The sequence below is a fragment of the Hemiscyllium ocellatum genome, chromosome 1, assembly GCF_020745735.1.
Source record: "Hemiscyllium ocellatum isolate sHemOce1 chromosome 1, sHemOce1.pat.X.cur, whole genome shotgun sequence".
NCBI classification, from domain to species: Eukaryota; Metazoa; Chordata; class Chondrichthyes; order Orectolobiformes; family Hemiscylliidae; genus Hemiscyllium; species Hemiscyllium ocellatum.
In genome coordinates this window covers 130049789-130173846 of record NC_083401.1, presented here as the reverse complement: position 1 = coordinate 130173846, position 124058 = coordinate 130049789, and the positions used below count along the sequence as shown (strand labels likewise).

General features: G+C 41.5%; 2 protein-coding genes and 1 non-coding gene across 3 annotated transcripts; 2 read left to right on the top strand and 1 right to left on the bottom strand.

Annotated features, from left to right (window-relative positions):
* Positions 1-5354: 5354 nt before the first annotated feature.
* On the top strand, positions 5355-66993 carry sdad1 (SDA1 domain containing 1). Its single transcript, XM_060831972.1, has 21 exons — positions 5355-5515; positions 16746-16850; positions 18105-18203; positions 22222-22404; positions 24853-24953; positions 27566-27623; positions 30309-30383; positions 31321-31422; positions 32262-32331; positions 33295-33398; positions 49371-49428; positions 49511-49569; positions 53043-53119; positions 53756-53853; positions 55040-55116; positions 57384-57498; positions 59442-59545; positions 59678-59865; positions 61797-61881; positions 65525-65686; positions 66764-66993. The coding sequence occupies exons 1-21, from the start codon at positions 5426-5428 to the stop codon at positions 66809-66811; spliced, it is 2058 nt and encodes a 685-aa protein (XP_060687955.1). The 5' UTR covers positions 5355-5425; the 3' UTR covers positions 66812-66993.
* A 9515-nt stretch (positions 66994-76508) lies between these two features.
* On the top strand, positions 76509-110978 carry LOC132816380 (N-acylethanolamine-hydrolyzing acid amidase-like). The gene is made up of 11 exons (XM_060825859.1): positions 76509-76789; positions 85210-85374; positions 86722-86848; positions 90510-90600; positions 97767-97843; positions 99954-100126; positions 103563-103625; positions 103744-103810; positions 105232-105260; positions 108180-108270; positions 108362-110978. The coding sequence occupies exons 1-10, from the start codon at positions 76617-76619 to the stop codon at positions 108247-108249; spliced, it is 1035 nt and encodes a 344-aa protein (XP_060681842.1). The 5' UTR covers positions 76509-76616; the 3' UTR covers positions 108250-108270; positions 108362-110978.
* Positions 110979-119838: 8860 nt separating this feature from the next.
* Positions 119839-119909, bottom strand: trnag-gcc (transfer RNA glycine (anticodon GCC)). The gene has a single exon. It is a non-coding gene; the product is annotated as a tRNA-Gly (tRNA).
* Positions 119910-124058: the final 4149 nt, after the last annotated feature.

Sequence of the window (124058 nt, the reverse complement as noted above, 5' to 3'; positions counted from 1 at the left end):
TACATTCTATCCCTCAGGATTCCCTCCAACAACTTGCCCGCCACCAACGTAAGGCTGAGCGGTCTATAGTCCTCTGGCTTGTCTTTACCATCTTTCTTAGATAGTGGCACTACGTTACCCAACCTCCAGTCTTCCAGCACCTCACCTCTGACTATTGATGATAAAAATATCATCAACGGGCCTAACAATCACTTCTCTAGCTTCCCACAGAATTCTAGGGTACACCTGATCAGGTCCTAGGAATTTATCCACTTTTATGCATTTCAAATTATCCACCACTTCCTCCTCTGCATTATGGACATTTTTAAGATGTCACCATCTATTTCCCTACATTCTATATCTTCCATGTTCTTCTCCACAGTAAACACTGATGCAAAATACTCATTTAGTGTTTTCCCCATCTCCTGCAGCTCCCTACAAAGGCTGCCTTGCTGATCTTTGAGGGGCCCTATTCTCCCTAGTTACCCTTTGGTTCTTAATGTATTTGTAAAACCCCTTTGGATTCTCCTTAACCCTATTTGCCAAAGCTATCTCATGTCCTCTTTTTGCCCTCCTGATTTCTCTCTTAGGTATACTCTTACTACCTTTATACACTTCTAAGGATTCACTCAATCTATCCCGTCTATACTTAACATATGCTTCCTTCATTTTCTGAACCAAATCCTCAATTTCTTTAGTCATCCAGTATTCCCTACACCTACCAGCCTTTCCTTTCACTCCAACAGGAATATACTTTCTCTGGATTCTTGTTATCTCATTTCTGAAGGCTTCCCATTTTCCAGCCGTCCCTTTACCTGTGAACATCTGCCCACAATCAGCTTTTGAAAGTTCTTCCCTAATACCATCAAAATTAGCCCCCCTTCAATTTAGAACGTCAACTGTTAGATCTGGTCTAACTAAAACTAATAGAATTATGGTTGCTAGCCCCAAAGTGCTCCTCCATTGACACCTCAGTCGCCTTATCTCCCAAGAGTAGGTCAAGCTTTGCACCTTCTACAGTAAGTACATCCACATACTGAATCAGAAAATCTTTTTGTATACACTTAATTTCCTCTCCATCTAAACCCTTAACACTATGGCAGTCTCAGTCTATATCTGGAAAGTTAAAACTCCATACTGTAACCACCCTATTATTCTTACAGATAACTGAGGGCTCCTTAAAAAAATTGTTTCTCAATTTCCCACTGACTATTAGGAGGTCTATAAATACAATCCCAATAAGGTGATCATCCCTTCCTTATTTCTCAGTTCTACCCAAATAATTTCACTGGATGTATTTCCGGGAATATCCTCCCTCAGCACAGCTGCAATGCTATCCCTTATCAAAAATGCCACCCTCCCACCTCTCTTGCCTCCCTTTCTGTGCTCCCTGTAGCATGTGTGTTCTGGAACATTAAGCTGCCAGTCCTGTGCATCCCTGAGTCACGTTCACGTAATTGCTATGATATCCCAGTCCCATGTTCCTAACCATGCCCCGAGTTCATCTGCCTTCCTTCCTCAACCTGTTGCATTGAAATAAATGCAGTTTAATTTATTAGTCCTACCTTGTCCCTGCCTGTTTTTCTTCTTTTCTCAACTGCACCAGTCTCAGATGGATCTCTTCGCTACCATCTCCCTGAGTCCAACTCCCCGACCTGATGAGTTGAAATTCTCCCAAGCAGCTCTAGCAAATCTCCCTGCCAATATATTAGTACCCTTCCTGTTCATCTTTACTGATCATATACGTGAACTGAGAGGAAAAGCACCAGCAGTTGAATTAGAGTATAGAGTTTATGTAAAAAAAAGGGGCAGCGCAGTAGTTCACTGTGCCAAGGACCCAGGTTCAATTCCACCCTCAGGTGCCTGTCTGTATGGAGTTTGCAATTCTCCCTACGTCTGTATGGGTTTCCTCCAGGTGCACCAGTTTTCTCCTCCAGTCCAAAAGATATGTGCAGTTTAGGTAAATTGCCCATAGTGTGCAGGCTATTTGGATTAACCATGCGAAATGCAAGTATAGAAGGTAGGGGGCGGGGGGGGGGGGGTGAGTCTTTTTGGGATGCTCTTTGGACTGTCAGTGTTGACTTGATGGGCTGAATGGCCTGCTTTCTCACTGTAGGTATTATACGAATTGCAGCAAGACACCCCTGTTCTGTGTTCAAATTATCTTGCAATAAAGGCTAACACATCATTTGCATTCTTTTCTACTAGCAAGTTTTGAGAAGACTTGTAGCTCAGGTTTGCTCACTGAGCTGGAAGGTTCATTTTCAGACGTTCTATCACCATACTAGGTGACAATTTCAGTGAGCCTCCAGACAAAGCACTGCTGATGTTCTCTGCTTTCTATTTATATGCTTGGGTTTCCTTGGGTTGGTGATGTCATTTCCTGTGGCAATATAGTTTCCTGTTCTTTTTCTCAAGGGGGTGGTAAATGGGGTCCAAGTCAATGTGTTTGCTGATCAAGTACCAGTTGGAATGTCATGCTTCTAGGAATTCTTGTGTGTGTCTCTATTTGGCTTGTTCTAAGATGGATGTGTTGTCCCAGTCAACGTGGTATTCTTCCTTATCTGTATGTAAGGATACTAGTGAGAGAGAGGGTCATATTTTGTGGCTAGTTGATGTTCTGCAACCTGGTGGCTAGTTTTCTGCCTATTTGTTACAGTTCTCGCACGGTATTTTGTAAATGACATTGGTTTTGTTTGTTTGTATCGGGTCTTTCAAGGTCATTAGCTGCTGTTTTGGTGTGTTGGTGGGTTTGTGGGCTACCATGATGCCAAGGGGTCTGAGTAGTCTGGCAGTCATTTCCAAGATGTCTTTGATGTAGTGGAGAATGGCTAGGGTTCTGGACATGTATTATCTGCTTATTTGGGTTTGTTGCTGACAAATCAACAAACACATTGACTTGGACCCCATTTACCACCTTCTGAGAAAAGGAACAGGAAACATCACATAGGAAATTACTTCACCAACCCAAGGAAAGGCAAACATATAAATAGAAAGCAGGAAACACCAGCAGTGCTTCGTCTGGAGGCTCACTGAAGATGTTACCAAGTATGGTAATAGAACGTCTGAAAATGAACTTCCAGTTCAGCGCACAAACCTACATCCAGATACTTTACTACTATTATATCTACAGGTTTAATTGTAGTGGCTGATGTACACAGACACCCAGGTGTTGTGACACCTCTTCTCCCAATCTATCACCATTCAGATAATCAACTTTCCTGAATTTCCTACCAAAGTAAATAATCTTACATTTATCCACATTATACTTCATCTGCCATGCATTTGTCTACTCACTCAATTTGTCCAAATCATACCGAAATACCTCTGCCTGCTCCTCACAGTTCACCCTCCCCACCAGCTTTGTGTCATCAGCAAACATGGAGTTATTACATTTAATTCCCTCATCTAAATCATTAATATATATTATGAATATATATTGAGATCCAAGCACCAATCTCTGCAGTACTCCATTGGTCACTGCCTGCGACTCAAAAAATAATTCATTTATTCCTAGTCTTTGTTTCTTGTCTGCCAGCTAATTCTCTATCTATGTTAGTGCACTACCCCAATCCCATGTGCTTTAATTTTACAATGCAGACTCAGTTTCTTAAAAGTGGTGTCCCAGGTAGACAGGATAGTGAAGAAGGCATTTGATAGGCTTGCTTTCATTGGTCGGTGCATTATGTATAGGAATAGGGAGGTCATGTTCTGGTTGTACAGAACATTGGTAAGGCAATTATTGGAAGACTGCATGCAATTCTGGTCTCCTTGCTATAGGAAGGATGTTGAAAGAAACTTGAAAGAGTTCAGAAAAGATTTACAAACATGTTGTCAAGGTTGCAGAATTTGAGCTATAGGGAGAGGCTGAAGAGGGTGGGGCTATTTTCCATGGAGCGTCACAGGCCGAGGAGGTTTATAAAATCATGCGGAGCATGGATAGGGTGAACAGACAAAGTCTTTTTCCTGGCATAGGGAGTCCAAAACTAGAAGGGATAGGATTAAGCTAAGTGGTGAAAGATTTAAAAAAAAACACCTAAGAGGAAACTTTTTCATGCAGTGGGTGGTACGTGTATGGAATGATCTGCCAGAGAAAATGGTAGAAGCTGATACAAATACTATATCTGGCTAGGTCTATGAATAGGAAGGATTTAGAGGGATATCAGCCAAACGCTGGCAAATGGAACTAGATTTATATAGGATATTTGGTCAGCATGAATGAGTTGGACTGAAGGGTCTGTTTCTGTGCTGTTTATCTTTATGACTCTATAAATGATCATTGACTTCGGGGAGAAAGGAGTACACACCACGATCTACATTAGTGGAGCTGAGATGAGAGTGTCAAGTTCCCAGAAATGATGATAACCAATAATCTGTCCTGGACTTCCCACGTTTTTGTAACACAGAAGACTAAACAATGCCTCTTATTTCTCAGGAAGCTTAGGAAATTTGGTACATCCACAAGGACCCTCACTAACGTATACAGATGCACCATAGAAAGCATTCTATCTGGGTGCATAACAGCTTGATGTTGCAACTGCTCTGCCCTGGATTGTAAGAAACTACAGAAAGTTGTATGCATAGCCCAGACCACCATAGAAGCCAACCTTCCCATCCATGGACTCCATGTTCACTTCCTGTTGATGCAGAAAGGCTGCCAACATCATTAAACACCCCTCCCACCCCGGTAATACTTTCTTCCAGAGAGAAAATGAAGACTGCACATGCTAGAGGTCACAGTTGAAAAGTGTGGAAAGACACCTAGATCAGGCAGCATCCGAGGAGTAGGAAAGTCGACGGTTATGGCATAAGCCCTTCATCAGGGAACCCTTTTTGGCAATACTCTCCTCCAACCTCCTCCATTAGACAGAAGATGCAGAAGCTTGAACACTTAAACACACACCAACAGATTCAAGAACAGCCTCTTCACTGCTGTTATTAACCTGCTGAATGGACTTTCTAATTTCAATCTAATCTTTACCTTACTCAGTGCACCTCCTGTGCAGAGGTAACCTTGTATGCCTCCCTCTGTTTAAGCACCCTTTGATCTGTAGGTCCTTGTTTGTTAATGATCTGACTGTATTGCTCATAAAACCAAACTTCTCATTGTACTTAACTACACGTAACAACAATAAATCAAATCAAATTGCAACATTTGCAATTGTGCGTCAGCCGGGGGATTTTGGAATGGAAACAAAATACTACGGATGTGCCCAGCGTCTGAAATGGAAAGAGGAAATATTAGAGAAACGCGGCGGGTCGGCTCGGATAGGGAACGGGGTGAACGTTTCGCGTTCTTCGGCACTGATTTCGAAATGTCGGCCCGGTAGTTTCTGACCTTCGGCGGTGGCCGTAGCTGGGGTTCGGAACGCTGGGAGCGCCGGGGTTCCGGGGAAGAGGGCCACGTGGTGTGTGAGAATCGAACGTCCCGGTTGTCCGTGGAACCATGTCCGCGAGAAACAACAATAGGTTGCCTAGTAACTTACCGCAGCTGCAGAACCTGATTAAGAGGGACCCGAGCTCTTACACAGAGGAGGTGAGTGAGTGAGTGAGCTTCTCTCCACCACAGTACAAGGGCATTGCAAAACCTGCCCTTTCCACTCACACAGATGGCAGCTTCCCCCCCCCGCCATATACAGCTGCACAAACTTACACACGCTTGGCCCCTCCATCAAGCCGGTGTCCTTCAAAGTTACCAGTTATTTTTATTTTGAGGACTCAACATTACAATTTCCCAAGAAGTTATATTCTCTCCCCCGGCCACCGACTTAAATCATTGCCCCGTGCCTCTCGTCCTCAGTATCACAAGCTTCGGAATTGACGTCCCACTTCAGGATTTGAGCAAATAACTTAAGTGCAAGGCTGGTTGCAGCCGACGTGATTTACTGGGAGGCGTGCAGCACCGTCCCGGTAGCTGAGATGTTAAACTGCCTGCTCGTGTGGGAGTGAAAGATCCCGTGTTTTGAGTAAAGGCAGCGAAGATCTTCCCGGAGTTATCGATCTCTCGGGTGTACGTCGTAAAAAAGAAACCAGATGATCTGGTATGCTGTTTGTGGGAGTTGGCTGCGTGCTGCTTTATTTTATCGTGGGACGTGGGCATCGCAGGCTGGCCAACACTTATTGCCCATCCCTAATTGGTGAGGCTAAGTTGCTGTCTTGACTCGCTGCAGTCTACATGTTTGACCCACAATGCCGTTAGAGAGAGAATTCCAGGAACTTTGAGCCAGCAATAGTGAAGGAATGGTGCCAGTCAGGTGGGCTTTTGTCCTGAGTGGTGTCAAGACACAAATTCACCTGCACCTCCACACACATCATTTACTGCATCCACTGCACCCGCTGTGGTCTCCTCTATATTGGGGAGACGGGCCGCCTACTTGCGGAATGTCTCAGAGAACACCTCTGGGACACCCGGACCAACCAACCCAACCACCCCGTGGCTCAACACTTTAACTCCCCCTTCCACTCCACCAAGGACATGCAGGTCCTTGGACTCCTCCATCGCCAGACCATAGCAACACAATGGCTGGAGAAAGAGCGCCTCATCCTCCGCCTAGGAACCCTCCAACCACAAGGGGTGAACTCAGATTTCTCCAGTTTCCTTATTTCCCCTCCTCCCACCTAGTCTCAGTCAAATCCCTCGAACTCAGCACCGCCCTCCTAACCTGCAATCTTCTTCCTGACCTCTCCACCCCCACCCTGGCCTATCACCCTCACCTTGACCTACTTCCACCTATCGCTTTTCCAACGCCCCTCCCCCCCCCCCACCTTTTATCTTAGCCTGCTGGACACACTTTCCTTATTCCTGAAGAAGGACTCTCCTGCTCCTTGCATGCTGCCTGACCTGCTGCGCTTTTCCAGCAACACATTTTCAGACTGTTTCAGTATCCAAGTAAATAGCGCTGAACATTGTGCACTTATTGGCAAACATTCCCACCTGTGAGATTATGATGGAAGGAAGGTTGGTGATGAAGCAGCTGAAGTTGGTTGGACTAGGCCACTATACTGAGGAACTTCACAGATGTCTTGGAGTTAACATGACTGACTGCCAACAACCAAACCATCTTCCTACAATATGACTCCAACCAGCAGAGAGTTTGCCCCTGATACCCATTGATTCTAGTTTTTTGGAGCTCCTTGATGCCAGACTTAGTCAAACATGTCTATGTTGTCAAAGGTGGTCACTTTCACTTCACTGCCTGGAATTCAGCTCTTTTGTCACTGTTTGAACCGGGCAGGAGTTGAGTGACCCTAACAGAATCTAAATTGGTGGCACTGCCAGTGATACCTACCATCATTTTACTGATGATCGAGTGTAGACTGACAGGGCAGTCATTTGCCAGATTAGATTTGACCTACTTTTTGTGTTTTAGGACATACCTGGGACATTTTCACATTGTTGGTTAGATGCCAGTGTTGTACTGGAGGAGCAGCATTTTCTACAGCACACATCATACTGAATCATTGCTACTGAATCATAGAATAGAATCCCTACAGTGCGGAAGGAAGCCATTCGGCCCATCCCGCACCAACCCTCTCACCTAGGCCCATCCCATATACCTCTAACTCTTCATGCCCCATGACTACCTCACTTAACCTGCACGTTCCTGGACACTGATTAATTTAGCATGACCAATTTACCTCACTTGCACATCTTTGGACTGTGCGAGGAAACCACTGCAATGGGCAGAAACCCATGGGGAGAATGTGTAAACTCCACAGACGTTTGCCCACGGCTGGAATTGAACCCAAGTCCCTGGAGCTGTGAGGCAGCTGTGCTAACCACATCTTGTCAGGGCCTTTGCACTATCCTGTATTTCCAACCATTCTTTGATATCACATAGTTTTCAGCCAAATCAATTCACTCTGTCTGTGATGCTGGGGACCATTGGGGGAGGCCAAATGGACAGCCCACATGGCACTTCTGGTTGAAGAATCCTGCAAATGCTTCACCTTTAACTTTTACACTGAAGAGTTGGCTCTTTCTTCATTAAAGTTGGGAATTATTTGTGGATCTGCCTCCTCCAGTAAGTTATTAAATTGTCTACTATTCATGACTGGATGTGGCAGAACTGCAGAGCTTAAATTTGATCCGTTGGTTGTGGGATTACTTAGCTCTGTCTATCACTTGCTGCATATGTTGTTTAGCATGTGAGTAGTCCTGTTTGGTAGCTTCACCAGGTTGCCATCTCATTTTCAGATATTGCTGGTGTTGCTGCTAGCATGTTGTTCTGCACACTCCACTGAACCAGGGTTGATCCCCTGGTTTGATGGTAATGGTTGAGTGGGGGATATACTTTACAATATTTGTGTGAAGATTTGTAGCTCGGGTACAACATACTTTGCAATAGTGATGGCACTTTAAGAAGTAATTGATTGGCTGTAAATACTTACAGATATTTGATGATCATGGGAAATGCAATACAACAAATACATGAAGGTTTTATGCTCATCTCTATGCCAAAAGGACTGCATTCAAGTTCCAAAGCTTCATCTCTGAACGGGTTAATTAAAAACTGTAAACATAAGTTTGTTCTCTCCTTTTTCCATGAATTGCTAACAGCTGTTAAGATGGGAGGTGTTGCATTTTTGGTAAGACAATTCAGGGCAGGATGTATACACTTAATGGTAGGGTCCTGGGAATGTTGCTGAACAAATAGGAATCAATGCTATTTGTTCAGCAACTTCTGTTTGTCATTTATATAAATAATTTAGATAAGAATGTAGAAAGCATGGTTGGTCAGTTTGTGGATGACACTAAAATTGGTGATATAGTGGACAGCGAAGAAGGTTCTCTCAGATTACAAAGCGATATTGATCAATGGGTTGAGGGGTTGAACAGTGCCAAATGGAGTTTAATTTCGACTAAGGTGATGTGTTGCATTTTGGTAAAACAAACAAAGACTTAGACAATTAAAAGTAGTGCCTTGGGCAGTGTTGTAGAACAACGAATTAGGGGTTCGAGTACTTAATTCTTTGAAGTTTGTATCATATATAGAGAGGCTGGTTCATGAGGCATTTAGCATGCTTGCCTTCATTGCTAAGACCTTTGAGTAGAAGAGTTGGTACCTGATGTTGAGGTTGTACAGGACATTGGTGAGGCCTCTTCTGGAGTACTGTGTCTAGTTCAAGTCTACCCCTTGTCAGAGAGATATTACTGAGCTGGAGAGGGTTCAGAAGAGATTTACAGGATGTTTCTGGAAATGAAAGGCTTGCGTTTGTAAGGAGAGGCTAAATTGGCTGGGAAATCTTTCTTCGGAACATAGAGAGGTTCATAAAATAATGAAGGCTATAGATAAGCTGAATGGCAAGTGTCTTTTCCCGAGGGTGGGGGGATTTCAGGACGAGGGGACACATTTTTAAGGTGAGATTAAAAAGATTTTAAAAAGACATGAGGGGCACTTTTTTTCCACAGTGGTTCATGTGTGGAATGAGCTTCCAGTTGCAGTGGTGGATGTGGGTGCAGATACAAGGTTTAAAAGCATTAAGTACATGAAATGTTTAGAGAGATATGGGCCAAGCACAGGCAGGGTGGGATTAGTTTAGGTTGCGATTATGGTCGGCATGTTCTGGTTGGACCGAAATGAAATACCTATTCAAGACGGCTCAGGGAATCCCTAATGGACTTGACCTGTAAGCGACTCTTGGTTCATCCTGAAGATCATACTCTGTGGTAGTCTGGAATATAAAATTTTTACAGACAGTTTAGTTTAAATTATTACCTTTATTTACTAATGGCATCAATGTTACACTATAACATAGATACCTACAAGCCAGGCTTGAGCTAAGGTTTTACAACCATTAGCAGAGAAGTGGCGCCAGCTCTTACCCCTAAGAGTTCTCTCAAGCTACTTCCCTTATTGCTGCAAACAAGCTGTTTTTATACCGAAATTGGTACTGAGATTACAAAAACACCACATGTTCTTAATCAGATAAAATGACAAAAGTTTGTAGAGGAAGAGAAATTAATTGCCAGGTCTGAATACACTTGACTAATTAAGCTACAAACGCATCATATTGAGAAACCCTGATCAAGCCAGGCCAAATGGCCAATTGCTTTAGCTAGATAAGCTTCCCTTTTAACAGTACATCATAATGACAGCCTAGTTGAAACTACGTGGAAAAGGTCATGAGGTACCCTCGCTCAACTAATATGCCCAGTATCATTGTCCTACTTTTTAAAAATCATGCTAGATTCCCAAAATGCAAATTTAAATTCATAACATTCCCGGATCTTGAGCTCCAGGGAGCAACATACAAACATTTAATCCATGACAAACAAACAAACACTCAAATCAGACCACAAAGAGTTAATTTTTCACCAGCTTCCATCCTGTCTCTCCCTTGCTCTTTCTATGTCCCTTCAACCCTTAGGTCAGTGAATGTAACTTACAGAAGAATGTTTTCTCTCTCTCTCTCTCTCTCTCTCTCTCTCTCTCTCACACTCACACTCACACACATGTATGAACATAGAGTCATACAGTCATAGAGATGTACAGCATGGAAACAGACCCTTTTGTCCAATCCATCCATGCCAACCAGATATCCCAACCCAATCTAGTTCCACCTGCCAGCACCCGGCCCATATCCCTCCAAACCCTTCCTATTCAAAAACCCATCCAAATGCCTCTTAAATGTTGCAATTGTACCAGCTTCCACCACTTCCTCTGGCAGCTCATTCCATGCATATATCACCCTCTGTTTGAAAAAGTTGCCCCGCAGGTCTCTTTTATATTTTTCCCCTCTAACACTAAACCTATGCCCTCCAGTTCTGGACTCCCCCACCCCAGGGAAAAGACTTTGCTTAATTACCCTATCCATGCCCCTCATAATATTGTAAACCTCTATAAGATCATCCCTCAGCCTCCGACGCTCTGGGGAAAACAGTCCCAGCCTGTTTCTGCCTCTCCCTATAGCTCAAATCCTCCAATCCTGGCAACATCCTTGTAGATCTTTTCTGAACCCTTTCAAGTTTCACAACATCTTTCCGATAGGAAGGTGACCAGAATTGCATGCAATATTCTAACAATGGCCTAACCAATGTCCTGTACAGCCGCAACATGACATCTCAACCCCTGTACTCAGTACTCTGACCAATAAAGGAAAGCATACCAAACGCTGCCTTCACTATCCTATCTACCTGCAACTCCACTTTCAAGGAACAATGAACTTGCACTCCAAGGTCCCTTTGTTCAGCATTAAGTGAATAAGTCCTGCTAAGATTTGCTTTCCCAAAATGCGCCACCTCGCATTTATCTGAATTAAACTCCACCTGCCACTTCTCAACCCATTGGCCCATCTGGTCCAGATCCTGTTGTAATCTGAGGTCACCCTCTTCGCTGTCCACTACACCTCCAATTTTGGTGTCATCTGCAAACTTACTAACTGTACCTCTTATGCTCGCATCCAAATCATTTATGTAAATGACAAAAAGTAGAGGACCCTGCAGCGATTGTTGTGGCACTCCACTGGTCACAGGCCTCCAGTCTGAAAAACAGCCCTCCACCACCACCCTCTGTCTTCTGCCTTTGAGCCAGTTCTGTATGCAAATGGCTAATTCTCCCTGTATTCTATGAGATCTAACCTTGCTAATCAGTCTCCCATGGGGAACCTTGTTGAACGCCTTACTGAAGTCCATATAGATCACAGCTACCGCTCTGCCCTCATCAATCTTCTTTGTTACTTCCTCAAAAAACTCAAATCAAGTTTGTGAGACATGATTTCCCACGCACAAAACCATATTGACTATCCCGAATCAGACCTTGCCTTTCCAAATACGTGTACATCCTGGCCCTCAGAATTCCCTCCAACAACTTGCCCACCACCGAGGTCAGGCTCACTGGTCTATAGCTCCCTGGCTTGTCCTTACCACCCTTCTTATACAGTGGCAGCACGTTTGCCAACCTCCAGTCTTCCGGCACCTCACTTGTGACTATCGTCGATACAAATAACTCAGCAAGAGGCCCAGCAATCACTTCTCTAGCTTGCCACAGAGTTCTAGGGTACACCTGATCTGGTCCTAGGGATTTATCCACCTTTACCTGTTTCAAGACATCCAGCACTTCCTCCTCTGTAATCTGGACATTTTGCAAGATGTCACCATCTATTTCCCTACAGTCTATATCTTCCATATCCTTTTCCACAGTAAATACTGATGCAAATTACTCATTTAGTATCTCCCCCATTTTCTGTGACTCCACACAAAGGCCGCCTTGCTGATCTTTGAGTGGCCCTATTATTTCCCTAGTTACCCATTTGTCCTTAATGTATTTGTAAAAACTCTTTGGATTCTCCTTAATTCTATTTGCCAAAGCTATCTCATGTCCCCTTTTTGCCCTTCTGATTTCACTCTTAAGTATACTCCTACTTCCTTTATACTCTTCTAAGGATTCACTCGATCCATCCTGTCTACACATGACATATGCTTCCTTCTTTTTCTTAACCAAATCCTCAATTTCTTTAATCATCCAGCATTCCCTATACCTACCAGCCTTCCCTTTCACCCTAACAGGAATATACTGTCTCTGGATTCTCGTTATCTCATTTCTGAAGGCTTTCCATTTTCCAGCCGTCCCTTTATCTGCAAACATCTGCCCCCGGTCAGCTTTCGGAAGTTCTTGCCTAATACTGTCAAAATTGGCCTTTCTCCAATTTAGAACTTCAACTTTTAGGTCTGGTCTATCCTTTTCCATCATTATTTTAAATCTAGTAGAATTATGGTCGCTGGCCCCAAAGGGCTCCCCCACTGACACCTCAGTCACCTGCCCTGCCTTATTTCCCAAGAGTAGGTCAAGTTTTGGACCTTCTCTAGTAGGTACATCCACATACTGAATCAGAAAATTGTCTTGTACACACTTAACAAATTCCTCGCCATCTAAACCCTTAACACTATGGCAGTCCCAGTCGCTGTTTGGAAAGTTAAAATCCCCTACCATAACTACCCTGTTATTCTTACAGATAGCTGAGATCTCCTTACACGTTTGTTTCTCAATTTCCCTCTGACTATTGGGGGGTCTAGAATACAATCCCAATAAGGTGATCATCCTTTTTTTATTTCTCAGTTCCACCCAAATAACTTCCCTGGATGAATTTCCAGGAATATCGTCCCTCAGCACCGCTGTAATGCTATCCCTTATCAAAAATGCCACTCCCCCTCCTCTCTTGCCTCCCTTTCTATCCTTCCTGTAGCATTTGTATCCTGGAACATTAAGCTGCCAGTCCTGCCCATCCCTGAGCCATATTTCTGTAATTGCTATGATATCCCAGTCCCATGTTCCTAACCATGCCCTGAGTTCATCTGCCTTCCCTGTTAGTTCTCTTGCATTGAAATAAATGCAGTTTAATTTATTAGTCCTACCTTGTCCCTGCCTGCCCTGACTGTTTGACTCGCTTCTGTTCTCAACTGTGCCAGTATCAGATTGAACACTTCCCTCACCATCTCCCTGGAAATTACAAGTTCTTTTTCTATTGAGTATGAGTTTTGTTAAGAGTCTTCAATATAAACCAAAAATTCAGTTATCCAACATCCAACTGTAAAACATGTGCTGCTTCCAGCCTTTCGGGTTGAAAGGAAGTACTGCCACCCATTCCATAAGTGAACAAATGTTATCACCTAATTTACACCGATCCATTGGGGGGTCATGTTGCGGCTGTACATTACATTGGTTAGGCCACTTTTGGAGTATTGCATTCTGACCCCCCTGCCATAGGAAGAATGTTGTGAAACTTTAAAGGGTGCAGCAAAGATTTACAAAGATGTTACCAGGATTGGAGTTTGAGGGGTGACCTTGTAGAAAGTTTATAAAATCATGAGGGGCATGGATAGGACTCTGTGCTGGGAGATGGGGTGGGATAGGGGTGAATGAGCTGGATTCCCTGATGTTTTGGATGTTGTGAACTCTTTTTTCAACATTGCTCAATCCCTGTTTTGTCCAGGTAACTACAAGAACAGACGTTTGAATGTCTGGCTGGGAAGGTGTTAGGGATATAGCGAGAGGGAGTCAGGCACTCTGCCTCTTGTCTCATATGCCATAGCATTTGAGCATAGCATTGATGAAAAGAGACTTTAGTCATGTATGTATAGGAATGTACAGATATTTAAAAAGCTGTTTAGAACATAGAAAAATACAGCGCAGTACAGGCCCTTTGGCCCTCGATATTGCGCCGATCCAAGCCCGCCTAACTTACACTAGCCCACTATCCTCTTTTTGTCTATCCAATGCCCGTTTAAATGCCCATAAAGAGGGAGAGTCCACCACTGCTACTGGCAAGACATTCCATGAACTCATGACTTGCTGAGTAAAGAATCTATCCCTAACATCAGTCCTATACCTACCACCCCTTAATTTAAAGCTATGCCCCCTCGTAATAGCTGACTCCATACGTGTTTGTTGACATTCTGTCTGAATTATTCCCCCACTACTGAGTGAATCTGAGTTGGATACAGTAACAGATCTTGAATTTTCTTTACCAGAGAGAGCCCACTGTTGGTGTTTATGATGCCTTCGTAAGTCGAGGTGGTGTTCCTCTGTTTCAGGCTTTCCATGAGTGTCCTTTCCATATGTGTGGTCCTTATTCAGTGGTTTCTTTTTTAGATCTTAAGATCAGAGTGTACAGTTCAAGAGCCAGGAGGTGGCTCCTGCAAGACCCTTTTCTACTTATAGCTATATTCCACTTCCATCTCTTGATTACTCCAGCACCCTCGTATCTTATGCATCACCCATTGTAAATCCTCATTGGGCGTGTCTGCAATATTTGTTTGTGGATTTGTTAGGGCAGTTAATCAGGAAAGGATGCATGATGTGGTTGCTCGTACACTGAATGTCCATTTCTCCCATCCTTGTCCTCAATGGTATTTTTGTTTATGTGATATAGAGGGGAGAAAATGAAGAAACGTTATAATATTAAGTGGCCATGACAACTATTTTTCTTTTTCTAAAAGATGGGTGGCATGGTGGCTCAGTGGTTAGCACTGCTGCCTCACAGCTCCAGCGTCCTGGGTTTGATTCCAGCCTCTGGTGACTGTCCGTGTGGAATTTCTACATCCTCCCTGTGTCTGCGTGGGTTTCCTCCCAGAGTCCAAAGATGTGCAGGTTAGGTGAATTGGCCGTGCTAAATTGACCATAGAGTCCAGGGATGTGCAGGCTAGGAGCATTAGGCAGTGGGTCTGGGCGGGATTTTCTTTGGTGTGGACTTGTTGGGCTGAATGGCCTACTCCCACACTGTAGGGATTCTATAATTACATTGCTTTCTGGTATGTTTCAAGCTATTGTTCATTAAAACTGCGGTTAGTCCAGACAAATATATAGCTGCCACTGGCCTACCAGCACTTGTTTCCAACAAATTCCTCCAAATTTTCAAATCTTCTACTCTGTGGGATGTAAGGAGATGTTGGGATGTGTAGGTTGAGTGGGGAGGGTAAGCATGGGTAAGTGACCACAACCTCTAACTAAAGCTTTCTGAATGGGTTATTTGCTCCTATCTCCTGTCTCTGATTTATAATGACGCATTTGTGACCAACAATGTAGATTGAGCTGAAAAATATGTTGCTGGAAAAGCGCAGCAGGTCAGGCAGCATCCAAGGAGCAGGCACCTCCACACACATCATTTACTGCATCCGCTGCACCCGATGTGACCTCCTCTACATTGGGGAGACAGGCCGCCTACTTGCGGAATGTTTCAGAGAACAGCTCTGGGACACCCGCACTAACCAACCCAACTGCCCTGCGGATGAACACTTTAACTCCCCCTCTCACTCTGCCAAGGGCATGCAGGTCCTTGGCCGCCTCATCGCCAGACCATGGCAACATGACGGCTGGAGGAAGAGCGCCTCATCTTCCGCCTAGGAACCCTCCAACCACAAGGGATGAATGCAGATTTCTCCAGCTTCCTCATTTTCCCTCCCCCCACCTTGTCTCAGTCCCAACCCTCTGACTCAGCACCGCCTTCTTGACCTGCAATCTTCTTCCCGACCTCTCCGCCCCCAGCCCCTCTCTGGCCTATCACCCTCACCTTAATCTCCTTCCACCTATTGCGTTCCCAACGCCCCTCTCCCAAGTCCCTCCTCCCTACCTTTTATCTTAGCCTGCTCGGCACACCCTCCTCATTCCTGAAGAAGGGCTTATGCCCGAAACATCGATTCTCCTGCTCCTTGGCTGCTGCCTGACCTGCTGCGCTTTTCCAGCAACACATTTTTCAGCTCTGATCTCCAGCATCTGCAGTCCTCACTCTCTCCAACAATATAGATTGCCAATTCAGAAAATAGCTGTGGCCAATTCAGTGCGTAAATCATGTAGTTGTGTTACTGAGTGAATTGTTTTATTTTGTATTTTTTACTTCAAAATTTCAGTTACTGAAATGAATAGATGTTAAAAAAACACAACATTTGAGTCACTTATGGAAACCTGATGACTAGAGTCTTGATGAAGAACTTATGCTCGAAACGTAGACTTTCCTACTCAAATGCTGCCTGACCGGCTGGGCTTTTCCAGAGTCACACCTTTTGACTCTGATCTCTAGTATCTGCAATCCTTACTCTCTCCTCCTTCAATCTGTGGTTATATACAGTATCTATAAAGCAGCATTGCCTGTACTTCACAAAGGGTGACTCTTAATGTTGAAGATGGCTATTATAGCACCACCTAGGGGAGAAAGGAGTATTGCAGTTATTGAGAAAACTATACAATGTTTTTCGTAATGAATATAAAACAAAATCTGTTTGTTAATGATTTCAGTTATCATTGCTGACTTTATTTTCTTTCTCCCTACAGTTCACACAGCAGTATCATCACTACCAGTCTAATGTGCGGATTTTCAGACTGCAGCCAGACAAACCAAGTAAAGAACTCTCTGACCTGGTGATGTTTCTGGCACAAGTAAGTTTATTTGTGTTGTTGGTAGTAAAACTTATGTGGGACTAAGAACAGTATCAGTACGTTCTTCTGAAGATTGCCTTGTGCAATGACGTACAGGGATAACATTGCAAACTTTGCCAACGCTCCTGACATTTGTAAATGACTTTTTCAGGCCTGGAAAAGTCTAGGAATTTCCCAAAAGAAAAGCCATTAACTATTGTAAAATCTTGGAATTTGAACTTTTGCAGAATATTGAGGAGCAGATTGTTCAGAAGGTGGAAAAGCCTGAGCAGCAGTGAGCATGCAAAACAAGAAAACATAGTGAGTTTTGAGTAGATTTGCAGCTCAGTTTGAGGTTTGAGGTTTTGGGTATAAGTTTGGTTGCTGAGCTGGGAGGTTCATTTCCAGACATTTCATTACCTAACTAGGGGGTAACACCTTCAGTGGGCCTCGAGCTTCGCAGGCTCAGCGAGCAAACTTATATCCACAAGAAAACATCTATATACGTGAACTGGATGTGTTACCATGGCAGAAGTGTTTATTTTTGTTTTTGCTTTCCATTTTTCTTCCTTAAACAAGTGAATAATTTGGTGACCACATAAGCACTTTTCATGCAGCATATAATTTCCACAAAGCAATCTTTTGTGAATGTGAGATAATTGGATAACTGAGATGCAATGCAAGGCTGTAATGTATATCTGAAAAATTGGAAATAAAGGTAGTGAACTATTTGAATTTTGTCATGGAATGAACAGACATACAATTTTGTTTTATCAAATGTGTAGGATCCCTATTTTATTGTGACATCACAGTGCTTGTAACTTTAAAGATTTGAAACAAATTTGATATGCATTCTGAATGTGAATGTTTATTTTTGCCATGAATTTGTATTTAATTTCCATTTCTGGTTCATTGAAAATAGTGAGCTTGATTTTCTCAGAGCTTTTTTTTGACAATTTTCTCAGCCTCCTGCAGCCATTGACTTCTTGCAAGGCACAGTTTGATAGGTGTCAATGCCCTGTGCAACTAATCTGTAGTCCTATTGGACTTTAGTCTTGAGTATTGACAAACTATTTGCTGGGAGAAGCAATGTTTAAATTTGTTATTATTCCAAAACCTTCATGCCCATTTCTCCAGCCAGGATCCTTGGATAGCAAATTGAAGTAGGAATTTATACCTAACCATTTTGCCATCTTTCAAAATTGTAAAATACTTAATTTTACTCCCTTTTCCTTTAAAAGTGATTGAATGTCTTCCTTTCATTTGTTTCTACAGGTTGCTCACTGTTACCCAACGGAACTTGCTGACTTTGCCCAGGAATTGAAAGACCTCCTTTTCTCCCACCACACAATTCTGGATCCAGACTTGCGAATGGTAATTGTCAATTGTCGATTACAAATCAACTGAAAAACACTTTTGTTTTCTCTTTGATGGATAGTTGGCCCCGTCTTGGTCCACGACATCAAATTTCACTTTGTAAGATGTTTTGTAACAATTCAGGTAGTTAAAAGAATTACAGCACTTGTTTCATAATGCAGGAAATGTGAAATAAGGATAAGCAAACGAGGCATATTTTGGTAAATTGGGGTGTTCCTGATTTTAGTTATTGTACTATGGGTGTAATTTTCCCATTTTTAGTTAATGTTTTGTAAGTGAGATACATATTGTCCAGTCCATCATGGTCTGGGCAACTTTTCTCACATAGTCCTCTGCTCTGCGCTTCAGTAATTATGCAACTGGGCTTTTGAGTGCCTTTCGTAGAAACCAGTGGATGGAGAGGCGGATGTACTCACCACTGTTGGGATGTCATGGTGGTTCATATTCAGACGCGGCACGCCAGAAGCTGCCCTTTACACTACGGTACTTGACTGTTGTCCATAAATTGTGACCCAAAGCGATAAAAAACAAAGCCTTGCTCCCTCTGTTGTGGACAGGAACTTGGACCTGAATGAGGACACCATAGTGGAAGGGGTGGTGAAGAGAAGAACAGTCTTTATCCCCCCAGACTGACACGGGAGTCTTGCCGCTGCTGGGATCTCCTGGTTATTCTGCTGACACCACATTTGAAGCCAAACTGCAAACTACTTCAGAGGTTGCAAACCAGGGACAACTCTTGACATTGTGCTCCTCGAACTTCTACATTCCAAATGTGGCCCAGATATAAGGAAAGCTTGCTCCTCATCTCGTGTATAGAATGTTGGTGGATGGAAAGGAGAGTGGTCTTTCATCCAGCTGACTACAATAAACCATATAACCAACCGACCAGCCTGGATACACATTGCAGCTGGGTCAGTGGTGTGTTCCAAATGGAGTGACACCCAGCAGCGCAGTAAGAAGGCCAATGATTTGTGCAGTGTAGTAGTAAATGCTGCTGTTTTTCTGTGACCTCACACTTACAGAGCTACCAATCGCTCTGTCACTGCACATATGTCTCACAAACTTATGGAATTGACTAACTATTGCATGCATCGTGCCCATACAATAACTGTCAATCACCCATGGAATGTTGTGGTTGTGGGTATGTTCGCCGAGCTGGGAAATTGATTTGCAGACGTTTCATCCCCTCTTGGTGACATCTTCGGTGTTTTGGAGCTTCCTGTGAAGCACCGCTGTACTGTGCTTTCTGGAATTTATTTGGGTGCATTCCTGCTGCTTCTGGTTGCCGGTTCCAGTTGTTCGTTGTCGTGGTCGGTATATTGGGTCTAGGTCTATGTGCTTGTTGATGGAGTCCATGGATGAGTGCCATGCTTCTAAACATTCTCTGGCTGTCCTCTGTTTAGTTTGTTCTACTATCATTATGTTGTCCAGGTCGCATTTGTGGTCATGTCATCTGTGTGTGGCTACTAGGGACAGTTGGTCTTGGGGTTTAGTGGCTAGTTGGTGTCCATGGATGCGGATTGCTGGTTGTCTGCCTGTTTATCCTATACAGCGTTTCAAGACCAGTTACATTCAGAAAGCTGAGAAACTACTTGCAGATACCGACACCTGCCTGCAGAGGGAGTATGAGCCCATACCTGAGCTAATCAATAGAATAAACAACACGTTAAGGAACCTACAAAAGATTAAACCAGAAGGTAACAACACCCCAAGGTTTTACAGGTTACCCAAAGTACACAAACCAGACATACCACTTAGACCTATTGTGGTACTTCTAGGGACACTGGTCTTGTCCATGCTAACCATCATTCTGCCTTTATCTACTGGTACTATGATTATGTTCGTCTTCTTCAATCTATCGGATTCATGGCAGCCCATAAACATTTAGCCACACTCAGACAACAACTCACCAGAACAAAAGACCCAATACCCATCAAGTGCAAGACTAACGTAATTTACAAGATTCCGGAAGCAGCAGGAATGGAACCAAATAAATTCCAGAAGAAACAGTACAGCAGTGCTTCATGGGAGGTTCCAAAGCACTGAAGATGTCACCTAGATTGGCAAACATGCCCATAATCACGGCAACTGGCACCCAAGCTACAAATTTTACGCAAACCTTGAACCGATGGAATATGTTAGTGAAATGGAAACCTCAGGTACCAAATGCTCTGCTCTGATTACATTCACTTAATCTCATGTTGAGGTAATTTATACTCTCAATGTAATTAATAGTCAAGATTAAATGAAACGATTTTTAACGTGCGTTTTTGGGCAATGAATGACTTGCAATTCAAGCCAAATGGATTACTGAATCAGTGGAAGGATGATTACTGCAATTACCTTTCAAATTCCAAAAGTTTTAATCTGCTGTGAAAGGAAAAAGCAATAATTTACTTTTGTCATCACTGTGCAGTGTCAGCTACTTTGTGTAGTTATTGCATAGTAGACTTTGGATATGATATGGTGAAGTTCCAACTTGTTTCACTGTGAGTTGCTTGTAGGCTCCACTTGTGACTTGTTAATTTCCATATATTCTTCATGTTACCTTTTTGTGTTGATGTTTCTGTGGCCCTTACAATCTTTCAGTCATCGCACCCTTTTCCATTATGCTACTTTATTTAACTATTAATGTCACACATTATCCCCACAGTTCCAACTTTGTAAATTCCCTACATCCTGTAGAAGACCAGTCCTCTTATTCACTGAGGCTCCACCCCCTTACTTTACTCATCAGTGAGGATACAGGGTTGTGGAGGATTGTGGCCATAGAATGTGTAGAGCATCTGAACAAACATATGAATATTGGGTAGGTCGGTCAACCGCCACATTCCTGCTCTGACATACCTTGTGAGAATTTGCAGCATCTAGTGTCTTGGTGAAGGAGAGGAGGGTTGGAAGTGACATATAAACAACTTAATGAGATGCAAATACCTGGAGGTAAGTTGATCACTATTCCATTACGCGATTCAGAAAATCTTTAAAAAAATACTCAATATCACTGAAGTTTTTTTAAAATTCCCTCCATATTTTTCAACCATTGTTCACACCAGACCAGTGAATGGAAAATTCTGACCTGTGATTTTATTTTAAAATTCTGGACAGCCTGGGAGCATTGCTTTCAGTGTTGACTGAATGACGTTATTTAAGAAAAATAGTCAAATACTGTATAATATAATTTAATTGTAATATTATTAAAGAACTGTAACATTTTGCTTTTACAGTAAACTGTTTTAACTGGAATTGTTGATAAACTGATGAAAATTATACATCTTGAATGCCATGATCTAATTATGCTGTAAATAAATATAACAGTGATGTGTATTCCTCCTGCATTGCATTTCTATTAATTGCTGTGTTTTTACATTGATTTGATTGAGGGTTGTTGATGTCTTGAAGCTTTGCTTGGTCAGGGTTTACTGCAGTTATGCATACCTCTTGATTTTCTGGAATATTTGATCATCCAGGTCCTATAGGTGCCAGTTAATTAAAAAATTGCTATGTGTGCAGGTTAAATATTCCACATACTTGAGTTATAGTTTAAATTCCAGGTTTGTGTATTTATTAAGAGCTGTACTGTTGAAATCATGCTGCTAGTATTGAGATCAGATAGCTTTTCTTATTCGCTATTATTGGCTGTGGTGATGCATTAATGGGCTGATGTACTGCAGAGTGACCAGGAAAGTAGTGGAATTTATGATCATTTTAACTTGAATACAGTGAGAAGCAGGTAGTGGTGAATCAGCAACCTGTTTTAAACTATCCAGTTAGCGCTGAAGATGAATTTTACACAATTGTGTTGGACAAATACAACAGTATCCTATAGCTTGCTTAGCAAATTAGCCATCCCGGCATACCAGGCTGGTTATTACCCAGAATAATTACCCACTTTCTTATGATGTAGTTGTGGAATAAAAGCCTATGAAAAGGGATCAAGAGCATCAAGTACCTAATTCACTTTTTCAATGTTGTGCTTATGTTTTAATCCTTTTTTTGTTTCATTACTTTATTTTAGACGTTCTGTAAAGCTTTGATTTTGTTGAGAAATAAGAACCTCCTGAATCCCACAAATTTGCTCGAGTTGTTCTTTGAGCTCCTGAGGTGCCATGACAAACTCCTGCGAAAGACCCTGTACATGCATATCGTGACTGATGTTAAGAATATCAATGCCAAACACAAAAACAACAAAATGAACACAGTGAGTAATATAACCCAATTTTATAAACTCGAATCAGTGTCATGGCTTGAATTTTATTTTACTTGGGAGCAGAGAAAATGTTTGCCGTGTTGAGTTTAATATTTAATATGGGTTCCTCATCCCTTGGTTTATATATTCGTGGCATGTTTAAGCAGTTCTTTTCTTAAATGGTAGTGGGTTTTTGAATTATGATCTTGGAAGTGATCTTAAAACATTAGTGTTAGTTGATTGGAATATAGGAAACAACAATAAAATCTTAATTTGTAAGATTCTTTGTCATGACTGAGGATAACAACTTATGCAATATTTTCATAATCTTGTCGGAACAAATCACTGCAGGTGCTGGAATCTACTGAAAACCACAAATGCTGGAGATCACAGCAGGTCAGGCAGCATCCATGAGGAGAGAGTAAGCTAATGTTTCGAGTTTAGATGGCTCTCCGTCACAGTTGAAGTGCAGCAATTTGTTCCGACAAGATTATGGAAATATTGCATAAGTTGTTATCCTCAGTCATGACAAAGAATCTTACAAATTAAGATTTTATGTGAATATTTCAATTCACTGCAACTTGCCCTCCTGCACTGCCAGGAATAAAATGTGCCATGTAAGTATATATTTGTGAGTGCCTGTAATTTTACTGGCAATCCTTTGCAAACCATTGTCTGCATAATATGTATCATGGTTGATTCATCAGTATTCACCTTTAGACAACCAATATTTAAAAAAGAAAAACACCAAGCACTCAAATCATGACCTTTGAATATTGCTAAATGGCAGGCACACTGCCGAGCTCTTTTTTTTTGTTCTCATCCATACAAGACATAAAAATGGCAAATTTCAAACAATCACAGCAATTTATACCACAAGAGAAAAGCATGTTGATTCATTGGCAAGTCAATCCTGATTGGCCAGGGTGTTGCCATGGCGAAAGAAGCAGAGAACTCTCGGCTCCTCAAGTTCCTGGGGAGTTCAAAAAGGGCACAGGTTAGAATGTTTTGCTCTTTTTCACACTGGGTGGGTCCCAGTGTGAATATATATCATTTCTTCTCCCAAGTGTGGAAGAACCATATTATACTCTCAACTATGCATTTTAAAGTGGCTGTTGGTATAGCTATTTGTGCAGTGAGGCATTCAGCATGTGCCCAGTTGCAGAGGTTTTGCAGGGGGAAGGGGCGTACCGCACTTTGGACCAATTGACTGACCCAGATGCACAAGTCCACAAGCTAGTGCCCCTGACCGAAATCTATTTAGTAGAAACTCTGCATTCTGACCCTGGAATATAGGAGCATCTTTGCATTCCTGCCAATCTTCTCCCACTGATCCTGCTGTTTTGTTTTCAGTAATAGTTGTTGCGACAACCATAGAGAGAAAAATAGTATGTGAAAGTGAAAGATGAGAAAACATAATGAAAAGATGAAAGAAAGGAAACTAGAATTGAAGGAATAGCAATTGAGAGCCTAAATGATGCAGAAAAGGCAATAGACAAAACTGAAAGGAAAGTGAGACATAGTCAAACATAAATTAGGTACAAATGGTACAAGGACTCCAGTAAGTGAAACTTAGATAGGCTTAGATATTTAGTGAGGCTATTTTCAAAAGTAATTAGACCCGAACCAGCCCTGTCACTAATTGTGTCACCAAGAGAGATGCATTTCTTCTGACCTGTGTCTTCAGTTACGAGAATGACATCCATGACAAATTTCCAGCTATAGGAGTTAGCAACAATGTTCTGGAGTGTGTTTTTCATTTGCATCCAACCCATTTGCTGGAAGTGAAATGCAAACATTTCATAATGCACTATTGCTTGGATTTGCATAAGAATTAAGCCTCCAGCATTACTAGGATATGTAGAAATTTGGCTAAAGAAAAGTTCTCCAGCATCTTTGAACAAGCTATTCAAACACCAAGGTTACGTGCACGTTGCTTACAATTACAGCAAAGGAGAAATAATGTGAGGAACCTTGTGTCACCTTTGCATAGAGACATAGAGTAAAATTTCATAATTGCGGAAACATATTAACATGGATCATATCATAGAAACAGTTTTAATCTACATCCTTCCCATGATTCTTGCTGTAGTTTCACATATCATAATACTGGGTCTAATTCATGTTCAAAGTACTAGTTAGGAATCTAATGAGCAACTTGTTGCTGGTATCATGTGTAGACAATTGTATAATTTTCTGGCTCTAGATTGACAGAAGTCACAATTATAGTTTAATGCCGATATCCTGGCAGCCCCAAAATACACCAATAGTTAGTACAGATTAATCATGCCTCCCAGTTGATAGGAAAATTGTTGTTTCTTTTATTTAAAAAAAACTCCTGATTTTGATTTTCTTTCCCCAGCATAAAATGTATTTTGAATTGCATATACTTCATTGCAGAAATTTAAAATAATTTAAATATTTTGGGATTAAATGAACCTTGTATCTGTATTATCTCAGATTTTGCAAAACTTCATGTACACCATGTTGAGGGACAGCAACCCCATAGCAGCCAAGATGTCCCTGGATGTAATGATAGAATTGTACAAAAGAAATATCTGGTAAGTTTGTGTTTTAGGTCATGGATATGTAATTATCAATTATTTATCTTCCAGCTAAAACCGATGCTGTAAGTATTCTCAAGCTTAATCATCAGTTTTGCTTCACAAGTGATTAGTATAAGAGCCACACTCGTGCCCCTTATATGCGCTAGGGTTCAATGGTAATTTTGATGGTGTCGCAATAAATGCATTTTGAAAGGTGTAGAATCTGATCAGAATGAGTTTGGCCTTAAGGTTAATTGTCATTAGAAACTGTTTGCTCTGTGAGGATGATGTATTGTGTTTCAATGTGGGTCCTTGTTTAAATATAGATTTAAAAAAGGTTAAAATGTGAGCATTGGTCTCATAGAAAGCGAATCTAGATGATTAGTAATTAAAATAAGGAGATGGCAGATGATTTGAGCAGGTATTTTGCATCAGTTGCCACTACAGAGGATGCAAGTAATATCCCAGAAGGCTGTAAATCATGAAATAGTAGGGAGGATTTCATGAAAGCTACAGTCACTGTGGAAGTATTGCTGAGCAAATTGTTGAAGTTGCGGGCAGACAAGTCCTCGTGAGCTGATGGACCTCATCCTCAAGTCTTAGGTAGGTTGATGCATTAGTTTTAATATTCCACAATTTCCTAGATTTGGGTAAGATTTCTATTGGATTGGAAAATTGTGAATGTAACTCCAGTATTCAAAAAGGGAGGGAGATAAAGCAGAAGAGTACGGGCCTGTAATTTTAACATCTGGCCTAGGGAACATGTTAGAAGCTATTAAAAGCATTATAAGAGGGCACGTGGAAAACGTTTGAAGGTATTTGGGATGCACGGTGGTTAGCACTGCTCCCTCTCAGTGCCAAGGACCCAGTTACAATTTTACCCTTGGGTGGCTGTCGGTGTGGAGATTGCATGTTCTTCCCATGTCTACATGGGTGTTCTAGTTTCCCCTACATTTCAAAGATGTGCAAGACAAGTAGATTGGCCATGCTGAGTGTTCCAGGATGTGTAGGCTAAAGAGATTAGCCATGGGAAATTCAGGGTTACAGGTGTAGGGGATGGGTCTGACTGGGAAGCTGTTTGGTGTGGACTAGTTGGGCCAAATGGCCTGTTTCCACACTGTGGGGATTCTATGATCATGGTTTTGTGCAATGGAAATTATATTTAACCAAGTTATTGGCATTCAATGAAGAAATAACATGGAAAAGGGGGAACAGGTCGTACCTGCTATACTTAGATTTCCAGAAGGCATTTGGTATGCTGAGTCACAAAACATTATTACAGAAAACAAAAGTTTATGGGTTTAGGGGGTAACCTGTCAGCAAGAATACATGATTAACAAGCTAACAAGAAATATTATAGGATAAATGGATCGTTATCTGGTTGGCAAAATGTTATGTGTGCCACAGCGATTAGTGCTAGGGCCTGACTGTTTAAAAATTTATATATATCTTTTTATATACATAGAGAGCAAAAGTAGATTATTAGCCTTATTTGAATGATGACAGATTGGGAAAAGGAGAAGGTGCAATGAGACTTGAGTGGCCTGGTACACCAGTTGCTGAAAGTCCACATGCAAGTGCAGCAGCATGTGAAGGTGCCTAATGTTCTTCATTGTGAGACGACTCAAATAAAGGGGCAGGATATCTTACTGCAATTGTATAGGGCTTGGTGTGACCACACCTGGAGTATTGCATAGAGTTTGATCCCCTTATCAGAGGAAGGAGGTTCTGATATGGAGGGAGTGCAACAAAGGGTTAGCAGACTGACTCTTAGGATTGAAGACTGATATATGAAGAGGGGTTGGATTGATTAGGATCACTGGAGTTTGGAGGAATGACAGAGGCTGTCATAGAAACCAATAAAAATCTAATAGAACGAGACAGGGTAAATGCAGGAAGGATGTTCTCGATGACTAGGGAGTCCAAACCCAAGCATCACTGTTTCAGAGAATGGGGGTGGACCATTTAACACTATGACAGCGTGAGATTCTTTCACCCAGAGTGGTAAACCTGAGGAATTCTCTGCTACAGGAACTGGTTGAGACCAAAAACATTGAACTTATTTAAGAAGATGTTAGATATAGTTCTGAGGATAAAAGGGAACAAAGGGTATTGTGAGAAAGCAGAATAGGGTACTGAATTAGGTAATCAGCTATAATTATAATGTATTGATGGGCCAAATGTCCTAATCCTCCTATTTTCTGCTCTGCTTCCTATGTTTTTACAAACAAAGATCTTGTTTTCCTCAACATAGGGTGATGAGAGACAGCACAAAAGGAATACCAGTTGTGTAATGAATGGATTCCAAGTTTTAGTCTCTGTTCAGTGTTGAATTAGTTAATCTCTCCCAGACAGATCGGATCCAACAGTTTGCTTTAGTGTCATCCTAGCTAGGGAAAGAAGGGGTAGGTTTCCTGTACCTGTGCATTATCCTGGATGGATAGTGGGTTAAAAAAAATGAACCAGCTCTGATGTATTTAATTCCCATGGTAAAATAACTTGATAATACTGATTTCCCAGATTCAGATGTGAATTTGAAGCCTTCAGAGTGTCAAGTAAAATGTCTAGAATGAGGAGAAGAATCCTATGCTGAACGTTAATGAAGCAAACGTATGATTTATTTTCAGGAATGATGCAAAAACTGTGAATGTCATTACAACGGCTTGCTTCTCAAAAGTGACCAAGGTAAGAAAGAATTAATAATTGTGAACTGCCATATGGTAGGACAATTTGCCCCTGGGTATTCAGAAAAAAATGAGCTATATGCTTGATTTAGTTATTAAATGAAAGCAGTAGTTATTTACTGATTTTTTTTTCCCCCAAAATTATTATGAATCCACCAGAAGCAGTAGCAATTTTATATAACCGTATTGCACAGAACTTGGTCCATGAGGTGAAAGGATATTTCATTTGATTTACTGTCCCATGTACCTATGTACCCTGAAAAGCTTTGTTTGCGAGCAGTCCAGGCAGATCATAGTAATCAAGGACATAGAGATCATAGGGTGAAAGAGACTTGGACAGAGTAAGGTATACTGGTTACCATGCACAGGAAGTGCACAAGGCAAGATCACCATTATTTGAAGATAGATTCATCAGTCTACTAACAACAGCAGAGAGGAAGCTGTTCTTGAACCTGCTGGTGTATGTCTACAAACTTCTGTATCTTTGGCCTGACGGAAGAGGTTGGAGGAGAGCATTGCTGAGGTGGGATAGGTCTTTGACAATGTTGGCAGCTATTCTGTGGCAATGAGATGTGTAAATGAAATTTATGTATGAGAGAATCTATTAATAGTCATTGTCAACAATGACATGAAGAGCTAAGACAGCTTTTTAAAACGTTGGCCTAGATTTTGCAAATAGCAAATTGGTTATGCTCACCAATAACCTTGCAGAGGGCTGCCCATGGAAATCTGGCAATCTCTCGGATGTGGTGCAAGTCAAACACCAGAGTTATAAAGATAATTTATTTGTACTGGGAATGGTTAATCCTAACTTTTTCTTGGGCTAACTTCCTATTTTGGTGAATTCACTGACAACAGATTTTGAGCCCTGAGGTGAACTGCAGTGTCACCATCTAAGTAAGGAACTGGCAAAGGCAAGGTAAATGTTCAGGTCCTAACACAGGCTGGAGGCCAAAGCCAGCATGGGCCGGGAGATTTGTAGTCATGGGATGGGGAGGTGGGTTGTTGAGGTGGGGTAGCACACCTCCACTTTCTGGTGCACAAACAGTATTACAAATGCACCCAGATTTTCTCTGAAGCTGTCCTTATATTGCACAGCATGGTGCTGTTGGACCAACCATCTTCAGTTCCTTCATCAACAGCCTTCCCTCCATAAGCTCGGAAGTGAGGATGATTGCACAATCTTCAGCGTAATTCACGTCTCCTCAGTCACTAGTAGTCCTTGTCCAAATGAACCAATACCTGGACAATTTCCAAGTTTGGACTGACATGTGGCAAATGGCAATCATGCGCACATGTGCTAGGCAATGAACTTCTCCAACAAGAGAGAATCTAACCATCAGCCGTGAAATTCAATGGCGTAACCATAATTGATTCCCCACTATCAACGTCCTAGTGGGTTGCCATTGAACAGAAAGTGAACTGGAATAGCCACACAAACACAGTAACTACAAGAGCAGACCAAGGCTAGAAATCCTGTAGCGAGTAACTTACCTCCTGACTCACCAAAGCCTGACTACCATCTACAAAGAGCAGGTCAGAAGTGTGATGGAATGCTTCCTAATTGCCAGGAGCTCCAACAACACTCAAGAAGCTTTAGGATAAAGCAGTTTGCTTGATTGGCATCACGTCCACAAGCATTCTCTCCCTCAAACACTGATGCTCAGTACCAAAATTGCGTTCCGTCTATAAGATGCACTGCAGAAATTCACAAAGACTCCTTAGACAGCATCTTTCAAAATCACAAAAAACACCACCCAGAAGATCAAAAGGAGCAGCTACATGGGAATGCAGCTATCTTCAAGTTCCCCTCCGAGCTATATGGCATCCTGACGTAGAAATATATAACCTTTCCTGCTGTTACTCTGAGTCAAACTCCTTGAACTCCCTCCCTAACAGCATTGTTTGTGTTCCTACACCAAATGTGGTTCAAGACTCCGGTGGTTCAAGAAGGCAGCTCGGCAACTCGGAACAGGCAATAAATGCTGGACCAGTCAGTTATGTCCACATCTTATGAATAGCTAAAAGGAACTTTTGAAGTTGATGTTTTCCTTGTGTGTTGTGGTCTAACGTTAGTTGAGCAGTGATCATTGAGAGTATTCATGACTGTAATTCTACTTCTGTGTAAGTCCAAGTAGCCTGTATGCAAACACAGACTACATTTTTTTGGGAGTTAAAATCAATCTTTTAAAAAGGTTTTACGTGCAGCAATACATTTTCAACAATGTTCAATTTCATTACTGGTAATAAAGTCATTTTTTGTAGTATGCTGGAATCCTAATTCCTGTCAACTTTGTTTATTTGTTTCAGTTATATTAGATTCTTGCTAGTTGGCTAATGCTTTTCCTTTTCTCCACAATTTTAACGACGTTAATACCTACAGTTGTTTAATGTTTCTTGATTCTTTTTATTTTTCTGAATCTTAAGTAACCTTCTTTCTATTATGTTTTATTTCCAAATTGTGCGTTTGATTCGTTTTCCAGTAACATCCTTTCAGCTTGTCCTCCTCCTTTACTTAGATTTCACACTCAAATACTTGATCATCTCACGTGTACATGTTCCCATCTTTGAACAGTGACCCATTTCATAAAAGACAATGGATATAAATTGTGAACTTCACAGTTTTGTATTTCCTGTTGCTGTCTTCACTTTGTTATACAAAAGACTTCTATTTCTAAACATTTAGATTTTAGTTGGAGCTCTGAAATTCTTTCTGGGTAAAGACGAAGACGAGAAGAATGAGAGCGATTCAGAATCAGAGGTAAGTTTGAAAAGATTGCTTTTGAAATAGAGGTAAGTTGAGCACCTTTTTTCAGAATGGTAGGAAGTGGTAGGGTTCTAGACTGGAGCTGCTTCTGATCAATATGTATGCAAGCAATTTGAATATAGAATGACAAAGACTGGTGCTCTAATGTGCAAACAATACTAAAATAAAGACAGAGCTAATAATTCTGAAAGAACAGAAGAATTTGGAGGTTCAGATTCAAAATACACTGGAAGCAGAATATTTTTAAAAGAACTGTATTGGATTTTATGCCAAAAGGTTTTGAAAATGCAAGTTGTGAAGTTATGATTAATTCTCATAAGACCGTGGTATGAAGTATTGGTGATGTATGTCGATCGTGACTCTATACTGTCAGGGTAATATTGAGTTAATACTGAATACAGAACAGATTCATTAAAATGCTGCCTGGCATGACGAATTAAAAACATGAGGAAAGACTTGACAAACTGGAGTTCTTTGCCTTGGAACAAATAGACTGAAAGAATGGATGCAAAAGCGAAACACTGGAGGCTGGAAAGCCTAAAATATTAAACAGAAAATGCTGGACGTAGTAGGTTTTGCAGCATCTCTGGTGAGAGAAACCAAGTTAAGGGCATATAAAGATATTAGATGGAAGAGACTTGGGTCAGAGAGCAGGAAAACATTTCTACACAAGAAGAGTGAGACATTATCAGAGCTGGAGATACTAGCAGAGGCTATGTCAGCATTTATAAATAAATGGTTGAGGAAAAAGGGAATAACTCGAAAAGAGAATAGAACAAATACATGGGATTAGCACTATTGCACAAATGGATAATTAACCTGAATATACTCTGAGTTGACTGGACAACTACCTGTTATATATTAGATTTTTTAATGTAAATCTGTTTAAAAGTAAGAAGTAACTGCTTTCCTGTCGTCAATTTCTTTGTAGGATGAAGGTCCAACAACACGAGATATAGCCATAAAATATTCCACAGCAAAGAAAACTACAAAAAACAAAAAGAAACTGGAAAAGGCTATGAAAGTCCTAAAAGTAAGCAATTCATTTCATCAGTGAACTTTAGCTGTTGAACGATAATCAGTGTGGAGGTTATTAATTCAGTTGGTTAAAATTAGTGTGTTACATGGAGTAGGAGGAAGAGGGTAATTTAGAGAACAAGTGAGAGATGCCCACACCAGTAACACTGGGGTGTCTGAAGAGGAATCAGCAGTCTCTCTAATAAGTTATTCCCTCCAATGTATGACAATTCTAAGTTTTTACTTAAGAAAGGAATGAATTGAATTAAGAATAAACACATTAAGATAAGATGTGCTGTGATCTAGTGACAGGCCTTCACTTGTGGAAATTGTATTTAGTCCCCTTGCTTTGTGTTTTCTGGCATTAAAGGTGATTTGCATGAAATGAGGTTAGTTAGTCTCAATCTATTTCTGGATCGCTTTCTTTCATTAAACTATTCATAATTCAGTGCAAGATGATATTAAATTGGTAGCCATATTCAAATATGTCAGAAATATGGAAAACAAAGGATGGCTCCTCTTCTAAAAAATACCTCAGTGCTGTAATACTGTCTTGAGTTTGATAGTAATGAAGAATTAGCTAAGGAAATTGATTGCTTAACACAGACATAGGCTATCATGTGGGCATTTTAGGTTTACTAATTCTACAGTCCTATATCTGAATAAGTGTGAAAATCTTGTAAATTCAAAGAAGGAAAGGAAAATTGTATAAAGAGTAATAAGCTTCAAAAATGCAGTCTTTTTTTGGGGGGCTCCTTTTTAAGGCTAACTGTCTTGATTTTAGGCTTGCTACTGACAATGTTTCTGTTTCTAGCCATAATGATTTAAATGCATTTTAAAATTATTTTATTACAGAAACATAAAAGGAAGAATAAGGCAGAAGTATTTAATTTTTCAGCTATTCATCTGATTCATGATCCACAAGGTGAGAGATAAGGTTTACTTTGATTTAATGTGAACGTTTCTGACAAGCTTAACCACTTCCGTTCAGATTCAGTCTTTCCATTTGTCCTTTTGTCACTTCTGAAATAGTTGTCACTGTAATTATGATGCCGTTGAAATGGCCAGTGATTATTGTTTAGTGTATCATCTCGGTAATCATTATTATATTTGCCTCATAATTGTAATTAATGAATATCAAGAGGCCTGTTTGACTATGTGGAACATTATTCATTGTTCTCGATCGTGCCCACGCTGATGACATTGTGGTCAGAGTCATCAGGTAACAACTATGCGTAATAACAATAGCTGGTTTGATCTTCCTAAATCCAGGAGCTTGTATGGGAAATATATTATCCTTACTGTTGCCTTAACGGAGCTCTGAGATTTTCTGGGTTTATTCAGTTCGTAAAAGAGACATTACTTCATATTCATCAAGCTTCTGTAATTTAATTTGTTTCCTGGGATTTTAACTGTTTATAGACATGCAGAGGCTTAATAGATTTTTGTACAGGGGTAAGCTCTTAGACTTAACAAGTTTTTCCCCTCTCCATCCCATAGGCAATAATTTTCCTGAAATACATACGCCACTAATTTCGATCGTCATTGTCAGATCATAGATGACTCAAATATTTACCTCATAACGTTTATACTTCTAAATTCGGAACTTGTCAGAAGCTAATGTAGTTAATTATCGACTGTCCTTTGAATAAGCTGAGACCATTCAAGCTGTTGGCAGTAATCTTACTTAAGCTTCTAGAATAGAATTAATATTCTTTATATTAATATTCTGATTGAATAGCATTCTCTTGTGTGAAATTAATGAATGTGGAAACTTTGTCCAGTTATTTGGATCTATGATATAGAAACCATTCTATAGCTGTTCTTTGTTGGTCAAAATTGACTTTAACCTGTATCGCTGATGATGTAATGACTTACTTTGCCACAGGTTTTGCAGAAAAACTTTTCAAACAGTTAGAAGATTCTAAGGAAAGATTCGAAGTTAAGATGATGTTGATGGATCTAGTATCAAGATTAATTGGGATCCATGAGGTGATTTTTTAAAAATCTATTTTAAACAAACTTTTACTTTAATCTCTGGCAGTGCAGTTCAAATTATATATGCATTATGAAGCTCACTGAGGTTCAATGGTGTAATCTAATGAAATATGCACGATCCAACCCTTTTAAGCTCCTGAATAATCTGTCCTTTCATTCTTCTAAACGTCATTGAGTGCAGGCCCCACCTATTCAACTTCTCCTTACAAGAGGACCAGTTCCAATACCATACAACCCAGATGGCCTCCTTCTTCAAAGACTGCAATTTACTCCCAGACGTGATCAATGATGCTCTCCACTTCCCGCTCCTCCGCCCTTGAGCCCCGCCACACCCCCCACCAACCCAACCTCCACTCCTGGCACCTTCCCCTGCACCTGCAAGAAATGCAAAACTTGCGCCCACACCTCCCCCCTCGCTTCCCTTCAAGGCCCCAAGGGATCCTTCCATATCCGCCACAAATTCACCTGCACCTCCACACACATCATTTACTGTATCCGCTGCACCCGATGTGGTCTCCTCTATTTTGGGGAGACAGGCGGAACGTTTCAGAGAACACCTCTGGGACACCCGGACCAAGCAACCCAACCACCCCATGGCTCAACACTTCAACTCCCCCTCCCACTCCACCAAGGACATGCAGGTCCTTGGACTCCTCCATCGCCAGACCATAGCAACACGACAGTTGGAGGAAGAGCGCCTCATCTTCTGTCTAGGAACCCTCCAACCACAAGGGACGAACTCAGATTTCTCCAGTTTCCTCATTTCCCCTCCCCCCACCTTGTCTCAGTCAAATCCCTCGAATTCAGTACCACCTTCCTAACCTGCAATCTTCTTCCTGACCTCTTCGCCCACACCCCACTCCGGCCTATCACCCTCACCTTGATCTCCTTCCACCTATCGCATCTCCAACCGCCCCTCCCCAAGTCCCTCCTCCCTACCTTTTATCTTAGCCTGCTGAACACACTTTCCTCATTCCTGAAGAAGGGCTTAAGCCCGAAATGTCGATTATCCTGCTCTTTGGATGCTGCCTGACCTGCTGCGCTTTTCCAGCAACACATTTTCAATTCTATAACCTGGATCAACCAAGTGAACATCAGCAGTATATTTTGCTAAAACTGAATGGGGTTCGACTGGTGCCTTGTATAGTTTTACCAAAGATTCCCAATTTTTATACTCTGTTCCTGTTGTATTTGTCTTCCCTATTAGCTCCTGAATGTGTACGCTAGCTTTTTGTGAATTTTCAATGAAGACTCCCAACTCTGTCTGTGCTGAAGCTGTTTTTTACCATTTAAATAATATTTAGTTCCTGTATTCTTTTCTTCAAAGAACATAAGAGATTAGAGGATCTACAGTGTGGAAACAGACCATTCGGCCCAACAAGTCCACAACGACCCTCCCAAGAGTGACCCACTCTCACCCATTTCCCTCTGAATAATGCACCTAACCCTATAGGTAATTTAGCATGGCCAATTCAACTAACCTGCACATCTTTGGATTGTGGGAGGAAACCGGAGCACACAGAGGAAGCCTACACAGACACGGGGAGAATGTGCAAACTCCACACAGTCAGTTGCCTGAGGTGGGAATTGAACCCGGGTCCCTAGCGCTGTGAGGCAGCGTGCTGCCCCGGCAGCATAACCACATATTTTTCGGTATTCTACTCCCATCTGCCAAGTATTTGCCCAATAATCTTTAATCCAGTGTACAGTCCTCAGCATCCTCTTGAGTTACGCCCCTTCTCTCATCCTCTTCCCCCACTACCACCACCACCACCACTTGCCTTCCACCTATTCTGGTGTCATCTGCAAGCTTGACTATGAAATATTCATCCTCTCTCATCCATGTCATTACCGTATATACTCAAATAATGGTCACTTTTTTTTTAAGGTTAATTATATGGGGTCGGCCATTACATGGAGACTACTTTTGAGTGGCTGAAATTAATGCCCATCAAAATTCATGCCGTTTCATTAACAGAAGCCCAATTGATCTCTAAATAAATAAAGAAAAAAACACAATGAATTGTGGTAATTCTGAAGACTGGAAAACCCGGAGTGGAGATGAACGACCAGTGGACTGACTGGAGTCAAAACATTAACTTTGTTTCATTCTCCACTGATGTTACCAGACCTGTTTTGAGTTTCTCCAGCATTTTCCATTTTCACATTATAATTTGAAATTGCTGTTCCTTGAATATCACCAGGTCAGTCTCCGAGAATTCTCCACTCATTTTTCTCTCTTCCAATAGGACAATTTTATTAAAAGTCTATCATGAGATGTGGCGGGGTGAGGAGGAAGTGCTGGATGTCTTGAAACACATAGAAGTGGATAAATCCCCAGGCTTTAATTAGATGTACCCTGGAACTTTATGGAAAGCTAGGGAGTGATTGCTGGGTCCCTTACTGAGATATTTGTATCATCGATAGTCACAAGTGAGGGGCCGGAACACTGGCGGTTGGCTAATGTGGTGCCACTGTTTAAGAACGGTGGTAAGGACAAGCCAGGGAACTATAGATCAGTGAGCCTGACATCGGTGGTGGACAAGCTGTTGGAGGGAATCCTGAGGGACAGGATGTACGTGTATTTGGAAAGGCAAGGACTGATTACGGATAGTCAACATGGCTTTGTGCGTGGGAAATCATGTCTCACAAACTTGTTACTTCTTTAAAACACTCAATCAAAGAGGATTCATGAGGGCAGAGCAGTGGACGTGATCTAAATGGACTTCAGTAAGGCATTCGACAAGGTTCCTCATGGGAGACTGATTAGCAAGGTTAGATCTCATGGAATACAGGGCGAACTAGCCATTTGGATACAGAACTGGCTCAAAGGTGGAAGACCGAGGGTGGTGGTGGAGGGTTGTTTTTCAGACAGGAGGCCTGTGACCAGTGGAGTGCCACAAGGATCGGTGCTGTGTTCACTACTTCTCGTTATTTATATAAACGACTTGCATGTGAACATAGGAGGTATAGTTAGTAAGTTTGCAGATGACACCAAAACTGAAGGTACAATGGACAGCGAAGTAAATTACCTACAATTACAACGGGATCTTGATCAAATGGGCCAATGGGCTGAGGAGTTGCAGAAGGAGTTTAAATTAGATAAATGTGAGGTGCTGCATTTTAGGAAAGCCTATCTTAGCAGGACTTATGCACTTAATGGTAAGGTCCTAGGGCGTGTTGCTGAACAAAAAGACCTTGGAATGCAGGCTCATAGCTCCTTGGAAGTGGAGTCGCAGGTAGACAGGATAGTGAAGAAGGCGTTTGGTATGCTTTCCTTTATTGGCCAGAGTATTGAGTAGGAGTTGGGAGGTCATGTTGCAGCTATACAGGACATTGGTTAGAGCCCTGTTGGAATATTGCGTGCAATTCTGGTCTCCTTCCCATTGGAATGATTTTGTGAAACTTGAAAGGGTTCAGAAAAGATCTACAAGGATGTTGCCAGGGTTGGAGAGTTTGAGCTATAAGAGGAGGTTGAATAGGCTGGTGTTGTTTTCTCTGGTGTATAGGAGGCTGAGGGGTGAACTTATAGAGGTTTATAAAATCAAGAGGGGTGTGGATAAGGTAAATAGACAAAGTCTCTTCCCTGGAGTCAGGGAGTCCAGAACTAGAGGGTATAGGTTTAGTCTGAGAAGGGAAAGATATAAAAGAGACCTAAGGGGCAACTTTTTCACACAGAGGGTGGTACGTGTATGGAATGAGCTGCCAGAGGAAGTGGTGGAGACTAGTACAATTGCAACATTTAAAAGGCATTTGGATGGGTATATGAATTGGAAGGGTTTCAAGGGACATGGGCCGGGTGTTGGCAGGTGGGACTAGATTGGGATGGGATATATGGACGGGTTGGACCGAAGGGTCTGTTTCTGTGCTGTACATCTCTATGACTCTATACATGTTGATCTGTTATCTGAGAAGAACTAGGGTCAACGTTTACATGATTAAATGGAAAATTCCAGATTTTTGGGCCGAAAGTCGGAGTTCAACCTTTACATGAGGTCAACTTTTACTCAAGTAAAAAGGGTAATATGTTGTAAATAAATGTGACTGCAGCACCGATCCCTGTGGTACTCTGTTGTGGAGAAAATCACCAGCCTCTGAGTCAGAGTCAGGGTTCAACAACAGAATTTATTGCACAAGGAAATACTGGAGCTCCGAGGAGAGAAAGACACCAACAGCACAGTGGTCAGCTGCGAGTCTTCTCTCAACCCAGAGCATATGTTAATATACTTTTATACATTTAGTGATGTAATAGATCAGTGATAAGGTTATTGTCTCTCTAACATCATTTGTTTGTTATAAACCTTGCAGAATTATTAATAGTTTTGATGCAGTCATTGTCCGCTCCAGCGCAGCCTTTGTTAATTTCAGTTCGGGCATTGTCAGTTTCAGCGCAGGCGTTGTCAATTTCAGTGTCTGTGTGGAAATCCATTACTGCAGTAAAGAGTGCTAATCGCTCTTTCTGAGAAGGATGATTACTGCAGTCCTGGCTATTAGCACTTTGTATTGAGTCTGTATCAAACAGATAGCAATTCTATCAAAGGTGTTGGCTGGACCCAAACACTTCAGTGGGCAATATACGCTACTCATGCATATTCACTCCCACACCCGCCTTAAACTAATCATCTAGGTTGTGAGTGCATTGTGCTGGCATTCTGGTGGCCCCAAGCAGTGTCTGTGTTTGCTGTGCTGTACATGTTGTGGTCTGCAGCCATCTTGTATATCAAGTGGCCAACATATGCCTCCGCAGCCATCTTGTGTGACCATGTACCTGATGTTATCCTGCTCCTCGCTATGTCCCACTTCATACTCCGAATTACAGATCTCCCACCACCACCCCCCAAACTCCTGCCCCTCTCGGCTCTCTGCCTCCTATTACTTAGCCAATCCTCTATCCATACTAGTATACTCCTTCCAATTCTTAATTAGTAGGCGAACATGTACCTTATCAGGCATCTTCTAAAATCCAAATACATCACATCCACTGCTTTACTTTTATTCACCTTGCTGTTTACCTCCTCAAAGAATTCTAGTAAATTTGCCAAGCATGATTTCCCCTTTGTGAGGCATGTTAGTTCTGCTTGATAATATTACTTATTTTCAAATTACTGTACTTTTGTGACCTTTATAGTACACTCCAATAGTTTCCCAATAACTGACCTATAGGTACTTATTTTCTTTTTGTCTTCTTCCTTTTTCTAGTAAAGGTATTGCATTGTCAGTTTTCCAGTCCTCTCGGAGTTTTCCAGAATGTAATGATTCTTAGAAGCTTGCTGCCATTGTAGCCACTATCTTTGTATCTTCTTATTTTAATGTCTTCAGGTACATCTCCAAGTCCAGAAAACCTGTCGGCCTTTAACCCTGTTAATTTCCTGAACACTCTTTCTCCAGTGTTAGGTTTGGTATTTATTTTCTCTTCTCCTTTTGGCCCTTGTGCTATTAGTGTCTTTTATTGTGAAGACTGATGCAGAGTATGACAGAATTTCTCTGCCAGTTCTTGGTTCCTGTTATTATTTTCCTAGGCCCGTTTTTGAAGAGGCCTATACTAACTTTGGCTTTTCTCTTGCTTTTTATATATTTTAAAAAGAAGTTGCTGCCTCGCAAGTTACTTGCAAGTTTACCCACAAAATGTTCTTCCTCTTTAGTTTGTTTCCGGTTGTCTTTTGTTGATTTTCAATTTTCCCAATCCTATGGCTTACCATTAAGCGTTGCCGCATTGTATGTTTTATTCTTTCGATTTGTTACCATCCTTAACTTCTTTGATTAACCATGGCTGTCTTATCTACTTCCTAGAATTCTTCTTGGTATATACCTTTACTGTGAGTCATGAACTATTTTCTTAAACATCTGCTATTTTCTCCTCAACCGTCTTTGCTGTTGAACTCTTTTCCCAATTCACTGCATTCCATGCTAAAATATATTCCTAAACTATACAAGCCACGAGTCAGTCTCTATAGATGTCCTAAATTCCTCTTCATCTGTGTCTTAAATAATTGACCCATTATTCATAGTTTAAGACGGTGATCAGGGGGAATTTTGTCTCTCAGAGGATGTTGAATCTGTGGAATAGTTTATCACTGAGAGCTGTCAAGGTTATTAGGTCATTAAATATATTAAAAGCTGAGATAAACAGATTTTTAATCAATAGGGGAATCAAAGGTTATGGAGCAAAGGCTGGAAAATAGAGTTGAGGATTATCAATCCTGATGAAGGGCTTTTGCCCGAAACGTCGATTTTCCTGCTCCTCAGATACTGTCTGACCTGCTGTGCTTTTCCAGCACCACTCTAATCTAGATTCTTGAGGATTATCAGATCAACCATGATCTCACTGAATAATGGAGAAGACTCAATGACCTTCCTCTACTCCTACATCTTATGGTCTTAAGGAGTGCATAGTGCCAATTTGTGAGGCATAAAGAAAGTTAAACTTTAGTTGGATGCGTCCTGTAGGCCCCTCCATACCTATTTTGCATAAAACTTCAAATAATATGTTAGATTTTGCAGGGTGATGTAGCAGATTGTTAAAAAATGAGTTGCACTTATGGTCGATCAATCTCTTAACATACCAAATTGATTTTACACCAAAACTTGTGGTGCTATACATTGCTGTTCCCATTATATCATCAAAGTAACATTCTGATATCATATGCAAAGTCAGCTCTTTGAAGTTATTTTGCAGTATTGATATATGATGCTATATAAGATTTAAGGTAGAGGAACTGAAAGTTTTCTGAAATCTGAGTCATGAAGTCATAAGACAGTTCTTTTTTTTTCTAATTTCTGTGCTTTACCATTGACAGGTTTAAAAAAGTTATGTAGTACCTTACTGATTGCTCTGGAATTAGATTAGTTGCCTCTTAGTTTCTATTGTCCTTCCTGAAGGCAGTAAACTCAAGAACATATTATTTAACATGTGGGACTTTTTTTAAAATACAAATTAATTGCTATACACCAAAAGGATAGGTAGTCCACTATTTTGCTTAGTTGTGAATCTTGGCAGATCATCAATTGTGAGAAGCATCATGGTTGAACCTTAGACATATCAACCAGTGATCACACAAGTACTGAGCAATACAGTTACAAAGATACTTAACATTGCTTAGAGGATTTAAGTTTGGAAGAAATATGCGAAAGATATTTAATTTTCCTTTTTTGGATATTCCTGGAGTGGCTTTTTCTAAAAGCGGTCATTAAAAGGTCACTGTGGACATTGGATTTTTTTAATACAAGACTTCCCGGAAATCACAAGACTGGCTATGATGACTTATTTTGTTACAGTCCCTGTTGGGGTTGGTTTTTGAACAGTTACAGCCTTTGACCCAGAGACAGTGATGAATGGTGATATATTTCCAAGTCAGGATAGTGAGTGGCTTAGAGGGAAACTTGCAAATGGTGTGTATCTGCTGCCCTTGTACTTCTATATGGAAGTCGTCGTGAGTTTGGAAGGTACTTTCTGAGGATCTTTGGTGAAATTCTATAGTGTATCCGGTAGATATCACACCCTGCTGTTGCTGCATGCCAGTGGTGGAAGAAGTGGATGTGGTGTCAATCAAATGGCTTCTATGTCCTGGATGATGTTGAGCTACTTCAGTGTTGTTGGAGCTGCAGTCATGATGGCAAGTGGGGTGTATTCCATCACACTCTTAACTTGTGCCTTCTAGATGATGGACAGGCTTTGGGGAGCCAGGAGGTGAGTTACTTGCTCCCTTATTCTTGGCCCTTGACTTAAGTACATAAGAACTAGGAGCAGGAGTAGGCCGTCTGGCCCTTCGAGCCTGCTCTGCCATTCAATAAGATCATGACTATCTTTTTGTGGACTCAGATCCACTTACCCGTGCTCTCACCATATACATTGATTCCTTTATTGTTCAAACAAAATCTGTCTGAACTTTAAAAACGTTTACTGAAGTAGCATCAACTACTTCATTGGGCATTGTAATTCTGTGGCATTACAACCCTCTGGGTAGGCATGATTTGGAGATGCCGGTGTTGGACTGGGGTGTACAAAGTTAAAAATCACACCACACCAGGTTATAGTCCAACAGGTTTAATTGGAAGCACAAGCTTTCGGAGCGACGCTCCTTCATCAGGTGATTGTGGAGTTTAAGATTGTAAGACACAGATTTATAGCAAAGGTTTACAATGTGATGTAACTGAAATTATATATTGAAAAGACCCAAATTCTTTGTTAGTTCTGTCATCTTTTAGAGTGACCATGTTGGTTTCAGTTCTTTCACATGTAAATTGCAAATTTTTTTAAACAAGTTACATATTGTGAACTTTAAGAACTGGGCGGCACGGTGGCACAGTGGTTAGCACTGCTGCCTCATAGTGCCAGACACCCGGATTCAATTCCTGCCTCAGGCGACTGACTGTGTGAAGTTTGCACATTCTCCCCGTGTCTGTGTGGGTTTCCTCCAGGTGCTCCGGTTTCCTTCCACAGTCCAAAGATGTGCAGGTTAGGTGAATTGGCCATGCTAAATTGTCCGTAGTGTTAGGTGAAGGGGTAAATGTAGGGGAATGGGTCTGGTTGGGTTGCGCTTCAGCGGGTTGGTGTGAACTTGTTGGGCCGAAGGGCCTGTTTCCACACTAATCTAGTAATCTAATCTAAAAAAAACTGGTGACATGTTGGCCCAGATAATGTATTGAAGATGTAAGCAGCCCTGTGCCACAATGGTCAGACTGATTCTAATCCAAAAAAATGGATTTACATAATCTTCCATGGATTCATGCAGCTTTTGAGCAAAGTAAAAAATAATTCTGCAAGTGCAACTTCACCCCACAAACACTTAAATATAAGTGTGTGTCGGGGGGATGGCGGAGTGGGGGGGAGGCGTTATGAGTGTCTGTGAGAGAGTGTGAGTGTAAAAGGGTATAAGTCTATGACAAAAGCACCTTCAAGACTGATATGACACCAGTTGTTAAAGTTCACTTGAGAATGCAACTTTTAAAAAGAAGTTTTGCAATTTACATATGAAAGAACTGAAACCAACATGGTCATTCTAAAAGATGAGAGAATTAACAAACAATCCAGGTCTTTTTCAATGTATAATTTCAGTTACATCACACCGTAAACTTCTGCTATAAATTTTGTGTCTTGAAATCTTATTCCCCACAACCACCTGATATAGGAGCTGCGCCCCAAAAGATAGTGTTTCCAAATTAATCTGCTCGACTACAACATGGTGTTGTGTGATTTTTAACTTTGTAAACCCTCTGGGTGAAGACGTTCCTTCTCAATTCCGTCCTAAATCTGCTTCCCCTAATCTTGAGGCTATGCCCTCTTGTCCTAGTTTCACCTGTGAATGGAAACATCCTCTCTACATCTATCTTATTGATTCCCTTCATAATGCTTTACGTTTTTATAAGATCCCCCTCAATCTTCTGAATTCCAATGAATATAATCCCAGTCTACTCAGTCTCTCCTCATAAGTCAATCCACTCGACTCTAGAATCAACCTAGTGAACATCCTCTGCACCTTCTCCAGTGTCAGTCCATCTTTTCTCAATTAAGGAGACCAAAACTGCACCCAATACTCCAGGTGTGGCCTCACCAGCACCCTATATAGCTGCAACATAATCTCCCTGCTTTTAAACTCAAGCCCTTTAGCAGTGAAGGACAAAATTCCATTTGCCTTCCTAAACCTGCAGACCAACCTTCTGTGATTCATGCAGAAGGACATCCAGGTCCCTCTGCATAGCAGGATGTTGCAACATTTTACCATTCCTTTTTGCTGTTACTCCTACCAAAGTGGATGACTTAACATCTATTACCATTGTATTCCATCTGCCAGACCTTTGCTCACTCACTCAAAGTGTCTACATTCCTCTGCAAAGTTTCATAGTCCTCTGCACACTTTGTCACTCATCTTAGTGTCATCTGCAAACTTTGACACACTGGACATGGTCCCCAACTCCAAATCATCTAAATAAAGTGTGAATAATTGTAGCCCCAACACCAATCCCTGAGGCACATGACTAGTCACTGCTTGCCAGCCAGAATAGCACTCATTAATCACCACTCTTTGCTTCCTGTTTAGTCAACCCATCTTCTAACCATGCTAATACTTTACCCATAACACTAAGCATCCTTATCTAACGCAGCAGCCTCTTGTGCGGCACCTGGTCAAAGGCCTTTTGGAAATTTATGTGCACCACATCCACTGGGTCACCGTTGTCCATAGTGCTCATAATGTCTTTGTAGATTTCCAAAAGATTAGTTAAGCATGACCTGCCCTTCATGAACCCATGCTGTGTCTACCCAAGGGGGCAATTTCAACGAGATGCCTTGCTATTTCTTCTTTGATAATAGACTCAAGCATCTTCCCCACTACAGAAGTTAAGCTAACCAGTCTATAATCCCCCATCTTTTGTCTACCACCCTTTTTAAACAGTGGCGTCACATTTGCTGTGTTCCAATCTGCTGGGACTGCCCCAGAAACCAGCAAATTTTGGAAAATTACTATCATCTCTTTTAGTAATGTAAAATACATTCCATCAAAGCCAGGAAACTTGTTTATCCTTAGCTCCATTAGCTTGCCCAACACTGCCTCACCAGGATAACGATTGTTTCCAGGTCCTCACCTGCCTTTATCTCTTTGTCAATTACTGACATGTTATTAGTATCCTCCACGGTGAAGAGCAACACAAAATACCAGTTCAATGCCTTGTCTATTTCATTGTATCCCATAACTAAATGCTCCTTCTCATCCCCAAGACCTACTCTTGTAGCCACTGTGTTTATGTGGCAAGTCCAGTTGAGTTTCTAGTTAGTGCTAACTCCTAGGATGTTGGTAGTAGCTGACCAGAATTGTTCAGGGACCTCGAAGTGAAGGAGCCATTGGAAAGTAGTGACCATAATACAATAAACTTCAATCTGCAATTTGAAAAGGAGAGGGTACAATCGGAAGTGACAATATTTCTGTTGAATAAAGGGAACTATGGAGCTATGAGGAAGGAGCTGGCCAAAGTTCAATGGTGCAATACCTTAGCAGGGATGACAGTGGAGGAATAATGGTGGACATTTCTGTGTATAATGCGGAAGATGCAGGATCAGTTCATTCCAAAAAGGAAGAAAGATCCTAGGAGGAGGCATGGGATGCTGTGGCTGACGAGGGAAGTTAAGAAAAATATAAAGTTAAAAGAGAAAAAGTATAACATAGCAAAGATAAGTGGGAAAACGGAGGACTGGGAAGCTTTAAAGAACAACAGAGGATTACTAAGAAGGAAATACGCAGAGAAAAAATGAGGTACGAAGGTAAACTGGCCAGAAATATAAAGGAGGATAGTAAAAGCTTTTTTAGGTATGTGAAAGGCAAAAAAATGGTTAAGACTAAAATTGGGCCCTTGAAGACAGAAACAGGGGAATATATTACCGGGAACAAAGAAATGGCAGAAGAATTGAATTGTAACTTCAGATCTATGTTCACTGGGGAAGACACGAGCAATCTCCCTGGGGTAACAGTGGCTGAAGGACCTGCACTTGAGGGAATTTATATTTGCCAGGAATTGGTGGTTGGAGAGACTGTTAGGTCTGAAGGTTGATAAGTCCCCGGGGCCTGATGGTCTACATCCCACGGTACTGAAGGAGGTGGCTCGAGAAATCGTGGATGCGTTGGTGATTATTTTCCAGAGTTCGATAGATTCGGGGTCAGTTCCTGAGGATTGGAGGGTGGCTAATGTAGTGCCACTTTTTAAGAAAGGTGGGAAAGAGAAAGCAGGAAATTATAGACCAGTTAGTCTGACCTCAGTGGTGGGAAAGATGCTGGAGTCTATTATAAAGGATGAAATTACGACACATCTGGATAGTAGTAACAGGATAGGTCAGAGTCAGCATGGATTTATGAAGGGGAAATCATGCTTGACTACCTTCTGGAATTTTTTGAGATGTAACTCTGAAGATGGACGAGGGAGATCCAGTAGATGTAATGTACCTGGACTTTCAGAAAGCTTTTGATAAAGTCCCACATAGGAGGTTAGTGAGCAAAATTAGGGTGCATGGTATTAGGGGCAAAGTACTAACTTGGATTGAAAGTTGGTTGGCTGACAGGAAACAAAGAGTAGTGATAAACGGCTCCATTTCGGAATGGCAGGCAGTGACCAGTGTGGTACCGCAGGGATCAGTGCTGTAACCACAGCTTTTTACAATATATGTAATGATATAGAAGATGGTATCAGTAATAACATTAGCAAATTTGCTGATGATACAAAGCTGGGTGGCAGGGTGAAATGTGAGGAGGATGTTAGGAGATTACAGGGTGACCTGGACAGGTTAGGTGAGTGGTCAGATGCATGGCAGATGCAGTTTAATGTGGATAAATGTATGGTTATCCACTTTGGTGGCAAGAACAGGAAGGTAGATTACTACCTAAATGGAATCAGTTTAGGTAAAGGGGCTGTACAAAGAGATCTGGGTGTTCTTGTGCACCAGTCAATGAAGGTAAGCATGCAGATACAGCAGGTAGTGAAGAAGGCTAATAGCATGCTGGCCTTCATAACAAGAGGGATCGAGTATAGAAGCGAAAAGGTTCTTCTGCAGCTGTACAGGGCCCTGGTGAGACCACACCTGGAGTACTGTGTGCAGTTCTGGCCTCCAAATTTGAGGAAAGACATTCTGGCTATTGAAGGAGTGCAGCGTAGTTTCATGAGGATAATTCCTGGAATGGCGGGATTACCTTACGCTGAAAGACAGGAGCAACTGGGCTTGTATACCCTTGGGTTTAGAAGACTGAGAGGGGATCTGATTGAGACATATAAGATTATTAAAGGATTGGACGCTCTGGAGGCAGGAAACATGTTTCCGCGGATGGGTGAGTGCTGAACCAGAGGACACAGCTTAAAAATACGGGGTAGACCACTTAGGACAGAGATGAGGAGAAACTTCTTCACCCAAAGAATGGTGGCTGTGTGGAATGCCCTGCCCCAGAGGGCAGTGGAGGCCTAGTCTCTGGATTCATTTAAGGAAGAGTTGGTTAGAGCTCTCAAAGATAGTGAAATTAAGGGTTATGGAGATAAGGCAGGAACAGGATACTGATTAAGGATGATCAGCCATGATCATATTGAATGGTGGTGCAGGCTCGAAGGGCAGAATGGCCTACTCCTGCGCCTATTGTCTGTTGACTCAGTGATGATGATAACGTTTGAATGTCAAATGGTGGTGGTTTGATTATCTCTTATTGGTATTAGTCATAGCCTGATACTTGCGTGGCGCGAATGTTACCACATATCAGCCCAAGCCTGGATCTTGTCCATATCTTGTTGCTTTTGAATATGGACTGCTTCAATGTCTAAGGAGTTGGAAATGGTGCTGAACATTGTGCAATCATTGGTGAACATCCCCATTTCTGATGTTATGATTTAGGGAAAGTCATTGATGGAGCAGCTGAAAACGGCTGGGCTTAGAATATGACTCTGAGGAGCACTTGTAAAGATGTCCTGGGTCTGACGTGATTGACTCCAACAACTAAATCATTTTTCTATAGGTATGACTGCAACCAGTGGAGAGATTTCCCCTGATTCTCATTGATTCCAGTTGTGCTAGGGATCCTCGACACCACACTCAGTCAAATGGGACCTTGATTCAGCTGTCACTCTCAACTCACCTCTGGAATTGAGATATTTTGTCCATGTATGAACCAAAACTGTAATGAGATCAGGAGCTGATTAGCCCTGGCAGAACCCAAACTGTGCGACACTGAGCAGGTAGTTGCTGAGCAGATGCTAGGGATCAGAATTGAAAAATGTGGTGCTGGGAAAGCACAGAAGATCAGGCAGCATTCGAGGAGCAGGAGAATCGTGTTTCAGGCATAAACCCTTCTTCAGAAATGCCAGCGAGAACGTGGGAAGGGGGTAAGAGATAAATAGGAGGGTGAATGTGGGGGGGGAAGGTAGCTTCGGGGGAGCTCGGTTGGAGGGAAGGATGGAGTGGATAGATGGGAGGGAAGTTGAACAGGTAGTATAGTTCAAGAGGGTGGTGCCAGGTTGGAGTTTTGGATCTGGGATCAGGTTTGGGAGATGAGGAAACTGGTGAAGTTGACATCGATGCTGTGTGGTTGAGGGTCCCAAGATGCACAATGAGATGTTCTTCCTCTTGATGTTGTTTGACTTGGATTTAGCAGTGGAGGAGGCCCAGGACTTGTATGTCCTTGGCACAGTAGGAGAGTGAGTTGGCCACAGGACGATGGGGGTTTTTTGTTCCAGTGATGTTCCCTGAAATGTTCCGTGAGTTGGCATCCTGTCTCCCTGATGTAGATGAGACCACATTGAGAGCAACAGACACAGTAGATGAGGTGTTTGGATGTGCAGGAAAATCTCTGCCGGATGTGGGAGGATCCTTTGGGGCCTTGGACAAAGATGAGGGGGCAGGTGTGGATGCAGGTTTTACATCTCTCGCGGTGGCGGGGGAAGGTGTCAGGAGTGGAGGGTGGTTTGGTGGGGGGCATGGCCCTAGGGAGGGAGTCATGGAGGGAATGGTTTCTGCGGAATGCTGATAGGGATGGGGAGGGAAATATATCTCTAGTGGTGGGGTCCCCCCTCCCCACCCCACCCCCCCACCCCACCCTCCACCCCCCACCACCCCCACCTCAACACCTCCATCCAAGGCCCCAAAGGATCTTTCCACATCCGAAAGATATTTTCCTGCACATTCAAACACCTCATCTACTGTGTCTGTTGCTCATGAGGTGGTCTCCTCTGCACTTGGAAGACAGGCCACCAACTTATGGAAACGTTTCAGGGAACATCTCTGGGACGCACTCACCAAACAACACCAATATCCTGTGGCTGCCCACTTCACTTCAACTCCCCTCCCACTCAGCCAAGGACATGCCTCCACCACCAAATTCAAGCCACTCAGTGCCTGGAGGACGAACGCCTCATCTTCCTCCAAACACACAGCATCAACATCGACTTCACCAATTTCCTTATCTCCCCTCGCCCCACCTCATCCTAGATACAACCCTCGGAACTTGGCACCACCCTCTTGAACTGTCCTAACTGTCCATCCTCCTTCCCACCTATCTGCTCCACCCTCCACTCTGACCTATCACCATGAGCCTCCACCTACATCTATCTATCACCTTCCCAGCTACCTCACCCCTCACTCCTCTCCCTCCCCCCCCCCACCCCATACCCACACTCCTATTTATCTCTCAGCTGCCCACCCCCCACCGCCACATTTCTGATGAAGGGGTTGTGCCTGAAACATTGATTCTCCTGCTCCACGATGCTACCTGACATGCTGTGCTTTTCCAGCACCACACTTTTTGATGTTGAGCAGATGCACTTTAATATACTGTTGATACCGTCCATCACGTTTTTCATACAGGAAGGCACTGAGCAATTTTCCACATTGTTGGGTAGCTGCTAGTGTTCTCGCTTTATTGGAATTTTTAACTAGGAGAGCGGCTATACAGCGTTTTATTACTTTTGCTGGAATGTTGTTCGGGCACATTGCCTTGTCAGTATCCAGTGCCTCCAAACGTTTCTTGATATCACATGGAATAAATTGAACTGGGTGAAGATTAGTATGATGCTGCAAATGCTACAGCCTTAACGTTTTCATTGATGTGTTGGGCTCTTCCAAGGATTGGTGATATTTATGGAGTTGCCTCCTCCAGTGAGTTGTTTAATGGTCCACTAGCATTCACAGTTGCATGTGGTTGGACTGCAGAGCGTAGATCTGATCCATTGGTGTGTTGGATCACTTAGCTCCATCTGTCATTTGCTGCCTTTTGCTGTTTGGCACTCGAGCATTTTATTTGATACCTTCACTACGTCAACACTTTGTTTTTAGGTATGCCTGCTCCTAGCATGCCCTTTTTGCCATTATCTGTTGAACCAGAGTTGGTCCCCTGGCCTGATGGTAATAGTATGTAATAACACTGTTTCCTTGAGTTGAAAGTGGCTTTTTGCCCTTTTACGTCAGGAAAGAATTCTTGTTCATTTTTTTGTTTTTTTTTCCCTTGCCAGTTATTCCTGTTTAACTTCTACCCATTCATACAACGTTTTCTTCAACCACATCAAAGAGGTGAGTCTATCTCCAATATTACTAATTTGTAAAAGTGCCATTTAATATATTTACATGTGTTCCTTCTATATCCCCTTTGTAGATGTGACCAAAATCCTTCTCTATGCAGCACAAGCCAGTCATCAGCTTGTTCCACCAGAGGTAATGGTCAAAAATCTAAAATATTTCCTCTTCAGATCAACAGATGTTAAGGCACAGAATGTGTTGAACTCATCAAAGTTGTGAATGCATCATCCTGTTGTTTAGCCAAAGTTTTATGGAACTCTTCCTTAAAATACTCCATCGCCTTCTCATCTGTTTCAGTCTCCATCTGAAGAGGGCAACTGCTTAGTGAGCTTTGCCACTAACCAGGACTATCTTTGGACTCTGAGCATTTGTTGATATATCCTCCTTTTTAGGGGCTGGTAGTTTTTACTATGTCAGTGAACCTTTTGGATCCTTCTAAAGTGAACATAGGGTCGGTACCCACATATCAAGATAATTACCTCCCTTGCTGCCCACTTCTCACCTTGATGACAGTTTGCATTATGCCAGGAACTTACTTTTGCTCTTACTAAACATTTGCATTAGATAATATGCTGCACCAAGTCCACCCTTCCAACTTGGAAGTCAACAAATTGCAGCTTTTAGGATCTGTTTATGTATGTTTTAGAGAGAAAGAAAACCATTCCTCTGCTGAAGTAATCTTATGCTAAACATGACAATTAGCAATTAGTGTTTCTCGACCAAGGCTAAGGTTCTGAGCATGTGGGTTTAAATCTTGCCATGGCAGGTGGTGAAATTTGAATTCAGTAAAAATCTGAACTTAAGATGCCAGCTTAATGAATACCATGCCATCACTTTTTTTATGATTATCATTAAAAAAAAGTCCAGCTTTGTCAGTTTTAAGTCATTACCCTGGTGAGTTGACACTCCCCAATGACGATAACACAGTCTGCTGAGGGGTATAGACAGGTTAAGCAAGTGGAAAAAAACTTGGAAAATGTGAGGGGATATACTTTGACAGAATGGACAGAACAGTTGAATGTTATTTAAATGACAATGACCATAGAAAGCTACAGAACAGAGGGATTTGGAACACTTTGTCCATGAATCACAAAAAGCTAGCATGCAAGTTTAGCAGGTAATGGGAAAAACAAATGGAATGTTTGTCTTTATTTCAATAGGAATTAACTATAAAAGTAGGGAACTTTAGCTAAAACACTGTTCAAGGCTCAAGTTACACCACAACTTGAATACTTTTAATGGTTTTGGAACCCTTATCTGAGGGAAGGTGTACTGATATTGGAAGCCAGGAAAGGTTCTCAGTGCTGACACCAGGTATGGAGGTGCTGTCTTATGCAGAGAGGTTAAGTGTGTGCTCATTGAAATTTAGAAAAATGAGGATCGACCTTAAACATGCAAGATTCTTAGGAGACTTGATGAGGTAGATGCTAAAACGTTGTTTTCCCCTTGTGCAAAGTCTTGGACCAGAGGACATAATCGCAGAATAAGGTTAAAGATAAAGATGAGGAACAATTTCTTCACTCTGTGGAATTCTTTAACGTAGCTGGCTGTCAAGGCTGGGTCATTAAATATATTCAAGGATAAGAAAGACAGATATTTAATCAGTAAAAGAATCAAGAGTTATGTAAAAATTCAGGCAAGTGGAGTTGAGGATTATCAGATCAGATGCAATCTCACTGAATGATAAAGCAGACTCGATGGGCTGAATGGCCTACTCCTATGTCTTAAGTCTTACAAGGCATTTGCCCTTTTTGTCAGTCTGTCAATGTCCTTCTAAAGTCTGCTACGATCATCATTACTGCTTACTGTTCCCTAACTCCCAGGTGGCATGGTGGCTCAGTGGTTTGAGCTGTTGCCTCACAGCGCCAAGGACTCAGGTTCAATTCCAGACTTGGGTGACTGTTTGTGTGGAGTTTGTACAGTTTCTCTGTGTATTCATAGCTTTCCGCTGGATGTTCCGATTTCCTCCCACAGTCCAATGCTAAATTGCCCTGTACAGGTAGTTCTTTAATGTGATGGCTGCTTTCTTGTGTAACCCCACATTATAGAAAAATCACGCTTTTGAAACAGCGCTAAAAGTTTTGACGATATAATCGTGTTACAGCCAACATGTTTTAAAAGTTCGCACTTTAAAGCCAGTGTCACCAATTCATCAATCACATTGCAGTGAATTTGCGTTAACCAAACACACGTTATAGCAGCGCGACCTGTAGTGTCCAGGGATTTGCAGGGTAGGTGGGTTAACCATGGTAAATACGAGGATTGGTGGGATTCTCTTTGCAGGGTTGGTGCAGACTCGATGGCTTCTTTCCACACTGTGTAGGTATTCTATGATTCTACTACCTTATCAAGATTCAGTTTTTAATTTTAGCATGAGATAAATTTTTCTTGAGCAGAATTATTACTGGACACAGGTCAGTAACATGTGGAATCTTATCGCCACCTTCTCAAGGGCAAGTGTCTTTGAGAGATGTATTTTGTCCTGGTTTCTTTTAAGAGAGAGATTTAATGCAAGGTGCTCAGCAGTCTGTGGTAGCGTAAACATCTTGAGGCCTTGGGTTTCTTTACAAGTTGGAACAACAGAAAGCAGCCTGGATGGCATTCACAGACCAGGATTTCTAGCTTTTAGATTCAGAAGAAGCTGCTGGAGCTTTGAAGAAGTAGAAGTTGTTTTCCTCCTCCTTTCAGTTACAGCTAGGAACTGGGGTTTCTCTTCCTACATGTGAGGAAATCTGATTTTGAATTTGTCTTTTTCCCACGGCATGCATTTAGGGGATGTTACTACATTGGAACAGTTAATTAGTAACAGTTATGAATTATTCTGTTCAGTTTTCCGTTTGAGTTAAGTTATTCTAAGTTCTTCTTTCTTTTGTATTTTAACTACAGTGGTTTTCCTAATGGCGAGTAGTTCCACTACTCAAATTGCATCTGGAATACAGCACTTTACATTTGCCTTTAAAATAAGAAAAAGTTAGGATCTCGGCTGCCTTAAAATATTTTGAGGGGGTCTGGTCTGGTCCATAACACCAAGAATGGGCGATAAATGCTGGCCAGCCAGTGATGCCCATGTCCCATGAGTGAATGAAACAAATGTGGTTAGGTCACAGATCAGGCAGGATTTCTTTGACTGGTGAAACAGGCTCAGTTGACTAATTGGCCTACTTCTGTTGGCTTAAGTTTTGTTTAATTGGTAAAATTTCAAATTTTTATTCTCCATAGCTCATTCCATGTCATTTATTTAAAAATGCTTAATCACAGATTTTTCTGTGTATCTGTTTTCAGTCAGAACAACAATTATTCACCACTACTCAGTCTCCTAACCCTTTGCTCATTACTGCTGTTTCTTTTTTTGTGACAAGTCTGTTAAGTGATATTTCCTACACTATTAACCCTCTCGGCTGATTAATTAAAATCCTCAGGCAGGTTAGTCAGATGTGATTTGCCTTTTAAAAAGTCAGTCTTGGTTGTCCCTTCATAACTTGTACGTCTTCGAAGTGAGAATTAAATTGATCCTAGGCACTTGTCCCGATTAGTTGAAGAATGCAACAAATTTTGTGAGCATTACTCTGATTAAAATGCTTTAATATTTGTATTATTTGGTTTTCTAGATTATCCAAACAATGGTGATGACGATAGCAAACAACTTTGTTACAGATCGAAATTCTGGTGAAGTTATGACAGTTGGGTGTGTATAACAAGTAATAACTTCCTAATTCTTTTGTCAGATATGTGTTTAATGCAAATGATCCCTCTTTTTTTACTGTGCCATTAAATGCTAAAATAGTAATTTGCTCCATTTATAAATAAGCTGATAACTTAGTGGATAAATGTTTTTCCTACTGTGATACCGAGTGGAACAGATCAAAAAGTCCCAACCAGTCTTTAATCCCGGTTTGCTGAAATTATCTGAAAGAGCATTTGGAGTATCATTAAGCCCAATAACGTGAGTTTGGGGTGGGTTGAATCTATTCATTGTGGCTGCTTCTGATCTCTGGTGAGGTCACAATTGGGCAAAACTATGATATTTTCCGAGTAGACTGCCCAGCTTTGTTGTTTTAGCTTGCTGACTTCAAGGGTGTCCCATTTTAATTTCCGTAAGACGTTGTTGTTACCAAAGGGAAAGTAGTGATATATTTGCTGAAAAACAATTTATGTCCAGCAACAGAAATGATGGTGACTAAATCAGCAAAATACAGAATGATCAGGATTCTCAAGATTGACAAAATAGATGGCTTTATAGTCTCACTCTGCTCCAGGGACCTTGTTTGAAAACGTACGGATTAGTGGTCTAGCACCTTAAAACAAATCTATTCACCAACAGGATTAACACCATCAAAGAAGTAAGTGCGCGATGTCCACTTGCCATCACAGAAGATCTGCTCCAGGACCTTGCTCAGTACAAGACACACAAAGATAAAAGTGAGTGGGCAGAATCATGCATTTAATTTTGCTGCATAATGGTAGTCCTAAAATAGTCAGCAATGGCTTTGGAAGAGAAGAAGCAACAGCATTTTAAAATCATTTTGTGTCCATAACAATGTGTGACTTTGATGTGTTCTAACATATCACTTTTAATACTTGGTAATTCTTCACTGGCACAACTGACAGGTGAGAGAATATAAGACCTATGTGTCACATCATATGTTATCAATTTATTGTTCTGTTAATGTTGTCAACTAAGATGTTTCTGCTGAGTAAATACTTGGGTGGGTTCGTGGAAATGTTGCGTGTGAGACTGCAGGCATTCTGGTCACATTCTGATCTCAGCCCCACTCAGTGTCATAAGTCATCACCCTGACTTTATGGTCAAAGGAACTGCCTGTTAGCAGCCTGTTCTGATTGTCCAATTAAGAATGCAAGCTGAGCTCTGGAAGCAGAAAGGCTAATAAAAGCCTGTCCATCGAGAAGGAACTGCAACCTGCTGAGACACAGGGTGAAAAGAGAGGATGCACAGAGATGGAGGTGTCTTCACAGCATTTTTTGTTAATAAACTTCTGAACAAATGATTACAGCTGCCAGACTACTACTATGAAGGGGGGCACGTCTTGACAGGGCACAGGGGACTTCCTCCATGCCCAAACAGTCACCTTTAATAATGGCCCAGAGGGGGGGAAGGTGCAGGAACATTCTAGGTTCACCTGCTTTTGCTCACGCTTTGTGAGGGCTTCCAAAATCCAGTCACTGGCTCTGCAGTTTCTGGAGAGTCCCTTTTTGTTTATTTGGTGACAGAATTTGAGCTCACTAAGGTGAGGGATATAAATCCTGGAAACATTTATTTCACATGCCAAGTCATCAGATGCTGCTGGATCTAGTCCAACCTGTGCTGATTTCACAATATGGCAATCTATACCTGCCCCATTTCACATGTCAATTTTTCTTTTAAAATTCATTTTCTAGTTGATTGTCAACAGATCATATCGGGAGTAATGCCCTGATTTGGATATTTGATCCCAGATGACTGATATTCAAGGTGCATTCTCTGAAGTTTTGTTTGCCAACATTTTGGAAATTTGCATTTGTGATTTCGTGAATGTGTGAGGGTGCATAATTGAGTAGATTGGGGATTTGTTCTGATGAGTGTCTTAAGATATTTTCTCTCCCCTAGATGTAATGATGTCAGCCAGATCCTTGATTCACCTTTTCAGAACAATGAACCCTCAGATGTTGCACAAGAAAGACAGGGTAAGTTGTTTTGACATGAAGACTTTGGCAAGGATACAGAAAAGATTTAGTGGAATCTTTCCAGTAATGAGGGATTATTACTACATGGGAATGAATAGAGAGGACTGCGAGAAAATTTGGTAGAAGTGTTTAAAACTGAAGGATTCTGAAAGTATAAAGAGGAACTGTTTCCAGTAGCTGATCAGAGACTGTAGATTTAAGATGACTGGCAAAAGAAGGAGGTAAAATCAGGAAGTTTTTTTTAACGTGGTTATTTTTAAAATTTGGAATGCCAGGTTCAATAGTAACATTCTAAACGAAATTAGATAAATACTTGGAGGACAAAAAACTTGCAGGAATGTCAACAGCAGTTTTTATGTGTCTGGTACATATTTTTAATGTAATAACATGTCGCAAGACGCTACACGGAAACATTGAAAAACAGCTAGCCACTTCGAGAGGTTACAACAGATTACCAAAACCCTAATCAAGGAGATACATTTTTAATGTGTCTTTATAGAGTAAAGGTAGAAATGTGGGGAGGTTTACAGAGGGAATTTGAGAGCTCAGGACCCCAGAGAATTGAAGACATGACAGCAGAGGTGGAACTATTGAAATAAAGAGTCATAGAGACAGACCTTTCGGTCCAACCCGTCTATGCCGACCAGGTATCCCACTCAATCTAGTTCCACCTGATAGCACCCGGCCCATATCCATCCAAACCCTTACTATTCATACACCCATCCAAATGTCTCTTAAATGTTGCAGTTGTACTAGCCTTTACCACATCCTCTGGCAACTCATTCCATACACGTACCACCCTCTCTGTGAAAACGTTGACCCTTAGGTCTCTTTTGTATCTTTTCCCTCTCACCCTAAACCTATGCCCTCTAGTTCTGGACTCCTCACCCCAGGGAAACGACATTGTTTATTTATCCTATCCATGCCCCTCATGATTTTATAAACCTCTATAAGGTCACCCCTCAGCCTGTGACGCTCCAGAGAAAACCACCTCAGCCTGTTCAGCCTCTCCCTATAGCTAATATCCTCTAACCCTGTAATATCCTTGTAAGTCTTTTCTGAACCCTTTCAAGTTTCACAACATCTTTCCGATAGGAAGGAGACCAGAAGATGCCAGAGTTAGAGGAGTGCTGTTATCCAGAAGGATTGTGGGGTTGTAGATTAAAGCAATGGGGAAGATTAAGCAAGAGAGACTTGTCAGCAAGGATGGGAATTTTAAAATCAATGCATTGTTTACTGAGGGGCGACATATGTTAGCACGTGGTATTTGGTGTGAGTTAAGATGTGGGCAAAAGAGCTTTAGATGACCTCAAGTTTTAAAAACCACAACTGGAATGTTATTTGAAGACCAGTTAAGCTGAGGTAGCAGTGGAGTAGCAGATCATGTGAAACCAGAAATAGCCTTGAAGATGATATGGATTGGTGGTTAAAATGTCACGTCTAGGGGCAAATATGCCCAAAGACTGTGAACAGTCTAATTCAGCCTCACAGCTACCAAGGAGAGAGAAGTGGAGTTGATGTACCATGGAATTTATGGCACAGAGCAAAGGTAATGGCTTCAGTCTTCACCAGTATTTAATTGGAGGAAATTTCTTATTCAGTATTGAATACCAGATGAGCAGTCTGGCACATTTAAAGATATTGGAGAGGTTCTGGTCATTGGTGAGATGAAAGACCAATAGACCAAATAGCCTACTGTGTGCTGATATATTATTGCAGTGTGTGGAGACAGTCTCTCGGACTGAGTCATAACTTACTGTATGGTTGTGAACTTAACTTTTCTTTTAGCTGCAAGCTGACTTTAAAGTCCGCTAAACTTTATGTTGCCAATGTCTTTAGCTTCCAAGCAGATAATCAGCATTAGTTGTTCTAGCCAATCCAGAGACTAATCTAAGCAGCAGAGCTCTGGCACAGGGGTCTGCCCTACTTCACCAAGCAAGCTCCAAGGTGAAAGTCAGATGATCTAATGAGGAACTTTGGTTCTAAAACAATTAAACCAATTAAGATCACTCTGTCATGATATCCATACCAAGATTTAAGGTGCCATGAGCACCTGCAAGATGCAGTGTATCTTTTATGCGGAAAATGTTGCCTCGTCAATTCTATATATTGCTCTGATCTTTGTCCAGCACAATGCCAAGGGAAAAGACAGACCAAGACACCAAAATTTGCAAACGCTTTATTTTCTTTCCTATTTAATAATTTTATGTGTACAAGGAAAACTTGCTTGACATTGTTTTCGAACTGGAAATGTATATTTTTGATAGGGCAAACCTACAGAAGCCTCAAGGGAAGCCAAATGCCATGAATATGGTGAACTAGATGCGAAAGACTACATTCCTGGTGCAGAAGTGCTGGAAGAGGAAGGTGAAGGAGATGATGGTAAGTCTTTCCTATCTTATCCAGCATTCATCTGACGTTACTAATTGCCACCAGATGCTGTCACTATGTCTAACTAGTTCAGGATGTGAAGCTGTCTGGTCATGAATATCTCCGTGCTCTTCTATATTGTTTGGTGAATTTCTATGCAACTGTATAACTGAAGAAAAGCTACCCAGTCTGTATTTTCCAAGGCAAACTGGAACAATGTGATATAATAGTAGTAATCAGGCTTTTAAATGGTATTATCAATGGGGTTATCAACCTTCCATTATATGGCCTCTTTTAATATTGAGAAAAGGCCTAAGGTATTTCACAGAGGAAGATTTGGGCAGAAATTGCATGCCAGACTTGGAGGAAGTTGGAATTGATCATCAAAGGTTTGGTCAAAGAGGTGACGTTGAGAGAAGGTGGTAAATGAGAGGAAGTTGAACAGTCAGAAGGGACAAAATGTGGTTGAAGAAGGCGACATCACTTGGGGGTGGGGGGGGGGGGGGGAGCGGTTTATGATACCATTGTTGGAGATTTTCTAGCTGTATGTTATTGAATGGATAAGTGTGGCAATGAAAGGAGAGGATTGCACTGAAGTGGCCTGTAGAAGGAAGAGGGCAATATCACCAGTTGTGTCAAAGGCTGTACAAAGATTGAAAAGAGAAGGTACATTACAGCAAAGAATATAATAATTAACCAAAACAGGTAGGCTGCAGGATGGGCAAGGTGTTATGGACAGATAACTTTAAAGGTTGAGGAGGAGTGTGTCAATATATGGGGTATGAAATTCTCAGTAATGGAATGAGAAGGTCGAGGGAAAGGATGGGTAGCCATAAAATTGCAAAGGAGAGCAACTCAACAAGAAGATGCCAGCTCAAAGGGGAGGTGATGGCCCAGTAGTATTTACTGTTAATCCAGAGACCTAGATAATGTACTGGGGACCCAGGTTCAAATCCTGCCACAGCAGAAAACATCTTGAATTAAGAGTCTAGAGTCTAATGATGACCATAAGCCTATTGATGGTTGTTGAAAAAACCCATCTGGTTCAGTTATGTCCTTTCAGGAAGGAAACTGCCATTCTTACCTGGTCTGGCTTAATTGTGACTCCAGACCCATAGCAATGTAGTTGACTCTTAACCGCCTCTGGGCATTTAGTGGTGGGCAATAAATGCTGGCCGAGCCAGTGACGCCTTGACCCCGTGAATGAATAATAAAAAAAGTTTTGCTTTCATTGCCTTTTGAGGAAGAGAATTCCAAAGATTCATGACCCACTGAAAAAAAAGTACCTGTATGCTACAATTCATGTACTAGGATACCCACATTGCTCTGCATTTCAAAGCTCTGCAATTCCTCATCATTTGGATAATATACATTTTTAAAATTCTTTTGACCTATTTGGAGAATTTCACATTTTTCCACATTATACTCCATTTGTCAATCTTTGCTCACTAACTTCACCTAATTTTACCCCTTTGTACCCTCTACGTCTTCACAGCTTATTTTCCTACCTCCTTTTGAGTCATCAGCAAGTTCAGTAACATACCTTGGGTCCTTTTATTCAAATCAATTGCATAAATTCTGAAATCAACACTGATACTGTGGCGCATCACTGGATGTGCCCCATCCCGCTGATTAGAAAATGACTCATATATGCCTACTCTGTGCTTCCTGTTAGCTAGCTAATCTTCAATTCATGCCAGTACACTACCCCAGTATGAATTTTGCTTTTCCACGATGACATTATCATCTTATCAAGATGTTCCTTTATTGTGAAGAAAGATGTCAAGTAATTGATGGTATTTCCTTATTCCCTGGCATCATTTCTTCTGCCCCAGTCTACTTCCTTCTCTTTTTTTCTGGTGGAAGCTCTTGCAGTATTCATTTTCTTTTTTGGTAGTTTACTGTTGTATTTTATTTTCTCCTTTTTTAGTTATAGCAATGTTTTGGTCTTGTAGATGGATGGGAGAGTGCAAGTTCAGATGAGGAGGGTGATGATGAAGATGAGGAAGGGTGGATTGATGTTCATCATTCTTCAGATGAAGAGCAGCAGAAAAAGATGGTGAGCAGGAAGTTTTCCTCACAAACCTGTTCTGATTTGATTTATTGTCAGATACAAGGTTTTGAAATAAACCTCTGGCTGGTTAATTCGCTTATGTTGGATTGTTTTCAACACAGTTTTGTGTTTCAAAAGGCCGAGAAGATGAGTTGTCTACCTCCAGAAGCACGGAAAGTCAAAGCTGCAATCATCAGTGCCAGCCGAGTACTAACACAGGAAGATTTTAAGAAAATCCGTCTGGCCCAAATCGCTAAAGAAATTGATGCTGCCCCAGGCAAAAGTCAAAAAAGAAAAATTGATGAGGATGACAGTGATGAAAGCGGGTACATTTTACTTTACATTATGACTCTGGCAATCAGATGAAGTCTAGGAGATTGTGTTGAATATGCAACTGTACTAAATTTACTTAAATATCCTTTGCTTTTGTGATAACAGAACGCCGTTGTTTCACGCATCAAGTTTATATTATATAATCACTCTGGTTCAGTGTAATTAGTCTGTGCCACAAGAAATTCCCACATTCCTTACAATTTAGAGGACTTCACTTTTATTTGAAAACTTTTTATTATCTGAACATACTATGCTATAAACACCCTTCAGTTAAAATGTCACCTTATCCTGATTGCTTCATTGATTGCTACATTGCTGCCAATCTTGCCTCTTTCCTACCTTGTCCACTAACCACCCCAGGTCAGTTGCTTCATCAATTCCCAGTGCAGGAGGGACATTCATCACTATGGTAGCGAGCATTTTAAACTGCCAAGGAGACACTGAAACAGTAAGCAGTGACTTATACTCAGTGCTGTGAGCTGAGAGTTGTATTTAAGATAACGGCTGTGATGTGTGCCAAGGCGAAGGTTTACATGACCTGGCGAGATTATGTGAATGAACACACAGCATGTTAAGTGCAAAAACACTGGACCAGGTTTATCAATCAGAACAATACTGCCAAGCTTAATGAAAACTGAAAATTTAATGTCATGCTGAGTATACATGCCTGACAACTTAAAACTTGTTTTCAATATGCTGGAAATAGAATGAAATGGCCTCTTTGTAACCATAGTAATCATATGCCGTTTGTAAAATAGCCTAGATCAGAGTGTATAAGTCAATTCTTGAAGCCTCTAAGCCCTTCCAAAAATGGGGTTGACATATACAACAAGTATATATTTATAAAACCCCTTCAAGTAAAATCAATTTAACGTTTTATTCAATTAATTCTACAAGGATTCCTTTAACTATGGTCATAGTGCTTTAAAAACTGTTAAATACGTTATCTTTGACACCTGACGCAGAGCTAATTGAATTCAGTCTAAGTCAGTTTGGTTATGGAATCATAACCCACTCTGAATCAGATTTGGCATTTTCTTGTTTCAGAAAGTTTGAAGTCTACAGGTGGTCACTGAGTTACCTTGATCTTCTGCAACACCATTCAATTTTTTAATTTGATTTGGTCTATCAACTGCATTTATATCAATTGTATTTCTGGTGGTGATGTAACTATTTCATCAGTCTTTGAGGACCAATGGCAACCATATGCTGCTTAAGTGACTTCACCCTGTTCTCATGCTGTAATTGGTCTTTGGGATCTTCATTTGGGCACATTCGTTCATCTTTCATTCTTCTAGTTTTTCACTGGAATCCCAACACCAAATTCCCTCAATGTGGTACAAGTATTTGGCAAATTAGCAAATGTAACAACTTTTAACTTGAAACCAGCTTTGTAATTCGTTATGGTCCATGTCGCTGTGTTAAACATGGCATATCATCTAGTCATCACTCCACATTTACTACTTGATCCCATTCACTAACTTGTAAGGTGGATAAAACATGCATTTCTGAAATTAAGTATTGAGGCCATCTACTCATGCAAATGGAGCACTTTTTAACACAAAACCGCCTTTTGATGGATCTAAACTTGGTGCTGCAAAAGGTAGGTTGATATTCTGTGCCATGTTTATTTCTACACAACGATCTACCATAATTAATTCACCTATCTTAGTTCTTTCATCAAATATCTATTTAAATGTTCCTGAATTGACATTGGAACAAGGCAGATCTTTGGTAGTAAGTCAGCTATGGGGCAGTGGTAGTATCTAATTCACTCCAAGTTCTCCCAGCCATTTGTTATAGACAGCTATTTTGATGCTCCCTGAAACCATTGAGTGCTTTGTGATTGATCATTGCCTTCCCCTTCCAGGGAATCTGTCTTTTCAGTTTTCAACATTTAATTGTAAAATTTTTGTATTTTCAGAGGAGAGCAGCTTTCACTGCGAAATATAGAACGTCTCCATAAAAAACCTAAATCAGACAAAGAAACTCGATTAGCAACAGCAAAGGTAAGAAATCGTTGCTAAATATTCTGTGACACAGTTTTGCTTTATTCTCATATTTTTGTCTTAAAAATAATATGAGCACTTTTCTCCTTTGATGATGTTTTGCTACTTACCCCCGGACTGTAAATCTCTTGGAGATTATTCTTGATTTTTAGTTAAATATCTACATCTTAACATTGTTGGATGTCTCCAGTCAAAGGAGCACAAAGTTGCAGCAAAATATAGATTTGACAATTTTAAAAGACACATTTGACAAATTGGTTAATTTCTGTTTCCTTTAACTGGGCATTAAAGACATTGAAAAATGTGCATTTTTGAGGAATTGGTCTCCTTTCAGTTCCACCAAAACTTAATCAGTGACAAATTCTTGTGTATTGAAAATAATCTGGTTTGCATGTGGAGAAATGTCATTTTTGTAATTTTATCCCATTTCTGTTGTTATGTAAGCTTTTAACATATTTGTGTGTTATTCAGCCATAAACCTCTATGGCAGTATTTGTTTAGGAGCTCAACTGAAATTGACCATTAATCTTCCTTTCCCTATCCTGCTGAACTGTCTACTTCCAACAAGTACCTTAACAGGTGGCGCGCTGGCTCAGTGGTTAGCACTGCTGCCTCACTGCGCCAGGGACCCAGGTTTGATTCCAGCCTTGGGTAACTGTCTGTGTGGAGTTTGCACGTTCTCCCCATGTCTGCATGGGTTTTGTCCGGGTGCTCTAGTTTCCTCCCACAGTCCAAAGATGTACAGGTCAGGTGAATTGGCCGTGCTAAATTGCCCATAGTTTTAGATGCAGTAGTCAGAAGGAAATTGGCTGAGTTACTCTTCGGAGGGTTGGTGCGGACTTGTTGGACCGAAGGGAATCTATTAAAAATAAATAAACAGGCTGACTCAGAATTTCCATTGTATAAAATGCTATACAGACTCTATTCTCCAAATCATTTAATAGTGAACAGAGTTAATTTTATGCATTTTTGATTCCCTATCTGCTGCCCCACCCTGTTTTATTTGTTCTTCTTTCCTAACATCGGGAGCTTCTGTCTGTGCAACTCCATAGGTAATGGCAACTCTCTGCTGCTTCGCAAAGCTAGGCTTTCTTGCATGAGCCTTGATTATGTGATAATGGCTCTTTGGCTGTCCAGAGCATCACAGTTGCCCACTGCCTAAGTGTATGTTTTCATCTGCACCAAATTCAAGAATTGATAAGAGAGAATATGCATTTTTATGATACATTTCAAGCCATCATGGATATCCTAGAGCATTTCCCAGCAGTAAATCAATTCAGAGGTCATGTCTGTGAAAATGACGTAATGTTACAACATAGAAAGAGGCCACTGAATTAATCAAGTCTTACTTTTACTGGTAAGGTCCTGGGATAATGTTGCAGCTGTACAGAACATTGGTTAAGTCACTTTTGGAATACTGTATGCAATTCTGGTCTTCCTGCTGTGGGAAGGATGGTGTGAAGCTTGAAAGGGTTCAGAAATGATGTTGACAGGGTTGGAGGGGTTGAGCCAAAGGGAGAAGCTGAACAGGCTGGAGCTGTTTTCCCTGGAGCGTCGGAGCCTGAGGCGTGACCTTGTAGAGTTTCATAAACTCATGTGAGACACGGAGAGGGTAAATAGACAAGTTTTTTCCTTGAGGGCAAAGGTTTAAGGTGAGAGGGGAAAGATTTAAAAGGAACCTAAGGCAGAACTTTTTCATGAAGAGTGTGGTGTGCGTATGGAATGAGCTGCCAGAGGAAGTGGTGGATGTTGTACAATTACAGAATTTAAAAAGCATCTGGATGAGTATATGAATAGACAGGAGTTAGAAGGATATGGGCCAAATGCTGCCATATGGGACTAGATTTATGTAGGATATATGGTCAGCATGGATGAGTTGGACTGAAGGGTCTGCTTCAATATCTCTATGACTGTATAATTCCACCAGTTGGCAACAGTTTCTGTTATAAGACACAACATTCCAGATTCAAGCCCACTCCCGAGACTTGTGCACAAAAATGTAGAGTGGCAGTCCAGTGCAGGACAGAGAAAATGCTACAGTGTTGGAAGTGCTGTCTTTCAGATGAAATGTTAAATTAAGGCTTTGTGTGTCCTTTTCAGCAGAGATAAAAGATTCAGCAAATTGGTTAATTTGTGTTTCATTTAACGGGCAGTTAAGACATTGGAAAGTATTATGATGAAGCTACTCCTTTAGCAAGGTTATGTTGTCCTTGCCTTTTTTTCAGTGAGGCCATAAAAGCAGTGATTAGGAAAGGTCTATGTTTGATGGGTTTTAGGGTCAGTTTGATTATAGCTAATAGATATTGCCGCAGTAAAAAGGGTTTCAAGTTTAAAAAAAAACACTTGTACAATGAAAGGGGAGTGGCCAATTCTCCCAGTTCAGTTTTTCCCTAGTTTAGTTTGGTTTTAGCAGTCTGGCTGTTAACTGAAAGCAGTCAGTCAGTTTCGAAACTGCTGGTCCAAGAAACAGCTGCATGTAAGAAAGTGTTCCATGCTAAATCTCTCTGCCATCTCTCTCGCTCTCACTCTTGCTCTCGCTCTGCCATCTCTCGCTCTCTCTCTCTACCATCTCTCTCTCTGCCATCGCTCTGTCTCTCTCTCTCTCTCTCTCCTTCTTGTAATACCCTGTGTTTGATTTTACGTTTTTGTGCTAAGGGGGTTTATGGGGATTGTTGCAAGTATTTGGAACAGCATCATTAAACTGGGTGATCTATTGAGTTTTCAAATAGGTTAAGTTATTCAGTATTGTTTTCTTTTGTTTGTGTTTCATTCAGTAATCTTGTAAATAAATTCTGTTTTATTTAAAACTGGTTTGACCAGCTGCATCATTCCTGGAATATGTGCTTTACACCTGCTTAAAACAAGTAGCCAAGTGGTCCGGGCTACTTTACTAAAATGTTTTGAGGGGGTCTGGCCTGGTCCATAACACAGTGCATTTTTGAGGAATTGTACTATTTCAAGGAAGAGCACAAAATTGATCCTGGCACAATATTTAGCTTCCAATCAACATCTCAAAACATGTTTCCTGGTTGAGATCATAGTTTGTGCACAAGTTGGCTGTTGCATTAACTCCGCTACAACGGTAGCAACACCTCCAAAAGCACTTTATCGGCTATACATGAGAGGAGCCTGAGCTGTGCTTTACAAAGCAGTTAACTATAACAAAGTGCTTTGGTCTTTGATTAATTGATTAATCACACTTCCTAGTACCCGATTGAAATGGGTTTCTGTAGCTACTCCTTTAACAACTCCAATTTACAGTAATGTTGCCAGGCTGGATCCTGTGGAACCTAACTTTATGAAAAATTCTCATCTTTTGGTGGGAAGCCTCTTGTAGCCATACGTACAAATTAGGAATAAGGCATTTGGACCCTTGAGCCTGCTCCATCATTAAATAAAATCATGGCTGATTGATTGAAACCTGAACTCCACATTCACACCAATCACCTCCAATCACCTTTAGCCCCCTTGTTTACCAAGAATCCAGTCACCTCTGCCTTACTATTACTTTGACAACATATCGTCAAAACTCTTACCCCTATGATTTGTGTGATATGTGTTGTAAGTGGTCTTTCTCTGCTGATTTGGATGCTCTGTTCCTCGTCTGCTTCAATTCATTTTTTTTTTAACAAAAAACTGCCAGGCAGGAAGATCTGAGAGAAATGAATACGTGAGAAAAAGAATCAAGTTGAATCCTTATGCAAGCACAACCAACCAGGATAAGAAAAAGAAGAAGAACTTTATGATGATGAGATACAGTCGTAATGTGAGATCAAAAGGCAAACGGTCGTTCAGGGAAAAGCAGGTAATTGATTATCCTTGGGTTACAATCGGAAAATACTAGAAACTCACAAGAGGCCATCGGCGGAAAATGCTCATCAGAATGGGTATTTGATGGAGCTGAATAGTATTTAAAAAGGCATCACAGCATGTGGAAAGGGTCAGTAAAAACAACATCACAAAATGCAAGGAAGTGGTTGTTTTCAGAGTGCTTTTGGTTAAATAGCAGAACTGATATCAAATTGATTCTTCAATGTTAACTATCTTATTATATGAACGTTCTGATATGAACTGCAACACAGTTGACCCAACATGAGACAGGACAATTCTCGTACTTGTTTTAAGGAATGAAGCTGTACAGCAGGAAGTAGTATCTGTATAATGGAGATTATAATTCAACTTGATTTTGAGCATTTGTGAAAAATGAGAATGGTAGGTCGAGTAAAGTTTGAAATTTGAGAAAGTTGGGAAGCGGTAGCAAAATGGTTGGTGTCAGTACGCTGAGGATCCCCAGGGATTAGGGGTTCAAATCCCACCGTGACCCACAGCTGCTACATCAAAAAAATCAGCTGGTAGTGTTTGTGACCAATGTCAGTTATCGTTAAAAGCCTTGGATACCGCAAGTTCATATCTGAATACTTTGCTAAAGTACACTTTATAGGCGGCACAGTGGCTTAGTGGTTAGCTCTGCTGCTTCACAGTAGCAGGGACCCGGGTTCGATTCCAACCTCAGGTGACTCTGTCTGTGTGGAGCTTGCACGTTCTCCCCGTGTCTGCGTGGGTTTCCTCTGGGTGCTCCAGTTTCTTCCCACAATCGAAAGATGTGCAGGTTAAGTGAATTGGTCATGTTACATTGTCCATAGTGTTCAAGGATGTGGAGGTTAGGTGCATTAGTCAGAGGTAGGTATAGGGCAGGGGAATGGGTCTGGGTGGGTTACTCTTCGGAGGGTCAGTGTGGACTTGTTCGGCTGAAGGGTCTGTTCCCACACTGTAGGGATTCTTAAAAAAAATTCTACAAAGCTGAGATGTGCTGTGTCAATAGTAAACATTAAACAGTTAATTACATCAGTGTCTGTGTACTTAAGTTGATTTCTTTTGACAGATTGCTCTGCGGGATGCTCTCTTGAAGCGAAAAAAACACTCGAAATGAATCCAGAAAATTTAGGACACTTCCGGAATTGTATTATTTCCAATCAAAATATACATGTTACAACGGAAACAAAATCTCTCACGATGGAGAATAATTCTGAAGCCTTGAATATATTCTGTTTCTTAATACAGAATTTTTGTACTATAATTGATCTGTAAAATAAAATAACTTTAAAATCACAACTTCTTGCAAAAGAAATGCAGTATCTACCAAAGTGACTCCATTCACCTTTGAACCCACTTCTACCCAGATTGTTCATTTTAAAGCCTCTATTAGTCATTACCGACCAAATGTAAAATGTGTCAGTGTTAACTTTCCAGCAGGTTTCTAGTGACCACTTAAATGTTGTGGTCAATCTTAATAAGTGAGTCTTCTCACTTCGAGAGACCACAGGGCGCTAAATGCGGTGAAGGTCATATTAGTGTAGTTTTGTAACTTTGAGGTTATAATGGAGGCGTGTTAGGCCAGACCAGAGGAAGCTTACTCTTCATATCTGAGCTTGATTGATCACCAATTGCCTGAAAAGCAAAAGTGTTATATTTTCCAAAACTAACACTACATCATGATGAAGGCAAAATAAAGATTGGGATTTCTGCAGTGTAGGCCAAGGCAAGGATACAGATTTAGGACGTCAGCCAGTTGCCTTATTCGGAAATTTGAAGGTCTTGATAACAACTTTGGCAGTTGCTGTCCAATGTTTGGGTGCTGGGAGAGGTGGGTGTCAGATGGCCAGGAGGGGATTAGAGTGACACATAAGTTAGACCCCAGCTGGGAAGGATGCTAGGATGCCATATTGGTTGGGTTGGGGGGGCGGGGGGGTCCACTCAGTGCCCATGGTAGAATTCCAGATGAGCAGGTGGTTGGGTATAAAGTAATCGGTTGCCAGGTGAGTAGAGGGTAGAATTCCAGCTGTAATAGGGATATGGTGCAAGGTGGGTTGGATGCAAAATGGGAAGGTAAGTAATGTACTATTTAAGGTATGTCGGGATGGATGGGAAAAGTTGGGTCCAGTGAAGCATGGGGAGGATGGGTGCTGGATTTAACAGGTTCGTGTCTGGCAGTGGGTTAGGGTTGATAGTCTAGTCTGCTCTGGACCAGCGGGGCACTGCTCAGGTAGTTGGTTCAGGGTCTGGGGAGATGTAGTTGGGGGAATGTGTGAGATAAGTGTGGGGCCTGTTGCATAGTTACTCAGGAGTTAGACTTTGCATTTAATAGTCTTAACATTTCCTTAGTAAATATTTTGCTTTCTTTCATTGGGATCCGCTGAAGTCTCCAATTTAAAGGGAGTTTTCAGGGGGTTCTAAGCATTGAGAAATTGCCGAGAGAAAAATTCAATTTCCTGATCAATTCTTTCAGAGTATGCTACAACAGAGATTTGCCCGGGTTACCATGCACAACTCACAGTTTATACTGGAATAATGATTTTCCAACAGTAAATCCAGGCTACGGTTTAGGATCTAACATCTGATGAATGGCCACTGACTTGAAATGTTGAGATGGATTTAATTGTCCCAGTAGAGGACTAAAGAGCTGAGGGCAGCTCTGATGTGAGCGTTCCTGGCTGCCCCAACATGGTTAAACCCAGTCAGGTACCTAATTGCTTCCTGGGTCATGTATCAGCAAGACCCACCTCCAAGATCTATTTGCCAATTGGAGGCTCGAGCTCTTCAGTACCAGCACTCCCACTGGGAATGGTGGTCATTGCCACTGCTTGCAAGAAGAGGAGCAGCCATGGAGCCCAGGAATTCGACTAAGTGGGATGAACTAGTTGGAGCCAGTTGGGCTGGATTAATTGAGCAGGTTAGTTGTAGAAAGGTTTCTTCCTGTTGGCAGATTTTGCTGCTGGGTGGGTCTGTTGAGGAAGGGACTTACCCAAGCTACTTACAAGCCAGTGAATGTATCATGTAGCCTGCACACATGGTGTAGTCTTCACGGTGTGAGATGATGGCTGTCTTCAGCTCTTTCCAGATTTCCTGCTCTCCATTAAAATCAACTCTCTGAAGATTTTAGTGAAATCATTATTTGAAGTTTGCTAATCTGCTTAACCCTTGAAGCCACTCAATGTTGAGCTCTTTCTGAACTGTTTCTTTGGGGTTGTTTCTGGTAGCATTTGATGAACATTGAGGAGCAGATGAGCTGGTGATCTGTCCAGCAATCATCTGCACTGGTCATTACTTTGGTAATGAGGACAAACACTTGGTCTCAGGATTGAACAATGATGTAGTCAGTCATTATGCAAATGTTTTGATTTTGTGTGGCTCCAAGAAGTCATGAACTTGTCTTTATGGTGGAACAATGTGTTGGTGATGACTAATTGGTGTTCCCCATATTTGGTGAGTGGGGAATCTCATAGGAGTTGGGAACGACAACACCATCTTTTCTGATGGTTCTTTTCCACATTTGAGTGTCCTTTCCAACCTTGGTGAAGTTCCAAGGAGCATCATCCTTTGGGATGATGGTAAGTACGGCGTCCAGGAATCCTCTATTACTACATTCATGTAAGCTGAGACAAGTGTCCATGTCTTATTCCCTCGGCCCTAGGGAGTTAACACTTCATTGTGTGAACAAATGAAGCATCCTTGTAGTGGTTAATTTAGCTCAGAGCTGGATGGCTGGATTGCAATGCTGAGCTGAAACCATCAATGTAGCTTCAATTCTCACGCTGAGGGAGTTTATCATGGAGTATGCTCCTTCTCAACCTCTCCCCACACCTGAGGCTTGCTGACACTCTGGGTAAACCATCATCAGTCATCCCTCTCTCTCATGAGAGAACACCCCAACAATCTCATAAGATTATGGTGACTCTTTACTATTGCAAATAATGTTACATTATCTGATTAATAATGCTGAATTGTCTTATTAATGATGCCAACTACCATTTAAAATAAGTACCTCAACATTCTCAAAACACTAAAGCAATTATGGGTTTTTTGTTAAAATCTAGGTGTTCTGCAGTTATGTTTAATTGATCGGACGGCACAGTGGAACAGCAGTTAGCACTGCTGCGTCGCAGCGCCAGAGACCTGGGTTCAATTCCCGCCTCAGGCGACTGACTGTGTGGAGTTTGCACATTCTCCCCATGTCTGCGTGAGTTTCCTCCAGGTGCTCCGGTTTCCTCCCACAGTCCAAAGATGTGCAGGTCAGGTGAAATGGCCATGCTAAATTGTCCCTGTAGTGTTAGCTAAGGGGTTGCGCTTCGGCAGGTCGGTGTGGACTTGTTGGACCGAAGGGCCTGTTTCCACACTGTAATTAATCTAATCTGATCAAGTCAGTTTGCAAACTATAAAATACATGGTTCTTGTTGAAAGACTGATATCATACTCCTTTCAAGCTGCTGCATTCAAACATTTTTATTTTTCTAAAATTGACAATTTGACGAGTTTAGCAACTAGGAGAAAATGAGGACTGCAGATGCTGGAGATTGGAGCTGAAAATGTGTTGCAGGAAAAGCGCAGCAGGTCAGGCAGCATCAAAGGAGCAGGAGAATCGACGTTTCGGGCATGAGTCCTTCTTCAGGAATTCCTGAAGAAGGGCTCATGCCCGAAACATCGATTCTCCTGCTCCTTGGATGCTGCCTGACCTGCTGCGCTTTTCCAGCAACACATTTTCAGCAAGTTTAGCAACTAGTTTAATCAAACAAACCCAATTGTTTGAAGCTAGACTCTGTTTGACACATTTAAAGCAACTTAGCAACTACCCTAACTGCTACTTGTATCATGAACAAAGATTTAAACTAAACTTTTAAAATTATAGCTAAGGGAAACTCCTAAAATGTTATTTCAAGCCAGCAAAAAATCCTTAAAATCAGTATTGTTATTAAAATCTTACGGTTATGCAGAATTTAAAGAGCCACTGTTCGCAGTAATTGCAGAGATCTTTGCTGGGTTTGGAGGGAGATACTTCTAAGAAAATAAATATGTAAATTTTTTAGCTCTGTTGGGTCGTGAAAGTCTTCTGCAGAAATTGCAAATTGCTTCCTTACCAGATCAAGATATTTTAATCTGTCGTAATAACCTGTTCCTCTTATTGCAAGCCGTGCTAATTTCCCTCTTCAGACTATTAAGTGCATGTGAAATGTTAGCCTTAATGAATTTCTGCTGAGCACTCATCTTCTTCTGGCTGCGTCAGCAAGGTAGGTAGTAGTTGGGCTTCTGAGCCCATCCACTCCGAGTCGACCGCATCCTTCTTTCTGTTTCCTTTTTGTCATCTTTTGCTTTATCTTCATCTTGGTTGGCAGCAGAGGAGGTGTCACTGCGGAGGTGGCTGGAGTAAGACTGATGGCAATGTTGGTGAGACAGCAACTGCAGTTTTGGCTTCATGGTGGGCCCAGATCAAGCTGCCTAGTGATGTTAGTGAGGTGGCAGCAGTGGAGCCAGGGACTCCGGGGGCAACGGCTGGACTCAGAACAGGGACTCTTTATGGACCGGAGGCTGGAACACATTACAGAAACCCCAGAGACTTTAAGAAACCTGGAGCCATGCTTGACAAGAAGAACTGTAAAGCTAAATGCTTTTTCTTATTTTTCCAACTTAACGTTTTTCTATCAATTGAACAGAAGATAAAGCTCTATTTAAATAATTTATTTTTATTAAATTTTGTAATCCAAAATGGTGGCAGATTGTGACAACACTTCACTGTATTTTCCCAAATGCGTGTTACAATAAAGTCATTCATTTGTTCATGTTCCAATCTACTCTTGGCAGATTAGCCATTGCAGAAGATTCTTCTCAATTACTACCTTAAATCCTGAATTATGTTCCTGCTGCTGCCAAGTGGATTGCTGAGAGGTCTCTCAACTTGTCTTTGGGAAAGGTGGAAGGAAGCAGGAAGACATCAGGATAGCAACCCTAAGGCTTTTACCTGATTTTTACCAAATCTCACCTAAAAAAAATTCTCCTGTAGCATCTGCAAGATGAGCTGAAGTCTTGATTCCAGTGGCAATTGAGTTTAAGGACCAGTTGATTTTGAATTCAAAACAAAATCAGAAATTGCTACGAAAACTCAATTGAAGAAGGGTCACTGGACCTGAAACATTGAGTCTGCTTTCTCTCCACAGGTGTTCCCAGACGCGCTGAGTTTTTCCAGCAACTTCTGATTTTGTTTATCATTTTTAACATCCAACATTTTCAACAGTTCTTTGCTTTTTGGCATTGTATTCAAACTTAATTCCCCTTAAAGAAATGGGCTTAAATGGCATGAAACAAGTGGCTGGCCTTTAATCCAACCTAGAACATTTAATTGTTGATATTCACTGCTACCCTTGTCTTCGAGTCAAGTGAAGGATTTACATCAACATTATTCCCCTCCACCCACACCAGTTTACAATTGATAAGAGTTGTGGTTTACATCATGACAAGGTCAAGTTTTGCTGCATGCAGTAAGAACTGCTTTTCATGTTCTTTGGATTTTCTTTATTTCGCACCGTGTCATCTCATTTGAGGAATATCCAAAAGTTAAAGACCCTGAACCTTTGTGGATTTTTACGAGGCAATTGGAAGCAGGGGATTGTGAGAGATTTCTCACACAGGGTTGACTGTGTATGGAATGAGCTGCCAGAGGAAATGGTGGAGACTGGTACAATTATAACATTTAAAAGGCATCTGGATAGATACATGAATAGGAAGGGTTCAGAGGGATATGATCCAAATGCTGACAAATGGATCTAGATTGATTAGATCATCTGGTCAGTATGGATAAGTTATAGAACATAGAGAAGTGCAGCACAGAACAGGTCCTTTGGCCCACGATGTTGTGCCAAGGTTTAATCTTAATATAAAATATAGCAACTTAACTTATGTACCCCTCAACTCACTGCTATCCATGTGCATATCCAGCAGTCACTTAAATGTCCCCAATGACTCTGCTTCCACCACCATAGCTAGCAATGCATTCCATGCATTCACAACTCTCTGCCTAAAGAACCTACCTCTGACATCTCCTTTATACCTTCTTCCTAATATCTTCAAACTATGACTCCTTGTACGAGTCAATCCTGTCCTGGGGGAAAAGTCTCTGGCTATTGCCTCTATCTATTCCACTCATTATTTTGTTTACCTCAATCAGGTCTCCTCGCTTCCTCCTTCTCTCCAAAGAGAAAGATCCGAGCTTATTCAACCTTTCTTCATAAGGCAAGCCCTCCAGTCCAAGCAGCATCCTGGTAAACCTTCTTTGAACCATCTCCAAAGTCTCTGTATCTTTCCTGTAGTAGGGCGACCAGAACTGGACACAATATTCCAAGTGTGGTCTTACCAGGGACTTGTAGAGATGCAGCAAAACCTCACGGCTCTTAACCCCGATCCCCCGTTAACGAAAACCAAAGCACCACATGCTTTCTTAACAACACTATTCACTTGGGTGGCAATTTTGAGGGATCTATGTACTTGCACACCCAGATCCCTTTGCCCCTCCACACTGCCAAGAATCCTGTCTTTATTCCTATTTTCAGCATTCGAGTTCGACCTTCCAAAATGTATCACTTCGCATTTACCCAGGTTGAACGCCATCTGCCATTTCTCAGCCCAGTTCTGCATCCTGGCTATGTCATGCTGCAGCCTGCAGTAGCCCTCTGTACTATCGACGACACCTCCACCCTTTGTGTCATCTGCAAATTTGTTAACCCACCCCTCAACCTCCTCATCCAAGTCATTTATAAAACCTACAAAGAGCAGAGGCCCAAGAACAGAGCACTGCGGGACCCCACTCAACACTGACCTCCAGGCAGAATACTTTCCATCTACAACCACTCTCTGCCTTCTGTCAGCCAGCCAATTCTGAACCCAGACAGCCAAATCTCCCTGTATCCTATACTCCCTGACTTTATGAATGAGCCTACCATGGGGAACGTTATCAAATGCCTTGCTGAAGTCCATATACACCACATCCACTGCTCAATCTGTCTTGACACCTCAAGTAACTCAATAAGATTTGTGAGGCATGACCTGCCCCTCTCAAAGCCATGCTGACTGTCTTTAATCACACTATGTTTTGCCAAATAGTCATAAATCCTATCCCTCAGAATTCTTTCCAAAACTTTGCTGACCACAGATGTAAGACTGACTGGCCTGTAATTCCAGGGATTTCCCTATTACCCTTCTTGAAAAGAGGAACAATATTTGCCTCCTTCCAATCCTCCGGTACAACTCCCGTGGAGAGTGGTAAGGTAAACTGTCTCCACTGATTAGATTAGATGGGGGGGCAAATATCCTCGCCAGCGGATCAGCAACCTCCTTTCTCACTTCCTGGAGCAGTCTAGGATAAATCTGGTCTGGCCCTGGAGACTTATCAATCTTAATGTTTTCCAAAATTTTCAGCACGTCAACTTCATCAATCTTGATCTGGTCAAGACTGTATCCCAGCTCCTCAAAGTTTTCGTTTACAACAAGTTCCCTTTCCTTGGTGAAAGCCGAAGCAAAAATCTCATTTAGGGCTTCCCCTATCTGCTCAGACTCCACGCACAAGTTCCCTCCGCTATCCTAGACTGGCCCTACCTTTTCCCTGATCATTGTCTTATTCCTCACGTATGAGTAAAATGCCTTTGGGTTCTCCCTAATCCTTCTTGCCAAGCCTTTTTTGTGCCCCCTCCTGGCTCTCCTCAGTCCATTTCTGAGCTCCTTTCTAGCAAACCTGTAATCCTCTAAAGCTGTGCTAGATCCTTGCTTCCTCCACCTTACGTAAGCTGCCTTCTTCCTTTTGACGAGAAGTTCCTCTTCTTGTCATCCAAGGTTCCTTAATCTTACCCCTTTTTGCCTGTCTCAGAGGAACAAATCTGTGCATCACTTGCAACAACTGCCCCTTAAATAGTCTCCACATGTCTGCTGTGCCCTTTCTGTGGAACAATTTCTCCCAGTCTGTACTTCTCAACTCCTGTCTGATAGTGTCATAATTTCCTTTTCCCCAATTAAATATCTTCCCTTGGTAACTGCTCCTTTCACTCTCCAAGGCTATGTTAAATGTGAGGCCGTTGTGATCACTTTCACCAAAGTGTCTCCCACTGTGAGACCTGGCCTCTCCCCTCGTCCGGCCTGTCTACATACTGAGTAAGGAAACCCTCCTGAACACACCTGACAAAATTGGATTGAAGGATCTTTTTCTGTGCTGTACAAGTCTATGGCAACACAGCCACACCACCAACAGTTCTGACAAAGATTCATATTGAATTCAAGAGGTTACCTCCACATCTGTCTTCACAAATACTATCAGATATGAAGAGTATTTCTGCTTTGATACCAGATATTCCTAAGATGGTGGCACATTAGTAGCGCTGCATCCGAGTTCCTGGCTCAGTGCTTTGTTTCTTTTTCTCTTTAATTGTTCTTTTGCTCTCTTTTTCTCTTTTAAAAGCCTTCCAGTGTCTTTGACAGGGCGAGAGCAGCCCTGGTCCAGAGCAGTGGTAGCAAGTGTCAGCACCTTGGCGAGAGTGAGCCCAGTGCAGGGATGAATGAGTCCTTAGACAGCTCACGATGACACTGAGTGTTGACCCAGCAGCAAGAGACAGCGATGGAGAGTGGCGACTTCGTTGGTGGGCCCAACAGTACAGGACTCAAGGTGATGGCAACGGCAACAGCATTCAAGATGGCAGTAACAGTAGGGCAGCCCTTATTGTTGGCAAAGGCGGAATGCATTGACTCAACTCTGTACTTCTGATGGATCGACAGTAATGACAGCTGGATCAGTGACAGAGTAGTAGGTCTGGTGTGGTACACTTGGAATGCAGTAACAGCAATACTGGCTCTGGAGTGGGGCTCCTGGAATAGATTGTGATACAGGGTCATTGTTGGTGGGCCTGGAGCCCATTGTGGAGACTCTCACTTCCCTCCCCCCATAGTGAGCAAATCACAAGAAGAGAGGAAGCACTCTTTTTGGTTATATTCTACTTATATTCTTAATATTTTCTGTACCTCAAAATGACGTCGGGGCACGATGACACTTTTCACTATTTATTTGTTAAATTCAAGCGACAATAAATCATTCATTACAATTCAATGTTCCCTACTTGATTGACAGGTTAAGCAGTCCAGAAGAAACCAAAGGGAGAGTTGAAGTCTTTATGGTAGACGTTGTACCCCCTGGTAACCACAGCCCAGTCACAGACCCTCTCCATGAAACCAGAGTAGTTGGATTCAGATACAGTAGTTTAACTTCTCATTTGACCCAAACCCACCAATTTTGGCTGCTTAAAATTCTTCCTGATATTAGATTTACATTACTTATAGTGTGGAAACAGGCCCTTCAGCCCAACAAGTCCACACCAACCCACCACACCCATTCCCCTAAATTAACCCCTTCACCTAACCTATGGGCAATTTAGCATGGTCATTCACCTAACCTGCACATTTTTAGGCTGTGGGGTTTCCTCAGGGAGGATGTACAAACTCCACACAGACAGTTGCTTGAGACGGGAATTGAACGCGGGTCTCTCGCTCTGTGAGGCAGCAGTGCTAACTGCTGTGCCACCCACTAATATTTGACACTTTACAGCACACTTGACCCTGTTTGTATTCTAGTTGTTTTGTTTTGAAGCCGTTGGTCAGTTTTGTTGTCTGTACTCGGTTGCTGACTGTGCGTAGTGTGTTCCCCTAAAAGGACAAAGGAGCCTCTCCAACGACCATCAGATAATGCGCTCACTCCAGGGGCGAGTGCACTCCGCACCAAGTACACAATAAGTCTTAAAGTTAGGGGAGGCTCTTGGGCAAAGTTGTCTAGGAGGAAGGGTTGGACTTCCTGTCTCAAGAGGCTCTGGATCAAAATGAAACTTCGCTGTTGCTGAGCCGGAGTTAATACGATCTGCTTCCTGTTGCTGTTAAAGATGCTGTTGTATTTGCACTTGCTGTTATTCTGTTTATTCCCCGTTGACAGGGGGGATTTCTCTCCTCCGCGTTTCAATGTGAGCCTGGAGGTGCCCGCTGAGCAGCGCTGGGAGCCGGTGCTGAAACATTACGATGCAGCGCAGCTCCGAAAGATCATGCAGCATGTAATCGGGTAAAGGGCGGTGGTGTCAGACTTCTGTGTCAGCCTCAGTGCGGACTCCATTGGTGTTTAGGCACGTACACTGAGCTGCTCCTGATCGCTTTCATTTCTACCAACGGGGAATTCATTCTTTTATGTTGTGATGCAGTTTTATGAATTTCCAGTTTGTTGCTCCCTTATTTTCTTTCATTTCTTCTTTACCAGAATTTAATCTTTTTTTATTATTATCTATGTTTCGAGTCCTTGTTCAGACCGAAACATTGAATTCTGATTTTTCTCCACAGATACAGCCAGCTTTTCCAGCAATTGCTGCTTTCCTTCCTGATGTGCAGGATCCGCAGTTCCTTTCGGCTTTTATTTATTTGTTTGTGCTGTGTCTGGCTTAAACATGGATGCCCAGGGGGAGGCGCTAGTGCTGTGAGGCAGGTTGGTTTAAACTGGCCTCTCATGGGGAATGGGAATGTGAGGGGTTGGCTCTGCTGCCCCCAGAGCTCCAGGGACAATAGATGTGAAGTTGGAAAAGCACAGCAGCAGGAAAGTCCATTTTTTTCGTACCTGATCCCTTTCTAGGGACTGGCGAGGGAGCCCAGAAGGGGTCCGGGTGGGCAGCTGGGATGGTGATGGGTGGATGCAGGTAGAGGGTTATTGTGATTGGTCAGTGAGAAGTGGATAGATGAGTAGGAAGATGAACAGGTTGGGTCAGGTCAAGGAGGTGAGGAGGAAGGGGAGGGCTGGATTGGAGATAAGGCTGGGGGAGGTGGAGGGATTTTGAAGCAGGTGAAGCCAATGTTGAGGCCATTGGGCTTGCCAGGTCAAATATCAGGCGTTGTTCCTCCAATTTCCGTTTGGCCTCACTCTGATGGCGGAGGAGGCCAGGGATGGACTTGGTAGCCATGGGAATGGGAGGTGGAATGAAAATGGATGGCAACCAGAAGGTCAGATTGGTTGATGCCCGCAGAGCACCGTCACTGAATCTGCATTTGGTCTATTCGTTATAGAGAAGACCACACTCAGAGCAATGGATGCAATAGATCAGGTTAGATGAAGTGCAGATGAATGGCTGCTGCCTTCGACAGAGGTGAGAGTGGACATGTGTGGGTACGTGTTGCACCTCTTGTGGTTACAGGGGGAGGTACTGGTGTGGTGGAGGAGTTGATGGGGAGTGTAGAATTGACGGAGTGTGCGTTCCCTATGGATATCAGATGAGGTAGGGAAGGAAAAATATTCTTGGTGCTGGGGTCTGATTGTAGGTGGTGGAAATGTTGGAGAATAATGTAGTGGATTCTGTGGTTGGGATGGTGTGTGAGGACTAAGATGACTCCATCCTTATTGTTGTTGGGGGGGAAGGGATTTGAAGGCAGAACTGCGGAAGATGGAGGAGCTGTGGTTGAGGGCATCCTTAATTAGGAGGGGAAACTACAGTCCCTAAAGTAGGAGGATATCTGGGATGTCCCTGGAGTGGAAATTCCCCCATCCTGGAGCAGGTGTGGTGGAGGATTTGAGAGTATGGGATAGCAATTTTGCAGGAGGGTGGGTGAGAGGAGGTGTCGTTGAGGTAGACGTGGGAGTCGGTGGATTTGACATCGACATCATTGGTGAGTTGGTTTCCAGAGATGGAGACAGAAAGGCCCAGGAAGGGGAGAGAGGTGTCAGAAATGGTCCAGTTGAACTTGAGGGTGGGGTGGAAAGCATTGGCAAAGTTACTGAACTGCTTAAGCTCCTCGTGCAGCCATCACTATAGCGGAGGAAGAGGTATGGGATGATACCAGTGTGGTTGGGGAAGAGGGACTGTTCCATGGGTCTTCCATCATCAACTTCAAAGTCTCTCCTCCCCCAGTCTTATCCAAGGTATAGCCCCAACCCTCCTCCTCACCTCCCTGTACCTAACCTATCCATCTTACTCACCTATCCACTCCACCCTTCCCAATGACTAATCACAATAACTCCCTACCTACATCCACCTATCCACCATCCCACCCACCCCCACCCCGCCCCTACACCCTCCCTCTAAGTATTTCTGAGCTCCCTCTCCCTTTCCAATCCTGATGAAGGTTTCGCCACAAAACATTGACTTTCCTGCTCGTTGAATGCTGTCTCACTGCTGTGACCTTCCAGCTTTGCATCAATTGACTCTGACTTCCAGTATCTGCAATCCTTATTGTCTCCTAGTCACAATGCTAGGGACCCGGATTGATTCCAGCCTGGGGTGACAGTGTGGAGTTTGCCATTCTCCGCGTGTCTGCAGAGGATTTCCCCCGCGTGCTACGATGTTCTCCCACCATCCAAAGACGTACATGTTAGATGGATTGGCTACACTGAAATTGTCCATAGCGTCCAGGAATGTGCAAAATAAGTGGGTTAGCCAATGGGAAAGCTGGATTACTGGGATAGGGTGGGGTGGGATGGGTCCAAGTATAATGCTGTTTGGAGGGTTGGTGCAGAATCAATGGGCTGAATGGCCTGTATCTGCACAATAGGGGTTCCATAATTCTAAGCCAAAGACTGGATTAGCTGACACTGTGGAGCATGTATGCTATTGCCTACAAATATGAGCATGTGCATTAACAGGTGTAGCTATGAACAGGGCGGGGAGTGGGCAAGAAGCTGGTGAGAGTCGGAAAGAGATCAGGTAGTGGGGGAATAGGTTTGGGCTTGGAACGGGGGGATCAGGCCGGCAATGTGGAAGAGATCTCTCTGACCAATCTCTTAGCCACCATCTGAGCCCCTTCCCCCTCTCTGACCTGATCTCTCTCGCAGGCCTGTTCAATTCCCATTTCGATGTTGTGCCTGTTCTGTGCACATGCACATCAACACACTCTCTGTTGGATGCAATGATGCAGAGGATCTGGAACCCAATTTGTGTGCTGTTACCCCACTATTAATCCAGTGTCAGCAATAGTACCTGCCCCAAATTAGAAGGGAATTTAAGTGGTAACAGGGAGTAGAAAAGCTGGGAAGGAGGTGGGAAGATAAGAGAAACCAAGCCAAGCATCGAGTACACTTTGAAAGTAGAATGATATCAAAAAAGGCAAAGCTAAGGACTCTCTATCTGAATGCATGTAGCATTCACAACTCGATAGATTATCTCAAGGCAAAAATAGCAGTAAATGGTTATGATATAATTGCCATTACAGAAACATGGCTGTCTAGTTAACACTGAACTTTCAAGGATATTCAACATTTAAGGAGGAACAGAGAAGCAGGAAGTGGAGCTGGAGTTGCACTGATAATAATTGACAGGATCGGTGCATTAGTAAGGGAGGAACTCAATTTGGCAGAACAATGTGTGGAAACTATTTGGTGGATCTAAGAAACCAGAAGTTATTTACAGACCGTCAAATCGTGGTGGTAGAGAAGAATGTAGCATGTGCAGCACAGTAATGGCGGGTGACCCCAACTTGCATATAGACTGGGTAAACCAATTGAGCACTAAATGTGCGGAGGATCAGTTTCTGAAATATAGGGATGATTTTCTAGCGTGGTATGTTAAAGGGCCACCGAGAGGCAATTCTCGATTTAGTATTATGCAATGAAAAATGTATCATTAATAATCTTGACAGAAAAGAATCTTTAGGGATGAGTGACACTTTATGATAGAATTTTATATTATGTTTGAAAGGGAGGCAGTTCAACCTGAAGCAAGGGTATTACATTTAATAAGGGAAATTATGAAAGCTTCAGGCACAAGTTGGCTGAGTTGACTTATTGAAATACATTAAAAGGCATGACTATATAGGCAATGGACAATCTTTAAAGGACTGTTAGATGGCCAATAGCAACAATAGATTCCTTCAAGGTGCAAAAACCAAACAAAGGTCAGTGAGCTGTGGCTGACAAAGGAAGTTAAGAATTGTGTGAGATTAAAAAGAAAGGCTTATGAAGTGGCTGGAAACAGTAATGAATCTGAGTATTGAAAAGTTTTCAGAGTACAGAAAAGGAGGACCAAGGAACAGCTAAGGAAAGGAATACAATATGAAAGCAATCTAGCAAAAAGTTATTTAAAAATAACCACAAAATGTTTAAAGGTATGTAAAAATGAAATGTTTGGGTAATACGAATTAAAAACCAAGTCAGGGCGAATTTTTTATGGGGAGCAGAGAAATGCCAGTGATGCTAAATGATTATGTCTGTTTAGAGGAAGATTCTATGAACTAGAAACAGAAGTAGACAAGTCAACTCCTTGAGCCAGCTCCACCATTTAATATGGTTATGGGTGATCTCATCACGGCCTCAGTTCCACTTCCTTCCCCACTCGTATAACCCTTTAGTCCATTACAAATTAAAAGTCACTATCTCCTCATTTTTTTTTTGTAAGATTCATTTTTGTGGAATGTCAGCATTGCTGGCTAGCCAGTGTTTATTGCCCGTTCCTAGTTGCTGTTGAAGAGGTGGTTGTGAGCTGCCTTCTTGAACCACTGCAGTCTACCTGCTCCGGGTAGACCCACAATGCACTTAGGGAGGGATTTCCAGGATTTTGACCGACCGACAGTGAAGGAATGGTGATATATTTTCCAATTCAGAATAGTGAGTGGCTTGGAGGGGAACTGCTGCACTTGTCCTTCTAAATGGATGTGGTTGTGGGTTTGGAAGGTGCTGCCTCAGGATCTTTGGTGAATTTCTGCAGTGCATCTTGAGCATCGGTGGTGGAGGGAGTGGAAGTGGTGCCAATCAAGCAGACTGCTTTTTCATAGATGCTGTCAAACTCCTTGAGTGTTGTTGGAGCTGCATTCATCCAGACAAGTGGGGAGTACTCCATCACACTCCTGACTTGTGCCTTGTAAGTGGTGGACAGGCTCTGGGGAGTCAGGAGGTGAGTTCCTCACTGCAGGATTCCTAGTCTCTGTCCTGCTCTTGTAGCTGCTGTGTTTATGTGACAAGTCCTGTTGAGTTTCTGTCAGTGGTAACACCCCCTCCCCCCAGGGTGTTGATAGTGGGGGATTCTGTGATGGTAACACCATCGAATGTCAAAGGGCAATGGTTAGATTATCACTTATTGGTGATGGTCATAGTCTGGTATTTGTGTGGCACCACTTGTCAGCCCATGTTTGGATGTTGTCCAGGTCTTGTTGCATTTGAACATGAGCTGCTCCAATATCTGAGGAGTTACAAATGGTGCTGAACATTGTGCAATCATCAGCAAACTTCTCCAATTCTGACTTTTTGATGGAAGGAAGGTCATTGATAAAGCAGCCGAAGATGGTTGGGCCTGGACACTACACAGAGAAATTCCTGTGAGAGACGTCCTGAACCTGAGATGACTGACCTGCAACAACCATGACCATCTATCTCCCTATATGCCAGGTATAACACCAACCAGTGAAAATTTGCCTCTGATCCCCATTGATTCCAGTTTTGGTGGGGATCCTAGATGCCACACTTGGTTGAATACAGCCTTAATGCCAAGATCTGTCACTCCTACCTCACCTCTGGAATTCAGCTCTTTTTTTCCAAGGCTGTAATAAGGGCAGGAACTCAGTGGCCCTGGCAGAACCCAAACTGGACATCATTGAGCAGGTTATTGCTGAGTGGGTGGCTGTTTGATGACAGCTTCCATGACTTCAGTGATGTTTGAGAGTAGACTAATGGGGCAGTAGTTGGCCTGGTTGGATTTATCCTGCTTTTTATGTACAGGGTATAACTGGGCAATTCTCCACATTGTTGTCTAGATGCTAGTGATGTAACTGTACTGGAATAGCAAGGCTAGGAGAGTGGCAGGCTTTGGAGCACAAGTCTTCAGTACTATTGCTGGAATGTTGTCAGTGACCCAGTGTCTCCAACCGTTTATTGATATTACTCTGATTGAAGCAAATCAGCTGAAGACTGGTATCTCTGATGCTGGGGACCACTGGAGGAGGCCGAGATGGATCATCCACTTGGCAATTTAACTGAAGATTTCTGCAACTACATCAGCCTTGTCTTTTGCGCTGATGTGCTGGGCTCTTCTATCATTGAGAATGGGGATATTTGTGGAGCCACCTTCCCCAGTTAGATGTTTAATTGTCCACCACCTTGACAACTGGATGTGGCAGGACTACAGGCTTTAGATCTGGTCTGTTGGTTATGGGATCACTTAGCTCTGTCTGTCACTTGTTGCATTTACCATTTGATACGCAAGTAGTTCTGTTTGGTAGCTTCACCAGGTTGACACCTCACTTTCAGGTATGCCTGGCGCTGCTCCTTGCATGCCCTCCTGCACTCTCCATTGAATCGGGGTCGGTCCCCTGGCTTGATGATAATGGTTGAGTGGGGATATACAGGCCATGAAATTGCAGATTGTGCTGGATACAATTCTGCTGCTGTTGCTGGCCCACAATGCCTCATGGATGCCAGTTTTGAGTTGCTAGATCTGTTTGTAATCTGAGCCATTTAGCATAATGACAGTGCCACACAATACGATGGAGATTATTCTCAATATGAAGGCAGGACTTCATCTTCACAAGGACAGTGCACTGGTCACTGTTACTGATACTGTCATGGACAGATGCACCTACAGTCAGTAAATTGGTACGGGTGAGGTCCCTGTTGTTGGTTCTCTCACCACACGCTTCAGACCCAATCAAATAGCTGTGTCCTTTAGGATCCGACCAAGAATGTGCAGATAGAATATAATGTACGATATGTGAGGTTATCCGCGTTTAAAAGCTGAGGTCTGAAATGTATTTCTGAAATAGTGAGAGACTGGAAAGTCTAGATTGGCAGTGACTTCGGTTGAGACCTTGTCAATGTGTTACTGAAAGCAACAAACCGAAATCTTGCTTCAATTCTGCAGGAGCTTAGTTAGACCTCACCCTGGAGTATTGTGTGCAGTTTTGGTCTCCTTATTTCAGGAATGATAAGATTTTCATTGAGGATGTTCAACATAGTTTCACCCAGATCTGTCCCCAGGAGAGTGGATCCCATTGAAATCAACAAAATACATAAAGATATAGACAGGGTAGATGTAGGTAAGATGTTTCCCCTGTTTGGAGAATCTAGAGTCATGGACAAAATTTAAAAATAAGGGGCAGCAGTTTATGTCTGAGATTAGTGTTTTTTAGCAGGAGTCAAGGAAGTTAAAATGGAGATAAAGGATTGCACTACTCTTCATTGTTTTTTGTTGACTCCTTCCACAATTTCTCCCTTCTCCCATTCATTCAATGACACTCGGAGCAAGCAGCCTTGCCAATGGTCAGTAATTTATTATGATCAGTACTGCATTTGGAATTCTCCACCAGAGACAGCAATGAGATTTTACTTTCCTGAAGCCACGAGGCAGAACCATCTTGAGTGAAATACGGAGTCCAGGTTACATCACATTGTCCCTCCGCTCCCAGGATAGAATCACCATTTCTCCTCCTCTCTCCCCGGGGGGGACAACTCATACTATTTCGCCCTCTCCTGACATGAATGACGCTGTGTCCCAATCCCCAGAGGCAAATTACACTCCATTCCTTTTCCCCAGGCAAGTCACACTTGTGGCTACCCCACACCAAGGACTCTACAGCTTTTCCTTCCATTCTGAGAACAAAGGTCTCGACGCCTGCAGGTTTAATGTTGCTGGTTTCCAATTCTGCCCAAATGTTTATGATCTCAGTGACAGCACAAGTGGAAATCACCCTGATAGCCTAGGAATGGTTCTGCATCTAGATTTGCACTTGTTCCATGTGAGCTGTTGTCCAGCATTAGATAATGATCATGTGCGAGTGTCAGCAGTATGTTTCCAAACTCCCAGGCCTGGTCTCCAAAGGATTGGAAGGGCTTTGAGAGTCTGCAAAGGAGGTAACTGAGATGGTACCAGCATTGAGGGAATTTAGTAACAAAATTAGATTGTAGAAATACTGGAGTCAGAGCATTAACTTTGTTTCTCTCACCACAGATGCTACTAGATCTGCTGAGTTTCTCCAGCACTTCCACTTTTTATTCCAGATTTCCAGCATCTGCAGTATATGCCATTTATTTAATATTTAGTTCTCTCCCACTTCCCTTCAGGAATGCCCATCTTGAAGAAGTTCTGCTCTTCTATTTGATCGGATTTCCAGTTTAATCTTTCAACTTGTTCACCTTCATTGCTTTTGATCTCCTTCTTACTGTTTGCCAAAGAAGAACCATACTGGACGTGAAATATTAACTCTTGTTTCTCTCTCCACAGATGCTGTCACACCTGCTAAGTTTCTCCAGCACTATCTGTTTTTACTTTAGATTTCTGGCATCTGCAGTATTTTGCTTTTATTGGTTGGAGAAGCTGGGGTTGTTCTCCTTGGAGATTTTATTAAGGTAGACAAAGTTATGACAGCTTTGGATGCGGTAAACTAAGAAAATCTTTTGGTGTGCCAGGGAGACAGGATTTTAGCTTTTGGGACAGAGATAAAATAAAGAAGATAAATAAATTTATATTTCAACTGTTTAAATAACATTTATGACAAATATCTTGAATCAATTAACTTTTGTTTCAGCTCTATCGCTCCAAAATGGGTGGTTTCCACCATTGAACTTCTGGCACACCAGCTCAGCTGGATATTACCACAACCCTATGAAAGAGAAATTCAAGGACTATGTAAAGCACTAGATGTAAGCCTTGGAGAAGGACTTCTTATCAATCTTGCTTATGAACTTTCTAGGTAGGTGTTCTTTGATATGAGAATCTACGTGTTAAGAACCAAACCATTAAACATTGATCAATTTCACACCTTAACTACTTTAGCTTGCCTTACAAAGGAAGTCAAAGTCAGTTACTCTTCACCATGTAGGAATTGGATCTATTTTCTCTCTTATTTTGGAGCATTCGTGCTGGTTTTCATTGCCTTTGTATTCCCAGGCAGGATTTTAAAAACGTTTTTGGAGGATATTATAGAGTCAGCTAATACAAATGGCATTAGGGCAAATTGCTTACATTCTAAGAGTGAAGGAATAAATCTGATATGAGCAAGTTGTTTTGACTGGTGCACTGACAATGGTCCCCGGTTGTTATGACTCTAGATGGGATACCCCTGAGAAGTGGGATGAATTGGCTCCCATTTTGTGCTCAACCACTCTCTTGGTCATAAAGTTAGTTTAAAAAAGATCACTTCTCTTGTTGGTACCTTTTCCCAGCTTCAATATGTTAATGTTTTAAAAACAGCCAAATTAAGTAGGCAGGAGTGATGTGGAATAACAATATATTTCCAAGTAAGGATGATAAGTGACTTGGAGGGAACTTGCAGGTCATGGTGTTCTCCTGGATCTTTAGTTTATTTGCTACTAAAACAAGAGAAAAGATAATAAAATATGACACACGTACATTCAGGTTAGAAATGAGAGGTGACTCCAAGAAGTAAAAGTAAAAACAAAAGTATGATTTGGTCTTTAGCTTGTCTGTGATGAAACCTGGCTGTTAAGGTGGATATTCCAGTAACGCTGCCTTTGGCTATAAAGTAGCTGTTTGGAGATTCTTGGTTTTGCACTTAACTGAAAAGAGTTCATCCAGTTTCCATTGAAAGTGACCTTATTTTCAGCAACAGCCGAGAGACTTTATTTCCTCCTATGTGCACAAGCAGAGATGTTGAGTAGAAGTTCTCTGTATTGCTGTTTCATAGGGAACATTAGTTCAATGGAACATGGAATGTGAGCTAGCACACCAGTCAAAGACTTTGTCTCATCCTGCTTATGGGAAGATACTTATATACTACCAAAATAAAATGCGCTCTGTACCTCTGACTGTAGTCTTGGATTACCTTCTTGCTTTGCCCTGCCATAGCTGACAGCTGGGAACCACTCTCTGCCTGAACAATTCTACCTCTGTAGTTTCCTCTCCTCCTTGAACAAGCTTTTGACCACCCATGATGTGACCACCCTTGATTATTTGTTCATCATTTTGTAAATTAAGCCACTGTCAGGGTTTGGCTACACTGACAACTCTAAATATTGTGATGTCACTAATGAAATGTTTGATCTCTGGATTAATGGGTAACTCATATCATTGTTCTCAGCTTTTGCACCAGTATTGTAGTCCAAGACACAAAAGGAAACATTTACCACGGTAGAAATCTGGATTTTGCATTCAGTGATGCTTTAAGATCGCTCACAGTTGACCTACAATTTGTCAAGAATGGTCAGGTGGGTACTGCATTAATATTATGATATATGGATGCTTAAAATGATAATGTGCTTTAAAAATGTATTTAAATATCTCAGTTTGCTATGCTAGATCTAATATATATTTTACAGATACATTTTGGGAATTTCTTTGTACATCAATAGAAAAGATAATTTTGTATGCAGAGGTCAGGCTTAAGACAAATTAAGGCTTTTTCTTAAACTTGAGATGGTTGCAGAGAAGATTTTCAAGTTTATGAAGATCAATCCTGATGCCAGTTTAGAATAATGACAGGTGATCTTATTGAAGCATGAGAGGATCCGAAAAGCTTGAGGATACAGTTTAAATCTAAGAAACTGTCCAATTTAAGATGGAGATGTGGAGTCTTTTTCTTGCAGCAGGCCATTTGTCTGTGGAGTTCTCCTCCCTGAAGAGCAGTGGAAGCTGGACCACTCAGTTTATTCAGGGCTGAATGAGAGAGATTTTTGACAGATAAAGGAGTCGAGGTTTGTTGAGGGAATGACATTAAAGATCAGTCATGGTTTATGAAAAGTAAAAATAGGTCAAATAACATAAGTCCTTTGATCCTATGTGGTAGGCTATAAGAAAACATGATTTAAAGAACTGTCATTTTCTCAGAGCAGTTGCAAATGCCTAATAAATTCTGGCTTTTCCACGTATGTCTATCTGCGTGAACAAACGAAAAAAAAATTTATGGAGAAGCTAGGGAAAAAAAGATTTCTTGCATGAAGCTGCTTAAAACATTGAATTTCTTGCCAGAAGCAGATTGAAATGGATACTGCTGGCATGTTTTAAAAGGGAATTAATTCCCTGAAGAAGAGGTACCAGAAAATTATGTGGAGAATGGCATTCAACATGAATGGGGTGGAGAAAAGAAACATTGGCAAAGGTTTGATGGGCTGAATGATTCCCCAGCACTTTGTTTCAGTGCTGTATGAGGGAATCAACCCTTCAAGGTTAGACATACAGCATGTCTAGCTTAGGACTACAACTCTTCTCGCCATTACCCAGAAATGTCCCTGAATTTCCAATTTTGGGATAAAAATCAATGCATCAGTGTGAAATTAAATGGTGTTTTATTGACAACTTCTGTCACATGCAAGGCAGTTTTGTGTCCAAAACCAACTTGTAACCAAATTACTTCACTTGGGATCTAACGAAGATTAGAGAAATTTGTTCATTCATATGAAACAAGTAAAAACCTATTCTTTGAAATGGAGGTACACATCTATTCAAGATTTCTTTTAAGTGTAAGTTTTGAACAGATTAAAATTTACTAATTGCGCTGGACTTTATTTCGGGTGCTTTGTTGAATCAGGTAGTTGAATTTCAAGTGGGCCTGCATGAGTGTAGTTTAGAAAGCCATTCAAATTGTTAACCTCTATTTATAAATCTAATCTCCAGTGATATGACATTGCTGTTTGTTTTGCGAGCTGTAATAGCCGCAATCATCTGATTAGATTACCTACAGTGTGGAAACAGGCCCTTCAGCCCAACCAGTTCACACCGACCCTCTGAAGAGTAACCACGCGGACCCATTCCCCTCTGACTAATGCACCTGACTAATGAATTGGCAATTTAGCATGGCCAATTCATCTGATCTGCCCATCTTTGGACTGTGGGAGGAAACCGGAGCACCCAGAGGAAACCCATGCAGACACGGGGAGAATGTGCAAACTCAACGCAGACAGTCGTCCGAGGCTGGAATCGAACCTGGGACCCTGTGAACTGAAAAAAATGAATTGGGTGTGTTTTTAAGGCTGAAACATGTTGCGTGCAGATTCCTTCAAGCCCAAAGTGATTTATTGTGGATCAGGATAGGTGCCTCCCTGTTCTAACTAGAAGAATCTGGTTGAGGAAACAATGTAAAGTTTATTGCATTTCTGCCAGTAATTTGTTGATGTAATGCTTCATAACTGATATGTAGTTAAGATAGCTTTTTTTCACAGACTTGTAATCAGGTGTCACTGATCTCAGAAAAGAGGTAATAAATCTGTGAGGTGCTCTGAGCCACCGTGCCATGTGGTTATCACTAGAATGCTTATCTATATTTATAATGAATACATAGCATTGAAATATTGGTTGAAATACCATGAACATATCTTGAGTTTTTGTTAATTTTCTTAAATGGCAAATTAATACTTAATTATTTTATATTGGCAGAGATAGAATGAAATACACACAACACACATTTTACAAAGATAATACAAAAGTTAATTGGTTAATTATTTTTCTACTCAGATTCAGAGATTTACTGAAGACAAGCATTTCTCTTGTTGTTCATGGGCTGTTCAGTTTTCTTTAGTGCAGCTTTTTAAAAAAAAATTCATTTGCATGGTGTGGGTATTGATGGATGGCCAGTACTTATTGCCCATACCGAGGTGCCATGAACTAAGTGACCATTTCAGAGGACTGTTGAAAGTCAGTCACATTGCTGTGGGTCTGGAGTCACGTAGCTAAAGAGTCGTACAACGTGGAACCAGATGCTTCAGCCCAACTGATCCATGCCGATCATATATTCTAAATTAATCTAGTCCATTTGCCAGCATTTGACCCAAATCCCTTTTAAACCATTCCTGTCATAGAGTCATACAATACGGAAATAGACCTTTCAGTCCAAACATCCCAACATAAACTAGTCCCATTTGCAGGCCCTTGGCCCATATCTCTCTTAAACCCTTCCTATTCATATACCCATCCTGGCGCCTTTTAAATATTGTAATTGTACCCGCCTCCTCCCACTTCATCTGGCAGCTTGTTCCATACATGCAACAACTCATGTGTGAAAAGTTTACCCTTGGGTCCTTTTAAAATCTTTCCCCTCTCACCTTAAACCTATGTTGCCTAGTTTTGGGTTTCCCCACTCTAGGAAAAAGACCTTTACCTATCCATTTACCCTATCTATGCCCCTAATGATTTTATAAACCTTTATGCGGTCATTCCTCAGCATCCAATGCTCTGGAAACAAAGCACAGCCTTTTCAGCCTCTCCCTATAACTCAAACCCTCCAGTCCCAACAATATCCTCGTAAATCTTTTCTGCACCCTCCCAAATTTAACCACATCCTTCCTATGAAAAGGCAACCAGAAATGTATGCAGTATTCTAAAAGTAGCCTCACAGATGTCCTATACAGCCACATCATGACATCTCAACTCCTATAATCAATGTTCTAATCAATGAAGGCAAACATATCAAGCACCTTCTTTATCAGTCTGTCTACCTGTGACTCCAATTTTAATAAACTATACACCTGCACCCCGAGGTCACGCTCCCCAAGGCCCTACCATTAACTGTATAAGGACAGCCCTTGGTTGCCTTCCCAAACTACAACACCTCACATTTATTTAAATTAAATTCCAACTGCCACACATGTAGACCTGACAAGGTGAAGGTGACAGATTTCCTTCCCTGTAGGATATTAGTGAGCCATACGACAATTGGCAATGGTTTCACAATTCCTTTTTAAAACTTTATTGTATTCAAATTCCACCATCTGCTGTGGTCCAGGACATTAATTGAATTTCTTGAGTAATAGCCTAGCAATAAAATCATTAGACTATAGCCTGTCCTCTATCCCACATACTCTGCAACAAAGTACTATTCCTTTTACTGTTGAAATCCAAACTGTGTGTTTATTTTCATTAAATTATTTCTTTCAGATTGTCTACACAGGAACAACATTCATTGGCTTTGTAGGTTTATGGACTGGGCAAAGACCAAATAAATTTACTATCTCTGGAAATGCAAGAGGTATGTTGAGTCTTGTGATCTCTAAATTAATGTATCTATACTTCTCTTCAGAAGTATTACCAATTACAATATTTAAAGCTTGATTTAGCCACTTACCTTCGCTTCCAGATCCAAAATAAATACGTAAAAATATAAATTTTGTAATGTTTGAACTAATGTATGTTAACTCTGGAATAAACATAATCATGATACTGTATAGTTTAAAACGTGTCTGCAATTTTCCCTACCACCTGGGCAGGTAATACTTGAGTAAAAATTGAGGTCTGCAGATGGTGGAGATCAGAGCTGAAAATGTGTTGCTGGTTAAAGCACAGCAGGTCAGGCAGCATCCAAGGAACAGGAAACTCGACGTTTCAGGCCAGAGCCCTTCATCAGGAATGAGGAGAGTGTGCCAGGCAGGCTAAGATAAAAGGTAGGGAGGAGGGACTTGGGGGAGGGGCGATGGAGATGTGATAGGTGGAAGGAGGTCAAGGTGAGGGTGATAGGCCGGAGTGGGGTGGGGGCGGAGAGGTCAGGAAGAAGATTGCAGGTTAGGAGGGCGGTGCTGAGTTCGAGGGAATCGACTGAGACAAGGTGGGGGGAGGGGAAATGAGGAAACTGGAGAAATCTGAGTTCATCCCTTGTGGTTGGAGGGTTCCCAGGCGGGAGATGAGGCGCTCTTCCTCCAACCGTCGTGTTGTTATGTTCTGGCGATGGAGGTGTCCAAGGACCTGCATGTCCTCGGTGGAGTGGGAGGGAGAGTTAAAGTGTTGAACCACGGGGTGGTTGGGTTGGTTGGTCCGGGCGTCCCAGAGGTGTTCCCTGAAGCGTTCCTCAAGTAGGCGGCCCGTCTACCCAATATAGAGGAGGCCACATCGAGTGCAGCGGATGCAATAGATGATGTGTGTGGAGGTGCAGGTGAATTTGTGGCAGATATGGAAGGATCCCTTGGGGCCTTGGAGAGAAGTAAGGGAGGAGGTGTGGACGCAAGTTTTGCATTTCCTGCGGTTGCAGGGGAAGGTGCCGGGAGTGGAGGTAGGGTTGGTGCGGGGTGTGGACCTGACGAGGGAGTCACGAAGGGAGTGGTCTTTGCGGAACGCTGATAGGGGAGGGGAGGGAAATATATCCCTGGTGGTGGGGTCCGTTTGGAGGTGGCGGAAATGACGGCGGATGATACGCTGTATACGGAGGTTGGTGGGGTGGTAGGCGAGAACCAGTGGGGTTCTGTCCTGGTGGTGGTGGGACTTGAGCCACAACCACAAGACAATCATTTCTGTGGCACTTCTTAGATTGTGGCTTGTGTTTCTACTCAAGCTGTTTTGCTGACACTTGGAAATTTGAGCCAATATTTTGACTGATTTATATGCTTACGTTGAAATTGTGTAAATTTCTACATTCTATTAAAAGAAAACCCTCTCACCTTATTCATTAAAAGGTAGGGCTATATTTCAGTGGTTTAAATGACTTTACATTCCATTTCATTTGTGAAATGCTCAAGATTGTTAAGATTCACTGAAAGAGGACCAATTTTGCAGATAAATCAATTAATTTCTGTGGTACACAAAGAGTAGACATTTTATTTTCCAATTAAACTTGTAACTTAGAGGCTAATTTGCAAATCTGTGATTCAGCCATATTGTAAGACAATGTGCTATAATGTATCACCATAAGAAAAGAAGGTGTAACTGTCACTAGTAAACTTTGCCAATGAGATGGGAAATGAATAAGTAGAATGCATTGCATATAATAGCCAAAAATGTAAATTTATAACTATGCAGACAATGCAATGTTTATTCCTTGGTTCAAATCTCACTAATTTTTAGGGCATCGAAAAAATGAATTGGGTGTGTTTTTAAGGCTGAAACATGTTGCGTGCAAATTCCTTCAAGCCCAAAGTGATTTATTGTGGATCAGGATAGCTGCCTCCCTGTTCTAACTAGAAGAATCTGGTTGAGGAAGCAATTTAAAGTTTTTTTTGCATTTCTACCAGTAATTTGTTGATGTAATGCTTCATAACTGATATGTTCTTAAGATAGCTTTTTTTCACAGACTCGTAACCAGGTGGCACTGATCTCAGAAAAGAGGCAATAAATCTGAGGCACTTGCCTGTGAAAGCTGTCTGTGCAGCCATAACGAGAAATGTTGGACAGGCCAGTTTAGCTGCTGTGCCAGCTGTTCACACAGATAGAGGAAGCTCCTACTTCTTTGTTCATTAAAACAAAGACTGGAGATCTGAGACAAACAAAAACTGAAATAACTGGAGAAACTCAGTATCATCTGCTGTCAGAAAGCAGAGTTAATGTTTAGAGTCCTATAAATCATCTTCACAAGTAGATTTGTACAACCAGGGTTATGGGAAGAAGGTTTACAGGACTTGAAGCATTAACTGTGTTTTCTCTCCAAATGCTGCCTCGCCTAGATTTGTCTCCTTCAGTCTTTTTTACAAAATTGGTTTAACTGAAAATTTAGCCACTCCCATCCATTTGCTTCTCAGCACAAACCCCCAGTCTGTTACAAGGAGATCCTTGGTGAGATTCCCCAAGTTATTATGTTACACATGGAATACTCAAAATTGTCACGCTCCTAGGTGAGGAAGGATGAACTTCTTTATTCACCCTGGTTATTTGAAACAAAGTGAATTTAAAAAGGAACCCTCGCTTTTGGGTATCTTCATAGGATCATAGAATCCCAGCCCAACAAATCCACACTGATCCTCCAGAGAGTCACCCACACAGACCCATTCCCCTACCCTATTTACACCTGGTTAATGCACTTAACCTACACATACCTGAACACTGTGGGCAATTTAGAATAACCAATTCACCTAACCTAATCTTTGAATGCTGGGAGGAAACCCACGCAGACACAGGGAGAATGTGCAAACTCCATACAGCCCAAGGCTGGAATTGAACCTGGGTACCTGGCGCTGTGAGGCAGTAGTGTTAGTCACTGAGCCACCTGCGTTCTTCCAAAACAAATTAATTGCTAATTTCAAAGTAGTCAATTCAACCAGGCTTCACTGAGTTAATAAAAGAGTGAGTTTATTATCGACAAAGTGCAAGCAGAATTAATAATGAAGCGCACATTTTCATCCAACAGAAGTGTGGCCACAAATCCCTATAGTAAAGCGGGCAAGCCTGCAGTGATACTGAGGGAAACTAGGCCCAGCCAAACTCTACTGCTGGGGAAAGGCTACCCATGAGAGAGTGCAGTAAATGCCAAGGTATTGGTAAAAGGGATTGCAGGAGGATGCATGCCCATTTCCCTTCACCAGGTGCACTTGGAGTGCGATATAATGTCCAGACTAATGATCACGGCACCCACTCCCGTGGACCAGTGGGCAGGATCAATCCATCTCCTCAGCAACAATCTAGTGGGTTAAACAGTGATAGCATCTCTAGTGATCTCCGAGACATTTGCTGAGGTTAGGGAGACTGAATAGCTGCAAAAACAAACACATGCAAGTCTCCCTGACTGTGTAGTCACATGCTGTGTGGTCACTCAAACTCAGCCAGTAAAAGCTGAGGTGCCTCTGCATCAGAAGGTCCTCCAATCTGGTTTTCTGAAATCCTTTTGGCAAGTCTAGAAGAGTCCAAAGGGGTAATAACTAGAAGCTCATTGGCAGCAACCCAATAACCTGATTCACTGTTAAAAAAAACTAGCTCACTTTGCTCACCCTGAATCTAAGGATGAAACAATACCACAACATTAAAAGTGAGATGCTAATGAGGAAATGGAGAGCTCACACGTCAACCTGCAAATGACGATTGGCTAGTGATCCACCAGGTAGTGGTGCTGCAGATGTACTATAGGAAATATTGTAGCTAGCAGACAAGATTCCAATGGCTGGGCATGTCGTGATACACAAAACCCATACCCCAGCCAGCCAGCCAGCCAGCCTTTTACTGGCTGCAGCTCCTCAGGGATGTAGTAAGGGTCTGTAGGACAGCTCACCACAATCTACAATAACACCTGCACCTGTGATTCCTGCATCTGCTTTTGGGGAAACCATTCAACAAGCAGTCAGTGGACCCTTAGTCAAAATGTAGGGCCTGGAAAAGCACAGCCAGTCAGGCAGCATCCAAGGAGCCGGAGAGTCAAATTTTGAGCATAAGCTCTTCATCGACTGTCCTGCTCCTCAGATGCTGCCTGACTGGTTGTGCTTTTCCCTGCAACACTTTTTGACTCTGATCTTCAGCATCTGTAGTCCTCACTTTCTCCTTAATAGAGCCCTTGCCTGAAAGAACAGAATGGCTACCAATATATCCTGTAGATGTGGTTAGCTGTTTCCCAGCAACTGTTGCCCTAAAAACTGTATCTGCAAAAAGGTTAGTGGGAGAATTGACCGAGTTATTCACCTGGTATCACCTGCCCACTGAGATCCAGTCAGGTTAGGACTCTGAGTTCATGCCAGAATATTCTGGAGTCATGGGTGACATGGACATGACCCATCTGAGGTCTTCAGTGTATCACCCACAATCAGAAGGGGCACTAGACCCTAAAACTGTGGTCAGGGCACACTGCCACAGGTAATCCAATGACTGGGATCTTTCACCACCAGGACCTCATTCAATGAGTCCATCAGTTATACCCCATTCCAAATTAGGGACATCAAAAGCAAGAGACTCTGAATCTACTCAAAGAAGTGTTTTTGTGTAGAAGGAGAACAAACCTTGTTGCAGTAAACAAGGCAGCAAGAGAATAAAGATAGGGAGCCTGTCTATCCGCCCATGCCCAAGTGGTTTAACAATTTCAGAACATGCCAACTGGAACTTTATCAACAGCTTAACAAAGGTTATTTTGACCTGGGTTTTTTTTTGAAGAGAGGAATGTACAGGCAGAGGTGCTGAAGTGGTTAGGGATCTAGCCTGAATCAATAATGTAAGTGCCTTTAGGTGTTTTTAAAAACAGTTTAACAATGGAAGGAAGTGGCCAGTTCACCCAATTCAGACTTTTTTTAGTTTTTTTAGCAGTGGCAGTCACAAGATATTTGAGTGCAGAAGGGTTTTAAACTTCAGTAAATGAGTCCTAACTGACTTTCTCTGAAATCTCTCTGGATGTTGTTCCTTCCTGCCTGTAAGAATCTATGTTTGAATTTATCTTTTTGCCAAGGGGTGTGTTTATGAGATGTTACTATATTGAAACAGTTAATTAGTTAAGTTGCTGTATCGATGCTGTTAATTTATTCTAAATTCCATTTTCTTTTGTTCGTGTTCCAACCATACTATCCATCCACTATGGTATAAACAAATTCTGTTTGGTTAAAGCAGACTGATTTGACCAATTGCATCACACCTGGAAAACCCACTTCACATCTACCTTTAAAGTAAGAAAATGTTAGGGTCTAGGCAACCTTCTTAAAATATTTTGAGGAGGTCTGGCCTGGTCCATAACAGTAAACACATTGAGGCACATGGAGGTATGAAGTGGGATAACCGAAAGCTGAACTAAAGATTTGGATATGAAGAAGTACATGAAAGAAAGAACAGAAACTAAGGTATAGATGCAGAAGGGTGTGCGGAGAGAATTCCAGAACTGACGGCCTGACAACTGAAGCCATGGCTGTTGATAGTGAATTTTGAAGAAGGCAGCCCACCATCCCCTACCTCGTGCAGCCACATCCCACAACCAAATTTTTTTTAAAAACTCTCCTCTGTGCCAAAGGTGATACCGAGATTGTGAACAATCTAGTTTAGTCTCAGATGGTTTTCAGGAAAAGAGATGGATTTATTAGCTAGGAACCAGATTTTGGAGTGGGTGTAAAATCAATGGATTCATTTCACTCCATATTTAACTGTTGGACCGGGGTGGACAAAATTGTAAATCTCACAACACCAGGTATTGTCCAGTAGGTTTATTTGGAAGTACTAGCTGTTGAAGCACTGCTCCTTCATCAGATAGCTATGGAGCAGGATCATAAGGCACAGAATATAGAGCAAAAGACCACTGTGTCATGCAACTGAAATGATATGTTGAGCACACCTAGATAGTTGTTAAATCTTCTAGGTTTGTTGCTGTTAAGTCTTCCTGGTTTGTTCAATATATCCTATCAGTTGCATGCATGACACTGTGATCTTTTGCTATAAATTCTGTGTCTTATGATCCTGCTCCACAGAGCAGTGCTCTGAGAGCTAGTAATTTCAAATAAACCTGTTGGACTAAAGGTATCGGTAGAAAGAGCAATCAAAGACATTGGCTTTGGTAATTCTGGTTCTCATAAAAACAAATCTTCCCAATTCAGTTAATATCGTAGTTTGTCTTTAAATGTGTCACCGTCAGAAATGTCAACAAAATTAAGTATCTTTAGTGAGTATTTTTACGCTACCCAGTCAGTTCTTCTACAATGTGATGGTTGTACTCTTGTGTAACTCCACATTATAGAAAAAACACACTTTAGAAACAGCATTTGAAGTGTTGGTACTGTAATCGCAGTACAGCCAACACATATTTTAAAAGTTCATGCTTTAGAAGTAGCGTCCCCAATTCGCCAGTTGCATTACAGTGAATTTGAGTAGATGAAACTCACGTTATAACAGAACGACCTGTACTGGGTGCATTTCTAGCAGGGAATGTAACAATTCTCCATCCTCTATGGATGTGACTAGATTAACAGGAATTACATTAGATTTTATAAATGTTATTTGTGGACTTACTTTTGATATCCTGTGAACCTATAACCCAAAATTGTGCTGGTTTTGCATATCATCCAATCGTTTCATGTTTAATATATAATTACTTCTTTTTAACTAAAACATACAATCTTACATTTATGAAAACTAAATTCATAGTGGAAGGAAAACAGTCCCAAAGTTGAATTCTGTGTCAAATCATTACCCAGGTTCATACTTCTTTCATTCTGTTCGATGCCTACGGTGTATGAATTATGTTATAATAGTTAACTGTTTACAGAAGCACACAACAAATTGTTTAATACCAGAGAGGACTGATATAAGTCTCTTGCGACTTGCCAGCACTTCAGCATGCATTAGTCTGTGTGTACTCATTTTATGGTTCAAGCAATAAGTACATGGATGATTTTGGGATAGTGTAGGGGGACGAGCTGAGAATAGTTCACAGGTCGGCGCAACATCGAGAGCCGAAGGGCTTGTCCTGCGCTGTATTGTTCTATGTTCTATGTCATTATAAAGAATACAGAGCTATGTGTTAATAATTTTTTAAAATTAAAGTTAACAGTAATTGGTGGAGAACTGTCATTGCTGCTCTTTTCAAAAGAAGCCCTCCTCCTAGCTGGCTGATTAGAGATGTAAGTGATTCCCTCTTTTTATTGCTTTTGTTTTATTTATTAGCCAATGTATGCTTAATATGGGCACATGAACTTTTGTTTTTAAACTGATTCATGGGATGTAGGTGTCATTGGCTAAGCCAGTCTTTATTACCTGTGTCTGATTGTCAGAGAGCAGTTAAGAGTTGACCACATTCCTGTGAGTGTGGAATCACGTCTATGATGACAGAAATAGCAGATTTCCTTCACGAAAGAACATTAGTGAACCGGATGGGCCTTTCTGCAGTAAACAGCAATAGTTTCATAGTTATCATTCCATTCTTAATTCTAGAGTTCTTAAAAAAAAATGAATTTAAATTCCACCAAACCTAGGTCTCCAGATTATTACCTGGGTCTCTAGATTAATAATTTACTGATAATACCTCTAGGCCATCACCTCCCTTAGTATTAATGCTAACAATCTGATAAGCTGTTTAGATGTTGCTTAAAGGAATTCACCAAGTGAATTCCCCTGCTCTTCACAAATATGGGACTGTTGACATCCAAATGAAAAAACAGTCAGAACTTGTACTTAATATATCATCTGAAAGACAGGATCTCCCAACAGCTCAGCACTCCCTCACTACCACACTGCATAACCTTAGAACTGCAGTGAAGAGCTGGATTTCTGCTACCAATGTGGGTAGCTTAAGTCGAGAAATTTCCTGACTCGGCCGTTCTGCCTTTGTCTAAAAGTATGCCTTTACCCAGTATTTCAGTCTGGGGAAGTTGGGGAGGGATGGAGTGGTAAAAACAAGGACTGCAGATGCTGGAAACCAGAGTCTAGATTAGACTGGTGCTGGAAAAACACAGCAGGTCCGACAGCATCCGAGCGGCAGGAAAATCGACGTTTCGGGCAAGGGATGGAGTGGTGCCTATCATCCCATATTCAGCTTGGGAATGGCTGAGTGCTGAGGCAGGCTGGTTAAAAGCCCCACCTCAGTTCCCAAAACAGCTTAGACCCTCTAGCCTTCACACTGCATCACCACTTGCCCCCAAACCTATCATCACTGTCTAGAGGGACAGTGGCAGCACTTGCATGGGAACACCACTCTAAGTTCCCCTCTAAGTCACTCACCATCCTGAATTGGAATTATATTGCCATTCCTTCATTGCCTCTGGAAAATCCTGGAACTTCCTCCCCTCTGGAAAATCCTGGAACTACCTCCCTAACAAAATGTTGGGTCTGCTTACACCGAATGGACTGCAACATTTCAAGAAGGCAACTCACCACCACCTTCTCCAGGACTATTTGGCATGGGCGAAAATGCTTACATCCTCTGAATGAATAAAATAAAAGAACTAGAATAAAGAATAAAATAAATAACTCTCATGTCACCTCCCTGCCCCCATGCCAATTCAATACCACCTCATCCATGCACAGTGTCTTCTGATACTAACCAGGCCAACATGACTGAAAATGTGTCGCTAGTCAAAGCACAGCAGGTCAGGCAGCATCCAAGGAACAGGAAATTCGACGTTTCGGGCCAGAGCCCTTCATCAGGAAACATGACTATCAACCATGATACGCTCTTTCAGAAACAATGCACGCTTTAGTAGCAATTGCATGTGTGAAAGTGCTTAAAAACACTCATTCACAAACCTATAAAAATGTCAATCAATCGCTCAGACCGTAAGTGTCAGTAGCCGTTGTTTTCATCTCTTCACTCTCCTTAGCTTGAGACAATGATAAAAGAGATCAAAGAAATAACTAACTTATTAGAAGATCCTATTGTTACCAATCAAGCAAAAACCACAGTTTACTCCAGCTGCGTCAACATGGTTAACCATTTATGAGTCTACATGCTTATCTGAGAGCCCAGACTCTTATATAAGGGTCATCCTATAAGAGTGGACCTTGATTGATAGTTTTATGAAGTAATATAAGCGATGTTTTCTGCCATTTCTTATCATTTGCTCAATGTTTATTGAAACCAAGTTGTCAAGTGCTTAAGCTTCTGTTATGAATAATTTAAAGGTCTAGCTGATTGACAATTCGAAGGTCTGATAGAAAGTCTTAATAAGTTGGCAATAAAGGGAAATTGCAAAACTTTGATGTCATAAAGAGAAGCAATGTTTCTTTTCTCTACAGACGCTCCTAGAAGCTGGGGATTTCCAAGCAGCTTTGAAGAAGTTGGCCTATTCCCCAATCACTGCTGATGTATACTACATTTTAGGTGGAGTTCGACCATCTGAAGGTGTGATAATAACAAGAAATCTTAGTGGGCCTGTTGATATCTGGCCTTTGATTCCGATGAATGGACAGTGAGTAGCAAATATGCACATAATACATTTTTATGTAAAGATGTTTAATTCACAGTGGAAAAACAGCACTAGCAAAATGAATTATTTTGATCCATAAATTCCAATAAATAAATGCTAGAGGTGGCCTATTTTGTTTTAATTAGAACATAAGGACTACGAGCAGGAATAGGCTGTCTGGCCCGTCGAGCCTGCTCCACTATTCAATAAGATCAGGGCTGATGTTTTTGTGCACTCAGATCCACTTACCCGTGCTCTCACTGTATCACTTAATTCCTTTATTGTTAAAAAACAATCAACCTTAGCTTTAAAAACATTTACTGAAGTAGCGTCAACTACTTCACTGGGCAAGGAATTCCATAGATTTACAACTCTGGGTGAAGAAATTCCTTCTCAATTCAGTCCTAACTCTGCTTCCTCCAATCTTGAGGCTCTGCCCTCTTGTCCTAGTCTCACCTCCAGTGGAAACATCCTCTCTACTTCTATCTACTCCCTTCATAATTTTATATGTTTCTGGATGATGTCCCCTCATTCTTCTGAATTCCAATGAATATAATCCCAGTCTACTAAGTCTCCCCTCATAGGTCAAGCCCCTGAAATCCGGAATTAACCTAGTGAATCTCCTCTGCACCCCCTCTAGTGCCAGTACATCTTTTCTCAAGTAAGGTGACCAAAACTGCATGTAATACTCCAGGTGTGGACTCACTAGCACCCTATACAACTGTGACATAACCTCTCTGCTTTTAGACTCAATGAAGGACACAATTCTATTTGCCTTCCTAATCACCTGTTGTACCTGCAGACCAACCTTCTGTGATTCATGGACAAGGACACCCAGGTCCCTCTGCATAGCAGCATGCTGCAACCTTTTATCATTCAAGTAAAAATCGTTTTTACTGTTACTCCAACCAAAATAATGACTTCACATTTATTAACATTGTATTCCAACTGCCAGACCTTTGTCCACTCACTTAGATTATTTATGTTCGTCTGCAAAAATCCTCTGCACACTTTGCTCTGCCACTCATCTTAGTATCATCTACAAATCTTGACACACTACAAATGGTTCCCAACTCCAAATTTTCTATATAAATTGTGAATAATTTTGGCCCCGACACTGACCCCTGAGGGACACCACTAGTTACTGATTGCCAGCCAGAATGGCATTCATTTATCCCCACTCTTGGCTTCCTGTTACTCAACTAATCCTCTGTACATGCTAATACTTTACCCATAACTCCATGCATCCTTATCTTATGTAGCAGCCTCTTGTGCGGCATCTTATCAAAGGCCTTTTGGAATTCTAGGTATACCACACCCACTTGGTCCCCGTTGTGCATCTTGATTGTAATGTCTTCATAAATTTCCAAAAGATGAGTTAAGCATGACCTGCCCTTCAAGCTATGTCTGCCTACGGGGGAGTTTCTATCGAGATACCTTGCTATTTCTTCCTTGATAATACTCTCAAGCGTCTTCCCCACTACAGAAGTTAAGCTAACCAGCTTATAATTCCCCATCTTCTGTCTACCACCCATTTTAAACAGTGGTGTCGCATTTGCTGCTTTCCAGTCTGCTGGAACTGCCCCAGAGATTAGCGAATTTTGGAAATATATAAATTGATTGACAAAATGATTTTATTGTGGTATCAAAATTAAGTGCGTAAAAAATTGTTAACAGATTTCAATTGGGTAGTCAATCTGGTAGATTTTGAAAACTATTAATATGAGAAATAAGACTTTACTAAAGATCTTTTGTTTTAGCATTCTGGACTCAACATTGAGCTTAACAATTTCAGACTATGAATTCTGTCTTCGTGTTTTCATGCTTTTGTTTTCAATCAGAGCTGACCTTCATTCTGCAATTGCGTTTTACTAGTAACATCAACTCTAGGTCTATGCTTTGTCTCATGTCTACACCTAGTGGGCGGCACGGTGGCACAGTGGTTAGCACTGCTGCCTCACAGCGCCTGTAGACCCGGGTTCAATTCCCGACTCAGGCGACTGACTGTGTGGAGTTTGCACGTTCTCCCTGTGTCTGCGTGGGTTTCCTCCGGGTGCTCCGGTTTCCTCCCACAGTCCAAAGATGTGCGGCTCAGGTGAATTGGCCATGCTAAATTGCCCGTAGTGTTAGGTAAGGGGTAAATGTAGGGGTATGGGTGGGTTGCGCTTCGGCGGGTCGGTGTGGACTTGTTGGGCCGAAGGGCCTGTTTCCACACTGTAAGTCTAATCTAAATCTAATCTAAGTCTATTACACTTGCTTTGCCTTTATTCTGTGACACTTCGATCTCTAATATCCCTCACCATCTAGCATTTCCTGGCCCTTCCTTCTATTCCACTTGCTGTTCGCCACTTCTTTCAAGAGTATAAAACTCGCTACATTTCCATCTCTTTTCAATTCTAAGAGCCAAGCTCAAAACATTACTCAGTTTTTTTCTCACAGATGCTTTGAGTCTTGGGCACAGCTACCACGAATTTTGTTCAAGCATTTCTTGAAAACTCACTGCATAAAATGTCCGTAGAATTCCATCCCCAAATCCTCACATTTGGCTGGTTAATTTATTGTCATAATTATTATATTTTGCTATATTGTTTTACTTGTAATTGATTTTCTTAGCCTTGCAAACATATCTTTATCAATAAAAAAGGCTACACTACAGATATACCTTTTCATGTTCTTATTAAGGCGTGATGCATTGTTATCACTGTGGTGAAACATCCTCTCTAAATGGCACAATTATCTTAAGTATGCTATTCATCCTTATGAAAACTATTCTGTTTGATTGCATACATTCTTATGCAGGTTCCCACAGAATTGCCTTCACATACCACCCTGCCCACGGTATTGGCAATATTTCTCTACATCCTTCAAGAAAGTGCACATGGCTACCTTTTTCTATTCTAAATTCTTAGTGTGTATTTAAATATCAAACTTAATTGATTGTCTCACTCTAGACACTTCTAGACCTTCTACATTTCACCAGCACTTTTGGGTTTCCAGCATCCAGTGTTTTGCTTTTGTGTTATATTTGTGTTATATAAGACCATAAGACATAGGAGTGGAAGTAAGGCCATTCGGCCCATCGAGTCCACTTCGCCATTCAATCATGGCTGATGGGCATGATTTATGTTTTATTGTTCTGGCTGAGTCAGAATTTTACATTGAGCATTTGGACACTATTATTTCAATAATTCTGTGAGCATGTTCTGTTTCTAGGCTAGTGTGCTGCTTATGTTTTCATTCACATTAATCCTGGGTGCACATTATTGTGGTGATGATTTGCAAATGCCAGTGTTGGACTGGGGTGTACAAGGTTAAAAATCACACAACACCAGGTTATAGTCCAACAGGTTTAATTGGAAGCACACTAGCTTTCGGAGCGTCACTCCTTCATCGGGTGGTTGTCATTATTGTGGTGAGTTTTGTTTTTTCATTTCCTTAGGTGGTACAGAGTGGAAACAAATTATGATCATTGGAAAAATCCTCCACCATTCGATGACCGAAGGTGAAACCTTTATAGCCTTTAAATCTGCATAATTACTTGCACAAAGCAAAAAATGAATTCGCAATTCTGTTTTACATACTGTTTTAGTTCTTTCTTAACATTAACTTCTGTTTTTAAGAACACCAGCTGTGCATGCTCTCAATACTACAGGTCAAAATAACATCAATTTACATGCATTGTTAAAGGTGAGCACCAATGGAAGCTAATTCTGCTACTTAATTTATTTATTGGCAAAGTTGACATCTGGAATTATTGTTAAAGATAACTTGTAAACGTCAATTAGAGAAAAATGAAAACAGAAAATGGACAAGGATCATTCTTGGGCTGCAAATATCTCTCATATCTGGGTAATTTTCTTAGTAATTCTTATACCTTTTCCTTCTCGTTGAAAAATATTATCTACACACTCACCAACTGTTCCAAATGCTCTCTGATGCTTTACTTAAGTGGTCAATATTCATGGCAAACCTTGGAGCTGAGACTGATATAATTTTTAAACTAATTGTTGGCGTGTAGAGGCTGGTAGTTTCAGGAATGTTAATGATGTGATGAAATCCTCTAATCATATCCATTTTTTGTGCCATGCAATCCATCAATTCATAGTTGGTAACATTTCTGGAACAGGTAGTTCTAAGAGATGTCAAGTTGTCAGTTTCAATTCTGCCTAAGAAGAGGGCAGGGGCTCATTTCAAAGTTTTCAATAGATTAATGAGGACAATTTGGGGTCACAAAGAGGACTTGAAAGATTATAGGATGGGAATGAAACTATGAGACAGACTCCATATTAAAAGTGTTTGCTGTGCTTCTAGAAAGGCAGCTGAACTATGTACATCCTATGAAAGGGAGTCAACAATGAGTCAAGAGCAGTTGGATGGGCTGGTGCGGTTAGAGCTCAGGAGGAAGTTCTTGTAATTAGTAGGCACTAAGTGTTGTAGTCAGGACTTCGAAGATGTTCTGGAGAGTGCAGAAAGTGAAATAATCATGGCTGTGTTGGGGAAAACTGCGAAGGCCTTTGAGAAAAGTGCAAGCAGAAAATTATTCAGTGAGCTGAGAGGACAAGTGTTGGAAAGCTCAGTTTGCCATGAATTCCTATACCACCCCCATCCCCATGCTGCCCTCAGTCTATCTCATATACGGTTCCAACAAAGCTCACTACAAGCTTCAAGAAAAAATGTTTCATTTTCCTCCTAGTTACCAGAAGATCTAGTCTGAGCACTGTCTTCAATAATTTCAGGCTTTTGCCATATTCCTTACAGCAGTTTTAATTTCACAGCCAAATTCCATCATTTCCTTAGTGATATGCGCATGTTTATTTCTTTGATATCTAATAAGCTGGTCTGTTACTTGATGTGAATCATTTGCTACATCATTTTATTCACAGTTATTATTGTTTATAAGTCACGTAATTCATCCATCCCTGTTGCTGGATGGTTTTAAGATATGTTACCACCTTCTTTGTTTTAATTTGAGATATCAGTATTGAGAAGTTTTGTCCATGAATACTAACTAGCCTACTGTCTAGCTTTGTTTCAAGTGTTCGGTATCTGTGGTACTTTGTTTTTCTTGAATAAACAGGTATTCTTATACTATATTCTTTATGTTTCAGATTCTTACTGTTAAACCAGTATTGAATAAGTAAGTATTGTTCAGACATATACAAATTTTATTGAGTAAAAATTAAAGGGGACACTTGCCAAAGTACTGAATTACATTTAGAGTAGCATGACAAAAACGCAAATTATAAATTTGTGTCACAACATCCCTGAACAGGTCGATATAGAAAATATACCACAAACTGAAACAAGAATTATTTGATCCTGTTCTTGGGCCCTCTTCCAACAGAGACTAACATCCTATTTGCCTTCTGATTCGCTAACTCCATCTGCACTGCGGTATGAATAAAGATATCCAAGACCCACTTTTCAATCTCTCATGATTTAAGACATAATCTCCCTTTTTGTTCCTCTTACCAAAGTGGATACACACAAATGTATTTGTATTACACTTCATCTGCAAGTTTTTGTCCACTCATAACCGTTTTAAAATCAGCTTGAAGCCCTTCACAATTTATATTTCCAGAAATTTTTCAATCATCTCCAAACTTGAAAATATTACAATTGGCCCTCATATCCAAATCATTTGATATGGATTCTGAACAACTGAGAGTTAGCACTGATCCTTAAAATACCTGGCTGGTTATAGCCTGCCAACGTGAGAATTACATGTTTATTCTTACTGTCTGGTGTCAGTGTGTTAACCAAACTTCAACCCAGGATAGTGTATCTCCTTCAATCCCAATCTGCAGGTTGTTTTTCAATGTAGTTTTCCATTAAACAAACTGAAACACCACATGTCTGTACATGTTGTGGTGATAGTTTTGAAAAGCAAAATGTGAATTCTAATCATCTGAACCCAGTGCAAGTGACAACTATTGCTGGTTCTTTTTGCTGCCACAACAAGCGGCATGGTGGCACAGTGGTTAGCACTGCTGCCTCACAGCGCCTGTAGACCCGGGTTCAATTCCCGACTCAGGCTACTGACTGTGTGGAGTTTGCACATTCTCCCCGTGTCTGTGTGGGTTTCCTCCGGGTGCTCCGGTTTCCTCCCACAGTCCAAAGATGTGCAGGTCAGGTGAATTGGCCAAGCTAAAAATTGCCCGTAGTGTTAGGTAAGGGGTAAATGTAGGGGTATGGGTGGGTTGCGCTTCGGCGGGTCGGTGTGGACTTGTTGGGCCGAAGGGCCTGTTTCCACACTGTAAGTCTAATCTAATCTAAAAAACAAGCATTATCACCTCCTGCTATGTTCTCATTTGCAAGGAAGAGATAAACAGAACAGAAAGCCAAAAGCAAAAAGAAGATAAGGGAGTGCAATATATGAGAAAAAAGAGAAAGAAAAAGAGGCAACAGAGTGACCATATTCTGTAACATGCCGTAAGATGTTGCTTCTAAGTATGTTTTCTGTCAGTGTTTACTGTACACTCATGTAGCCACATTTGTACAGTTCTAGAAGCTTCAATTTTGACTAGCACCCCCACTCATGAAGCTACAACAATATTGCACCTGGTAGGAGAGTGGAAAAGTTTGGTCATTTTATATTGCCAGTGTCAATTATAAATGTGCACACACAGTTTTATATTTCCATTATTAATTTCTAAGGACAGAATGCACAAACTGAAAGTGAGGACTGAATATTATTCAGTTTTGTTCCAGTTGACCTCAGCTTCTGACTACATATCATCTGAATGCCGTGGAGATCAAGTCATAACTTGGAAATAACTCAGTAATAGTGCTTTCTGCTAACAGAGAAAGCACTTATCCATTGCAGCCATTTTAAGAAGCTGGAGACTTTTTGTTGTACTTCTTTTTCGGCCTTTATTGGTGTTTTGCATAGGATTTATATAAAAGTCAGTGAACTCCAGCAGGGTCAATGATGATCAGCAGGCAGAAGTCCTGCTCCTCGTGTAATTTTGTGTTGTAAAAGGCCCCAAAGAACTTTCAAACCTAAAATCTTTGGTTGTATGCTATGCCCTGCTTTAGATTTTGAGCTACAAACACCAGCTAGTTGTGCAAGATGTAAAGGTTTTCTGCTTTCAACACATTCTGGGGTGGTAGAACCTGTACCCTACAGTCTATTTTTAATTCACTTTAATAACTTAACAGAAAATAACCTATGTAAGTATAAATATTGTCTATTACATTCTGACTGACTCACACAGAGTATTTCCCCTACTTAGAGAGAGAACCATACAGCATACAAACAGTCCCTTTGGCCATGTCTATGCTGGCCAATAAATACCAACCTACACTAATCCCATTTACCTGCACTTGATCCAGAGCCTGCTATGCCCTGGTATTTTAAGTAATCTTAAGATGCTTCTTACCTGTTACAGGAGTACCTGCCTCTCAGGCAGCCTGTTCGATAGTTCTACCACCCTTGGGTGAAACATTTCTTTCTCATATCTCCTCTAGTCACTTGCTTCTAATCTTAAATTTATGCCTGGTCTTAGACATGTCTACCATCTGGAAAAGATTCTTACAATCAGTTCTGTCTGTGCCGCTCATAATTTTGTATACCTCAACTAGACCCCACTCAGTTTCCTCTGCTCCAAGGAGAACAACCCAGCCTATCCGGTCTGTCCTCATAACTGAGACTTTTCATCGCAGGCATCATCCTGGTGGACTTGCTTTACACCCTCTCCAGTGCAATCAAGTCTTTATGAAAGTGATAGTTCTTCTGCTAGTTCCATTAGTTTTCCCCTACATGCTGACATTTTATTGCAGAGGTCACTTGTATTGTCTTTTAAGCGACAGGAAATTTCCAACGTGCATGTACCATCAAACAATTTCTCTAAAGCTGCCACCAATAAAATTGTATTAGCTTAACTGTTGTACATTAGTTGCAATCATCTCTTGTGTAATAGCTTTCACAAAAGTTAAAAATTATTCAACTGGATTATTTGTGTGTCTGCAAATTGGATGCTATTGTAGTATTAAATATGTGCAAAAATGTTTAAATCACTTGGTGATATTTTCTAAAATCATATTTAAATCTTAGATCCACTGTCTATACAACATTAATGTGTGCGGCTCAGCCGTATTACTACAGGACATTAGTTCGGACTTAAAACAGAATACATTGGAAATTGGTAAGTAAAGTTCAGATCCAAGTATGTTGGAGATTCCTCAAAATTTGTGTGTTTTGTGTTGGTGTATTTTAATCTTTGTTGTTATTCATAGGCCAACGATTGACACTTGAAACATGTGCACTGTTGAATTAGAAGATGAAGCAATTGAGGATTGTTGGGTGTTTCTTGTCAGTCTTCCTACTTATTACCATGGCCCTTTCCAAACCTCATGCATAGATCGTGGCTGTATTTTCTCTGCACATTTTCCAAAGCTTTCAGTTTGGAAACTTTACAGATCAACTTGTAGATTTCAAATTAAATTCCTGGTATGATCTGAAAGATTTCTATTTTTGATTTTGATTTGAGTAAAATGTTGAAAAGCATCCTGATCAGTTTTGTTTTAATTCACAACTAACAGAACAGATTGGAAATTGAATTCTGAAGCCATCTGATGGTAATTAATACAGCATCAATAATCAGCTGGAAAAGATAGGATTTGTGTAAATAATGTTTAATAAATCTGAATGTCGAGAGAATGTTGTGTTTCTGTGTCACCCCCATAAAGTGTGCAAAGTTACAGAAGTGACAACTTTCATGCCTTATATCTATAGTTGTTTATAAAACACATTAAGGTTTTAGTCACATCATAGCAACTAAAATCTAAGTTACATTTTTAAAGAAAATAGATATTATCTAAAATGATTGACAGAAGAACAATTGTTCTAAAACTATTTCCAAAGTTTATGGTGAAGTGATTAGGCAGCAAAGCATTACAACCTCGAGATGGCATCAAAGTTGTGCTTTTTAAACTTTTTTCCCCATACTGCCTCCTCATGGCCTCAAGCTGCGTTGATGTTCTGGTGATGAAATTCCTTTTGAGTTGTGGCACAGCTTGCAGAATCTTGAGCTTTTTTGTCTGCTGGATATCGATCATACAAATCTTGCAATAAAATTATAAAATGCCCTGTTCTGTATTTAAATACATCCACATTATTATAAAAGCAATACACTGAGGGATTATCATCAATTGTTCAGTCAGGTGAAGTAACTTTTATTTCAAAGACAGCTGTCCCTGCCGTACATAGAACCTTTTAGCATTTTGTTTTCAATAAAGCCATTGTATTAGCTTGTTTAGACTTAATTCTGTCCTCATTATTGAATGCCATTCTTTTATTTGCAAAATTATAAGCTTTTTGAGTATTTTCATTATGTTATACTTTTTCCACAATTAGAACAAAATAGAATATTTTGAGATGTTATAAAAATTGAAGTTCAACTGGAAGAATTAATACTTCCACCTCCAGTTCAATTTTTAAATAAACTATTGACTGTATGCACATATAATTAGAAAGGTTAAAGAGCTACAACTGCAAAGTTGTATTGAAAAGCAAACTTTCCATACGTATTGCATTGGTGGTTCAATGGTAGAATTCCTGCATGATACTTGGAACAACTGATTTTGATGACCTGAATTTTTTGCTTCAAAATCATTGCTTTGAAAATACTTACTTTTTGAATGATTATTACCACAATTGATATCTACTGTTGTGACATCATCTCTCAACCTGAATCAGCTCCTCTGCTGCTCAAACCAAGCTTTCTTTTACTGTGAAACTTGACTATTGAAACAAGCTATCAAACTAGCTTCCCATCACCAACCCTCCTCTTTCAGCATTCAAAGCGCTCTGTCTCTCTTCAGCACCCTGGTTCTCTAATCAAGCACCATCGCACCTATTCCAATTGCCTGGCACCATCCCTTGCAAGTGCAGGAGATGCAACACCTGCTCTTTAACCTCCTATCATCTCAACAGTCAAGACCTCTACTATTCTTTCCAGATGAAATAGTGATTTACTTGTATTTCCTTCAATTTAGTATGGACTATTTACTGTCCACAAAGCAGGTCCCTGATGTTCATATCTCTATCAGGGTTGTAATGGTATTCTGGAGGCAAGTGTTTCTAGAAGTGGCCGAGCAGAGGCTGATAGCTAAGTTTGGTACCCATAGGGAGGGCCTCAACTGGGACCTTGGGTTCATGTCACATTACAGGTGACCACCGTTACACTATGCACACACACAGACACTCCTACGCGCGCGCATGCGCGCGCACACACACACATACACACACACATATATACACACTCCTACAGACATACACATTCCCACACGCACCCTCCCGCAGACTTACTTTACAGTCACATACACATATACACTCTCTCTCACAGACACTCACATACCACCTTCCCAGACACACACACACACAAACCCACATGCACACATACACATATACGTTTGTGGAGTGAATTTGTACTCGCAGAGTTACATTGCACTTTGCTCAAAAACTGTGTGAATCCATGTTAGACTCTGTTAACTCACTTTTTAGATTAGAATCAGTCTAAACATTATGACACAGACAAGGAACACAGGGGGCTAACACCTTCAACATCTCAACATCTTATCTGCGCTGACACAAATTCTTAGTTAACCTGAGAATGTAACTTTTAAAAAAGGTTTTGTGATTTACATCTGAAAGAAGTGAAACTATCATGGTGATTATAACAGATGAGAGACTCAACAAAATCAAAGGATTTTTCAATGTATAATTTCAGTTACATCACACTGTAATCTTTTGCTATAAATTCTTGTCTTACAATTGTGCACTCCACTACCACCTGATGAAGGAGCGACGCTCCGAAAGCTAGTGCTTCCAATTAAACCTGTTGAACTATAACCTGGTGTTGTGTGATTTGTAACTTTGTACACCCCAATCCAACAACAGCATCTCCAAATTGTCTCTAGAAGAAACAGTTATTGATAATTAGATGTTGTTTGAGCTCATTATATTATACTCATTATTTTATTTTAATGATGAATCAGAGAAGGCTAAAGGGAAGTGGCTTGATTAGATTGATCTTGTTTTGTGGATGGCACATGAAACATTTTAAGTCCAATATGACTATCCATTATAACTTTATTCGCTCTTCTCCCAAGGTTTCCACCATTATAGATCCACCAAATAAGCAACACAACTCATTTAAAGTGATATTAAGACATTATAATAAGGAAGACCATATAAAACAAATTTTAAAAGGTCAAAGGGAATTTCAGGAAATATCTATCATTCCTAATATCATGGCATTTGAAAAATCCCACAAACAACAAGAAAAATGACAATGCTGCATTACTACATTAAAGCGATAATCATATAGCATTTACACTGCAACCACAGACCATTCTCCCATACAGGAGTGCACTAGTGCTAATTTCATAAGATTTCACATTGTGTTCTGTTGTTAACTAGGAATTGGTTTCAAACCTTCCAAGTAGTAGGTATAAGCTCTAACTTTAGTTAAGAAGTACAGGAATCTCTCTCAGAACTTAAAGATAAACTCACTTCCCATGCTTTCCTATAACAGTTACACAGTATAAATGTTAATTATTATAGTTGATGTTTTGGAGGAAGCCCTATTAAATTTCTTTCAGTCTGGGCATATTTAACTATCAAAAGGGATGCAATTAATGATACAGGCTACTGTAAGCAAATCACACAGAAGACTCAGTTTTCACACATTTTGATGAAGTCTCAATTTTGGGGAGTTTCAGGTGTGGGTTTCTCTTCATGTGTTCTGGGTTAGCATGAGGGGAATATTGTCACACAATTCTCCACGACCCAGCTCATTAATTGGGAACTAATCTCCATGATTCTGCTCGTGTGCAATCTTGTGGTCAGCAAAGGCTGAAGTGTTTGACAGTTCCAGGAACTTCTGGTGATCTAAAGTTACCACTCGGATCAGTATGGTGTCCATGGTGCCGACAAAAACGCAGCACAGTCACAGAGAAGTTATGACCTCTATGCTCCACCAGGTAAGTGCACCATCTTCTCACTTCACAATCACATTCTCTCTAAGTCTGCTACTATACACATTTCCATCCCAAGCCCATGATCTACCAATCACTCTATTGCCTGCAATGTTTTCCCACAATGACTCACCCCATCTTCTCAAACTACTAAGACTTACTGCCACCTGCTCTTCCTGCTCATTCACTTGGAATTCATCAACAGCTGACTTGTACCTGCACTAATACTAACAGCACCCCCAGCAACTTTCATCTCACTCCATCGTTCCCCTTGTCTCCTTGCAGGAGATAAAGGCCCAAGTAGGATTGAGAAAGGCCTAAAACAGGTGGCAGCATGACCAAAATCAATCTCCTCAGCCTGTATGAGAAGAAAATGCTTGAGCCCACATATGCCCACTCGCAAGAAACCAAGTCATCAGAACATCAACTCCTCGTCTTTTCTGGAGGAAGTGTTATGATCCCAACTAATGTTACTACTCAACAAGTCAGATCCCAGATTGAAATTTGGTTTGATTGAACATATCTACTCCTAAGTTTAATCTAATTTAGCAATCTTTCATTGGAGCAAATATAAAGGTTGCAGGATGAGTTTTAACAATAATACAAAAGAAATAAAAACAAAATAAACAACATTAAGCTATCCAAATATAACGGGGTTGAAATATTTCAAAACTCCTAATAATACAAAGCCCTATTTATTCCCAACACCATCACTTTGCAGCAATCAAAATTCAGACAAATTTTACTTCCCTGTCGAACCAATAAGTTTGTTTATTTGCTTCCACCCAGTTCCTGTCCTCTGAGCTGCAGAATTTTGTTTTAATAATAACACTGAAACTTTAGACATTCCAGCTTTGAATAACTAATGTAAATTTCTTAGCAAAACATCCTGATCTGGAAATTTTCACAAACTAATACCCTTACTCAATTTCTTTACCAACTCTAATAAAAATGCTTTTCTAATGTACACTGTACTTGCATCTGACCCCAGTCATGTCTCCTTTGAACAAAACCCATGTATTTTTGAGATTTTTTAAAACTTACTAAATCTAGATTCTGCTAAACAAATGGTTTATTGTATTATTTCTTTAGTCATAAACCCCCTCAGCATAAACACGCTTCCATTAAGACTCCAGTGATCCTTGCAATCACCTGTTTTCCGACGCATACCAGTTTAAGACTCAAGGTCTGGAAAGACTGAGCTAAATAATTTATAAATGTGCTCCTGTCAAAAAGCAGCAACTCATATGTCACTAGTTTAAAACCCACACTCAAAAAGATATTGTGTGAATGTATATAAATCACAAACCTTGCATGACAGATCTCCTGCTCACTTGTGAAAAAGTAAAACATGAGTTTGAAACAATTCTTCACAAGGAATCATTTTCCAGTGACCAAGTCAATCAATTAGTGTTCTGAAATGGAACTACTTCCAAAATCCAATGGCTCAGTAGAAATTGTTTTGACCTTATGCAAGTAACCAAGACTTGAGAAAGAAATCCACCCTGTGACATGAGCAGATGAAGTTTGGCAAAGCCAGCAAAGAGTATCATCCACCAAATTCTACGCTATTTGTGGGTTCTGCCATCTACCATTGAATGAAGAATCTAAACTTCTAATGCTGTTCCTAGGGCAGCATTTTTTTATATATAAGATTCTGAGTGTATGATCTATGATGAAACAACAGATTATATTCAAGAACAGTGTCAAACTGAATTGTAAAGTCCTGGGGAATGTTGCTTAGCAAGGTAGTGAAGACGACATTTGGTATATTTGGCTTTATTGGTCAGTGCACTGAGTATAGAAGTTGGAAGATCATATTGCATCTATACAGGACTTTGGTAAGGCTATCATTGGAATACAGTGGTTAATCCTGGTCTCCCTGCTGAAGGAAAGATGTTGTGAAACTGGAAAGGATTCAGAAAAGATTTACAACAATGCTGCCAAGGTTGGAGGATTTAAGCTATAAGAAGAGGATGAGTAGGCTGGGGCAGTTTTTCCCAGAGCATCAGAGACTGAGAGGTGACCTTATAGCAGTTAATTAAATCATGAGAGGCATGGATTGGGTGAATATTCAAGGTCTTTTCTCTCGAATACGGGAGTCAGAACGAGAAAGCATTGCTTTAAGGTGAACAGGGAGAGATTTAAAAATGGCCTAAGAGGAATCTTTTCCATACAGAGGGTGGTGCATATATGGAATGAACTGCCATAGGAAGTGATGGAGGCTGGTACAATTACAATATTTAAAAGGCATCCGGAAATGAGGTACCCCTTCCCTCACCTCACCCCGGTTCCAAACTTCCAGCTCAGCACTGTCCCCCTACCTGCCTATCTTCTTTTCCACCTATCCACTCCACCCTCCCCCCACCTCTGACCTATTACCTTCATCCTCTCCCCCACTCACCTATTGTACTCTATGCTAGTTTCTCCCCACTCCCACTCTCCTCTACCTTATCTCTCCACGCTTCAGGCTCTCTGCCTTTATTCCTGATGAAGGGCTTTTGCCCAAAACGTCAATTTTACTGCTCCTCAGATGCTGCCTGAACTACTGTGCTCTTCCAGCACCACTAATCCAGAATCTGTTTCCCAGCATCTGCAGTCATTGTTTTTACCTCCCTGATTTAGGGGATCAGGTCGCCATGGACAGGTTGGACTGAAGAGTCTGTTTCTGTGATGTACATCTCTATGACTCTGTGCCTGTAAAGCACTGCAGATACATTGACCATAATATCAAAGAATGAAGCAGAGCAGGAGGACAAGAGCTTCAGAGAAGAATTGGAGACTTGACAACCAGATAGTTACATGCAGCAACAAGAAACCTACAGGAGGTTTGACAAGCACAGAAAAATGGCAGAATCTTTCCAGATTCATGGATACTTGCATGCAATTGCACCCTGAAGCAGCACGTTGAAGAACATGGACATATTAGTGTCATCAATGCCCTGTTAGTTTACATTGAGAAGTTACTAATTCCCAAGAGCCTGTCACCTTGGTATCCTTAAGAAGATTCATTGATGTGGCCATTGGTATCACTGAGTGTCAGACTAGGGATGAAAATGTGTTGCTGGAAAAGCGCAGCAGGTCAGGCAGTATGCAAAGAGCAGGAGAGTCGACGTTTCAGGATGAGCCCTTCTTCAGGAAAGTCCCTAGTCCTGTCAGACTAGGGAACAGAACATGTGGTAATGGCCAGGAATCTCAAGATCTTTGGAGACCATCATCTCCAATTATTTTGCACATCCATTCATTGCCAAGACCAGAAAGAATAATTAATTTTCCCACCAGACGTTGGTGGGAAGAGTTGAGAAAATGTGGACTTCTTTGTGTTTAAAGGGAAGGTATTTCTTATTCTCATCGGTTATTATTCTTAGTGTATCACTGTGAAGTGATAGCAGGAGCTCAGTTCTGATTCTGTTATAATCTTTCTCAAAATATTCTTCTCAACACACATCATTCCAATGTTGTGGTTTGAATAATGCGCTGCAGTTTGCAAACAGATTTTTTCAGATCTTTGTAAAATCAGACAGCTTTATAAACATTACCAGTTTTCCCAGCTACACACATACCAATGGAGAATCCAAAAGAAGGGTGAAGACAATCCAAGGTTTATTGAAAACAAACAAAGGCTTTGAGTTGGGTTGATTGAGCTGCTACTCCACACACTGTTGTGCTATTACTCAACTCTCTGGAAGTTTAGACACATTGTTTTCGTGTTTAGAGACAGAAGAACAAAGAAAAGCTTACACTGTTATTCATCGAACTTAAAATTCTCTGTAGGGACTAACCAAGGTGTACAACTCTCGCCATGTCGGATGTGAACCTCAGAGGGTTCTCTGCCTTAAAACAGTAACCTTACCACTTAGGACCAAAGAGACAGGTTCAGGTGAAAACAGACATCTAATACATGTTGGAAAGCCACCTAATTGAATCTAGTCAAAGAGGCTGGGGTTCCTCAGTTATGTTACAGCTGAAGCCTGATGGTTCAACCAGATTCTCCATACACTACAGAAAGAACAGTGCAGTGACAAATACAAATTCTTCCTCAATCCCTCACTTGGGAGGATCACTCCGAACAACCGCAAATCTTGTTAAGAAATTGCAATTGGCTGGTTTGGTAAGACAATTTGTGTAAAGTGAATTTACAAATGCATGATCAACCTAACCAGCTAAGCACCAGTGCTGCAACAAACAGCAAAACTGCAAGCATTAGTGGAGTTGACTGCCTATAAACCTAAATGAGAAATAATGGGATGATTTGAGATATATGATTTCTATTACACATTTGTACCAAATTCCATCACTATATCTGCTCCACTGGCAGATTTGCTCAAAAAGAAAATCAATGGATTATGGTTCGGGGAATGTCAGGTGTCTTTTGTGAAGTTGATTGTTGATAAAATTCCAGGGTCTGATAATGTCCATCCCAGTTCATTAAAGGAGATGGCCAGGAAAATGATGGATTATGTTGAGGTTGTCACATTCCACAATGTTGTAGATTCCGGAACAGTCCTGGCAGATTGGGGGGTGGCAAATATAAACCAAAACTTTAAAGTAGCAGGGAGAGTTAAAGCCATAATGATAGACCAGTTAGCGCAACCCCAGTAACAGAGACAATGGTGGAGTCTTATATTCTGAGATAATGGGAAATGCAAATGGAATTACACAAAGTCAACATGGATTTATAAAAGGGAAATCACATTTAACAAATGTACTGGAGGTATTTGAAAACATAACTCATATATCAGGGAGAATGTGGATATGGTAGGTTTGGATTTCCAGAAAGTGTTTGATGAAGCTCTACATAAGAACTTATTGTGGAAAATGAAAGGACATGAGATTGGTGGTAATTTACTGACATGGACTGAGAATGGGTTAGCAGACATGGCTCATTTACCGAGTGTCAGGGGGTGACAAGTGGGGAATCACAGGGGATTGGACTTGAATCACAGCTTGGACCATTGTATACCAACAATTTGGAAATGGGAATCAAATTCTGATTTTGCTGATGAGATGAAATGAGATGTGAGTGGTGTGGACAATGTAAAGAGGCTTCGGGGTGATTTGGCAAGTTGAATAAGGGGACAGTACATGGCAGTAGCAATATAACATGGATAAGGATGAAGTTATCCACTTCCCTAGGAAAAAGGGAATTGCAGAGTATTATTTCATTTGTGATAGATAAGGAAATCTTGATGCACAGAGGAACTTAGTTGTTCTTGTACATCAGTTATTGAAAGGAAGCAGATAGGTACAGCTGTAGAACAGTCAGGAAGGCAATTGGTAATTTAGCTGTCTTCAAAAAAAGTTTGCATATGGAACAAGGAAGTCTTACTGCAGCTGTACAGGGCCGTGGTGAGAGCACACTTGTAGTATTTGTTGTGTGCAGTTTAGGTCTCCTTATAATATACTTGCTCGAGAAGGAGTGCAGCAAAGATTCATCAGACTGATTCCTGAGATGCAGCTTTGTCTAACGGAGAATGGATTGACTGAGCCTCTATTCACTGGAATTTAAAAGAAAGAGAGGAGAGATCTCATTAAAACATTTACAATTCTGACAAAGCAGGAGAGACTGGATACAGAGATGGTGCGAGATCAAGGTGTTATGGTCTCAGGATATGTAGCAGAGCATTTTGATCTGGAATAATGAGAGATATCTCACAAGGAGGGTCGTGGACCTGGGGAATTCTTAATGATATGACAGCTGCAGGGGTAAGGTCATTTAATTTATTTAAGGAACAAATAGGTAGATCTCTTAAGGCTAAAGGTGTCAAGTGATGTGGAAGAGAATGGGAGTTGCGAAAGAGGATCAGCCAGGTTTGTGCCGAATGGTGAAGTAGCATCAGTGGGCTGAATGGCCTACTCCTGCTTCTAGTTCCATGTTTCCGTTTTGATCTGCGAAGAAGTGTTGGCTGCACAAATTTTAACTGAGTCCTTCAAGGTAGCATTTGATGCCCATGATAATATGTTTGGAGGATTTCAGTTTTGAAGGGCTATAGAAGGTTGAATAGAGGAACTTTTCTGGATTGTATTTCCTGAGCAATCTGTGTCTGAAAGACTCGAGGGAGAACTGTTATCCTTGGAGCAGGGAAGGTTGAGAAGGGATCGGATGGAGGTATATAAGGTTATGAGAGGCAGAGATAGGATGGATAGGAGGACACTTCCCTCCCCTTAGTGGCGGGGTTAATAGCAAGTGGGCATAGATTGAAGGTAAATGTTAGAAAAGGAGGAGAGGGGAGTGAAGCAGTCTTTTTTTTACCATCTAGAGGGAGGTGAGAATCTGGAGGTCATTGCCTGAAAGTCTGGTTGAGTCAGAAACTCTCATAACATTTGATCAGTATTTCAATATCTGCTTGCATTTCTTTGGAATCTCCAGGGGTACAGACCAAAAACCAGAACATGGGATTAGTGTAGTCAATCATTGTAGACTGATGTGGATACAAAGGGGTGAATGACACCCACCTGCCCCACCCTTCTGTGCTGGAAATGGCAACAAATCTTTGAGATCAAAGAGTTACCATTTTTGAGAGCCATCAGGAGTGCACATAAACTCTGGGAAAACAAAATCTTAGAGAACTAAACCATCAATAAGGAAACTTCACATCCAATCAAGGAGATTTGTGAAAGCACCACAGCCTTGAAATGGAGAGTTTGGGGGAAATGATGGATGATGTGAATATTGAGAAGAGGCAATGACTGTGTAACGAATTAACCATTGTAAATAGGGAGCTGGTTCAGGGACAATGTAATAGATCACATGATGAGGGAGGGCCTAGGAGAGAAGCAATGATTAGATGAGATTCCTTACTTATAGGATGGAAACAGGCCCTTCAGCCCACACCAACACACCACAGAGTTACCCATCCGACTAATGCAATGGGCAATTTATCATACACATCTTTGGACTGGGGAAGGAAACCCGCACAGACAGGACATGCAAATCCCACACAAGCACTCACCTGAGGGCAGGATTGAATCAGAGCCTCTGGTGCTGTGGGGTAGCAGTGCTAACCACTGAGCCACCTAGGGCATGGCCCTTGGTCTAAGTGCATATGTGACAATGTGAATAAACAGTTATCTTTAAAGATCTTGTTCTTCAGCAGCCTCTGTTTAGTAATGTAGTGCACCCAACCGTCTCCAAAGTAAAATAAGAGTTGACTGCTCGATATTAGTTTGTCAAGAAGAGATGTGCCAATGAATGGTTTCTCCCAATTTTGCTCAGTGTTTTTATATGGCAATCACTTTCTCAGTGTATGTCCAGACACTTATGCAGGATACATGGTGAAAGCTATTAGTCTACTTTTCTGAAAAGTACGTTATGAATGGGTTAATTCATCCCATTTGCTTCCCACATGTGGCACAGCTGAGTTGGATTTAAAAAAAAGATGGAGACACCAGTTATGTAAACGTTGTCTTAATGTTACGAAATAAGTAACGTGATTCAAGTAAACACCGTGTAAAAGCTGACGACTGGAGAGTATTTCCGAGAGTTGATAGTCTGATGGTTGTCAGAATGATGAAGCGGTGATTTTGCAGTGTTTAAGAGTAGGGATGTAACTGCTGAAGTGAGATGAAAAGAACAGGACTTTTATGAAGCAGGTTTTGAAAACTCGCTGTAGTAAAATGGTAAAAACGGCAGAATATTTGGGATTTCGTGAAATCTATAAAATGTGTAGAGGAAGAATTTTTGTTGAAGAAAGTTAGTATTTCGGAGAGTGTAAAATAGGCAATAAGCCAGCTGCATTGGCCGGGAATCGAACCCGGGCCTCCCGCGTGGCAGGCGAGAATTCTACCACTGAACCACCAATGCAACAGATGTGAATCTGAACCTTTGTACTCACTGAATACTTTAATTGAGGAGATTTTTCTTCACATGTTTCATTATTTTGTGAAATCACAGTTAACTGAATATGCTGCATTTTACTTTTACTCTATACTTTTCCCTTTTACTCAATCTGAAACTACAATCGCTTCCATCTCGAAGGACAAGGGCAGCAGATATATCATCAACTGCACGTTCCCCTCCAACCAACTCAACATCTTGACTTGGAAATATAGTGCCATTCCTTCACTGTCGCTGCTTCAAAATCCTGGAATTCCCTCCTTAAGGCCATTCTGGATCTGCCTATAGCACATGGACTGCAATGGATCAAGTAGGTAACTCACTGTTACCTTCTCAAAGGCATGTAGGTACGGGCAATAAAATTGCCGGCCTCCAGCGATGCTCATGAATGATTTAACAATTTCTATTCAACTAGAGCATCATACCTCTGGGTCAAAAGCTGGAAAATAGGATTAATATAGTCAGCCCTTTGTGTCTGACATGGGAACCATGAGACAAATTGTATCCTTCTGAGCTGGAAATGTCTGAGTCCATATCACGATAAGATTTACAACAAGAAAATGTTTCCATAACAGTATCATCAGCCTAATCATCTTTAGTTTCTTTAAGAATGGCTTTCTTCCATCATAAGGCAAGGATAGAAGACGTTCACATACTATTCAGTCCATGCCCCAATGTAACAAGGTTCCCGGGAAAAGACAAATACTGTGACAGCAAGAGCAGTGAATTCTACAGTCCAACTTCCTATTCCCCTCAAACTGAGCATCAGGGAGCAGGTTATTGCTGAGCAAGTGCCACTTGACAGCACTGTTGACTTTGTTAATGATTAGGAGTAGACAGATGCAGCTGCAATTGGTCAGGTTGAATGTGTCCTGCTTTTTGTACACGATACCTAACTGGGCAATTTTCCACATTGCTGGGGCAGTGGCAGGACTGGACCAGTTCTGGAGCTTGTGATGAAACTAATTCTGGAGCACAACCCTTCAGTACTATTCAGGGACCACTGCCTTTGCTGTTACTAGATATAACATGGAATGAGTCAAACTGACTGAAGGTCTAGTGTCTGTGATGCTTGGGCACCTCTGATGGAAAATGAGATTGATCATTTCCTCTGAACTTGTGGCTGAAGGCTGTTGGAAATGCTTCAGCAACGATGTTTGCCCTAAAGTACTGGGATTTGGAATCTCTTCCTCTCGTTTGTTGTTCAATTTGTATCACTATTACTGGCAAGATATAGCAGGTGGGAAGAGTTTCGTACTGATCTGTTACTGACCTGGACTGACCTGCTTCACTCTGTCTATTACATGCTGCTTCCACTGTCTGAAACAAAGTCGTCCTGGGTTGCTGATTGGTCAGGTTAATGCCTCATTTTTCGATATACCTGGAGATGTTTCTGGAATGCTCTACTGTATTCTTCATCTCATCGTACTTGAGGAAAATGCCAGGTGAGGAGGAACACTTTGTGGAAGTACACCAGAAATGCCCACTTTGCACTTGTTAGATTTCTTCAAATTCTGTCCTCTTTAGCACACTGGTAGTGACACCCAGTATCATAGAATGTATCATCAATGTGAAGATATGACTTGTGTGGTGATCACTCACACCAGCACGCTCCTGGCTTGTTATATCTGCGACACAGAGATTGGTGAGGGTGTGGTCCCATAGATGTTTATCTCTTTTCCATTCCCCTGTTATCTGTAGCAGACACAGTCTGACAGTCGTGTCCTTCAGGACTTCACCTGCTTGAACAGTAGTGGTCAGGAGGTGTCCTTATCCAGGAATGGCCATATGCTGTGAGACATGATGGGATCTGTACTCACTCATGGTAACCCCTTCATGACAGTACAGCACTGTTGTGATGATGCTACTCCTTTCACAAGGTCATGTTGTCATTGTGGTTTTTTCAGGAGATCTTAGAAACACAAGTTCTAAAAAGTCTGGGCTTAGATGGGTTTTAGGGCCAGTTTATTTATAGCCAACTGACCCTCCCTCAGGCAATAGGCTTTCAAATTAAAAAAGAAACACTTGGACAATGAAAGGTGTGTGGCCAGTTCTCCCAGCTCAGCTTATCCCTGGTCTGGCTGTTCACTGAAAGCAGTCAGGCAGTTGTAAAAGCTGCTGGACAAAACCGAAGGCCCAGACTGAACCTCCTTGCTCGCTGGCGTTACTCCTGTAAGACCTTGTGTTTGAGTTTACATTTTGTACTAAGGGGTGTTTATGGGGATTGGGGCATGAATTTAGAACAGCATCATTAAGTTGGGGTGATCGGTCGGGTTTTCGGATAGGTTAAGTTATTCAGTCTTCTATTCTCTTTTGTTTGTGTTTCATTCTTTAATCTTGGAAATAAATTCTGTTTTGTTTAAAACTCAGTGGGTTGACCACCTGCGTCCCTCCTGGAATAGAGGCGTTACACCTGCTTAAAACAGCGAGCAAAGTTAAGGTCTGGCATGGTCCATAACACAGTGCAGTCATCTCCGGTGGGTCTCTCTTCCCAGTAATGCAGCACATACCCTGGCCTAGGAAGACAGGAACTGAAGAAAGCTATTCAACTGATTGACCCAACTGCAGCATTCAGTACCATCATGGCTGAGCATCCAATCCAGTGCATTTTATCCACATTAATGTGATAGAAAGTATATTTTATGGTATATTTTGGTGTTGGAATTTGGAGATATAGTCAGATGGATGTGAGGAAGTTCGATGATGCTATTTTGGTTTCAACAGATCAGAAAGTCAGTTGCATGAGTAGGCTCAGTGCATCAGTTCAAAGAAAGCACATCACTGGAGTTCAGTGCATAGGAGACTTCCAATTCCTAATGGGGAAAATATGTCTGGGAAGTGGAGTCAAACACATGAAGGCAAGACTTACTTCAGAACAGAAGATTCAAAACCTTGGTCCAGAGGAATGTTGAGGTCTGGGAACATTTTTCCGAAGGGGAATCAGGGCTGATCAGGGCAGGGAGCCAGCTCACCAGTATTGGCTTCTGGATTCTGGAGCAGGATGCCTTCACATCCTTACAATTTGCCCTACTCAATGTAAGTCTGTGCAGCGTTTTGAAGGAATTGCTGGAGAGAAAGTGAGGAGTGAAGATCCAAGAGATGAGAAGTGTGGTGCTGGAAAAGTACAGCCGGTCAGGCAGCATCCCAGGAGCAAACCTCTTCATTCGGAATCAGGTTTATGCCCCACAACCCCCATCCCCCAAAAGCCACGCTACAGCCTCAACTTCCATTATTGTCGCTTCACTAGAGTGTAATGAATTCTATTGGCATCATCAGCTCATTCTCTCTCCCTACAGCCAGTCGCCAGTGTTCACACTGTGGCCTCCCGACAAATGGCAAATATTTGCTACAGTTCAGCTTCTTGCAACCAAATGACCACGACTCACTCCAGCTCATCCGATAATTGGCACATTATTTTTTGCCTTGCTCTCAATCAGGCCCCATATTTCCTCTCACTTCCTACCAACCACCAGTGAGACCAAGAAAGTTATCCACTCAGCATATCGAACAAGGAATTGCAGATGCACTTGGCTCTGAGGTTTGCAGCCGACTGATGGAGATAATAAGCTCCACTGGAACCGAGGGGACGACAGAAGAAAAGCCCTTCAAACCCTGGGCATTCTCAGCAGCATGTTATTACCATCACTGCTGCGCCTCACAGCCATGATGTCATTCAGTCTGAAGTGTAATTGGGAGAGGTCAGTGATTCATGGTCCTGGAGAGGAAGGCGTTGCCCAGAAACAGATCCCAATGAAGACGTTAGCTTTGTAGGAAAGCTCCAGAAGCTGCAACGACATCTGCCAATTTGACAATGACACCGTTTGGCAGCAGCATCAAAAGATCTGGCATAAACCAGGGGTGAAGCTTTCACTCTCCTCTGTGAGCAAACAGACTGTGAAGGTCTCGCCTCATTGGCCGAATTCTGCTTGAAGCGCTCCTGCCGCACACCTCAGGCTGTATTTCCAATGAGATATCTCATTGTTTCCTTTTCAAGTTGACTGAATGATATCGGTTCCACTGTGTAAAATGCTGCTCCGGTGAGATTTCAGGGGCAACGCTGGAGTTGGTTCCCAGACTATCGGGGAAAGTTAAATGTGCCAAACAATTTGAAGTTTT

What these genes read in the sequence shown, in the direction of transcription:
- sdad1 (XM_060831972.1), top strand. Translation starts at nt 5,426, where the DNA reads ATGTCCGCGAGAAACAACAATAGGTTGCCTAGTAACTTACCGCAGCTG. An exon ending in TTGTACAAAAGAAATATCTG is followed by an intron (nt 24,954 to 27,565) that starts GTAAGTTTGTGT and finishes ATTTATTTTCAG; the next exon opens with GAATGATGCAAAAACTGTGA. An exon ending in GATGACAGTGATGAAAGCGG is followed by an intron (nt 59,866 to 61,796) that starts GTACATTTTACT and finishes TTGTATTTTCAG; the next exon opens with AGGAGAGCAGCTTTCACTGC.
- LOC132816380 (XM_060825859.1), top strand. Translation starts at nt 76,617, where the DNA reads ATGCTGTTGTATTTGCACTTGCTGTTATTCTGTTTATTCCCCGTTGAC. An exon ending in TATCTCTGGAAATGCAAGAG is followed by an intron (nt 90,601 to 97,766) that starts GTATGTTGAGTC and finishes TTAAAATTAAAG; the next exon opens with TTAACAGTAATTGGTGGAGA. An exon ending in TTGATTCCGATGAATGGACA is followed by an intron (nt 100,127 to 103,562) that starts GTGAGTAGCAAA and finishes TCATTTCCTTAG; the next exon opens with GTGGTACAGAGTGGAAACAA.